General features: G+C 40.9%; 4 protein-coding genes and 1 non-coding gene across 6 annotated transcripts; 3 read left to right on the forward strand and 2 right to left on the reverse strand.

The window, feature by feature from the left end:
- Positions 1-2,260: 2,260 nt before the first annotated feature.
- LOC149309331 (DNA-directed RNA polymerase I subunit RPA1-like) lies at positions 2,261-45,492 on the reverse strand. 2 transcript variants are annotated; one of them, XM_089532239.1, is made up of 34 exons: positions 45,358-45,492; positions 42,903-43,107; positions 41,472-41,621; positions 41,288-41,386; positions 40,377-40,462; positions 39,562-39,671; positions 38,881-38,967; positions 36,877-36,979; positions 35,933-36,095; positions 34,449-34,622; positions 33,416-33,538; positions 29,370-29,597; positions 28,365-28,619; positions 27,415-27,606; positions 26,220-26,369; positions 24,963-25,146; positions 23,860-23,942; positions 23,602-23,760; positions 22,934-23,032; positions 21,885-22,037; positions 21,556-21,638; positions 21,198-21,363; positions 20,416-20,637; positions 19,998-20,212; positions 15,434-15,601; positions 14,083-14,218; positions 13,266-13,423; positions 11,971-12,106; positions 10,697-10,816; positions 8,822-9,079; positions 5,963-6,163; positions 4,856-4,973; positions 3,666-3,830; positions 2,261-2,426 (listed from the first exon to the last, which is right to left on the reverse strand). In XM_089532239.1, the coding sequence occupies exons 1-34, from the start codon at positions 45,429-45,431 to the stop codon at positions 2,326-2,328; spliced, it is 5,124 nt and encodes a 1,707-aa protein (XP_089388365.1). In that variant the 5' UTR covers positions 45,432-45,492; the 3' UTR covers positions 2,261-2,325. The 2 variants fall into 2 exon arrangements, with proteins under 2 accessions (XP_089388365.1, XP_089388366.1); XM_089532240.1 differs by lacking the exons at positions 42,903-43,107; positions 45,358-45,492 and adding an exon at positions 41,757-41,827.
- Positions 45,493-45,530: 38 nt separating this feature from the next.
- Positions 45,531-66,507, forward strand: PTCD3 (pentatricopeptide repeat domain 3). Its single transcript, XM_089532242.1, has 24 exons — positions 45,531-45,666; positions 48,116-48,165; positions 48,513-48,552; positions 50,035-50,080; positions 51,002-51,070; positions 51,758-51,862; positions 53,252-53,375; positions 54,068-54,183; positions 54,574-54,647; positions 55,380-55,467; positions 55,556-55,616; positions 56,095-56,177; positions 57,272-57,416; positions 58,052-58,102; positions 59,528-59,617; positions 60,973-61,001; positions 61,215-61,321; positions 61,930-62,008; positions 62,114-62,204; positions 62,983-63,068; positions 64,076-64,224; positions 64,694-64,735; positions 65,755-65,913; positions 66,158-66,507. Exons 1-24 carry the CDS (start codon positions 45,563-45,565, stop codon positions 66,210-66,212), a joined length of 2,043 nt encoding a protein of 680 aa, XP_089388368.1. The 5' UTR covers positions 45,531-45,562; the 3' UTR covers positions 66,213-66,507.
- LOC149309333 (small nucleolar RNA SNORD94) lies at positions 55,806-55,950 on the forward strand. The gene has a single exon (XR_016282043.1). It is a non-coding gene; the product is annotated as a small nucleolar RNA SNORD94 (small nucleolar RNA).
- Positions 66,508-70,108: 3,601 nt separating the features above from the next.
- Positions 70,109-94,038, reverse strand: IMMT (inner membrane mitochondrial protein). Its single transcript, XM_089532241.1, has 14 exons — positions 93,932-94,038; positions 88,161-88,234; positions 86,897-87,086; positions 85,696-85,819; positions 85,215-85,346; positions 82,997-83,104; positions 82,288-82,424; positions 81,031-81,134; positions 79,632-79,767; positions 77,960-78,089; positions 74,208-74,431; positions 73,545-73,676; positions 71,708-71,837; positions 70,109-71,081 (listed from the first exon to the last, which is right to left on the reverse strand). Exons 1-14 carry the CDS (start codon positions 93,971-93,973, stop codon positions 70,474-70,476), a joined length of 2,271 nt encoding a protein of 756 aa, XP_089388367.1. The 5' UTR covers positions 93,974-94,038; the 3' UTR covers positions 70,109-70,473.
- Positions 94,039-102,161: 8,123 nt separating this feature from the next.
- LOC149309335 (large ribosomal subunit protein bL35m-like) lies at positions 102,162-106,306 on the forward strand. Its single transcript, XM_089532248.1, has 4 exons — positions 102,162-102,223; positions 103,718-103,901; positions 105,630-105,774; positions 105,993-106,306. Exons 1-4 carry the CDS (start codon positions 102,190-102,192, stop codon positions 106,179-106,181), a joined length of 552 nt encoding a protein of 183 aa, XP_089388374.1. The 5' UTR covers positions 102,162-102,189; the 3' UTR covers positions 106,182-106,306.
- The last annotated feature ends 408 nt before the right edge of the window (positions 106,307-106,714 follow it).

Genomic DNA, 106,714 nt, shown 5'->3' on the forward strand with positions numbered 1-106,714 from the left:
GCAAAGAGCCAGTTAAGAAGGGCGTTATTGAATCAGGATGCCAAACAGAGCAGCACAAGACAGTGAATGAAAATATACTTCCATGCTTCATTTTCTCAAATACGACAGGGGCTGCTGTATCATGCGCTTCCCTTTCAACTCTGAGACGGTTTCCAGTTGAAAAGGAATAGTTCCAGACCATGGAACTATTTTCTCCTGGGCACTTCATAGTCAAAATCAGATGAGAATGGATCCAAAGTGTTTTGTGGCTCAGCTACCTGCACCTCTCAAAAGTCTGAAGTCTCTGGGACACAGGAATGGGCCAGAAACCAAAGGAAAAGAAACAGGGAGAGGGATGCAGGCACATACTCTGACTAGCCATTGAAGTCTGAGAATTCTGTTTCCAGCCTGAGTTGGGACAGTAGCTTTGAAAAGAAGTTCTGGGCAAAAGGCTAGTGTAACAAGAACCTGTGGTTAGAGCATCATCATTAATCTGGACTAGTGGAACTTTTCAAACAATAGAGAAATCCAGCACAATAGGAAAAGTGGGACTGGGCAACAGCATGCCTCTGGGGTAAGACAAGGAAGAAACTCGAGTGCAACTGGAGAGTAGTCTGCTTTCATACACATTCTCTCCTAGTCATTGTGAATGACATGGCCCACACTTATGGATGCCTCCTGAGCACCACATAGATAAACTGCAAATTTCACTCAAACTGAGTGGAAAAGTCATGTGCCCAAGAATGTCAGTTTCTTAAAGAAGGCAGTTTCAGGTTCTTTAGGCTTAGAGTATATGCTTCAAAGCGTTTGCCACGTCTAGTGAATTTCTATACACCAGGCCCTTAATATCTACTGGGGTTTGGTTCCAGGACCCCCTGTGGATCCCAAAATCCATGGATATTCATCCTATCAAATACAGTGGCAAAGTAAAATGGTGTCACTTATATAAGGTTTGCTCTTTGGAATTTGTGGATACAGAGGGCCAACTGTGTGACGTTTCAGTATTCACTCCACTGCTGCCACCCCGACTAGAAGAAACAACCTATGCAAAACAATAAAAACTGTAATTATACACAATAATGGAAATGTGAATAATTTGTGCAGGCTGCAAAAGCCAGCTTCTCTTGTTCCTGAATCCGTGTTAACTGAATGCTTGGCATTTATGAGGTGCAAATTGTAGTTTTCCAGGGTGTTAACTCTTTTAAAGGGAAACAAAAATATGGAGGAATGAAAGTCAAACCTGTCAGAGTCTAGCTTTCACTAGCAGTACAGCAGAAGTGTGGGTCAGACTATATTTTAATGTGCTTTCCTAAAAATAAAGGCTAACTCAAAGAAACAACAAACATGTAGTTTGTGGGTTAAAAACAAACAATAATAGCTTTAATACATATTTACATAAAATAAGTAAAACCTAATCTAACTGGAAACGGTTTGGGTAAAGAGAGATGAATCTCACCATCTTTTAGATAGCAGGAAGAAATCACAACTGACTGCTTGAAGCAGTTTAGAATCTTCAGAGAGAGCTGTTAAACTGCCTCCAAGAATCAGTGACCAAAGTCACATGATAGAATGGGAAAGAGATAGGGCATCCCTGTCTAACTAAGAAGTGACAGGAGAATGCAAACATAAATTTTCCAACCTCTACATTTACAAGAATGTAAATGTGCATAATTTGTGCAGGCTGCAAAGGTCAGCTTCTCTTGTTCCTGAATTTGCATTAACTGAATGCTTGGCATTAAAGAACAAAAACCAAGGCTGGCACTAGCACGGAAGGCAAGGTATCACTTTAAAATGATGTTGTATTCCTTTATGTTTATCTGAGCACAAAAATGCAACCCTCATCAAGTTGGTACATGTAAAAAGTAGTGCATTTTAGAATTGTAAGACATGAGGTTGTGATTTTTTTCCAGGTATTATGCCACTGTTTTAATGTAATATAAGGCAAAGTAATAAAAAATGGACCTCAAAAAATGGTCAAGATACCTATGATTCCACTGTAAAGTTTTTATGAATCAGCAACTGTATTTAGGATTTTCTCAGAGATTTCTGTGTATACCTTCCAGGAATATTTGAGTATTTTTGTGCCAACTATCCAGGCAAACAGCTTAAACTATATCAACTGTATCAACTATAGCTATGTCATTCAGGAAACCCACTGGTCAAAATATAAGCAACAGTAACAAGACATTTATTATTAAATTAAATCCCTGAAAACCTGAAGGCACAATTATATTTGAAAAAAACCCATAAGCTATTTACATTCAAAGATTTAAAAACAAACTAAACCAAAATAGCAGCATCTTTATTTCTTACAATAAATCAACTTTAAAAGTCTCAGAAACAAAATTATTTAAGGGGTTGTTTAAGATCAAACAAGCCGGTTCCTCCCTTGACAACTCTTCCTACAACCAAACAAGCAGATGGAGATTGCAGTTTGTCATGTGAGCCTAAAACAAAAAAAATAAATAAAGTTTATTCATATTTTAGGATATACAAAGGATATCTCACACCTATAAATACCTGTCATTTAGAGCAAGGATAGGCAACCTATAACCCTCCAGATAGTGCTGACTACAACTCCCAATGTTTTGGATGACAGGAAAGCACCTCCTTTTTGGCTATAGTAAAAAGGCCCTGAAAGTCCTCTAAGATTCAAAGTATGTGGCACAGCCACTACTATTTGTTTCTAAGCAATACTCAATCCTTAAAGACAGCCAGTCAATTTATTTAACTGTCCTTATCATGGCACTGAGCTTATTCAAAGTTTTGGTATTAGAATGTTCTCATTCTCATCCAAGATTTGCCCCTCTGCCCTTATCACTTTTTCATTTGTAGTAGACTTGTGACAGGGTTAAGAAATTCTGCGAACAAATGCAACTTAAAATCAAGATAATTTTCTACATGTTAACTGCTGCAAGATTATTGCTATGTCCAACATTAGAAACTAGACAAGAGTCCACACATTGGTAAGTGATTAAATAAGATGTATGACATGACTGAAATGGCTCTATTATCCAAGAGTCTAAATTTTAAATCTAATCAGTTGTTGTTTAGTTGTTAAATCTAATCAGGAGTGGGAAAGTTATTGCATATTTGACCAAAATGGGGTAATATAGCAACAATGGCAACAGAATTAAATCAGAGGTAGGATAATAACTATTTCTATAGATTCATGGCACTGACTTTAAATTATTGATTCAGGTTAATTTCCTTTTTCACATGTTGGTTGGTCACAGTTCAACTCTCATTAAACATACTAGAGAAGGAAGAGAAGAGTAAATCATAGTTGTACGTGCTATTAAAGGGATATAAAGAAAGGTAGAGTAAACAGAAATAGATAGTTTAAATAAGATAGACGTAGTAATAAAGCAAAACAAAATGGTGATGGGATAGCCTCAAGAAGTAATGAGTATGGCTGTACGATGGAATGTAAATATGAATAGATGGAATCAATGTATGTGTGTTTTTAATTTAAAAATTGAAATAAACAGATTTTGGGGGGGAGGGGGAACATCTATCAGTGGAGTATGGGATCAGAAAAGATTTAGCCTCTGTTGATTTGAAATGTTGATAGTTAAAGGCTTAACCTGCTATGTGTAGCACACATTCCAACATAAGGTTTGTATAGCAATTCAATACAAGATATAATATGCAATAAAAACAAAGTGATATTGTGATATAGTTACCCAACATGGTTGCTTCCTTTAGAAACTTGTAGCTTGTCTCAAATGTCATTTGCTGCAATGGGGATGAACTGGACTGTATCCCATACCGATTCAGTGGTTTGTAAATACCTTCAAAGCACATGTAGTCAGCCACCAGAGAGAGATGTCGAGGATCTACCACAATTCCTATTAATAGAAAGAAGGAAAGAAGGAATATAGAGTGCTAAAAGAAAGCCGTAATGAGATGGAAGAGGACAAAAATCTTCATTCAAATCTTACTGATAAAATTTGAAATCCTAAGGTTACTGTGTCACAGACTGGGGAAAAACAAGGGGTTAATACCCATCTTTATGGACCTTCTTTCAGTGGCTACTTTATGAAAACAAAATTCCAGTAACAAATGTGGATGGAGACTACAATTTCCTGGGATCAAGGGTCTGCACTGGCTCCTCCCAAATCCTGTGGTTGCCACCTCATCCTACCACTGAAGTTTCTGCTGGGAAAGAATATGCCCAGGGAACACACACCTTGTTTTCCAAAATTAGTCTCCTGACTGCTGGACCTTTTTCTCAGCAGCTGAGATTTTGGCAGTGGGACACACTTTGGCAACAGCAAACTGGGATTTAGAGGTAGTGCATGTAACCCACAGGCAATGGATTGCTCACTTCTATTCTACTTTGAACATTTGGTAGGTGCAACATTCTAAGCATTTGGGGTGGGGAAGTGATTGAGATATTTCTTGATCCTCTGTTTTATATTACAGAGTCTATACTATACGGCATTTCTCTCTGGCATATGTTCCCTATCTTATTTGGGACTGAAGAGGCAGAATGAAGACCTGACTCTCGGTTTGGACAAATGCTACTAAAATATGAAAAGCAACCTTAATATGAAGCATATGGCTTCTTATATTTTAAAAGGCCAATACGAGGCCTTTATTAATAAACAGTGCAATGTAGTTTTTAAAAAATTCTTTTCTTGCTTGGCTGCAATTTACTACGACACTAGAGTGAATGCAGCTGAAAGGGATAATTGTATGGGGATGAGAATGTGATGCCTCTAACTATTAATCCTATATCTCTTTGTATAACGTTCTTTGTATAACAAAACAAAACAAGAAGTTTGATAAGAATCAAATGTAAGTTTCTCCCAGCAGGTTGTGATTTACATTTTGGATTAGATTCAACTAATGTGATCTAGAACTGTCTTACCATATGCAGCAAAAACATCTTTAATCTCCTTCTCAAGGGCTCTCAAGGCAGCTTCAATGCCATAGGTACTGGCCATTGCATGGATGTCATTGCAATAAAGCCTGTTCACATTTAAAATCTAAAGAAAATGGATGCAGAAGATCACAGTTAAGCAAACTTACACACCATCCTTTCTGATTATTTTTGTGAAATGATAAAGAACGATAAACAGAACATTAGCAAAAAATATTGTGTATGTAATATGTCTTCAAGCAAAAAAAGTCTAGCAAGGTAAACAAGCTATAGGAATTTCCCTCTAACTGAATCCAAAAGACCTTCCGATCCAAACTAAATACTTTACAAACAATATAGATGCTTCCAACAGAAACTTTGATTCAATTATCTAGAGCAAGGTGGAAACAGCAGCATGGGAGGCAGACTATCTACATGGCTTATCATGACTACCTCACTTCTGGAAATTATTATTTTCATATTCCAGGTTTAGACACATTTGCAAGCTGTCAGCTTCAATTTATCCTTTTCTTTAAGATAACATCAACTGTATACAGCATCAGCTGCATACAGCTCTGAGAAAAAGGAAAGCTAGCAAATACAGAAAAGGTTTTAAACACATTTTCCAATATCGTGAGTTACTGTCTCTGCTGCACTGAAATTCTCTTTCTAATTCCTTGTGCTATGCCCTAACAGGAAGTTCTAGAAAGATCAGACAATGAGAATGAAAGCTCATTTCTAAGAGCTTCTATCCAAAGACAAAAGATGTTTCTCCATTCTGTTCTGTTGCTGAACATGCTTACAACTCATCTTTGAGCATACAGAGGTCAAACAGAGGCTGTTTTGGTTTAGCTATGAAATTTGATCCAGAAATTTGATCACTTCGAAGTCAATGATGACACTGATTTCTCTGAGGAAATCTACAATGTCTGCTTTTCAGTGAAGAAAAGGCTTCACTGAAAAGCAGACATTGTAGATTTCCTCAGAGAAATCAGTGTCATCATTGACTTCGAAGTGATCAAATTTCTGGATAAGCTAAATCAAATACAGTACCAGGAAACCACTGCTTTTTCTTTTTCTCACATTATGGGAAACACAGAATGTATAGTTACATACATCAGCATAGCGGAAAAGCTCAGGGAGATTTATTCCTTCAGTCTGTAAAGTGAGCTCCACCTCTCCATTTTTATTGCTGGATTCATTTAAGAGGCACCGAGTAATCCCCTTTGTCTCATGAATAACAACGCCATTTGCTAGAGATGTCAGAAGTGAGGGAAAGTCAAAATACTCGTTTATCAGAGGAAGCTTCAGTGAAATCTAGATGCAAACATAACAGAAAATTGCACCATTAAAAAAAAGCCTTTGGCTGATTGAGAAAACCAAGCACATCTAAGAACACAAAAACCAATCAAGTTCTTAATTTGTTGTTGTGGGCTTTCAAGATATTTCTAATTTAAGATGAGATCCTATCAAGGGATTTACTGGGGCTGAGAGTTTGTGACTTGCCCAAAGTCACCCAGTGGGTTTCCATGGTCAAGTGGGGAATCAAACCCTGATATCCAGAGTTGTAGTCCAACACTCAAACCACTGGACCATGTTGGCTCTCCCCTTCTCAATAGAAGGATTTAAAAACCTAATGACCTAGGCAAATAGTGAGCAATGTTTTTTGTTCCCAAGTCCTCAGGCGCCTATTCTTTGGGTTCATGTTGTTCACAGCATCTCAAGATGCTACTAAATTTTTGCACCATAGCAAACTAGGCAGTCCCCACTTAAAATGGCCTTCACAACCAGCTGTGAAGATATTATCATATAAAATAAGTAGAGCTATAAGCTGGTAGCATGTGTGGCTTCAGGAAATACCTTTGCCAAAGCTTCCCAAGCCATTTTGATGCCTGGGACAAAATAATCCAAAATGATCACTTTTTCTTGCACTATTTAGCATAGAACACAATCTCAAACATTCATTTCATTCTGATTCAGTTCAATTCACAAGATTTGCACAAGACAACTTTTTGGTAGACTATCCTTTCTCTGCCAGAGGCGTTCATTAGAGTAAAAATTCAGCTGCCCAAAATTTGCTCTCTTTGGTGAACACCTTTCCTCATAGTAAAGCTGTCTCTGAACCCAGCAGGTGGCTGAACAGCAAGATTCACACCTGCACCAGCAGAAAGTAATGTATCTAAAAATAATTAAATAACACTTTGGCTTTGGGTATAAATAACACTGTTAATGTACAGATGAAATCCTTTGTTCCAGTTAGCTCAATTACAGTTTTAATACCAAACCTACTAAGATCTGATATTTTTGTGCAAGGTATTGCTCACTAGATCCGGAAAATAAAATGCTATTAAGCAGAATCTTGATTTTGAAAAACAGAGTCATACAAGGTGTGCCATCTCTAAGGACTGACATATGGATTAAAAGCACTCCAACATACTGTCACTAATATATTAAACCTCAATAGAAGGAGATTACACGTTGAGTCTCTCTTATCCAAAATGCTTGGAACCAAAGTTATTATTATTATTATTATTATTAAAGTGTTTTACATTTTGGAATACCTGTATTTGCTTATGCATACATAACCTTGGAGATGGTACCCAAATCTAAACACAAAATTTGTCTATAGAACCACAGAATCATAGTTGGAAGAGACCACATGGGTCATCCAGTCCAACTCCTGCCATGCAGGAACTCACAATCAAAGCACCCCCAACAGAAGGCCATCCAGCCTCTGTTTAAAAACTTCCAAGGAAGGAGATTCCACAACTCTCTGAGGTTGTGTGTTCCATTGTCAAACAGCTCTTACTGTCAAAAAATTATTCCCAGTGTTGAGGTGGAATCTCTTTTCCTGTAGCTTCCATTCATTGTTCTGTGTCCTATTCTCTGGAGCAAAGGAAAACAGGCTTGCCCCATCCTCAACATGACATCCCTTCAAAAGTTTAAATAGGACTATCATATCACTTCTTAACCTTCTCTTCTCAAGGCTAAACATACCCAGCTCCCTAAGTCTCTCCTCATAAGGCAAGATTTCTAGACGCTTAACCATTTTGGTTGCCCTCCTTTGGACACACATGTTTCATGTACACCTTATATGTCTATACTGAAGGTAGTTTATGCAATACTTTTAATAATTTTGAGAATGAAAGAAAGTTTGAGTAGGCTGAACCATTAGAAAGCAAAGCTGTTACTATCTCAGAAACCTATGAAAAAGGTTTTGGGTTTTGGAATATTTCAGATTTTGGAATTCTGGATAAGGGAGACTCACTCCTTATCATCTCAGTGGTAGCACTCACACTGTAGACTTCCCTCTCTCAACCTGTTCTTGTGGCCATGTTCTTTCATTCACTTTTAAGAGCAAGCAAACTACATCTTGTTTTCTCATACCTTTAGCGGCCTTTAATGTCTGAGAAGCAGGACGTACATTCTAAACATATCTATTGAGAAGTATGCCTCACTGATTTCAGTCAGACTTGCTTCTAGGTAAATGTGTATAAGATTATAAACCAAATTCTATTTGCTGCTCCCTAGTACTTTATTTTATCCTTCTTTTTCTGGTTGTTTTTTTACTGTTTTATCTGCTACACATATAATTTAATTGGTATTTAAAAAAATAAAAAAGCAGTATTTATTTATCTATAGATCTCAAGGCAGTTTATATAGTTTTCCTCCCATTTTACAATTGCAACCAGTTTATAAGGTAGGTTAGGCTGAAATAACTACCACCAACTCAAGGATATCCAGGGAGCAACTCAAGGATATCCAGGGACCTGATGTCAAGAATACATGATCCTGTGCAATACACCCAAATACTGCACCACACTGACTCTTGCATTTCATCATTTTATTAGCATTATCGTAGGCCACCTTGATGTCTTGGCAATAAAAGGTTAAAATAGTCGGTAGCAAACTTTTTTGTTGTGCTAGCCTGAACACATCTGTATATACATTTGCCTCCCATTTCCAAAAGCTTACCTCACACCACAGTTCATTATCAATGTCATATGCATAGCTCTCTGCAGCATCATGTTTCTCCAAAACAGCATTAATTCTTTGTTGTGGCAAGTTATTTACATCCATTTGTTTATTGTGAGCCCTTTGGCTAGAGGAAGGAGCATACGTCTCATCTTGACTTTCATTTGTCTCTGGATTCCTTCCATTCACTTCATTCTCTTCTTCTTCCAGAATGTCATCGTCCTCTACCTCATTATCTTCATCACTCTCATAATCAACCTGTGGCAGAAATCCTCAAATCATATGTACTAGTGCAAAAAGCACACAGGGAAATTTTTGTGCTTACAAATCCATTCATCATTTTATTGCTAGCTTCCATGGTATGGTTTTATATACTTAATCTCTCCCCCTGCCCTAGTATTGATGTAACAATAGGACATCATCATGGCAACGTCACTAAGAGTAACAAATTAGGTCTAATTAAAAATGAGAGCATTGCTTAGGGGGCAGAATACATTTAGAGACCATCCCACACCTTCCAGAAGCTACTGGGGACACAATTTACAATTGGCCTCAAAAATTATTTTTCAGGGTGTGTGTATGGGGGAATCATAGGGCAGTTTATGGGTCCACAGTTTACCCATTCCTTCTTTGTATCAACAGTATTGTAGATAAATCTCTGACCTATAAACATCTGGGCTGCATACACCCATTATATCTTGAGTCTGAAACTTTATTTCCATCAAATACAATAAATCATATAACCATTCCAATATGAACCAGTTCCCCGAGAGCCTTTATGGCTGAAGAGTGGGGTATAAATACCATAAATGAATGAATGAATGAATGAGGCATATTCTGCTAAGAGGCAGAAACTAACAGACCAAAATGTTCTATGACTGTTCCCTTAATTAGGCTACTCATGCAAGGCTGTCCCTGTTGTCTTCAAATGTGACTCTGGCGCGGTACACACCGCCAATAAGTGGCTACCAGCACCGATACTAGGGCCAGGGACCGCGCAGCAACTGCACGGTCCCTAACCCTAGTATGTAGCTGCAGCGTTACAATGGCGGCGCCCTGTGCACATGGGCACCGCCATTGTGACGTAAGCACCACGCGGCGTCCGCATGGCACCGCACGTCGCTTACATCTGAGTGCACCAATGACACACTTGCTACGTCACTGCAGCGTCGCAGAAAGAACCCGGAAATGCTGGGTTCTTTTTGCTCCACAGTGATGGTGCGCTGTTTGGGAGCTGCGCTGTCCCTGTGGAGAAAAAAACGTGTGCGGGCAGGCTACCGTTTCTCAGTGGTCTGTTCCAGACTTGTTATAAAATCTCAGCCATGTTTAAATCCTTGCCTCAGGCCTGTCTATACCTTGCATAAGAATAACAGCCAAAGAAAGATAACACTTGTTTCTGTGATACGAAGCAACAATGAAGCCTTAGTGGAGCTTGTGAACTGAGAAATAGCACTTTCAAGGCCTTCTTGATCAAAAAGGTTAATAATGTCAGTTTCTGGAACTAATGCACAAAGGTCTAATTGGCCATTCAAAATGGGAATTAAGGCTGATTTATATATCAACTAGACCTTGGAAAGTTACTTTTTTTAGACTACAGCTCCCAGAATCACCCGGACAATGATTTTGGGGGCTGTAGTCCAAAAAAAGTAGCCTTTTCAAGTTCTAGCTTCAACCAGGCCACAAGTAGGATTTTCCCTTCAGCCAACAGTAACAAGCATTCCCATGTATATTTTTGCCCACATTCTGACTCAAAACTAGACATACATAGGTTCTTTATTGGAATTCGTATGAAGGAAAATATATATTTTTATTGGCTCTTTGTCCTCAAGATAACAGATGCTTTAATAAGACTCAACCCCAACAATATGTCATTACCTCCTCTTCCTGGTTAGCTTTTCTTTTTGCATCTGAAGCATCTACGTACTCTTCATCTTTTTCATCATCTGGAACATCTGGAACTCTTCCTTCTTCCTCAGCTTCAGCTTCATTGTTGTCCTAGGCCAAAAGATTGGACTGGGTCTAAGAATCACTGTTTGGATGGGCTATTTTGACCCTTTTATTGGGAGGTCTGAAAGAAGCTCTAGTCAGCTGAAGATCCTCCACGTAACAGAAAACTAAGCTGTTGCTGTGCAAGATTTCCTTAATTTGAGATGGTAGCACTAATGTTCAGAACAGAAATCAGAAATTTCCTCAGTACAATCACTGCATTCCCTTGTGAAAGGCAAAGAGGAATTAATTTGCACTGGAATTAGGCTTGAAAAATAGTTTTGTCAGTGAAAGACTTACCCTGCAAGCCTGATTAATGCATCTGTGTATATGGAAGACAGGGAGGGATGAAGAAGGAAATGTCATGGCAATGTATATTAATGTACATGTTAATGCAGGATATGTGTGTGCAAGGTAGGCCACAGACACTAATTTCCCACCTGGTTTAAACTAATAGCATAAAATCCAGTTATAACAAAAGCAAAGAATATGTTTTCCACCAATAAACAGGGCAACAAATATTGTTTTTCAGAATCATTCAAGGAAGCTGGAGAGACAGAAAAAATCAAAGTCTGAAACATAAGCTAAAATCCCTCAGCTAGCTAGCTAGCCAGTCAAACAATCCCAGTTACTGACAACAATTCAACTGGTTGTTCTTGACAACTACAAGACTAACCACATTACTGCACTTCACTCTTATAATGCTGCTATCCCACTTTTAGTGCTCTGGCTGCCTCCTGTTGCATCCTGAGGTTTGTAGTTCAGTGAGGCCTAAGAGTTCTCTGGCTGAGAATTCTAAATGCCCTTCCTTAAACTGCAAATCTGTGAATGCAACAGGAGACAGCGAGAACATTTAAAGTGGAATAGTAGCGCTATAAGAGTGCGGTGCAGTAATCTAGCAGGACACAAGCATTTTGCTTAAATTTGGCTTTTAGCCTTGTAGCTAAGTGATAAGAATGGCATGATATATCTTCAGTTCATTAAAATTAATCTGATACAAGATAAAGAGAAAAATATTTTATCATCCATCCACACCTAAATCAGTGCAAGAGTCATGAATAAAAATACCTTTTAAAATATTAAATAATACTACACATGTTATTTTTAAATTCAGTCTGTCAAAGAATCACATATTCCTTTAACTAAGTGGACTAGACCTTTACCTGATTTTCCTGGGAGGCACCATTTTCCTCACCATCTTCTACATCCCTCTGAACTGCTCTTCGAGTGCTGACAGTGTTGTAAAGTGGCAACTTTGAACACTTCTTTTTAATGGTTTCCAGCAAGATTTTAAAAAATCTATGTGGGAAGGATTAAGGAAACAGTGCAAAACTCAATTACTGGATTCTGGACTATGTACAATCATAGCACAGTGTAATCTATGCTAGGTGTGTTCTCTTCTTGGATCTAGTAAATTCATAGGACAAATTAAAACAGTGTTTTCCTCCCAAGTTGTTTTTATGACAAAATGATTTGTCTCTTCCTCCAGTTCAGAAACCTCCAGTTATTTCTTCCTTAAACGGAGTTATACCCATTAACAACGCTGACATCATATCAATTTTTCTTACCTTAAAAAGCTATAGTTTTGCATCTGAGTAGTCCTGAAATAACCAAGAGGACATACTCCACAAGATCACTGCCAAAACCCAGAAACACTCAGACTAGTTCCTCCTCCTTTCATGATAAAACAAAAGTGCAATCTAATCTCATTCTCTGTCTATATCACCCGTACAGCTGTGTCAGAAACATGTAATGGATTGCTGCCACATTACATGTTCCATTACTAAATATTAGAGTGATAAAGGAGGAGGAACCTTTTAGGCATCATCAGCATCACATTCATGATCAGCCTCAAGCTAGACAATTTTCAAATCACCTCATTAACCAGCAGGTTTACAGGACTGCCTAGATTCATCAATGTACCTTTTGTGTATCAACAAAATGATTATGTCAGCATAGAATCTGTACTCTATTTATAGAGCTGGGGAGAATACCTTGAAGAAGTATTTAAAGTGAATGTATAGGGAATAGTGTAAATTCAAAATGGAGGAAAACAATTTCCTTCTCATTATCTAGTAAATTCCCCCTTATATTTAAATAGCTTGTAAATGGAAACTACACTCTGGAGGGTTTAAGTATCATAGGACCCATACAAACAGGCCAAAATAAAGCTTCTTCAGTCACTTTGGAGGTATGCTGTTTAGATGCATGCATCCTAAGAGTCCGGAAGCTGCGCCAAAGCCACGCTCCAGTCCTCATTTAAACAGCATACCTCCAAAGTGACCCGAAGCAGCTTTATTTTGGTCTGTCTGTATGGGGCCATACTTTTACAATTTTGTGATCAAAGATGCAACTGAAACTAACAACAGTGAAGACTATACCAAAATTATTATTATTATTTATTTCTGCAGCCTAACAGCAAAATCTAGAGAAGAAAAAGACAGGAGTGGATACTGACTTTGACTCCATAAAATGCAAGATGTCCCTTGGCTTCACATATTTCTCTTCTTTATAGCATTCATATGGCAGAAAATTAAATCTGATGGTATAAACACGGTGCTTGCTTTGCATCTCGTTCATGTGCAGAGACTCTTTGATGTCAACCTTTTCTAACACCTGAAACAGTGAGATGAATAAATATTCAAATATAATATGGATACCAACTATGCCCTTACAAACATAAGGATACCTTTTCTCTTTCCACTCCCAAAACTCTATCCCTTCTCCTCACAGTACACAGCAATACCAGAAAGGAAATATGTACCACTGGTTAAGTAAATAACCTTTCTCTCACATTCAATCTGACTAGATTTCCGAAGGATAGAAAAGGAACATTTCTGTTTCTAATGTGAAGTCGAAGGCTTTCATGGCCGGCATCCATGGTTTTTTGTGGGGGGTTTTGGGCTATGTGGCCATGTTCTCATTCCTGTTTCTCATTTTCAGAATTCTCTGGTTTCCAGTGGCTTGTTGCTCAGTTTCAGGAACTTTATAGCAACAGGAAACAAGTTGTGGCCTGCAGCTCACATGCATCTTTCAGGCACCTGTGTGCCCCAACAAAATCCCCTGTAACCCTGGAGTAACCCCTCCCCCAAATTGGTATGGCTCTTCCAGATTGGCTTAAACTGGGCAAATGCATAGGGAGCAGAGGCCAGGTTTCCCGCCTACAGGTGCCCAGAGGGTGCACCAGAGGATTTCCGCACACCCAAAGTAATGCAATGGCCATTGCTTTGGCCACATTTCCAACATATAAAGCATTCCTATTAACCAGAACTTACCTCCCCTAAGTACAATCTCGTAAGCTGTTTCTTCAGCCGCTTTGCCCCCTTGTGAGCTTTCTTGGTGTTAAGTACAGGAACACTCATCATTGGCGTTTTGATATTAGCACTGGCTATCATCAAGATCTCCCTCAACCTGTTGAAAATAATTACTACACATTTATCCAGAATGATTAAACACTCTAAGTCATATCCAACAAAGTAATTTTCTGACAAATATCTTGTTATTTGTATAGCTAGGAAGACATTCAAAGCTATGTTATATCTTGACTCTGAGGTTGGCAAGATAAAATTACAAAGGTTTGTCCCAAAATGTGAGATGGTTTCTGGCAATTCTCAGGGTAGCTGAGCAATGAGCGAGAGAAAATGTGGAATGAATAGCAAAAATAAAGGGGAGGGGGCAGGGAGGGAACACAAGTGCCAACAATGTAGATTCTAGTCAGGTTCAACAGTAGCACCAGAGCCAGGCTTCTGTCCTTCAGATGTGCTTGACCAGTGGCATTCTACAAGGTGGCAGAATCTTCCAAAAGAACTAACATGAATAATGTCTGTTTTCTTTCTGAGGCTTTGGTTCTTTTTATCTCAAGACTTCCCCAGAAGACCAATAGACAAGGAGGACTGTAAAGCTTTTCCTTCTAAATAGCAGAGAAGAAATGCATGTTGTGAGAAGAGATGCTGAAGGACAGAACTAGGCAAGTGGTAAGCAGGACAACAGGCTCAGAGAGCAAAGAGCCCTTGTGCAGATTAGAAAAGTCAGGAGATTCTAGCATGCAACCAACTCATCTTGTGACTGCTGTTTATTCTGAGCAGTATGAAATGTTAATTTAAGCTCCTGTAATGCTGAAAGTGAATAGTTAAATTCAGAAAATGAAACTTGTGTAGGCTTCTGGAATATTGGCCAGTTAGTAAGGCTGTTCAGTATAATACTTCTGTGTGTAAGTACCAATACTTCTCTCTTCCACCACTCTCTTCTCCTTCTGTGTCATGTCTTTTTAGATTGTAAGCCTGAGGGCAGGGAACCATCTAACTAAAAAGATTGTATGTACAGCGCTGTGTAAATTTACAGCGCTTCATAAATAAAGGTTAATAATAATAATAATAATAATAATAATAATACTGTATTTACATGTTTGTATTAGTGTTTGTTTTTTAAATGATGAGGCTTTGAAGTAAGACAAAGCCTAATTAGTAATTAACTAGGAACAGCATGAGAAGACATGGAGATAGTTCTAATAAAGCACTACTTTCCTGGATAATCCATTTTATGTGACAAAGAAATGCTCATTTTCAAGCAGCGTGTTAAGCACCAAAAACAAACAAACAGAAAGACAGATACGTAAGATTATTTTACCTTGGAATACCAAGGGTGACATTCATTTCTCCTCTTCCAGCAAAGTGAAATGTGTTCAGAGTCATCTGTGTGGAGGGTTCTCCAATACTTTGACCTGCAAGGAGACCCACAGCTTCTCCTGGGTCACAGAGTGACCGTTGCCATTTTAAATGCAGTAAATCCTTTAATCTGAAGAAAGAAAATAAGGAGTGGGTAGTTTAGATTATAAATTTATACTCTGCCATTTTGTATAAAATGGGTGGGCAAGTGCCTCCCAACAGGCCATAGCACTCCAAAAGCATCCAAAGTCACTTCCATTTTTTTTCCTGAGCACTACTACAAAAGCTATTCCACATTTGGGTGCCTAAAACAAAACCTGTCACACCTTATCCCCCCAACAGGCACAATATTTTGCAAAGTTGTGATGCACCTTTCACCTGTTCTTTCTTTTATCTTTCTTTCCTTATACTACAGTACTATGCACGTTTACACAAAAGTCTAACTCAATTTGGTAAAATTTATTTTTTCAGTTTCCTCTGAAAGTGTGTGTGTACTATAGTGGTTTGACCATTGAACTAAGACTCTGGACATCAGGGTTCGATTCCATGATCAGCCATGGAACCCACTTGGTGACCTTGGGCAAATCACACACTCTCAGCCTTCCATAAATCGGTAACAACATGAAGGCACAGAATGACAAATCCTGTACATCCCCTCCCCTGCCTCCTGACTTCTTTGCAATTTAATCAAATGAAACACGCACACAGACACACACAAACACACTCCAGTCCGTTTCCACAAAGGATCTAGATTTGGCTTATGTCATCAAGGACAAGAAGTGTACTAGTACACACTGCCCAACTGCTTGGATACTAATCTCAATGACCTGGGCCATTTATTTAGAAACTATAAATGAACTTATTTCTCCTTTGGAGCAACATGTACCATCAGATCAACAGCACTGCAATGGGTACTTACATGGCACCACTATACGTAAACTTACTAATGGCTGACCTGAACAAGACCTTGCTATAAACCCACACACCAGCTCTGCTCCACATTAATCTGGCAACACTATTACATATCCTAATATTACCCACAACACCATGGGTGCATTTACTTTTTCATCTTCCAGTGTGATATATTCTATCCTCTATCAGCAATGCCCCCTCTGCATTTTACTTAAAATAGTATAGGTTCCATACATGAGAGTAAATGGACCCAAATCTGACATTAGAAATGGCAACATCCCCAAAAGTTTAGTCTCACAGGTCACTTGATCACAGGTCACTGACCCTGAAGTGGCTGTTATAGAACAAAGGTATTTCAAAGGGAGACTGGAAAGGGAGATAGCTGAATTGGGGTACATTCATGAATCCTAGTATAGTATTATAGGTGTGAACAGTGCTAATGGCTTTATAGTACACTACATGTATTAAGATACTGGTATTCATTACAGTTGTTTGTACAGCATCAACATAACTATCTTCCAAGAAAAGGTTTCACTTTCAGCAGACCTTGTTGGCCTGAAAGCAAAATATAGGTATACCTCCATTGAAGAAGTAGATGTGTAACTGGGCATTACCTCTTTAACAGAAACTTTGGTACCAGAGGTAAAATTACATGAAAGGAATAAGGATAGATTTCTGCACCACACAAAAGAAGGGCAGGTCAACATGTTTCAGCAGGCTTTCCCCAAAACTAGCAATATGTGCATCGGAAATGAAACGAGGTTAGATATGGGTTGCATAAGCAAACAAAAACATTTTGAACCCTCTAGAGACAACTTGAGTGCTTCTTCCAAAATGCATCCAGGAAAGACTTTTCCCTCACCAGCCTCCACTTTTCTTATGATTTCCATTTTCATGGCCAAACTTATAGATCTATGCTTTTTTAAATTGCTATGGGTAGCTGGTGAAGCAGGCTTATCGTGTCTCCCCCTTTCTCTTTGGGTCACTGCTAAAAAATCCCATTAGACAGAAGGATAGGATGATAAGCAGGGCTGTATGTATAAAACAATGCTTATTTGTCACAGGCTATGTAAATAGTTGAACGTATGGATATTGTTCAACAATTCAGAGACAATTAACAGCCTAGTGGATCTCTGCATTAACTTACATACCAGAATGTATCTGCTAAACCTGAAGGTAATAATAATAAATAATAAAATTTTTATTTATATCCCGCCCTTCCTGCGATCAGGGCGGCTTACAACAGAGATTAAAACAATCCATACAATACAAAAGATTAAAATACAAATACATCAGCCCTCCATTTAAAATAACAGGCATAAAAGCCCCATAGCCCAACCTCTTGGCCACGGAAGAGGAGGGAGGCCCACAGGATTTTAGTCGGGGAATGCCTGTTGGAACAGGAAGGTTTTCAGGTCCTTCCTGAATTGGGCCAGGGTGGTAGTCGAGCGGAGCTCAGTGGGCAGCATATTCCAAAGGGCTGGGGCAGCCGTGGAGAATGTCCTCCGTGTGGTGGAGGCTAACCTAGCCCCAGGCACCTTCAGTAATTGCTGCCCAGACGTTCTGAGGGTGCGAGGCGGAATGTACGGGGAGAGGCGGTCCTTTAGGTATCCTGGGCCCAAGCCATTTAGGGCTTTATAGGTGATCACCAACACCTTATATTGAGCTCGGAAGCGGATAGGCAGCCAATGGAGGTCTTTCAAAACCGGTGTTATATGGCTGGTCCTGGGAGCACCAGTGACCAGCCGGGCTGCCATATTCTGCACCATTTGCAGCTTCCGAGTTTGGTATAAGGGTTGCCCCATGTAGAGTACATTGCAGAAATCCAGTCTCGAAGTTACCAGAGCATGTACAACAGTGTCTAGGTCCCTCTGGGCCAGGTATGGGCGCAGCTGGCGAATAAGCCGAAGCTGATAACAGGTGCTCTTGACCGTCGCATTCACCTGAGCTGTCAGGTGAAGCGACGAGTCAAGAAGCACCCCCAAACTGCGCACGGAGTCCTTCACAGGGAGCGTGACCCCGTTCAGGACAGGTGGAACCACCGCCATTCCTGGACCAGGAGAACCTATCACTAGTACCTCCGTTTTCTCTGGATTCAATTTGAGTCGGTTTTCCCTCATCCAGCCCATTACTGACTCTAGACAGGCCACGAGAGGAGAGACGCCATCCTCAGTCACTGCATCAGTCGGAGACATAGAGAAAATGATTTGGGTGTCATCAGCGTACTGATAACCCCGCGCCCCATGTCTCCGGATGATCTCTCCCAGCGGTTTCATGTAAATGTTAAATAGCATGGGAGACAGAATGGCTCCTTGAGGAACCCCAGTTTTAAGGGGCCTCTCGTCAGAGCACACGTCTCCCAGCTGCACCATCTGGGACCTTCCGGAGAGGTAGGACCGGAACCACTGGAGCGCAGTGCCCCTGATCCCCACCTCTGCCAGGCGCCCCAGAAGGATACCATGGTCTATGGTATCGAAAGCCGCTGAGATGTCCAAGAGCACCAACAGGGACACGCTTCCCCTGTCGATGTCCAGACGGAGATCATCGACCAAGGCGACCATGGCCGTCTCAACCCCGTAACCCGCCCGGAAGCCAGTTTGAAATGGGTCCAGATAATCCGTTTCATCCAAGACCGCCTGAAGCTGGATCGCAACCGCCCTCTCGATCACCTTACCCAAAAATGGTAGCAGCGAGACAGGCCGATAATTATTATGAACCAGGGGGTCGAGGGAGGGCTTTTTTAGGATCGGTTTTACAATGGCCAATTTAAGATCCGATGGAAATTGCCCATCCCTCAAAGATGTATTAATTATCCGGCGTAACAATAGTGTTACCGCCGGTCCCCCCTGGGCCGCTAACCACGAGGGACAGGGATCAAGAGAGCAGGTTGTTTTCCGAACACTTCCGAGGATCTTGTCCACATCCTCGGTACTCACCAACTCAAACTGATCCAGTTTAACATAGTCCACAGAGGCTCTGGACACTTCTACCCTAGGTTCTGCTATAATGTCAGCGTTCAGACCTTCGCTTATGCGAGAGGTTTTATCCACAAAAAAGTCATTAAATTGGTCACAGCAGGCCTTAGTAGGTTCAAGGATCTGGTTCAGGGCGGGAGGGAGCTGAGTTAGCTCCCTCACCACCCTGAACAACTCTGCCGGTATTTGAAGGCATTTATGGCTAGTGTTGTAATTGTCTTTTTCCTGCATCTCATTTAACTTCAATTATATCCCAAACAACCATAGAAATGTGTGCATACATCCAAGGCATTCCATCAATGAATCTGAGGAAGTGGATGTAATCCAGAAAAACACATAATATAATAAAAGCTGGTCTTAAAGGAGTCTCAAGATTCCTATTTCCCTTCCTCCCTTCTTTTTACAACTGGAGACTTCGAATCTGTTCAAATCAACCACAGATTCTGTTGAGATGCTGTAACATGTTTTTCCCTAGTCAAAGAACACAGACCACTTTGTAAACTGCTTAGTATGTCTGTAAGCAGTATAGAAATGTACTTGCTATAGCTATCCAAGGTGTCACTGAATAAGTGTCAAAATGCATGGCAATCTGGGCCCCAACCAAGAAAAATGTGCTTATACAGAACTAAAAATTTCCACCTCTGAGAAGAAAGATCAGATTTGTTGTAGCTAAGTTCATTCTGAGTGTCCCACTCTCCAATGAAATTCTCTACTCCATTTTCAAATGTTTCTGATACTGAGCCAAAATGAATGTCTGGTCGCCAGATGGAAAGGCTAGGATCTGGACATTTTGCTGCCTTCTTCTGATACTTCCTCCGACTCTTCTCATTCTGTTCATACCACATTTTCAGCAACTGAAATTGACAATAGAATTCAAAAGTGCTAAATAAGGTGCTTCCTCCCCGCTCCCCACTAGCATTATATAAGATATCTTACACTTAAATTATACTGAAAATGCAGTTTGGTGCAAATAATTTTCCTTAAAATTACAGAACAGCATAATATGTAGTAAAGTTTGCATTAGTAAATCATAGTTATCAGTTGTTTTTGGAATAACCTGTAGAGTTGTGGGATCTCGACCATTTACAAGTTCTCCTGTAGGGATCTGTGCTCTTATACCAACCAACTTTTTCTGACAGAATTGCAAAAAGCCTCCTTTTCTTCTCAATGGCAGCTGGTTTTTGGCTTGCCATTTCTTGATGGCTCTGAACTGTACATTTGCTTGCTCAGGGTCCATTTTTGGCAGAATTTCATCAAGATGCTCAGATTTCTCTATCGCCTATGAAAAATACACAAAATTGACCATTTGAGGTTTATGATAATTTGTTTTCTATCTTTCTAACTTTTGACAAACACGTCTAACTTTGCAGAGGACTACAAGAACTTATGGGTGCCAAAGATCAACAAGAATCTGTCTTCAGTTTCAAAGGGGACATATTCACTAGGGATCAAGTGAGAGGAACGGCTGGTTTTACTTTGTCTAGAACTAGGGTATCCAGCACAATGGAAGTTTCAGTTCTACTACTAGTGAAGGGCCTTCTTAACTTGGCTAAGTCAGCTGTACAAAGAGCAACTGCCATATCATTGGTTCTCAAATACCTGTTTCATGCATCCCGGATAATGGCCTTGTAGACACTTTAAGCTATGTGGGTAGAATTAAAGACTGACAGAAAAGGCAGATGGAAAAAGAATGAAGCCCATTGCATTGTGCATTTCTGTGCATTTTATTTTAACCAATATTTTATCATTTTGTTATGGAATATTTTATTGATCAAAAAGTATTCTTCTGGTAGAAGATATAATTCATAGTCCTCTTAAATTAATGGGGAAAAATCCTACCTTGTGGTTATCTGCAATGAAAGGAAACTGCTTGGATTGCAAGAACTGTGTCTTGGGGATATCTAGCCCATCTTCTCCATAGAGAAACTGAACTACACTGCCATCACTGTCTCGCACAGTCAGGTCATAATTTACTATCAGGCCTTCCAAATGTTTTATGATACACCTGTGGAAAGATTAGCACATGTTAGGGAAGGCCAACATGGGATATAGGGAATGCAATCTTGTCCAGATAAATGTTTAAAAAAACCTACAAGTCAACATCTTAAAAAGTGTGATCAAGAAAACTTTAGAAATGAGGCAGTAACACTGGTTAGTGTTATACAGATCAGAAAGACTGTAATAATGCATCTCTTACCTTTGAAGGTATCCGGATCGGCTGGTTTTAACAGCAGTATCCACTAGACCCTCTCTACCAGCCATACAATGGAAGAAGAACTCCTAAAGTACAATTATAACTTATGTGAGAAAAAGATATGAGCTCCACATAAGCATGTTACAGCAAATGAAGGCTCCTAAAATCCCATACTTTACTCCTAAAAGCAATTCCTAATATTCCATATAGCCTTATACAAATTCATATTCGAGGAAAAATGAGCTAATTTATATTGCTTCACATGTTTGAATATCACACCTGTTTTGAAGTTAAGTAAAGCCATCTAGAAGAATTAAAGTGGACAGACTTACCGAAGGTTTGATACCAGTGAGGAATCGACTTGTCACAAATCCCCCTGATTTGGGGGAAAAGTCATAAGGCTGGAAACATGGCAATGATTTACCAGATGGCATCAAGGGAGGCCTTCGACCTTCTAACTCAATCTGGCCCAGCAAGCAAGATATCTTTAAGGAGCCAAGAGAAAACTAGTTAAGATACAACCACTGGACCAAAGACAAGAACACAGCTAAAACTAACTCTGTTTCTTCATTAACACAATGAACAAGGACCACAAGTAGAGGTTCCTGCAATTTCTTCTTTCAGTGCTCCTAAGAGGTAATGAAGAACCAGCATGGTATACTGGTTTGAGTGCAGACTAGGACTTTCGGAGATAAGTGTTCAAACCTTCTGGGTGACCCTGGGCAAGTTACACTCTCTTAGTCTCAAAAGAAGGCAATAAAAAACTATCTGTAAACAAATTATGCCAAGAAAATCCAGTGATAGGTTCCCCATAGGGTTTCCATAGGTCAGAAATGAATTGAAGGCAAACATCATGAGGTAAGGAAACTATAGCAGAAGTGGCAGTGATGATGACTATCCTCTTCACATTGGTGAATTAATAATGTCTAGCAACATGTTTTGACAAAAGGAATCATTATGAACTGGCAAAGCATAGTTCTTCCAAATTATGTGAAGATGTTTCAAATATAAGCATTAACATGTTACTACAAAAATAGTCTGCATGCTGCAATAAGCTATACATTTCAGAAACTTCCAAAGTGGTCTCAAGATCTGCTTTGTAGACAAAGGTAGACTTCTGAACGTAGCATGCCTTATAGCAACTTCCCATCCCACCAAATATGTAACTACAAAATGTAGTTAAGAAATACTGCATTACTACTTAATTTTAATTTGTTTCATTCCTTGTGACACAATGCCTTGAGAAGCCTGTTATGGGCTATAAATAAGTTGGATCCAAGCTAATCATATTTGGAATAATTTGTGTTAGTTTGTCTCATTGAAATCAAGTGGAACACTTGGATACAAATTATTTTCAGTAAAAAACAAAACAAAAACATACCTGCATAGTATTCACTGTAGAGCCTTTGGCTCCTGACTGCACCATCAGCTGCAAATTATTCTCAGGAAAACTCCGCTGAAGCCCAAGAGGCATGCACACCTAGTTTTTGGAGGATAAAATAAAGTCACTATTTAAGCCATGGAAAGTCTACCTGGAAAAGTGAGGAAAACATGAATCCAAGATTCTCAGTTTTGGTGTTCTGACACTGTAAAGACTTTGTTTGGCAGGTAGCAGATGAAGCTCACTAGGCACTAGACACAACAACAAACAAGATGTAACAATAAAATGTTATCATTTTATTTTATATATTCTTGAATTCCATAAAGATAGATACAGACAGAGAAGGATGCATCTTTCCTAGGAAACAATTCTGTGCACTGAAGGCATGTTAAAAAGGAAGTACAGTTGGCCCTTCCGTTACGCAGGGAATCCGTTCCGGACCCCACCACGTAAGGGAAGTTCCTTGTAAGCTCAAGCCCCATTAGAAACAATGGAACTCGTTCCCACAGCACATACCCAGAGCGCTGCGTATCCCATTGTTTCTTCCAGGACACAAGAAAAGCCTTTCCGGCGCGGCTCCCAGCATATGCTGTAAGCCGCGTACGACACGGGCACACTATATGTGAATCAACAAATATGACAATAATCTCACATTTCTTCAAGCACACCTTGTTAATTTCATTGCTGCAATGGTTGACAACTTCTTTGAATTTCATATCAACCATGTTAAAATCTCTTTGGTCTTTGTGAAGATGTGCATCTTGCCATTTGCTTCGGAGCTCCTCAGATGATGCAGTATGGGGCAAATTAAATGCAGCTTGAATAGCCTAAGAAAGATACGGTCTTTTTAGATGCCAAGGCACACATAGCAGTATAGGAGTCCTAATGAAGACATATATTCCTACTCCTTCAAAGTGTAAGCTTACCTTTGTACCATAGTGGGTACTTTCTTTAATGAGCTTGCATCTCTTGTGATCTGCATGGTGTTTGACCAAAATGTCTTCAACTCCTAAAATGGGAAGACCAAGAATGTTCATCCTCTCAAGATTCATTGTCAACTAATTTTGACTTTTTTTTTTGAGATAAAATCTTATTCCTATGAACTCATGCAGACTTCATTTTAAGTTTGGCTTAGCAAATTACTTTATCATGGACTCTCCAACATACAAAGAGCTGCATCTTCCAAAACACTTAATAACAGAAGAAATTCTATGCTAATAAATGTGACTACAATCATAATTAATTGGTAACTCTTTTTATTCTGTAACCATCTAAATCAGGTATGGGCAACTGAAATGGATCCAGGGGCCAATTTTCTCCCCATGGGGCATTCTGGTGGTTGTATGAACTGCTGAAAAATGGGAGATGTACTCCAGTGTTCTTGTGAAACAAAACGTATGTTAAGCTGTGTTGTTGGAAAAATCAGATCCACTAACAGCTGATTCAATAACCTGTATTAATAATTACTAGTAAGTTTTACTCAAAACAGTAACACATCTACTCTGACAACGCATTAGTGACTACAGGTTCAGTCCACAAATATACTCCCATTGCTTCATGTAAACAGGCTTTCCTCAGATACCGGGCATAAATACACAGCAGCCAGTTCTACTGGTTTATAGCTCCTTACTAAGGAATACTGCAACCATTAGTATCTGCCACAATAATTCAGCTTTGAAGCCACAGGACTGTAAATATTGCCTGGGCTAAATAAACTTGGGAGAATAGCAGATAATTTTAGCATATTGCAGTTCTGTATAGCGAAGTGCAGTCACAGACTGGACCTTGCATTTTTAAAAAATACTCAGAAGCAAACCTATACACTGACCAAAGGGAGAACCATTCTACACAAGTTTTGATCAAGCAGAAGTCATAGCTTTGGTCATGTGTCATTCTTGAAGATATTTCTATCTGCTCTTCCAGCTTCCAGTGGCCGTGCTGGCTATGTCCCAAATAGGTAGCTTTGCCAAGTTTTGCATTTTGTGATGTTGAACATCACAAGATCCGTAAAATAAACTGTCTTACTCACCCATTGTAAAACCCCTGTAGAACTGCAAGTAGGCAGTGAAGAGCCGAGCCAGAGCTGTCAGCACCTTTCCACCAGTCTCACCACCATAAACCTCATAGCAGCAGTGGACTAAACCATAGGCAGAGCTCCCATATTGAGCTTTATCCAAGACCCCACAAAGCAATTCCCCATTTCTGATGATAACCTGGCACATACAAAAAATAGTAACACAAAGAAGTAAAGTTAGGACTTGTTAGGAATTATTCCTGCACTTGTGTAAAGTCGAAGGCTTTCACAGCCAGTAGCAATAGTTTTTTGTGGGTTTTCGGGCTATGAGGCTGTGTTCTAGAAAAGTTTTTTTCTGACGTTTCACCAGCAGCTGTGGCTGGCATCCTCAGAGAATGCTGGTAGGGAAGAGAGTGGGGTATACATACTGTTGGTTGAGAGGAAGCAATTTGCATGTTAATTTGTGTACTGTTGTGTTGTTGAATGGCAAGGCCTCAGAGTGTCTATTTAATTAATGATCCATTGTCTGCTGGGAAACACCCCTGATCCTGGGTGGTTTTCATTTGCATGGGCTGGGTCTTAATCTTGGTTTTTCAAGGCTGGTAGCCGAACTTTATTTACTTTAAGGGGTTCTTCTTTCCTGTTGAAATTGTCCAGGTATTCATGGATTTCAATGGCTTCCCTGTGCATTCCGACCTGATAGTTGTTGACATGGTCAAGAATTTCAGTGTTTTCAAACAGCATTTTATGCCCGGGATGGTTTATAATGTGTTCTGCTACTGCTGATTTTTCTGGCTGACCCAGTCTGCAGAGTCTCTCGTGTTCCTTGATTCATGTTTGAACACTGTGTTTGGTGGTCCCAATGCAGGCAATGGATCATTAATTAAACAGACATCCTGGGGCCTTGCCATTCAACAACAGAATAATACACAGCTTAACATGCAAATCGCTTCCTCTCAACAAATAGTATATACACCCCACTCTCTTCCATGCCAGCAATCTCTGAAGATGCCAGCCACAGCTGCTGGCAAAACATCAGGAAAAACCCTTCTAGAACACAGCCTCATAGCCTGAAAAAAACCACAAAAATTATTCCTGTTCTTGTTGTTTGGAATGCCCCCTAAAGCACAATGTGTGTGCAGGGACAATTCCCACCTTTGTACTGCAGCCAAAGTATGACGAACCTCTCTAAGTAAGGCTGGGACAACTGCACATTTTAAAAAATAAATAGGCTGCCAAGGCTAACCAAAGTTTTAAAACATTGAACCATACCTCAGATTCACACATATAGTCAAGATTTGTTCTGTAAATTCTATGGGAAGACTTCTTCACCCATGCTTTTCCACCAATCTTAGCTTTTCCAGACAAATTCAGAGGAATGTGATCCTCTGGAATTACATTTATTAGCAATGTAGAAACAACCTGAGATAAAGACAAGATAGAAGCAAACATAAGGAATTAAACTGATCCATTCATGATTTATATCCCGATATAGATACAACACCTCACATATATAAATACATAATATACTGAATCATTCAGAGCACTCAGGTAAAAAATCCTGATGCTATTTTGGTGTTATACAGTATCACAATCATGACCACCATCACAAATTCCTTAGAAAATAATTAACATGCAACTGGTGCTATACAAAAATAGGAAATATCAATCTTTGTTCCCAGAGATACAAACTAAATCAAAATTATGAGATAAAAGGAAAAGGGAGTTTAGGACAAAAAGAAAACCATGCGAATAACAGATGGGTGGATATTGGTAAGATAAGAAAAAAATATGTAAGTGAAGAAATACAGTGCACCTGCGCTATAGGTGGGCATCCCATACATGGCTTCCTGCTTACGTGGAAGCCACGCGACAGGAGAATGAATGGTGCGCCACCCGCATTGCACACACTCTCCTGTGCCACGAGCATGAGCCCTATTCAAATGAATGGGACTTGAACATGCACGTTTTTCGGCTTACGCAGGGGGGATCTGGAATGGATTCCCCGCGTAAGCCAAGGGACCACTGTAGAAGCAATTATTATTAAGTATGGGAGGGAAATGGACCAAAAAGAGAAAGAGCAAGTTTAACCAGAGAGATGAAAATAGAGCAAGTAAGAGAAAAGAGAAAGCAAGACATGAAGTGGCAAGCCACGTGAAGCAGAGAAATTCTGTAATATAAAACTAGTAGCAGCAGCATAACCAGGAGCAGCAGAAGGGTAGGCCACACTATTAACCAACCAGTCTCATGCCTTTTCTAATAAATGTATAAATGGCAAATCACTCTTTCATACTGTAACAGGTAAATGGTATTTAGACAAACAGAAGAACCAATCTTGTAACTCCCAACAAAGCTGTCACTAAAAATGGTCTCTAATACTTCACTGTGAGAACAAACCGCTACTAAGCCATACTCCTCAACTCTCAGCAGACTATTCTGTGTAAAGAAGTCTAGTAAATTAACATACCTGCTTTCCTGTCCACAAACACTGTGGTTTTAAAATGGAGGGAGGTAGGAGTTTCACCTTCCCCTTTTTGTCTGTCAGCCCTTGATACACTAGTTGTGCATACTGCTCGCGAGTAAAGAAGCAGCCTCGTGTAGTCATGCTGGTACCAGAGATCATATGATCTTGGATCAAACCTGCCAATGGGGTTCCATCCTGGGAAATAACACCACAGAAACAGAAAAATAAAACATCAGATAGTACATCAAGTGTCCTGATGGGGAATCCTAAAGCTTCTCTAAACACTGCAGTTAAGGGATAGCTGATAAAGTAATTTTAAAATACAGTAACCTTGAATACATCCTTCCATGTTACACTGACGGTATATCACTCAGATGTGATAAAATTATTCCAATAAATGTTCAATCAGGAATTAAATGCAATCTCATCCACCTCACAGAAGGCAGAAGGGAGTGAAATAAGGAGGCATCTTAAGGACTGGGCCTCTGAAAGGGGGAGCCAGGACAAAAACAGAGAGCACAATCCACCCTGTGAAAGTTTGAAGCATTAAAAAAATATACCAATAGATTTAAAAAATTAAATCTGACATATAATCCCACTTTTGGGGGGAGGTAGTGCTACCCAGCAAGACAGATATGAACCCAGGACATGGAAATATTTTGGATGGGGAAAATGTTGACTGCAAACATCAATAAAGCCCACTGTTAATAACTTCACATTGCTGGTTGGGGAAAACTATGATTCAGTGAATTACAACAGCCATGCAATGAAACACAATGTCAATATTGCACGTTAGGGATGGGGCCAAGATGGCAGTGTAAAACATTACTGTAGCCTAGTAAACTCTACCCAAATTCAAGATTACTAAATAGTTGAAAATAAAGAAAAGTGAATAACAGGAAAGATTAAAAAAAAAAGTCAAACATGATTTGCTCTGTGGTTAAGGGATTCACCTTAGGAACTAGATACTGTTTGTCAGTACAAGCCAATATATATGCTTCAGCTCGACCCAACTCATTCTGGGGAAAGTGAGCATTCATTTCATCACCATCAAAATCAGCATTGTAGGCTTTACAATTAGCATAGTGGAGCCTCAGAACCTTCTCGCCGGGGAGGATCCTTGCTCGATGAGCTTGGATGGAGGGTCTGTGAAGGGTAGGTTGTCGATTCAGTAGAAGTACATCTCCATTTTTAATATGCCGGCACACCTGGGAGAGATTTAAGTTCAGCCATATAAAATATTTACTTTCCAAGAGAACTCTGAATTGCTACAGGTAGAAAACTGATGGAGAAAGTATATAAAAAATAATGGAGGTAAAGAGATTAATGAACAAGTAGAAGAGAATAGCCAGAATGTTAAAGGAGCCAATGTACTATTTTTGGCTTTGAGATCCTCATTCAGCACATATTAAGAACTTTAATACAAAAAAATCCAAAACCCACAAAGCCTTTATAGGACCAATTAAAATGCACAAAATACATCATGCAAGCCTTCGAAGTTGCACTTGCTTCTTCGGGCAAAATGTTTAAAAATCACACAGGAGAAGAAAAGTGATGACATTAGAGTCATAGGCCTATATCCTGTCTCAGATGTTACTTCTGTTATCAGTTGAATAAAGGCAGAATATAAATAGATATAATAAGTAATAATGATAAACAAAGGGTGTCTCAGTCATCTGGAGGAGATAAAGATAAGAACTTAATGTTTCTCCCTCCAGATCTTAGCAACGGTTCTTAAGGACAGGTAAAAGTATATAAAAATACACTCATACATACACACAAAGGTTGACAAAGAGAGAGAGAGAGAAGGCCCAGGTTAGTGAATCAATATCCTAAAACAGGGTTGGGTAGTTTCAAAGAGTCTATGGATCAAATGTTCACCCTCAGGACACACACTATCTGCATGCCATATATCCTGTCATAATAACCATAGGTAACTAGGCTTGGCCAATACTCACAGTTTTTATTCCTGGTTTTGGTGTCCCAGCGGAAGGAGTCAGGAGTTGTTTGGCTATGGCTTCTCTCTGGGTCTCATTGGTTGTGCTCAGTATTGTGCGAGACCCATCTTCATTGATGATCATGGAAGCACCAGGATGCTGATTGGGACCATTTATAACAGCCCGCCTCAACTCTTGGACATTCCAGGGAGTTACAGGCTGAGGATAAGTCAGTTTGGTAGCAAACACCTGCAAGAAAGGAAAAGCAAAAGATCAAGGTAATAAAAATGCTCTCTCTACACCATACTATACTATATTACATAAATCCACATTTATCCTGTCGTACCAGGAAGCACCTAACTTTCTGGAGTCACCCAGTTTCACTGCATGCACCCAGAGGTTCTTTTACATTTTTCTAGAAGCACAGTAGAGTAATTAAAAATACTGACCAATTCGTTGTGTGCAGTTTACTGCAACAGCTGTCAAATCCTTCCTCAAACTTTCTGTCATTGAAGGCAAGTTAAGCTACTTGACATAGGATCCAGATCAGCCAGTTAATCTGCATACTTATCAAATTTGCAGATGACACCAAATTAGGAAAAGTAGCAAATACCTCAGAGGCCAGGATCAAAATTCAAAATGACCTGAATAGACTAGGAACCTGGGCCAAAGCTAACAAAATGAAATTTAACACAAAGAAATGTAAAGTACTGCACTTAGGGCAGAAAAATGAAATGCATAGATATAGAATGGGGTTCCCCTGGCTGAACGAGACTACATGTGAAAGGGATCTGGGAGTCCAAGTAGACCATAAGTTGAACATGATTCAACAGTGCGATGTGGCAGCTAAAATAGTCAATGTGATTTTAGGCTGCATTAATAGAAGTATAGTGTCTAGATCAAGGGAAGTAACAGTGCCACTCTATTCTGCTTTGGTCAGGTCCCACCTGGAATACTGTGTCCAGTTCTGGGCACTACAATTCAAAAAGGATGTGAGAAACTGGAGTGTGTCCAAAGGAGGGCGGCTAAAATGGTGAAGAGTCTGGAAACCATGCCCTATGAGGAACTACTTAGAGAGCTGGCGATGTTTAGCCTGGAGAAGAGAAGGTTAAGAAGTGATATGATAGCCCTGTTTAAATATTCGAAGGGATATCATATTGAGGAGGGAACAAGCTTGTTTTCTGTTGCTCTAGAGAACAGGACCCAGAACAACAGATGCAAGCTACAGGAAAAGAGATTCCACCTAAACATTAGGAGGAGCTTCCTGACAGTAAGGGCTGTCCGACAGTGGAACAAACTCCCTCGGAGTGTAGTGCAGTCTCCTTCCTTAGAGGTCTTTAAACAGAGGCTGGATGGCCATCTGTTGGGGATGCTTTGATTGAGAGTTCCTGCATGGCAGGGGGTTGGACTGGATGGCCCTTGTGGTCTCTTCCAACTCTACGATTCTATGATTCTATATTTGCTCAATCATAGTCTCAGCAGACATTCATTCAAATGGTGATAGAAGAAATCTTTTCATGGGGTGATTGTAATATGTCCCAGAAGAATCCATAATGAATAATACCGGCACTCTCTTTTTCTGATGACGCACAAATACAAAAAAATTAAGATACAGGAATATTTGCACATTTCTCACCCAAAGATGAAGGAAGCATGGTCAGGAAGACTATTTCTGAAATGCTTTCTCAATTGAAAATGGGTGAAGAAACTGAAACAATGAGAGCAAAGTCTCTCATGCCTGAAAAGATGGTATTACCTATTGAATCCTTTTTTAAAAATAATTTCTTCATCTCTGTTATCTTCCTATGAATATAAAAAGTCTTTAACTTGGGGCCTTAATTCACTTAGAGATGGGAAGCTGTACACCATTGGTGGCATATGGTTCCCCAGAACCTATTTTGATCCCATCCTGGAAAAGATCACTAAAGCCATCCAGCTCACCCAAAACACTTTTTTTTTTGGGGGGGGGGGAATTCAACTGGCCCAAATTGCTATAACATATAACAGGTGGGCTAGTTATCACCAAATATACTTATCATCCATTTTAAAAAGCCCACCAAAACACTGATTTTCTAAACAAAAGCAAACAAACAAAAGATGCAATATTACTTCCAATTCAACCAAGATGTATCCCTGCAGCTCAACAGAAAGGTACATGGGCAAAATCTGGTATCTGCCAATAACACAATTGCCCACCCTAGATAAAATGAAAGTAAGTCAATGAGGTACAGAAATCACCCAATTTTTCAACAACAGCAATAAAAAGGAGAGCGCCCAACCACCTGTCTATTGTTCCAGATAGTCGTTTCTCTAGGGGTGGGGACAGTGAGGTCCAGTCATAATTCTACAAGCCAGAAAAAATATTTTTTGCTGTCACAATCCTTTAGCAACACACAAAACAAGGTCCATATATAGTAGATGGACCACACACACACACACACACACACACAATATAGGTCATATATGAGACCAAATCCATCCATTTAATCTCCTGTCACAGCTTCCCCTTTTCTGCCTCTTCCCTCTCTATTTGCCCCTCTGTACATTTAGGTTGTGAATTTTGATGATGTTATTCTGTAAACTGTCAGATATACTGATTGTGATACATTTAGAGTAATTATGAATACCCATCCAGCTTGGTTGATAGTAAAGAGTTGTCTGTTGAGGCTAAACATCTGGAGGGTCTGAAGATCGCCAGTCTGCTTTAGAAGTAAGGAACAGTTAAAGGTATCCTAAGGTTGAACACTCAGCGCCAACTGCTGATTTTGAAAGTGTTTGGTTCATTTAAATGAGACATGAACAATTTGCATTCAGTGTACTCTCCAGCCAATCTTTGTGCCCCACTGCTGAAAAATGCAGTGTGGCAACAAAACAAACCCTTTAAAATGAACCCTTTTGCTTTTGAACAAGATGGACAAAGAGAAAGGCTGTTGTGAGTCAAATCATGCTCCTAGAAACCTAATTTAAAGCCCTAAATGGTTTGGGTCCAGGTTACCTACAGGACTATCTCCTCCCATGTATTCTGGCCATACACTCAGGTCCTCTGGCAGGTGTTTACTCCAGTCATCCAGAAGTAGGTTGGTAACTCTCAGCAGAGGACTTTTTCTTCAGTTCAGTATCATCTGGCCGGCTTATCCAGACAATTTTTAAATTGTGAATTTTAAATGATGAATTTTATATATGTTCTAATATGAGTACATCTTATTTGTCCTTTTAAACTGATGTGTGTTTTAACTGATGTCTTTTTAACTGATTGTTGTTTGTCTGTTAATTGTTGTTGCTTCCCGTCTTGATCTATTATTATTATTATTATTATTATTATTATTATTAGGGTATCAAACGAAGTGTGTGCTCCCTAGTTTTAAGGCAAGAAAGCTATTTAAAAGCATGTAGGAGCACTACTATTATTCTTAATGGTAGCAGTATAACAATGAATGTTGCCTTCAATGAGTTTCTCCAACTCCAGATAGTTTGGTCTTTTTGACCTTTTAAAGACTTCTCTAATTATTTCCTATATCATCTCTTTCCAAATTGACAGAAAAAGTCAAGAGCAATCAATTCCACTACAGATGTCTGGATGGCACTATATGACACTTCACAAATGTGTAGTAAACAAAAGTAAACTATCCTGTGTTGCTTAGTAGTTTCCTTAAGCATCTTTTGTGCAGGAGTATAAGCTTAAGTGCAAGGCTACTACAGTAAGCCCTTCATATCGACTGATTCTTTATCCATCAATTCAACCATCCACAGCTTGAAAGTATTTTAAAAATATATAAATTCCAAAAAGCAAAACTTGATTTTACTATTTTACAAAAGGACATCATTTTACTATGCCACTACATTTAATGGGACTTGAGCATACAGATTTTGGTATCCATGGAGGTCCAGAACCAAACCCTAACAGATAACAAGGGCCCACACATTATCTACCTGCTAACATTCTACAGGATGTTAATACACTGGTAGATTGTGACTTCATTTGTGACGTCAGCATCTACTAAACATGAATTATAAAAAACACCAACTTCAAAATTTGTAAGCTGATACTGCCATAGACTCTGTCTTACCATAGGGATGCCAATTTCATTGGTTTGAATGTACATATCAGGACAAATGACGGACCGAGCAGCATAATCCACTCGCTTTCCCATCATGTGCTTACGGAACAAGCCATCCTTTTTCTCCAGAATCTTATAACGTTATCCCCAAAAAAAGAAATGAAATAGACAATCATTTCAGAAAAATGTCAATTTACTATTTGAAATATTTGTGTTTTCAGCAACAAAGTGTATAGAAATGCTCTTCAGCAGCTACATAGGTGGGGTTATGCTTGAAAACGCTTGGAAACTACAGTGAGATAAGACTATGGCATGTAGGCCCATAAGTGGGGTTATGCTTGAAAACGCTTGGAAACTACAGTGAGATAAGACTATGGCATGTAGGCCCATAACTGGGCCAAACCATTTTTTCCAGGCCATTTCAATGCTCAGTGCTGACCAATACTGTACAGCCCACAGACCCCAACCATATTTGCCAATAGCAATAGCAAGTAATTTCTATAATATCATTATTATTACTACTACTTATATTCCACTTAATCTCTAGGAATCCATGTGGATTACAAGAGTAAAGCAAAATACAGTTAAGAGAATACATTAAAAATTTCTATACTGTGAACTAGCACTCCCTATGTGGTTTCTAATGTGTAAGCCAATTGCCCCCCCAACAAGCTGGTTACTCATTTTACAAACCTACAAAAGAATGGAAAGCTGAGTGGAACTTGGAGCCCTGCCTGGGATCGAACTCACAACCTTGTGGCTGCAGAACTGGACCACTGCACCAGCAAGGCTCTTGGTGATTTGAGCATCAGCAGATGGCATGCCCACTGGTCATAATGGCAGCACATGTGGACAGCCACGGTAGCATGGCCATGTGCACCACCATTATTTGAGGTCCGGCAGTTTTGGACAGCCGCAGAGAGATTGGTCCAGAACGGAACCACTGCAGATGCTAAGGGCCAATTGTACATACTTTGCTTCCTGAAACTCTCTTTAACTTTAGAATACTTAACAAATCACAGAATACTTTTGCAACTCTTACCTGACGTACACCAGGGTATTTTTCAGTTAGCATCTTATCCATGTCACTGTCAAACAAAATATTTACACGGCTCTGCAGACGAATCCAGATGTTGTATAGCTTATCTGCAATAGTCTGACCTGGGATTGTCACTAGGAAGCTGCGGTCCAGGGGTTCCAAGGTCTGTTCTGTCACCTGTGGAACATCAAATGAAGCTTCATTTTACATATTCAGAAACATCTTAAAAATTCTGGTTCAGTGTCAAAGAGAAAATAAGTTAGTAAGATCAAAGGAGTGGGAAGAAGGGCATTCAGGGATGTCACTGTCCCAATCTTAGAAAGTGCTCCCTCTTTCCCAAAATTGTTTGTAGCTCGGGGTGAAGGGAATAGGTCTGAATCCTACCTTGGGAATATTGCCTTGCTTTAAAAAAAGGCTGCATTTTGAAGATGGCCCATTATCAGTGTGGTTCACTGCGCTAGCAGCATAGTAGAGCATTCAGGATCTTTGCTGTACCCCCTCTCACTGGCAGAGGGAGGAAACACAATGGGCTACCAATCACCTAAGTGCACCACTGCTGCCCTCCTTTTCCGCAGGACCAAAAGAACAATGTGGAGGTGCTGCTTCAAAACCAGCAATTGCCTGAAGGCCTCCCCACATCTTTATTTCTGTTATATTCTACTTTCCTCCAACATGCTCAAGGGAACATACAACTGGCCCTTGGTATCTCCTGAGGCCCCCCCCCCCAATGCATACCAAACTCCCTGGATGCTCAAGTTCCATTATATACAATGGTATAGTAAAATGGTATCCTTTATATAAAATGGCAAAATCAAGCTTTCCTTTTTGAAATAACAATAATAATCAACATTTTCAATGCAAGGGTGACTGAATTCATGTCTACAGAATCCATGGAAATGGCAGACTGACTGTTTATAGCAATCTTCCTCTCATTCTATCATTACTACTAGTCTGTGTGATAAGGAGGCTCAAAGTAACTGGCCAAGATTCCTCAGGGACTTTTATGGCTGAGTGAGGAGCTGAAACCAGATTTTCCAAGTCCCAGCCCAATACCTGAAATATTACACAACACTGTTGATCAATGAAAAATATGATTCCCCATAACTATACCTTCTGGCTTTAGAAGTAAAGGCAAGAACTGAACATCAACAACAGCTCCTCTTGGCTCTGTCTGTAGTCAAGAGTGAGGGGATCCATCCTATGAAGTTAACATTACTTCAGAGCCTTTTAAACATAACTCCCAAAATAAAGAGAAAACTTGTTAAGGTCACAGTTTTCTCCTTACATTCTAGGCAAAGTTCACAAATGCCAGCTTGGCTTACTAGTTGAGTTTCCATCCCATCTTCAATGTCTTTAAACAAGCAAAGAGACTGGGGAAAGAGGTGGGTTTTTTCTACCTTTGTGCTGAGGCTTCAGCAAAGAAAGAAACAGCAGGAAAAACCTGATGCTTTTCCAGCTGGAATGAGGACCAATGAGTAAGCCCTTACCATCTTGAGGTCTCCCATCTGAGTTTGCAAGGACTGGGATTCTTCTTGAGCAATAACAGCCAATAGTTTCCGAGTCAGTTGAGCATCCCTCATGACCGCTTGTAAGTTCACTGTTTGACCATTTGCAAACATTTGGTCTCCCACACAACTCACAGGACGATGCCTATACAGAGCACACATTGATTATGCTAAGAAAATAACTCTCTTTGGGGTGGAACAGATAGGGAAAATAAATCAGTTTCCAACTGCTTTGAATGCAGGGCATTTAGAAGATGCATGCCTCCAAAGCAGGTGGAAACCAAAGCCATCCTCTGGGGCTAAAAATCAGAGCAAACAGAGGCCAGGATAGTTCATTTTAGCACAGAATCTTCAAGCCAGTGTGGGGCTGCGGCAAGGCAAGAAAATGAAAGTATGTCAACACCAACGGAAGTAATTACAATGTACACAAATCAGACAGTCCAACAGAGAGTCATGGGGTAAAAAGGGTGGGGAGAGCCTCCATGATTGTGCTTTGTCAATGTATCACTCTCACACGGATGCACTGTTGCCCTGTACAGGCAGAGCATCACACATGTGACTGTGTGGCTGATGAAAGGGGTGGCAGTGCAATGGGATGGAATCTGGGTGGACATGTGGGAGGTACTTGAGGGTCGTTGGTGGTGTGTTTGTACAACGGTGCGCATGTATGGTGGAGAAGGAAGGAAAAAATACCCAGTGATGTGGCTTGATATCACACAGTGTGATCAGGCCATGTGCATTCGGCCCGCCTTGTGAGTGGGCTGCACGAGCAGCAGGATTGAGTCATTTTTCCTGCCCATCTGCTCCAGCCCCAAATCAAATTTCGCAAGTAATTAAAAACTTTTAAGATCACAAGTGATCTTAATTCATTTAAAATAAAATAAATAATTGCAATTATAAAATAAAGTACAGAAGCATTTCATTACCTCGAGGGTGGAACAACAAGTTGGTCGAGGAAGAACATATCAGGATTGAAATTTGAATCACCAGTGATTGTCATACCAGAGAAAAGCTTTGAAAGGAAAAATCCTAAACAGAACAAAGGACTATTAGAATGCCTGCCACACTCAAGCCAGAATTAGAAATCCTCAAGAATAATTTTAAAAAGATGACCCTGTGACTCACATCCATTTTTCAATATATCCACTTGCATATTTATTCATTGCCTATATATTCATTGTGCATTTAAGGCTGTAATTCTAAGTGCTCATCAATGGAATTTATATTAATGGAATTTATATTTATGTTCTCACAGTATCTTTCAAGACAATTTATTAATCTTCCAATTCCACTTCTAGCAACACAACACATGGGCAATAGAGCCATCTTTACCATGACAGTGAGGGTAGTAGATTTAGGCCCGGAACAGACAGACCTGAAGGGGCAGCTTGAAGATGGATTGGGGCTGCAGCAAACACATGCCACAGCCCCAATCCACCTTGAAATCAAATGAAAAAGGAATGGATAAGATCTCCTTTTTCGGCTGGGGAAAAGCCAGCTTTTGCTGGCTCTGCCAGAGCTCCATGGTGACTTTATAATGCTCTGGCGGCATCCAGCGTGTAAATGCCACATTGCTGGAGTGTCATGAAGCCTTCCACGTCTGGGTAGTTTCAAGCCGGCTCTCCAGAGTCATTGGGACGTGTGACGTCTGAACCTTGAAGTGGGCTTTTTGGGCCATCTGTTCTGGCTGTAGGAAACAAGCAAATCTGACTCATAAGGCTTAATCCAATGGAAAGTTTTCTGCGCTGGCTTTAATGAAATCAACAGCAACCGTACAAAGCCAAGTGTTTGCACAAACCCCATTCATTTCTTTGAAGCTCATTCAGGAAGACCTCTCACTGGATTGGCCCCATGGTAGCCAGTTGATTTCTGTCTTCACCACTCTCACGATTTGGGAGAGCTGTGAGGCACAGTGACAATATTCCAGATACGGCACTTGTTACTCCACTTATAAAGTGAATAGCTTTTTTAGTTTTTTCTGCCCTATAAAAACCAAATACCCTTGCATGTTATATACCCTTTCATGGAATTTGGAAATTGCAAATGCAGCACATCAAGGTATCTTGCTATCAAAGCAAGATATTTGCTTTAAAAAGCCTGTATCTCCCTACGTAAGCCTACCCAAATCTTATAAGGAAATGGTTTTCTGTTGGTCCCACCCCCATCACAGGTTCATTCCTTGAAGCCACAGGAAACAGCCTTCTTGGTGGTTGCTCCTAGGCTTTGGAACGCCCTCCCACCAGTCTCAAATTAGAATCTTTTCCACATTCTTTCCATTGCCAGGTGATATCTTTATGTTTATGCAAGCCTTTGGCTCATAGCCTGTTGTGGCAGAAAAGTATTTTAAAGAGATTTTATTTTTTACTATGTTATAAATCTGTTTTTAATTAATTATGGACTGTTCATTTAATTCATTTTAAATTTGTGTACTATATATTATTTTAGATAAATTTTGTTTGAATTTAATAGTTTATTGGAATAAAGGCAGGTTACAAACTAAATAAATTACAGCAGGCCCTTGATATCCACTGGGGTTTGGTTCCAATACAGTCTCTCTACCCCACCTCACCCCCATCCCTGGCTACAAGTCCTATTAAATACAATGGCATAGTAAAATGGTGTCTCTTATATAAGATGGTGAAATCAAGATTTGCTTTTTGGAATTTTTAAAACTATTTTCAAACCACGGATTTCTGAATGCATGGATAAAGAATCCATAGATACGGAGGGCTGAGTGTAAATAAGATAAAATAAAAAGTAGAGAAAAGTCAAACAAATCTATAACAAGAAATATTCTGAACACTGAATCCACTTATTTGACCAGGTATAACACACATTCCCAAGTACTACTTCACTAAAACAAAAGTTGGAGTGGTTTGTGGGAGGAGACATGAAATATCAAAAAGCTTGCAAATTATTTCATTCATTACCATCATTCTTCCACAAAGCTTCAATGTGTTGTTTGGCAATCATAGGCGTCAAATAGCCCCGTTTTCCCAGCTGGGTTTCATCTAGAACTAAAGAATTAAAGTTTATGATGAACTGCAAAATCTGGATCAAGGTACTTATAAAATTCCATCCAAGTGAAAAAGAACAGGAACTGAAAACAGCTTTCGTCAAAATTAGACACTACAGTATACAGCAATCTTAATATGGATATATAGATATAGATATATAGTGCTGTGAGAATGCAAGTCTTGTTCCCTTTTTATCTGTATTTTACATTTAAGGAAATTCTGCAATTTTTCATTCATGGAATGACTCAAACCAGAATTAGATGGGCAAAACAATCGATCGTCCAAGTTAAAATTATAAATGAAGCTTTACGTTCAGCAATGGGAGATGGGAGATAGATGACAATAAAGAGAGAAAGGAAGCAGAGGAATGAAGTAAAAACAACCATGGCCAATAAAAAATCAAATTGCAGGATAACTCTTTTCATACAGTAACACAGAATTTCTGCATCAAATATTAGTATTTGGATATAACATAGATTTGAATATTTAATATATGATGTCATTATTATTATTATTATTATTATTATTATATTTATATCTCACTTTCCCACAAAATGTGAAGATTTTTGCAATGTTTCAGTACAACGTACTTACTTGCTGCCTCCTCCACTATTGTCGGTTTGCCAGATTTCTCACTTACGACTGTGGGGTTTGTCACTATGAGTTTGCTATTGTGTTCTTTTCGGATAAATGATCTTCCAGCTCTTGAAGACATGAGAAGAAAAAACACACACAATCAATCCACAATTTCCTCCTGTGGCACCCCAGCTGTGGCAGTCTAAGTGGTGTCAATCAATGTCTGTTGAATACCAGTACCAAATTATAATATTACTTTTTAGCAAAGCCTTTGTACCCTAACCATTTTGCTGAATCCTGTTTTAAACTGTTTAATATGCTTTATTATTTATAACTGTTTTCAATTGTTCTACACTGATTTAAATTGATTTATTTGTATACTGCAAGGAGAACTTGTAATAAACGATACAGGCTGAATATCTATTATCCAAAATGCTCCAAAATTGAAACTTTCTGAGCAGCAACACGTCTTCAAGACTTCAATTCTAGAATATTTTGGAATACAAAGTAGCATTTTACATACTGTATATGTGAGCCTGGAAAGAGATGCAAGGAACAGTGAAATAGTGGGAGACAAGATTCACACCAAGCATTGGATTTCCCAGCCTCAGAAATGCAGGACATGTGTTATTTGTATTCCAAAATCTGAAAAAATCCCAACTTCAAAATACGTCTGGTCCCAAATATTTTGGATAAGGGATAGTCAACTTGTATAAACATTTCAATAGATAAATAATCAGTCCAAAGAATGCACAAAATTTTAACAGTGTATAAGACTAGGGTTGGAGAAGGAGAGTAACATAGCTCTTATAAAGTTACATGGTTATACTCACTTGCAATTTGGACATCTCTTTGGTTTCATATGTAATTTCCAAAACTGGGAGATAAGTTTATTCCTATATTCACATACTGTTTTTACCTTCAAAAAAAGATGGAATGGAAAAAGTTACAGAAAGTAAAAGTGAAATACAGTTGGCCCTCTGTTTTCACAGGGGATCCATTCCGGACCCACCCACCCCACGAAAACAGAGGCTCACACTTATTCAAGCCCCATAGGCTTGAATAGGGCATGCCCCTGGTCACGTGGCCCGGGTGCACCTGCCATTGCACATGCACATGCCATTGCAAAGAGCGGAGGTTGCCCCTCCTTGTATATTCAAGAATGCGGATCTCTGATCCACGAATTAGGAGGGGCGACTGTATAAATGACATGTCTTCCAAGCCTTTCCAGGATGGAAGGGGCCAGAGGAAGGGAGCGCTCCATTCCCTGAACCTGCCCCCCGCCCTGGAAATGGCTGTGTGTGGGGTTGTTATTTGTGGTTCTTCCACATTCGTGGGGGTCTTGTTTCCCTAACTGCTGCAAATGTTCAAATGATGATTTGAAAAATTATACAAACCACATCAGAGCTAATAGGAAAAGAAAGAAATCAAAGGTTTGGCTTCTGCTTATTCCCTCTTCTCCCAATGAAGAAGCAACAATATACGATCTCCTATAATTGCTAGATTGTCTTTGTATGAAGCTGCTGCTCTTTCTCTGTGAGAGCTTTTCAAAAAGTTATTTTTTTATGTTCAGCAATTTTAATATAAGTTCACATTCATTTTTTTAACAGACATAACACTAATAATAATTTCTGAATAACAGACTCTTTGCTGAAGAAAATCTGGTATCTTATTCAAATGTGGAAATGTAAGCAATTGCTCAACCATGTAAATAGTTATGTGTAAAAATGATTTTCTTACTTACAGGTGCACCTTGGTCTCTTAGTTGGTCATTCTGAAGCATTTCCTCTACGTGCAAGCGTAATACTTCCTCAACATCACCATTTGGATCAACGTCTAAAAACTGAAATAATAACAATAATAACAATAATAATGAAATTAGACACCTTCAGGAAGCTCTCAGAACAAACTGAGAAAAGGAAACTTACCCTACTGAGGACGGCTTCCAGATCATGGGCTGCTTGTAGCAGCCCTCCTTCCAGAAGCTTCAGCTGGTTAAGCAATAAATGAATCACAGCACGTGAACATGTCAGATGGCAACAGTTCAGACACGAACCTCGCATCAGAAGGAATAATTTCTGAAGAAGATAAAAATAGTTGACTCACTATGGTGCTGAACATCTAGTTAGCACTCTCAAACATCTAGCCAGCTTCACATATTTTACTTTGCTGAAATCCTTATTAAGACGTTGGAAGGCAGCTGTAATATTTACCAGTATAAATCAATGGCATCAATACAGAGGTGCAGGGATGGAGCCTGCATCGGGTAACAACTCAGAAGGAGGGTGGCACCCAGTAGAGTCTTCCTCTCGCTGCCAGTTGAGAAGGGATGAGTGCATTCCTTCTGGCTTTGCCATGGTAGTGGCCTGCGCCTGAGGAAGGAGCTATTGCGATGGCAAAGAGAAGGGGTGAGCGTGTCCTTTTGGCCACCACCGCTGCCACTTCCCCACAGCACCAGGTGATACCATATGCAGGGTGCCATTGGTATAAATACTCATGTTTCTGCATTTGTTCTCAATCAAGATGAATGTACAGTCGGCCCTTCTTATACACGGATTTTTTTATACACGGATTCAAGCATCCACGATTTGAAAATGTTCCAAAAAAAGTATAAATTTAAAATATCAAACCTTGATTTTCCATTTTTTATAAGGAACACCATTTTGTTATGTCATTATACTTAATGGGACTTGAGCATACATAGATTTTGTTATACACGGGGGATCTTGGAACCAAACCCCAGTGTATAACAAGGGTGCACTGTAGTACCAAGGCAGCACATATTATTGCCCTAGTATAGAAGAGAGAGATAGGCCTGAAACACATGGGCCAAATAAGACAGCTTCTGGCCACTTTGGGGGCATGATGTTTAGATGACCCACATCCCCAGAGTGGCTGGAAGCCACACGAAACTGGGAAAAGCTGGCCTAAGAAGGAGTCGTTTTAGATCGACTCCTGGCTGGCACAGCCTGGGACTGTGGTGTTGGCCTGCTTCAGGAGTGAGTTGTGCAGTTGCTGTGATCCCAGCCCAATTGGGGCCAGAGCAGCCTCTGGATGCTTCTTCCAGGCCATAGAAACTATGATCCAATGTTCTGGGCCATAGAAACCATGATCCAATGTAAGTCCTCTGCTCCTATTTTGTTTCCAAAATATATCAGTTTAAAACTCTCCCCAGTTCTTCCAAATACCCCCCAACTCCAATAATGGAAACTCCCTTTTGGATCTGAATCTTGGGAGTGCTGAAACCCATTGAGGAGAGAGTACAGAGATGAAATTTGGCCCGTGGCACAATTCATTACCCTTGCTATTAAACTCAGAAAAAGAAATTATACAATGGCCAATGCTATTAACATACTTACATCAAAAAAGAGAGGATTATAGACAGTTAGGGGGAGCTCTATGTGACCCAAGTGACCTGGGCAGTTGTTGAAGTCCTGCATACAAGTGGCGCATACTTCTTTGTTGTTAATGGGTCCCAAAGACAAATCGTACAGTCCATTTGGTGATGGAGTGCTTGCATTATCCAGAAAAGCAGGGTTGGTTATAGATTTCACACTCAGCTTCCTGATATGAAAACAAAGTTAGATAACAGGTTGGTCAAGACACGTGACACGGCTATTTCTATAGCAGCACCTAGACTTTTGAATGCCTTCCAAAGTATGTTGGTCAGGTTGAAAACCTTCCAACAGGCAGCTAGGACTGTATTACTACGTATGGCCTTCGGTCCTCAAAACACAAAAACTACAGTTCCCAGAATTCCATAGCGCTGGAATAGCAAAGGGTAGCGTCTCTGGCTCTTTTAACCGCATGCGGTTACTTTCTGGGAAGTTGTTCTAGTTTGTTTTTAAACAACATTCTTATCTGTCTGTATTTAAGGATTTCAAACAGTGTTTTTATCTTTCGTACATCATCACCAGAGACATCTTTTTGTGCGTCACCACAAAGGTCACGATAGGCTCAAAAGGGTGTTAAATACTATAAACAAATACATTATGAGACGACGACAACGATGATGACGACACATTGTGGCAAAAGTGATACCATTCTCAGCATATCCTTAAACTGCATGAGGATAACTGAGAAGGCATATACCCTTGAACCTCAATATTTGGGGCGGAGGAGAGTTCAATATGGAGGAGAGTTCATATAGGTCAATATGTCAATAATGTGTCAGGCGTTTATCTCAGGTTTTTCTGCCAAAGACTCCCGTTTTCCGTTCCCTGCTTTATCTTAGAGACACCGCACTACTTTAACGCGCGACGTCAACGGCCGTGGCTCAGTGCTATGGAATCCTGGGAACTGTAGTTCCGTGAGATGTTTGGCTCGCTCTCTCCAGAGCGCTCCGGTGCCAGGAAAAACTACAAATCCTTGGATGCCGTAGGATGGAGCCACGGCACTTAAAGCGGTGCCAAACGGTGCTATTTCCCTACTACAGATTAGACCTTTATCTAATCGCTTATGAAAAGGGAGATAACTACTTTTCGTAACTTCAACAATCCACTTTGAGGCTTTAGCTGCCCTGGCTCAACGCTAGGGAATCCTGGGAACTGTAGTTTAGTGGGACATTTGGCCTTCTCTGTCAAGAGAGCTCTGGTGCCACAATAAACTACAACTCCCAGGATGCCCTAGCACTGAGCTCAACGCTAGGGAATCCTGGGAACTGTAGTTTAGTGGGACATTTGGCCTTCTCTGTCAAGAGAGCTCTGGTGCCACAATAAACTACAACTCCCAGGATGCCCTAGCACTGAGCTCAACGCTAGGGAATCCTGGGAAGTGTAGTTTAGTGAGACATTTGGCCTTCTCTGTCAGAGAGCTCTGGTGCCACAATAAACTACAACTCCCAGGATGCCCTAGCACTGAGCTCAACGCTAGGGAATCCTGGGAAGTGTAGTTTAGTGGGACATTTGGCCTTCTCTGTCAAGAGAGCTCTGGTGCCACAATAAACTACAACTCCCAGGATGCCCTAGCACTGAGCTCAACGCTAGGGAATCCTGGGAAGTGTAGTTTAGTGGGACATTTGGCCTTCTCTGTCAAGAGAGCTCTGGTGCCACAATAAACTACAACTCCCAGGATGCCCTAGCACTGAGCTCAACGCTAGGGAATCCTGGGAAGTGTAGTTTAGTGAGACATTTGGCCTTCTCTGTCAGAGAGCTCTGGTGCCACAATAAACTACAACTCCCAGGATGCCCTAGCACTGAGCTCAACGCTAGGGAATCCTGGGAAGTGTAGTTTAGTGGGACATTTGGCCTTCTCTGTCAAGAGAGCTCTGGTGCCACAATAAACTACAACTCCCAGGATGCCCTAGCACTGAGCTCAACGCTAGGGAATCCTGGGAAGTGTAGTTTAGTGGGACATTTGGCCTTCTCTGTCAAGAGAGCTCTGGTGCCACAATAAACTACAACTCCCAGGATGCCCTAGCACTGAGCTCAACGCTAGGGAATCCTGGGAAGTGTAGTTTAGTGGGACATTTGGCCTTCTCTGTCAGAGAGCTCTGGTGCCACAATAAACTACAACTCCCAGGATGCCCTAGCACTGAGCTCAACGCTAGGGAATCCTGGGAAGTGTAGTTTAGTGAGACATTTGGCCTTCTCTGTCAGAGAGCTCTGGTGCCACAATAAACTACAACTCCCAGGATGCCCTAGCACTGAGCTCAACGCTAGGGAATCCTGGGAAGTGTAGTTTAGTGGGACATTTGGCCTTCTCTGTCAAGAGAGCTCTGGTGCCACAATAAACTACAACTCCCAGGATGCCCTAGCACTGAGCCAGGGCAGTTAAAGCGGTGTCAGAGTCCCTGCCGTCTCCATGGCCGCTCACCGGATCTCCTCAGCCGTGAAGGTGCCGAAGGACAACCCAACCAGGCGCCGCCAGGGCGCTTCCAGCCCCGCCATGGCTCCAAGGGACCATACGAACCAAACCGAGGCGACACGCGCGAAACAGAACGTGTTTTAGACACCCACGCACCCAACTTCCGGTTCCGGTCCCGTCCACTTCCGGTCGGTCCGCGCCGTGCTGTTCCAAGATGGCGTCCGGCTGGCTGCGCTTCGGCGGGAGCTGCTGCTGTAGCTGCAGAACGTTGCGGCGGAAAGGCCTGGCGTCTTTAAGGGCGGCAAGAGGCAGCGCCAGGTAAAAGGCCAGATTGGGGAGCATAGAGGCGGGAGGGCTAGAGCGGTGGTCCCCAAACCGTGCCCTTTGAGGGGTTTCTATGGACTTCAGCTCCCAGAAGCCTCAGCCACGTTGGGCAATAGTCTGGGATTCTGGGAGCTGGAGTCCTAAATTCCCCTCAAGAGCACAGTCTGGGGACCACTGCTCTTTCTCTACCCTTTAAGAGATTTTGGACTTCAGCTCCCAGAAGCCTCTGCCATGTTGGGCAGTAGTCTAGGATTCTGGGAGTTGAAGTCCATAATCCCTTAAAGGGCACAGTTTGGGGACCACTGCTTTAAAAAGAGCCTCTCTTTCTCTGTGTCCTTTAAGAGATTTTGGACTTCAGCTCCCAGAAGCCTCTGCCATGTTGGGCAATAGTTTGGGATTCTGGGAGCTGAAGTCCAAAACCCTTTAAAGGGCATGGTTCACCAGCTTCAGAGAGACGCCGTTTCACCAGGTTGAAGGGGTCAGACCGCAGTGGTTGATGGTGGTCAGCTGCCTTCAAGTGGGCTTCATCTCCAAATCCTTTTTTCCATTAGCCTGCTAGCCATACATATTGATACGTATTGGATATTTTGAATATAGTTGCTCCAGTTTTATGGCGACCCCTTGAATGGGAGATCTCCAACCCACCCAGATGTCACAACCGCAAAAGAGGACCAGGCTCTGCAGAATGTCAGAGAGAGAGAAAAGATGAATGGACACGACCCAAAGAAAAGCTCAGAACACTAACAGAAATGTAAATGCCGATACATAACTTTAAAGGAGACAAGGCATTGAAAGAGTTGAACAGTTTCCATTGTTGTTGTTGTTAGCCGCCTTCGAGCTGGTTCTGACTCATAGACTCATAGAGTTGGAAGAGACCGCAAGGGCCATCCAGGCCAACCCTATTCTGCCATGCAGGAACTCTCAGTCAAAGCATCCCTGACAGATGGCCATCAAGCCTCTGTTTAAAGACCTCTAAGGAAGGAGACTCCACCAGTCTCTGAGGGAGTGTGTTCCACTGTCAAACAGCCCTTACAGTCAGGAAGTTCCTCCTAATGTTGAGGTGGAATCTCTTTTCCTGCAGCTTGCATCCATTGTTCCAGATCCTGTTCTCTGGAGCAGCAGAAAACAAGAATCCCTGTCCCACACTGCCTTGCCCATATCCTGCAAGCCCTTGCCCATAATCCCCTGAACAAGTCTCTCCATCTGGTCTGTGGTCTTCCTCTCTTTCTTCTCTCCTCTACCTTTCCTAGCGTGATCTGTGCCTTCTCACTATGTGGCCAAAGCACGATAGTCTCAACTTCATCATCTTAGCTTCCAAGGAGAACTCTGCTCTGATCCATTCAAGAACCCATTTGTTTGTCTTCTTGGCTGTCCATGGTATTCTTTAAGTACTCTTCTCCAGCACTATGGTCTGTTACAGACTGCCAAAATAAAGCTGCTTCGGGTCTCTTTGGAGGTATGCTGTTTAAATGATGCATGGGTCCTAAGAGTCCGGAGGTCGCGCCAAAGCCACACTCCATTCCTAAGCACTGGAGTGCAGCTTTGGTGCAGCTTCTGGATTCTTAGGGTGCATGCATCATTTAAACAGCATACCTCCAAAGAGACCCAAAGCAGCTTTATTTTGGCAGTCTGTAACAAGCCTATGTTTCAAATGAATTGATTTTCTTTCTGTCTGCTTCCTTCACTGTCCAACTCTCACATCCGTACATGGAAACTGGGAATACAACGGCCTGGACAGTTTTGATTTTACTGCTCCGTTTTATTTGATTAGATAGTGGATGTAGATGTTTTAATTTTTGCCTGCTTTTTGGTGTCGTCCACATATCTTAGGTTGTTAATGTTGCTACCTCCTATCTTCACTCCTCCTTTTTCTGATTCTAATTCTGCTTTTCTGATGATCTTTTCAGTATATAAGGATGCAGCCTTGCCTGACCCATTTGCCTATTGGGAACCATTCTGTTTCCCCGAATTCAGTTCTGACTGTGGCCTTCTGTCCTTTGTACAGATTCCATCAGGAGTTAATCAGAATGGAAACTGCAGTCAAGAAATCAGAAGAAGAATAGGACTTGGAGGGGCAGATGTGAAGGAACTATAGACAATCCTGAAGTGTGTGTGTGTGTGTGTGTGTGTGTATGTGAAGTTAGGATTGTCCGTGGCATTGTATTCCCAGTTTCTATGTATGGTTGTGAAATCTGTACAGGGAAGAAAGCTAACAGGAAGAAAATCAATTTGAAATGTAGTGCTAGAGAAGAGTTCTGTGGATACCGTGCTAAGATTTTCTGGGGACTGCAGAGACTGATGGGAATTGCTGTTCAAAACATATGGAACGCATCACATTAGGGAGGTTTCTTGGTTCTAGCAAAAACTGTATTTTGTCTGGAATGCTATGAAAGTGTTTGCATTATCTTTGCATGTTGAAACATACGCTGGTTGGTCTCTCTAGGCACTGTTCAGAAAATGCAGCTCTTCAAGAAAAATCTCCTGACCTCCAAGGTACAATTTTTAAATTTTTGGTGGTCACTTATTTACTCATAAGAAATTTAAGGAATGTATGTGATTCTAAGCTTGGAAAGAAAATATATGGAAAGAAATCCCATCTAAAAAGAACTTTGAATATAAACAAATAGTACAAGATTATTGGTTTGGATAAACACAAAGTTTACTTCGGATAAAGAAATAATTTTATTGTTTGTACGTACAGCGCTGTGCAGATCTACAGCGCTATATAAATAAAGCATAATAATAATAAAATGTATTTAAAATTATTTAAGCTTAATCACTGACTGTCTGCAGAATTAAGACATTTATTGATGTGTTTTTATTGGGTTTTTTTTTCAAAGTTGCTGAAGAAAGTATTATTCTCCCAAGAAAGAAAACCTGGTGAGTAGTTTTCAGTTTAACTCACTGTAGATTAATCAGTTTAGGAAACTTACATCCTGCCCTGTAGTCATTGTGCTCAAGGTAGCTTTCAAAAATCTTAATAATACCATAAAATCGTTAAAAATAAAGAAAGGAGTGCAGAAGATAATAACCTAAAAATGGATTATCATTCTAGTAAATGGGACTTCTTACCCAGCTATATTCTTTCTGGAACAAAAACGTCTTGATGATTAAGAGAAAGGGGTCCAGGAAGGGTATGGCATATTTGGTTACAACAACGATGACCAACGATAAGTGAAGCTGGCACTCCCTGGCCAAAGCTGGAGTCTGAGTTTAGAGAAATACTTTCAGACTATGCACATGATTTTTTCAAGGGAGCACTGTTCTGCTCTGCCCCCAAAGACAAAACTGGATCTCTGTATCATTTTTCCCCCTAAATTTTATGGCTAAGAACTTATCTGCCTTGTTTCAATTAAGATTCATTTAGGAGCGGAACAGACAGACAGGCAGTAAGGAGTGACCAGAAGCCGCTCCCTTCCAGAACGCCCTGGGACCGGTCCTGAATGGACTATTGCTCCGGTCCTAAATGGACTGTGACAAGGAGCGGGAAAGATCTGCCACTTCTGGGGCCAGGTTTAGGCTCTCTTAGGTGGCCCAGTAGCCACCCCAGCTTGGCTTCCGCACAGCTTGCGGTTGTGCATCATCTAAGCACTACGCCCCCAAGCTGTGCGGAAGCTGGCTTTAAAAGCTTGTCTGTTTTGGACCATGGTTACTAATCCTCATCCAACCATTATTGTGCCAGAGCACTAATTCAGCACTTCAGAAAATCCCTGGGAATCAAAAGTAAGGAAAGAGTTGTGGTCATTTTTATATCGATGAGAATCATTCCAGATCCCTGAAAAATCCTTGAGTGGTTTCAGGTAGATGGCAAAATACATTGGAACAAGATGGAACTTTGAGAAACACCAAGGATAAGGTTCCTCAGCACTAGTGTCTGGAAATGAGAAGCCCAAAATATCAGAATGGCAGTAGAACTCCCTCTAAGCCCCATCCCAAACAGACTGTACAGTTGTCCCTCCATATTTGCTAGGGTTAGGGGAACAAGACCCCCGTGAATATGGAAAAACCGCAAATAACAAAAACGCTGTTTTTACCTGAGAGGACACCTCTCTAGGAATCTCTAGGTCCTCCAGTGCAACTCTGTAGTCAATGTCCAACATACACTGACCATAGAATGGCACTGGAGTAGCTACAAATGGTCTTTTCAGTGCAAATTTTAGTTAAAGTTGACCACAGAGTTGCACTGGAGGACCTAGACAGTCCTAGAGAGAACATATTAATGAAATCCGTGAATAATCAAATCCGCAAATATCAAAGCCGCAAATATGGAGGGATGACTGTATATCATTTCTGTGTGTGAGCCCCTTTTAATACTTCATGTCATACAGTGAAAAATATTTAACACGGCTTTCTTAAATTTAGGGATAAGTTAGCTGTTCTTCAGGCACTTGCTTCAACTGTAAAAAGGGTAAGTAGTTTTAAACAGTACATTACGCTGCTATCTTTTTTTTTACCCCAACCTGAAATTAGACTGAATGCGAAACCACTATTTTTCTAAGTTAGTTTTTGTTGCTTTTAATATTTCCTCCTGACTGAGTTGTGTTCCCATCGTTCTGTACAAAATGAAGTAGATATACTAATCCATCAGAATATCTTCCAAATTCAGAGTGCAAAAGTGATCTGCGTAGTACAGTACACTAGTTTGTAATGCTGTTTTCTTCCCTAAAGCCTACAGTAATTTGTGTGCCAAACTAGGAAAAGAAGTGTTAGTCATGCAGTGTTTATCAGCTTAGAAAATTCTTGCTGTATTTTTTATGTAATGTGCTGATTAACCTAATTATTGTTCCTACATTCCCAAAAATTTCCTCCAATTTTGACAGAAAATTCTTGTAAAATATGCAACCATGCTAATTGATAATCTCTTGTTATCAGTTCGAATATTAATTCACAATTAAATGCACAGCAAAAATGCTGTCTTGGCCCTGTTTTTCATTTCTGCCCTGAGCGGACATCTTTGCTAGAGCAGGGGCCAGTTCTTACCCCTTTCAGCACTCTTAGGTTACATGAGTGTGAAATGAAAATCAGCCATCACTTCATGTTCTTGTTTCTTTGGGGTTTGGGTCATGAAGGTTAGAGGAACAAAACGGCTGCAGCGCTTGTACAATTTGTACTGGTTTGTACAGTTTGGGTGTTATTTGAGGCAGAACAAAATCACTCAAAAGAGGGTTTGGGATGTTCTGTGGTCTTCAGAGAAGCAAAAATAGGATAGGGGGGCACATATTACTTGGACTAAAATGTTTTGACAAGACTTCTAATCTCAGTTATGTCGCCTTTATATTTTTCCGTACAGAAAGTACAACTGAAGAGCTTTGTGCTTTTTTTTATCTAGGATACCACAGCTGCAGCCTACATATTTCAAGATGATCCTTATCTTATTCCTAGAACTAGTTCTGAGTTTGTAAGTAAGACCTTTAAAACTGATCTTTCCACAAGCATCTTGGTCTGTATTCATAAGTACATTTCTATGCATGGATGATTCCAATAACCCTTAAATTTCTGTCCGTGTGCTTTTCCTCTCACCCAGCAGTTGGGATTTTGTAGAAAGGTGAAAAGAGGGTTGTGTGTTAAATTTGACTGTCACTGACAGACCAGTTTATAGACTACTCCCCCTCCATCTTTATGAAATGAAGCATGCAAGTTGTAGTCTATGAATCCAATTTGCTTATCCTGAAGTTGTATCTTATCACAGACTTTTGTTGGTTTGCTTTGAAAGCTTCCAGCATATATTTTGTACATTTTGGTTGGTCCAATACAGGTATCTCTGTTTTGTGAATTTTGGATGTTATTGTACCTATTTATTATATTGGAGAGAGTTGTATCCTGCCTTTCCACTGGTTATAACAGGTAAAAGAATTGTAGATAAAAATTACAGGTTTCTAATTGATTATTTCAAAAAATAGAAATTATCCAAGAAATTTCAGGCAGTTGTTTATTGCAAACCTTCAAATATAAACTTGATTTATTAATAGTAGTTAGAATAATGAAGAGACAGCATGAATGATATGATTTTCTCTCCGAGGCCTTAAATAGAGAATGATATTATAAACCGCAAAATTTTAATGCAAGGAAAATATTATTTTTACAGCGTTTATTTTCCTTGGCAAAAGAATCTGGGAAAAATGCAGCCAAATATATTTTTAGCACCCATCCTAAATATTTTGAGAAAGACATCGCTGAACCTCACATACCGGTAAACCTTTTGTCTTTTTATTCTTTACATATTCAATTTTATATGAATGGAAAGTGCCTAGATCACAGAAGAGTTTAATATGGTTAATCCTTTGGTTTGATCACCGTTTAAACAAAAACAAAACCTGAACTTGAATCAATTCAAAAGAGTTCTGCTCAAACATTTTCCTGTATCAGGTGAATGATGCCTTGGGTCCTATGTTCATTTATCCACCCCTTTATCTCATCAAGCAGAAAGTATTGAATGACCTGGCAGAATAATAAAGATAGCAGGTTCAGGCTTACAAACCAATTTGTTGCTGACCCAGATCACACATTGATTTATACTTTGAAAGAATAAGGCAGTAAGGATGATATGCAAGCTTTATGAAACTTACCTACAAAAAAGAAAAACATCTCTCTGGCAAAGGTTCATAAATAGCTAGTGTTTAGAGATGAGGATCCAAGTAATGATGGATAGATCAGCAATCTCTTTAAAAGCTTTTTGAAAAACCTCTGGAAGAATCAGTGCTACTGATAACAAGTGGAGACCTCAGAACTGATTTGAGTCACTGAATTAGGCCCAGATCCAATTAACAGAGCATAACGGTTGAATGAATTGGAACTTGTAAATCAACACATATATGTGTTCCATTTATTTACTGGGTCTGCTCTAGTTGGGAATAACTATTGAATTTTGGCCTTAGTCTGTTGTCCACAAAAAAACCTGACATGGGATCCCAAAGACAGGAAAGTTTATCTGAAGGGTGTATATCATTGATGTATAACTCTGTGTAGTTGTAGCACAGAGTCTAGCTATGAATATAAATCAGGCAGCCTGAAACATAAGAAATTTAATAAAGGCACTGAGTAGATGCGTGTTTACACATCCATGTCAGCTTGGGGACCTGCTACTACCGTGTGCTCCTTACCCTCTCCCACATCTCTGTTAGTGAGCAGACCCCTGTCACCATATCCGATGTGAAAATGGGGCATTTTCACATCAGATGTGGCGAGAGGGATTTGCTAACTAGTGGAGATGCGGGGGAAGGTAAGGAGCAAGTGGGGCATCTAAATAGACCAAGGGTCAAATTGCCCAGCATTAAGAGCCATTTATCCTGGGCTCAAGCCGGATAAATTGAATTCATATTCAGTCTGCCAGGATCCAGCCTAATCCTAGCCCTAGGGTTTTGGCCTCAAGGCCAAGGTGAACACATGCCTTTTGGCCTGTGCAGACAGCACTATAGTCAATTAAAAGAAGTCAGAGTATGCAATCAATATTTTTTTGATTATGGACTTTAAGAACATGGCATATGTTGCTGGCTGGTAATAAAAAACTGAAGGGAGTATTAGTGAATTCTCACTCTTTAGGTAATGTGATAAGAATTGTCCTCTTTTCCCCTCATTTTAGTGTCTCATGCCAGAGAAGTTGGCATTGCAGCTTGAAGAAGTAAGTGAGGATGCACTTAAAAATCGAATCGAGCTCAGACAAGTAAAAGCTTCTGTAGACATGTATGATCAACTCCTGCAAGCAGGTATAAACCTAAAGCTGCAGTCCTTTAAATCTCTGGTTAGTATGCGCCTAGCAGTCTGTAGGTACACTGACTTTACACTAGTTATTGAATCCAAGTTGTTAACATACTGGCACTGTCTGGAGTGAAGAGCATTAAATGCAGACTTGAAATTCGGGAGGAAGAAAGTATCCATTCTGTCAAGATTGGGGCTTGAACATATTACATGGCAGTTGTGCTTCCAAATGATAATTTTATCCACAAGGTGTGTATTATCTAATAGTCTGCATATTTGGCATACCTTCCAGTTGATGTTTTAAAAAATACAGGCAAATGCTAAAGCATCTCATTACATCAGCCATTTTTCTGGGTGGTTGAATAGATAAATGGGTTCTTCAAATCAGTGAAATCCTACCAGTAATCCTGATTACACTTGTACCCATTAAATCAATTGTTGAATGATGAGTCAACACTTATGTAAATACCATTGTTTCAATGGGTCTGCTCTTGTTGAGACTACAATAGGGCTTAGGTTATAGTCTGGGAAAGAGGATACTCGTATGTTTATCAGCTGACAATGGCATCCTTGAGAACTAACATAGCCTTGACCAGCCTTTCATCTTAGTGCTAGGGACCATCTCAAACATGTTAAGGGCATGTTGGACTCAGACATTAAGGAATGAATGAACAAGTGTTCATTTTTTCTCCATTTGTAGGAACATCAGTATCTCTGGAGACATCAAACAATCTTCTAGATCTCTTGTGTTTTTATGGAGATACAGAACCGAACCAAAAGAATGATCTTGGAGGTAACACTGAACTGGAAAACATGGTAAGCAAGTGTGCGTGAATAGTAGATTGGCATATACAGTAGATATTGTCAGTATGTAACATTTTTTAAAAAGGACATTCAGGGAGGTCACACTATTTCTAAATTATTGTGATGAATGAATGATCTCTTAAAAACAGATTTTATTATGAAAACACATCATATCTTGTGCTTTTCCATATAGTTCCGGCTATTTCCCAATCCAGGACAAATGTAAAAATCCTAAAAGAGATCTTCATGTACCCAGCTTTCTGGGTACTCTGAATGTCTTATTTAGTTTATACATCTGTTTGTGTAACATGTTCTTAGACCCCATGGCTTTATAGAAAATTCCATTACACATTGCTATGCACAGGCTAGAAAATGTTTTACTTGTAACCTTCTTTGTTGCAGGAAGAAGCTCCAGAAGAAAGTAGGCAGAGGGGCAATTTTCAGAATACCACTAATAACCTTGGCCTTAAATGGAGGTATCAAAATGACACTAGCGCTTCTTTTGGACATATATCTTCATTCTGCTAAGAAGTATGAGTATTTCCTGCTATTTGGCCCTATTAAAAGATGAACCAACATCATAATACGTGACTTAGCATAAACGTGAAGAGTTGTTCAGTCTTTGGTATAAATTCTAAATTTAAAAAAAGTCTTTTTCATTTCTCAGTTGTCTGGTATGCATGTTATGAACAAAACCTATGAACTAAATGTGAGCAAGGAAAAGTAACATCTAGACCACCCCCAAATAGCTGGAGAGTACATACCCGATTGTACAGAATGAAGGATAAATTTTGGAATTAGACCACATATTTTTATACACATTGACAAAAACATGGGCACTGAATTTACATGGTGGAGCTGCAGAACCATGCTTCTGTTCACGTTTAATTGGCCCCATGTATACCATGGTATCTAAAAGTGCCAGGCACTTCTATATTTTTGCACTGCCTATCTGAAATGTTAATCTTATCCTTATCTCAATAGGTCATGAAGTAAATAATATAATTTATAGACCAATGTGTGAATGAATAGATTTACATGTGGTATGTGACCTATCCAATACTTCAAGGACATAATGATATTTAATGCAACACCTGTGTCCATAAATAGTTTATACCTTGTTTCAGTACATCCTCTCTACGCATTTTTTCAAACACACGGGAATGTATATTAATATAAAGTTTGGTTTTTTCCCCCCAAAATAACAGGGAGAACAACAATGCTGAGAGAGTATTTAACCTAATGCCAGAAAAAAATGCACGTTCCTATTGCACAATGATCAGAGGAATGGTGAAGGTACAGTTATAATCTTTATAGCATACTGGCTTCTGTTATTTCTCCAGAGTACTATACCAGTGTCTAATTTTCTCTTTTAATCTTGCAGCACAGTGCATATTCAAAGGCTTTTGACATGTACACGGACTTGTTGAATAACAGGCTTAGTGGTGAGTTCATGCGCCATGCTTTCTATAGGGTAGAGCTGAATATAAGGAGGTTCTGCAGCTAGGGACTTGGCTCTTTCTCTGGGGTATATACTGCAATATGAGGGCAATTGTAGCAGATGTCAATGTAACATTATTGTCTGTGGTGTTTGGATTGTGGCTGTACTTTCTGACAGCTTGAATATTCTGCTGGCAGCAATGATGATTGGCGCAGGGGTACGGACCTCAGCTAGATCATGGGAGCTGAGTGTGAGCTATCAGTGTTCCAGCATTGCTGGCATGTGGCTTGCTTCCTGGACACTGGCTCACATGAGAACTTCGCCATATGCTGAGCTGCTCTAGAAATAAGGTGCATATAATTCAGTACAGCTGCCTTGGGTCCCACACAGGGAGAAAGACAGCATATAAATGCAATAAATAAATAAAGTAAAATAAATAAATTGCATATCATCTAATGTAATTGATTTTCCATTTCTTTCAGCTGATGTATATACATTCAATGCATTAATTTTAGCAGCTGCAGAAGCAAAGGAAAAATACACTGAAAGATGGGAGCTTGTTGAAGTAAGAAAACACATACTTTACAAGGCTTTATTATATCTTTGCCTTTGGTAGATTTATATCCTAGCTTTCTACTGTCATACTGTATTCATATTCACATATAATGCTATTATAAAGGTGATCTAAACATGCTGTAGTACAATATTTGGTGAAGGATTTATTCAGATTGTGGTCCAGTCTGACCTTAGGTTCCTTGTGTTAATCCAAGACCTGATCCATTCTCAGGTCATCAAATATACCCAAGGATGATAAAAAAAGAAAACATATAACTTGTATAAAGAAAACTTTTATTAAATACAGTGTCAGTTAAAAGATGAGATGATAGAGAACAGCTGTAACGATTTCATGTATCTTAGTAGCTTTCATTCCACAGTGGACATGCCCTTAGAAGCTTGACATTTGTTGAATGCATGGTCCCTACTTACCATGAGTGAAAGCCAGAATGATGCAATAAGACTGGTGATTTTTAACTGTCTATCCCCTGCCCCCATCCTTAGAAACACACAGCAGTGGAGGGGAGAGTAAGGCAGGTTAGGTAGTCCAGTTAAGGTATTAGCTAGAAGCAAGTAATTGTGTCATTTGCAATTCAGTGTTTTAGATGTCAAGGATGTTGCAAGGAGATGTGCTGTTGTAAATTTCTCAGTGTAACAATGTTTAACACTAATGAAACCCTTTCAAGTATCCAGACATTTTTCAATACATTAGTTAATCCTTAATTATGCGTTTAAAGAGAAAACAAGACTGGAAATTTAATCCTGAATTTCCAGTATCTTGTCAAGTTTGTTACTGAGTAAGACATAGCTTTGGAGAACCAAGGACCTCACCAAAACACTTAGCATATAAACGAATGTTCTGCACTTGGAACTAACGTGCACATTTGCACACATCAAATTTTAAGTGAACAAAAGGCTTCCAAGGGATTAATTTTCCAAATAAGCATTGTGCTACCCCGATATTATTGATCTGAATGGAATGGAGCAGTGCCCTGTTGCTAGGATCAGGCTTGGGATGGATGAATTCTGCATTTTAAAATAATAATGATGATGATAATAATAAAAGCAGTCCAGTTCATGTTTCTGATTTGTCTTGGTTAATAGGACTTGTTGAGACAGATGGCTCAACAGAACATACAGCCAAACCTGTTAACTTTTAATTCTGTCCTGAAGACACTAAGACGATGTGGTTCTTTAGCCCGGAGTATGGCCCTCCAGACACTTAGTGAAATGAAAGCACTGAGTATAGGTAAGAATTATCTGTTGACTGTTAAGCATAGCTTTCAAATAGGTAAACATGTACATGGCTCTTCTAGTGTATATGATTATGGCAACTCAAAAAGGGGCTGCTTCATTTGTATGTATAATGTTAATGGTGCCGTTTGAGAACATGACATGACCACAAGGTTGGTTGCTATTTGAAAATATTTGTGTGGAATCTGTTAAATGGAAAGCAGCCACCTGATTTCACATTAAAATGTAATTAATGAATCTCATAAGAAAATTGCCCTCTGGGAGTAAATAAAACATATTTGCAAGACAGCAAATCTCTTGTTGTTGCACTGGTTTAATGAAGGTGATCCACAGTGTTTTTTAGAAAATCATTTTCTGAAAAATAAACAAAGATTTCCTAGTTTGCATAGGAAAATTGACAAGTAGGAAGAGGATACTTAACCCTTCCTCCACCTACTAATTCTTTGTTGCAAATATTCCGTATCTCTTTGGGGAACATTAAATCACCCCTGTAATAGTAGGCTTGCTGAGACTTGTAGCAGGGTTCTCTTAATAGCTGAGCCCCTCCAAATGGAGTATGGATTAAATCATAAGTGTTTGTACTTGGACAAATTAAAGATTGATTCAGCATAATATATGTCTTTATTTCAGAACCTAGCCTTGCAACATTTGACCATCTGCTTAGCATATTTCACAAGTCAGGTAAGTAATTTCTAGATTAGAACAAGAAGTAGTCAACTTCTTTTCTTGGACATCTGAACTTCTTTCTGGACTGAAACAGAGGGGCAAAAAAGGCATCTTCCATGTGGTTTGAGGGCGTGGTGATTAGATGACGCATGTCCCAAACCTTGCCTGGGCTGCCTAAGGCGGTCCAAACACAGCCGCAAAAGGAGCAGATTTTATTCACTCCTTGCCATGGCCTGTTTGGGGCTGCAGCAGCAACCAGCCTCAGGGCCTCAGCATTTGGTCCTTGGGGTCCTGCAGCAATCGTGGCGGGAGCAGCATCTGGCCACCCATTTTGTCCTGTCTGCTGAAGGCCTAAGGTTGTCTTTTTATTGTTAGAACAACAGCTCTCCTGGATAATCCTGCCTTAGAGCTCCTTCTAGTTTTTTCACAGAATGTGGCAATCTTTTCATATGCTTTTCTTAAATTTGGTCCTTTTTTATACCACAACATAATTATGTTTAATCAAAAATAATAATTGTAAGCCGCTCTGATAGCCTTTAGGGCTGAAGGGCGGGGTATAAGTACTCTAATAAATAATGATAAAATAAATAATAAGGAATATGAATCAGATTAAAATGTTTTGTAGGTTCAAAAATCAAGTGTTGTGCAGTTGAGCTGTCATTTTTTTGAAAATATTGCAATTAGAATATTTTGTGTTGCATTCGCACTGCAGAAATAAGCCAGGTTACTGTCACTTTAACTACTATGGCTCAGTGCTATGGAATTCTGGGAACTGTAGTTTTGTGAGACATTTAGCCTTCTTTGTCAGAAAGTTCTGGTACCATAACAAACTACAATTCCCAGAATGCCATAGCATTGTGCCATGGCATTTGAAGTGGTGTCAACCTGGATTATTTCTGCAGTGCAGATGCAGCCATTGTTGTAGTTGCTGTTGGCAAAGGTAGTTTTTTCCATAGGCCACCTATTTCTTTTTTAAACTTTGACAGGTACTGTTAATTTATGGGTAGAATGACTGTTTCTTAAAGTACCACAGAAAATCTTACTACCTGAGAATAAACACCTTTCTAGGAATCTCTAGGTCCTCCAGTGCCACTTTGTGGTCAATATCTGCCAGACATGGATCATAGAATTGCACTGGAGGAGTTACAAATGCCTAGTAGAGTGTTCTCTCTAGGAATCTCTAGGTCCTGTGGTGCGACTTTTGATTAAATTTAACCATAGAGTTTTGCTGGAGGACCTTGATATTCCTAGAGAGAACATATTAATAAAATCTGTGAATAAATAAAGCTGCAAATATGGAGGACGAGCATAGTTGTGAAAGTGGTTCATGTCTTGATTTGCATTTTGTTCATCTGTTGCATCATAGCAGACACATGTTGAATAATTCATTTTGAATAGTGGATGCCACAGGGATGTCACCTGTCACTTATTACTTTACAGCCATATCTGCTCGAGGACAAACAGAAATGATCTATGATGTCTTAGATGAAATTGAGGGAAAGAGTTTTTACCCTCAGGACCCAGATGATAGTATGTATTTTCTTCTCTACTCGCTTCTTCTCTTTTGTTGTCCAAGAAAAATATAAATGACAGAAGTAATTTAATAATAATAATAATAATAAATAATTTGTTTTATTTATATACCGCTATTCCAGAGATCATAGCGGTGAACAGCAAGTAAGCTAATTTGCCCCCAACAGTCTGGGTACTCATTTTAGCGACCTCGGAAGGATGCAAGCCTGAGTCGAGCTTGGGCCCTTTTGTTTATTTTGCTTATTATAACTTAAAATAAATAGGACAATACCTGATAAGATTCCTCAAAATTTGTTTAGGTCCACCTAAATAATCAAGTCTGCGTTCATATACATGGTAGTTCAAAAAGAATGGTGCAAAAGTAAAACTAGTCTTATTTGATTTTGCACCATTCTTTTTGGATCACCCATGTATCATGACAGTACGTGCAATTGTGTGGTAATGTTAGAGAATATTTTTGAAAGGGTTATAATGCCTGTATGGACATAATATTGCCACCATCTAGCGAGATATACATGCTACACCCTGCATGGTATCTTAGGGGCAAAACAGACTGCCCCAAAGCCAGCTTTTCCGGTGTCACAGCGGCTTTGTGGCGCTCCTGTGGCATGTAAACACTGTGCCTCTGTAGCAGTGCAAAGTTGGCGCATGTGTGGTCAGGCGGGCAGCATGACGCCGGCTTCAGGGGGTTGTCGTAGCATGTGGCATCTAAACCAAGCTGGCACAAAGGGACTGTTTGTTTCTCTCTTTAGTCATCTTTACCGAGGGCCTCTAGTTCAAATGTATTAAAATTGTGTGACACTTATGTCTAGTGTGCAAGTGGGTAGGTATTATTTGCATATAATTTATAATTATTCCGGACCCCCCCCCCCTTGCAAAAATGAAAAATTGCAAGTATTCAAGCCCTATTGGTTTGAATGGCCGGGCGCCATGGGCGCCATTTTGTCCTGCGGTGCTTGCCATTTGTGAAAGATTGAGGGACATGAACAGCAAGACCGTGAACGCTAAGGGACAAGTGTAATTTCAAGCATGTCTGCATTATAAAAGGACTGGTTTAACAGTCCTCTCCTCCCCTCCTCCCAAGGAACCTTAGAAATAGTATTTTGAAATTAAGAATCTAGAACAGAGAATTCACAGCACTTTACCAGATGACAGGTGTCAGTATATTGTCACATAGGTCTGATTTTAGTTACTAATGTATGTTGACTGTTTATCAAAGTTGGAGTACTTGAGATGCTGCGTTTTGAGCCCTGCAGATGTATTTCAGGAATCTTAAATAACATGACAGGTGTATATCTTCTGAATTGCCAGATGTTCAAGATTAACAATGGATTTTTTTCCTTCTCTTTCAGTTTACTTCTTTTCAAATGCTATGAGAATAGTAAGTGGGTTTGATTTCTGCTATTTAATACTTTAAATGTGAACATTCTACAGCTTTCTGGCTACCTATAAGTTCTACAATACAAGATTTAAAAAAAAAGCTCTGTTGAATAAGTGGAAAAGGCTTTGTGATGCCTTATACAGCTGCTACTCTTAACATCTTGGACTCTTACTGCTTTTAACATCTTGATCGTGTTCTGTGACTTGATTGCAGTGCCTGGACCTGAAGGACATTCAGCTTGCCTATCAACTACATAGTGTTGTAGAGACAGCAGGAAACAGGAAAATGATGGGAGACATGCTCCAGAAAACCTCATACTTGTAATTATTGCTTTTCCTCTTAAGTCATGAATGCTGTTGTCAGCATTTTCATTTCAGGCAGAATGCTATTGTCAGTGAGATTACTAGGACGAAGATGTATGCTGCCGATTGTGGTAGTAATTGTATGTTTAGCCTTTGAAGGTACTTGATTTTGTAATATAAGTTTTTGAGGAGCCAAAATATTTAGGGGAGTATTTCTCAATATAGGACCTGTCTAACTAGTGAGAGAGTCCCTCATTTGAAGGGTGTGTGTGTGTGATGGGGAAGAGAGAGAAAGTTGAACTGTAATAGGAAAAGAGAGATTGTCTTTTTTCTTCAACTCCCTCTCTGGGCTGATTGGAATCTATGCTTTAAAAAGTGCCCTGCTTACCCTTTGGTTGCAGGTGGTAAGTTTTGAATTTTGTTTTAATTCTGATAAGGAAACCATAGAAGTTGAGATCACTGGATGCCCTTTATTGAAGGGTTTCAAATTATGACGGATTTTATTGTAAGCTACTTAGGGCTATTTGAGACGTTATGGTAAATATTTAATAAAACTACAAGTGTAATATTTCTATCTGAAATGCTTCTGGAGTTTTAATAACTTGCTATTTCTTCCTTTATTGCAGTGGAAGATTTTTAAACCTATTGTGCATGATGGAGCAGCTTGATGTTGTACTGAAGTGGTACAAAGAACTGGTTCCTTCAGTAAGTAGTTAATATTTGTGTGACAATGTGTTTGGTTTTTTTTAAACTGCTGAATTGAAACTGTTGTGTTCTAACCACCATCAACACCCTTATTTGTTTCATCAGATGTTTTACCCAAATTCTAAAGGGATGCTGGATCTTCTTCAAGCATTGGACACAGCCAATCATTTGGAAATGATTCCCCAGATCTGGAAAGGTTAACAGTACTTTTGTATTTTTATTGGCAATGTTGAGGCAAGGGTAAGAAGGGTTAAATTGACCTTTTTCTGGAGTCATTGGATATGCATTAGAATCACAGCCACAGTTTGGTGCCACTAAAATGATTGAGGAGAGTTGCTGCTTTTGCTTCTTAAGGTCACTCCTATCACTGAACCATGCATCATGAGTATTTATTGTGCTGATAATACATTCATGCTGTCATTATTGGGCGGCATATAAATAAATCCTATTATTATTATTATGCTGTATAATTAACATAAATGAAAAAAATCAAAGATATAGTCATGTTAGTCTGTATAATCAGTATGTAGAGAGATCGTGTAGCACCTTTCAGACTAACCGAAAGAAAGAAGTTGACAGCATGAGCTTTCGTAGACTTCAGTCTGCTTCCTAAATGCATCTGAGGAAGTAGACTTAAGTCTACGAAAGCTCATGCTGTCAACTTCTTTCTTTCAGTTAGTCTCAAAGGTGCTACAAGATCTCTCTACATACTGATAAATGAAAAAAGATAGATCCCTGCCCTGAATGTATTAATTGCTGCTGCACTTAAAATACAATGTTCATGGGAAAATATAAAACTGTCTCTAACAGTGGCACAGCTTTATATTTTTCATTAACATCACACTTGTATGAAAGTGTTAGTTTCAGGTTTTGTTGGAATCATGGGGACCATATGTGATCATTTCTGTATGGAATAAAATTACTGGGTTTTACATGGCATTGCTCATTTCTGATGGCCTTTTTCTCCTCCACAGATATCAAACAGCTTGGGCATAGCCGGAGACCTCCTGTTGTGGAGGATGTTTTAGCTCTCATGGCCAGAGACAAACAGTCTCCAGAGGTGAGTCTCGATGGGACTTTGTGGCACAGAAAGCTGGTTCAGCTGGGCCATTAACACTTTTTTTAAAACTCCTATCCATTATCAATATAGTCATGGGAGACTTGTGTTAAATGCATGCTCCAACATGAAGCTGACCTTAAGCCCATTCTTTTCTTCTGAACTTTTGTTCACAAAATAAAATGGAGAAAACCTTATATCTGTCAGTTTGAACTTCAGTGGGTGGAAACGCAGTAATATTTATCTTTAGATCACCTTTTAAAGAAACTTCCCATCGCAGCTTGTCTTCCTAAAAGATCTTAATTAAAACATTGTTAATGCATGTCTTTTCCAAAGTGTTTTGCAATAGAATTAAATCATAAATGATAATAAGGTCTGTTTCACACTAAACAGTTGTATCACTTTGATTGCCATGGTTCAATTTTATAAAATCCTGGGATTTGTAATTTTATAAGATTTTTAGAATTCTTTGACAGAGAAGTCTGGTGTCTCACCAACGCAGGGCAGTGAAAATAGTCTCAAATTGCTATTAACTGTGTGGTGTGGACATACATAAGATAACATACTGTTTTTGTTAATATTTTATTCATTTTAAGCTGTTAAACATACAACATGCAAAATAAAAACAATGATGTGTCTGGAAAGTGTCATAGTATCAGAATCAAAAGTCCTTTCACACAAACATCCACTCCAGATTCTCCATACTCACACAAATCATTCTTTGTTTAGCAGCAACCTAATTCAAGAAGGGGAACTTTTTAGTTGCTGTTGTTGTTTAGACACTTGGGAATCAGAAATCCTTTTCAACCTACTGCAGATCATCCAGAGTTTGGGAAGATTTCAATATCTTTTCTGCTCATCTTTGGATCTGAATTCTGCAATGTAGTGATCAGTCCATGACTTAGAAGCTGCTACTTTCCTTAGCCTAGCAGACACTCTCATGTGGCTTCACCTACGTGTGCAAAAGGATTGTAGGCTACAGATACTTTATTGCACTGAATCTTTTTCAGACTCAAGTGGCATTTGCTGACTGTGCAGCAGAAATAAAATCTCTCTATGAGATACAAGAAAGAAGACAAACTGTCTTAGAATGGACAGCTGCTTCTCTGGGTAACTGCACTGTGTTATTTGCCAGGGCTGGGAGAATGCCAGAAACCTGGTAAGTAAAAAGAAGCTGCACCCACCAATCTTTTTTATGTTGAAAGTAAATCCTGAAACAAATAAAGTACCCTAAAGCAAATATATCAGGTGACCTTCATGGCTCAGTGAAGTTTTGGAACTGTTGTTGTTTTTGACTTTAGTGCATTATTTAGAGCAAGGGTGGGCAAGAACAGAGGGTTTGTGGACCATTTCTCCCCTGCACTGTTTCTGGTGAAACAAAAATGATGCTGCATTACTTTTGGCTGCAATTGTAGCTAGTTTTGGGGGGATGTAAGGGGAGAGAAGTAAACCACTGCATTTATTGCCACTTGTAAGACAATTTGGCCAGTTTCAGGATAAAAGGTTATCCCTAAAGGATAGATCAACAGTCCAAGGACTGCACATATTCATTCTTCCTCATTTATAACAACTAGTAACCTCTTTTAAGCTCAGCAGGACAAATAAGACCTTCTTTTCTCTCGTAATAGGGACATGCTGGAGCTTTTCAAAAAGTACAACCGAATACCCAGGTAAATTTCTCTTCTGGTGAAATGTATCAGCGCTACTTTAGTTTTTAATAGGGAAAAGATTTTAAAACAGTTAAATCTTTTATTTTTCTGTTTCATTTTCTTTGTTCCTCATGCTGATCTGCATGAAGCCTTATTTAACCCTATTCCTGCTTAAACGGACTTTCCGTCAGACAACTTCCAGCGTCTAGGACAGCCCTACCAGAACATCCTCTGAGGCAATTTCTGGCTTCCTTGGAGACAAAGTATTATTTCATTAGATTACTTGAACAAGAAGTATAGTCCAAGAGATTTCAAATTAAATATTAAATGTTTGGTGTGGTTTGGCTCAGCTGCCGAAGCACTCACAAAGCCTCCCTTTCTGCTTCTGGACAGAAACTATGTTTCTTCTGTTCTGTACTTCCCTGATATGCTCTTAATGCTAAAATATCATTTAAGACTTGTTCACTTTAGAGAACCTATGGCCCAAAACAGACGGGCTAAATAAAGCTTGGGGCTGCAGCGGCGGCCACTTTGGAGCAAGCTGTGCAGTCACCACAATCCCGGCCCCATGTTGTATATAGAACAGGACTAGGGAAAACATAGCCTTATCCATATTGTTGAACTTCAGTTTCATTTCCTTTGCAAATTATGACAGTAGTCATCCATGAACGTCTGGAAGGTCCAACTTCCAGCCTGCACAATTAACATTGGATCTGCACTGCATTCACACTGCAGAAACAATCCAGTTTGACACCGCTGTAACTGCCATAGCGCAATGCTGTGGGATTCTGGGAATTGTAGTTTTGTAAGACATTTAGCTTTCTCTGTCAGAGAGCTCAGGTGCCACTACAAACCAAGCCCCAGTGGATATCAAGGGACCACTGTATTGGTGAGGGGTGAAATGTCAACAGAGCTAGCACTATGCAATGTTATCATCTCCTGCCTGGCCAGCAGACACATGAGGAAAAACAGAGTGCATGAATTGTTTTTTGCTACACAAGAATGAACATTCACAGTATGTACCAATTTCTCATTTGCAGTGACTTGGTGATGAATGAAGTCTTGGACTGTATTAAGCAAAACAACCAACCAGCTCAAGCACTTAACCTAGTAAAATTGGCATCTGACTTCAGTTTACAATCAACTTCAAAACTTGCCAAGAGAGTTCTGGAAGAATTTCAGCTTTCTGAAGAGCAAAGGTGAGTATGAGCAGATTTATGAATTATAACGTCCATTTCTTTGCAGAGCACTCATATAATTGTCAATATATACTGTTCATCTTGAGCAGCTTTTGTTCCTTGTTTTCTCTTCCATTGCTTCCGTCCTGAATTGTTTTTAATTAGATACTGAATGGTTAGCAAGCTGGTTGTGCTAGCAATTTGACAGCGGTCTGCCACACTTTATAACAGCCTCCATTATTTCTACCTTTTTCTTACCTTATAGGAGGGATCTGGCTGATATGACAGCAGAAAGCAGTGATGGCAGTGACAGTGATTAGACGACAAGAAAGAACCTCTTCCTTTCCCAAAGAAAAGGACAACTTCTCCAATTGACAGTCTGCCTGACAGGATGGAGCTTTGTATATAGCTGCTAAAATTACAGTTCTGTTGGGACAGCTATGTTCATATTTGATTACCAGTAATGTGAATTGGTGGGGAAATTTGCTCTGACCTGGTCTAGAGTACTAATCCCCATCCACCAACACCTCCGTTTGGAAAACAAACTGTCTGGATCTTATATTATGTCTCACACAATATTTGTTTAAAAATACATTAAATCGTTTTACAATTGCATGTTCCTTGTAACTTATTGCTTCTGGTGATCTCCCATTCAACCCAGTAGAATATGGTGGAAGAGCAGTCTGTGAGGTCTGATTTTACTGTTTTTGTAATGTTTAAAGTTACTGGTTGGTAAAGAACATTCTGATAAAAATAATACCTAGATCAGATGCTCAATGTTTATATGGCCATTGTTATGTCACAATGGCTGTGCAGTAATGTTTCTGGATTGGTACAGGAAGAATGCAGATATGTTCATAATGTGCTGACACCATGTCCCTTATCGCACTCTTAGTCATACGTAGTCGGTGGCACTTCATTCTCACATATCTAGTTAGTGGCAATCAATCATTGCTTCAGGCTAATAATAAATAAATAAAACATGCAGTTGCAGACTCCCACTTACCTGTTACTCTTATATGACTTTTTGTGTGAGAACGATATTGCATCTTCTATCTTATCAGGGAGGTAGGAGCTACTTTCTCCTTTAAAAAAAGCTATTTGTTTCCCAACCTGTGTTTCTCAAGATGGCTTTCTATGTGGAAAGCCTATTTTCTGTGCAGAAGATGTGTTAGTTTGTTTGCTTTTTCTCTGCAGAAGATTTTGGGACATTCATTAAATATCAGGAGAAAAATTCACAAAATATTCTTCACTGATCTACATTACTTTTTCCTGATGAGCTTTCCTGACTCTCAGAAAACCCTATTTTTCAACCTGGAAATGAACATTTCTGAAAATTCTTTTCATTCCTAGCTTGCAAGATCATGGATCTAGGCTGCAAGTTTACATATACCTAGGAGTAATCCCTATTTTCTTCAGTAGTATTTAATTCTGATGTGCACAGGCTTGTGCAAGTTTCCTGTTTCTAATATCAAAGAAAAACTATTATGCTTTGATTGAATCTGACTGAAAGAGCTGCAAAGATAATTTAGCAGGAAAAACATGGGCAGCTTTACATGTGCATAGAGAGGAAAAGATTTTCATAGGACTGTGCTCTTTGTTCTTGTTCCAGGGGAAGTGTGCCATCTTCTCAGAGTACTTGCTGGCCCATAGAGCATCCCGATGTCTCTGGGGAGCCACAAGCTATGAGGAATTTCAGCTTCCATTAGCTAATGGTGTAATAGCTTTCTTTACATTTATTATTCATGTTCTACATCTGTAACTCAAATCAAATTAAATCAATAAGTCAGTAAATTGTTCACTTGTTACACAAATAGTGAACATGTGATGGGGATTTCTTTACAGACATGTAAAAATCCTTCTGGGATAAATTGGCCCATTGGAGTGGTGATGGTAAGCTACTCCTAATGAAATTTTGTATTTAATTACTAGTTTTAGAATCTATATATTTCCAGATAGATTGATTATGCTAGAAGATGAGACTCCCAGGTGGAAAGGCACTGAACAAGCTACTGGGGTAGAGCACAGGATAGCTACAAGTAGCACTGTGGCTAATGAGGCAACTGGACTCAAGCCTAAAGGACGTTAACTTGTTGACGGGCTCAGAGGTGAAAGGAAAGGAACAACACATATTATAGGAATATGGAACGTGAGAAGCATGAACATAGTAAAACAAGAAGTGGAACTTATAAACATTGCAATACCATCTTGGCTTCTAGGAGGCCAAAGTGAGCAAGTCAAAGAGGACGGGAATGGGACATCCAAACAACCAAAGAGGCACCTGTATACATGGACATCACCTGATGGCTAATATAGATATCAAATAGACTAAATAACTGGAAGCAGAAAATGCAGAAGCTCCTTTCTGTCTGCAAAAACAAGACTAGGAGCAGATTGTGGTACAAACCATGTACACTAGTGCTAATTTCAAAAATGAGACTACAATTGGAAGAACACTGAACCAACCATTCTGTCCAAATGCAACCTGAAGAACATTCCTGGAGAATTTAAAGATAACGTAAAAATAGATTTACATTATTAAATCTAATTGGCCAGAAGAATGCTGGACTGAAGCCAGGGAGGAATGCAAAAAAGACTACTGGTATCTGCAGCCAAAAAAAAGATGCTCAACAGATAAAATTCTTCAAGCAATTAAGGACAGATGAAAAGCAAAATAAAAAATGACAGAAAGTCAGAACCCTGAATGCAAATGTTAAGCAATTTATGTGCAGGGACAAAGACAACTGCTTTAATAATCAATGGAGAGGAGAACAAGAACAAGAGACCTTCCACAAGATCCAAGAAATCAAATGAAAATTTGTTAGATCAAGAGTGATGATGCTATACAACCAGCTGGGGAACACATTACATGACCAAGTAAAAATTAAAAGATGGTTTCAACAATACTCTGAAGAACTGTATAAAAGAGATGAAAGGATTACAGATTAATTCAGGAAAGAACTATTTGAAGATGAACCTATGATTTTCCAAAGTGAAGTGCAAGCTGGATTCCGATTAGTTGGGAGAAATAAATCACTAGAAACAGATGGCATATAAATAGAGCTGTTTCAAGCAACAGAATCGATTCTATTTCTAACTAAAATCTGTTAACAAATATGGAAAACTAAAGAATGGTCCAAATGTTGGAAACACTCATGCATTCCAGTTCCAAAAAAAAAGAGGACACCAGGGATTGCAGTAACCACAGGACCATTGCACTTATCTCCCACGCAAGCAAAGTAATGCTCAAAATTCTACAATAATTGTTTTTATATATATGGAGTGAGAAACACCAGATGTCCAAACCTGGGTCAGGAAAGGAAGAGTCACTCGGGATTATATTGCACACATATGTTGGATAATGAGCCTGTGCTTTATAGAATATAGCAAAGGCTTTGGTTGTAGATCATGAAAAACTATGAATTGCTCTTAAAGAAATAGGTGTGCCAGAACATTTGATGATCCTGATGGTGTAACGTGTATTCCAGAGAGAATATAGAGAAACAGAATGGTTTCCAGTTGGCAAGGCAGCATAGAAATAAATGCAATGGTGTATAGCCTCCTGGATGGGGAGTGCAGAGCTGGCCTTGCCCCCCTAAACAATTAGGACTAAGAAATTTGAAGGATTGCCTCTCTCACATCAATATGTGGGGCCCTATTCTATGATCCGCCATCTATAAATCTCTTTTAAGTAAAGAGTATGACTCAACAAGTTTCTCCAAAACTGTTTTTCAACTCTCCCTCACAATCAACTCCCTCATTCTTAAGAATGAGCAATGAACAATACAATACACCAGGGCTTTGATCCTTCCAAAAATTAAATAAGCTATTCCTCTTGCTTTGAGGTTTCAAGCCTTAACTGCCCACACATGTTCATTCTTTCCCAAAGAGGCATGTATTTGTTCTCAAAAGGAAATCTGTGACTTCAGAAACTGAGCTCTGCATCAGAATATACACTACTGCTTGGGAATTGTGGAGCTCACATAACACTATTTTGTCATCCACTTGCCACAACATACATGCAAATACACCACTCTGGGACAGTATTTTTTCAGTAATATCTACCAAGCCATCATGAACATGGCTTCACATCTTCAAATAATATATCCTACCTTACCAGAATTACCAACTGTAGAAAGTAGATTAATATTACTGATGGCTGCCTTTATTCATAAGTCTTTTTTTGCTATATTAAGTTTTAAGAAGAAAAAAACGCTTTTTGAAACATTTTATTTAATTGTCAAATTAGTGCCAAATTGGTAATAGAGGTTATAAACATTATTTTGGTTGGCTCACAAACCTGATCAGTAATACCCGGAAACTTAAATTTTGCTGTAAGTTGTGCCAAAAAAAAACCCCACCAAAAATCCAGACATGATAAATGGCTGAAGATAAAAGGGATACAAATGCAACAGGTATAGGTGATAAGTGTACTAGGAGACACAATACCACGTGCTCAATGACACCAAGACTCTTGTGTGGCTTGGAAATACTTCAGACCTGGCCTCATTTTTCCTCCCAAAAAACTATCTTGCATTTCATTTGACTAGTTCTGAAGTAGTCTTGCATGCCTCACCTGTATCAGTCCACCTGAGTTGTCCCCAACCCCACAGCACTGGCATAGGCAGTGAGGATATCCACCACTTGTTTTGTCTCTAAGGTCATCCGAGCTTCATTCAGCCAGTCCTGTGACACTCTCCTGGATTCTCCTTTCAGCTGATTGACAAATTTAGCTGCCAATTCTAGATCACCATGCTCAATGCAATAGGATGCATAAGAAAGCAACTTATATGTGTCCAGGTCTTCAGGCCCAAGCTCAGAAGGTGGCTTCAGCTGCTGAGGGTGAATCAAGAGAAGGGACTGCAGGTAAGACAAGAAGTACTGATACAAGCTATTTCTTGTTTCATCTATCAATGCCACTCTCTTAGCCAACTTTTGGACAGTGTGGAATCGTGCTCTCAGGGCCTCTTCTGTATACACCCCACGACTGAGTGATTCCTGGGGAAGTGCAGCTGTTAAGGCTTGAGTGAAGGTGTTGTCAGAACAGCTGGCTTGGATGGCTTCTACTGCACCCTCCAGGGGCTCAGTAGGGCTGTCTCCAGAAGCAGTTTTCATGCTTTGCTTTAAAGCTTCAACTGAAAGCCACAACTGATGGGCCTTCCTGGCTTCTTCCTCTGCAACTGAGTGGCCTATAACACAAAAAAACCATGCTGTTAAAATAGTAGAAAAGGTTCAGAGTAGCCATGTACAATTCATAAGCAACAAGTCTGAGCTGGCAAGTTATTGGCTCTGATCTCCCTGTATTAAAACAATTTTTGCATCTCAACCACTCATTGTAATTTTGGAAATACTAATTATTTAGACTTTATGATGGTTTGAATGCATGCATATTCAAGCCAGTAACTCAGATTTATAGCCTGAGAGCGGTACATATGTACAAGTTGAGTATCCTTTATCCAAAAGATTTTAGAATATTAACATATAATGACATATCTTGGAGACAGGGGACCCAAATGTAAACAAGGAATTCATTTATGTTTCATATTCACCATACCATATACACATAGCCTGGAGGTAATTTTATACAGTATTTTTAATAACTGTGTACATTAAACAAAAGTTTGTGTACACTGAACCATCAAAGATCACCTCTGCATTTCACCACAAGATCACTTCATCCCTAGGCAATCTACGATGCATTTGTATGCAGAGAACTAGGGATTGCTGTATCTCAATCAGAAGTGGTTCAGAAAATGTAGCTGGCCAATCAACGTGATTGAATACAATATACTTCTGCCATGTTTCTCATACTCACTTTCAACTGCCTGCTCAATTCCCCTTAGCCTGGCATAGGCTGTGTTGATGTCCAGAGTGAAATTGTCCAGTTGTTCTTGAGAAAGTCGCTTATATTGCATTTCTTGTTCACTGAGTTGCTCTGACAAGTTCTAAAACACAAAATTGGATCCAGGATTTTATTTGGTGTTATTTGCCTTTAAGTCAACTCCAACTTATGTTAACCTTTCATAGGGTTTTCTTGGCAAGATTTATTCAAATTTTTTTGGACCAGCATTCTTCCTCCACATCCCCCAAATAATGCAGAAAGACCTAATGCTGCAGCTGATGGGATGGTAGCAGCAGACTTACTTATCTCTCCCAGCATTCTGGTAACGTGTGTGGAAATACCTCCAAAGAGCTTAACATAAGATAATTTCCCAAAGGTGACATTTCTAAAAATGTCAGATTTATCAGTAACTATTTGAAAGGATATTAAACAATACTTTAATCAGGTAATAATTTCTTCTCTATGAATATTTTAAAGCAATTATGAAAGAATCTGCCCTGCTGGAGAAGGGGTGGTGGTGGTATCTCTCTATTACAGCAAATAACATTTTGCCAGTTTTCGCAGTTGAAACCAACTGGTTAGACATAAATAACATAAACCCATTAACTCACTTGTTCAATAACAAGGCAACACATAAGTAAATCCTACGGATTCAATGAATTTGTATAGGTGGGACTATCACTATCCATACTCTAGATGTCCAATTTAGTACACCCGGCATTGTAGACTAGCACTCATCTTAATGTGTTCTCAATGTGTGGTTGCTGAAATCAAACTGGCAGAACTCAGATTCAGTAATGCTTAAAGAAGACTCATTAAAAATTATGTAAGATAAAATCAGGATCCAACTCAATGCAAAAAAATTTTTTTAAATCAAAATGGAATCCTAAGCACACTGACAAAGCTCAAGTTGGGATTTTTTGTTTATAACCATGATTAAAGCTGAGCTTTAAAGAAGGCAACTCTTTTGAGATTATTCAGTGATAGAGAATGGCAATTAATTGCAATAAAACTCTAATAAACATGCCTCCAAGTCTAGAGAAGTGTGAGCGCATGCAGAATCAAGCATATTTGACCCCAAAGCAGGAAACACCAAGAGAAGGAATTCTCTTTGCTTTTTACGTTAGCATAACTTTTCCAATGCTGCATAAAGATGTATACAGTGCCTCCTTAAGGAACCATTTTGTTTGGCAGTGCAACAGCTGCTGGATGACACCGAGGTACAGCTCCAACTCAAATGGCCACTGACTGGCTGCAAGAGTGTGCTCGGTAAGCACTGCTGTGCTGGGGTTGGGCTGACTGCCTTTGTTCAAACAGGAACTCTGGTAGAACATACAACATATGATACAAGTAAAATGAAGCAAAGCATATCCTTCTTTTATGGTGGGGCTTTCCATACTTCAATGAATTCCCACAGAACAAATTTCTACTCCCTATGAACAGGGTTGACCTATTGACAAGTTAGAGGACACTTCTTCTTCACTGTATCATGGTATGTAAACAAAAACAACAACATAAAACATTTTTTAGTCTCAATAAGTTACATTAACGGGGGGATACTCCCATGGCAAAATCAGTGGGATACATTTTGTCTCAATTTTTGTTTGTTTGTTTACAGGGGAAAATAATGAACATGGCATCTGACCTCTGGAAACACTGTCAACCAGCACAGCTGTAAACTTAATGCCTTTATGTCTAGCATTGTGTGGATTCTGTAACAAAATATGGCCCTAGCGTGCTAAAATATGCCCTCCTAGTACATAAGCATTAATGAGAATGAGTTCTTCAAAACAACTGTGCAAATTCTCACCTGTTCAAATTGTAGCTTGAGTTCCTGCTCTTGGACCTTGAGAACATCTCTTAGGTGATCAGCATGTGCAGCAGCCTGTCGGCGGAGCTGAGTTCTCATTTCACTCTCCATAACTGCCTGGGCTTCTTCAACCTGTCATAATGTAGTGGTAGTTGTAACTAAAGTGCATCTATTTTACACAAACAAGCTTCTATCCAGTGGATCTGGTATGGGTGACAGAAAATTTAAGTGACAGATAAGACTTACTTCTAAACGTTTTCCCATTAGATAGCAAACACTGATCAATCAATCGTATTAGCTTGCAAGGTGTCCCTGACATTTTGGAGCCTGAAGCAAATTTGGAATTTTGAGCTGCACTCAGCTATTAGGCAACCTGCTACATAATGACTGTGCAACACCTGATATACTAGGCCCAACTTTTTAAAGTTGTCATTAAAAGAACTTGTGTCCACAGGAGATTCCTAGACAACACAATCTGAAAATGCCTGTTCTAAGCTGTGAGATAACAAGATCAGCATTCAAAGTTCTACTGGTTTCTGGCACATTGTTAAGAACACCTAACAATGAACAAAATTGTGTATTCTTGCACACACATTACTAAAAGACATTGTGCACATGCACACAGACAACCAATTGCTAGGATACTGCAAGTATAATAGTTACCTTCTTCTCCTGTTCAATCTCGATTTCATTCTTATGATGCTCTAGTGCCTTTGCCACTGCTAATTCAAAAGCTTTTTTGTCTTCCAGTTTCTGTTTTTCCAGGGCTGCCTCTATGTGTTGTTTTTCACGGACTCTCAGATCCACCAGCTCCTTATTCAGTTGGTCTATACGTCGATGAGCATGAGCAATGAGAGAGTTCAAGTCATCTGGTGTCAGCTTGCCAGCTGAAAAGAGCAGGTTGTTAAATCCAGAATGAATAGTACAAAATACATAAGATCTTCATAGTCTGTTTATTTACATGAGCAAACCCAATACAGGTTGAGTATTCCTTATCCAGAATTCCAAATCCTCCAAAATCCAAAACTGTCCACTTGGGTGGCTGAGATAGTAATACCTTTGCTTTCTGATGGTTCGACTTACACAAACTTTGTTTCATGCACACAATTATTAAAATACTGTGTATAAAATTACTGTAAGGCTATGTGTATAAGGTGCATATGAAACATAAATGAATTTCATCTTTAGAGTTAAGTCTCATACCCAAGGTGTCTCATTATGTATATGCAAAAATTCCAAAATCCAAAACACTTCTGGTCCCAAGCATTTTGGAAAAGGGAGATTCAACCTGTATCTTAAAGTGTATCACACTTCTTTGGCCAATTATACCTGCATATTCCACTGCATTGAGAACACAGGAACACCTCAGTTAACAAAGCCTCTGACAAAGAAGTTTATTCTTGCAAAGTCTTTTTATACTCAACTGGTAGTTTTCGTCCTGTATCTAGCTGTATGTTTTTAGCAGCATAGGCAGAAGGAAGAGGCAAAGGAGGAATGAAGAAACACAGACTTTCAGGGTCAGGTTCCACTAACATGTCTGCAGTAAACAATGCAATATGCAAAACTTGAGCTGGGAAAGAAACCTGGTTGAGCCTGTCTACAATAGGCAAAGTAGCTAATGGCTGCTTCCAAAATTCCTCACTAAGTATGCATGAACAGCAAAGCACAAAAGGGGAAACATATGCTACACCAGCTATTCCCTGGATATTGAAAAGCATACATTTATAAATGTGGCTACCAAAATGGAAATGATAAGAAAAGCAGGGGCTAGTAAAAGAAAATAAAAATCCCTGGATGCATTTGGAGGAAGTCTTGAAGTGATCTCTAGAAGGTTCTAAATGTTTTTATTTATACAAGGCTTACTTGACCTAGTTATTTTCATTTCACATGTTCATATTATTAGTTTTAATAAAGCTTCCTAAAACATGTTAAGCTGTTCTTTTTTGTGGTATAGGAACCTATCTTTATTCTTTCCATGTTATTTTTGCCTCTGGTACCAAATTTTCTCTTAAAGAAGCAATGCCCAGGAACACATCTACCTAATTAACTGAGGTATACCTGTGCATCAGAATTATCAAGTAATATTATTCATACAGCTTCTAGATTTCACCTACGAAGCACTTTACCTTGAATTACAAATACATGAGATTTAACTTTGACAACCAGAAACCAATAGAAGTGAACATAGCCTACTACTATATTTTATACCATGTTTTGAACAGTCAGTAAACATTTATTGAGGCAGTCACCATCCAATTTTTAAATGAAAACAGCATTTTTGGAGATATAGAAATGGCACATTTATCTCACAATCTCAGAATTTGACATGGTCATATTTAATGAAATCCTCCATTGGCCAATACCAGCTTAAATGTAAACAGAAAATTATTTTTTTTTATTTAAAAGGTTTAAACTGGTATCTCTTCTACTACAATATCCTTTTTGCAAAGAAAGAAATATCCAGGAATCAAGGAGAGGGAAGAGGGGATCCATCTGAAACAACAATGGTTTTGAAATTCAGTCTCACAATTCATAACTGAGTATTTTCAGCCTAGTGATGAGAAGACCAAGGGGTGACATGATCACATTCTTTAAACACCTCAAGGACTGTCAAAAAGAGGAAGGTGCAAGATTTTTTGTTCCTGCTGCCAATGGTATGACCAGGTCTAATGGTTTCAAGTTCAAGATTCTATTGAATATGAGAAGGAATTTATTGACAGTAACAACAGTTCATCAACAGAACAAATTGCCTAGAGAGGTGGAAGGGCCTCCTTCTCTGAACACCTTCAAAAAAGACTGGTGATTCCCAAACTCTGGTCCTCCAGCGGTTAGGGACTTCAGTTCCCAGAAACCTTAGCTATCTTGGCCAGTAGTCTGGGATTCTGGGAGCCGAAGGCCAGAAAATCACTGTTCTAGCTGGAGATCCTGGGTTGAGCAGGGAGTCCATGGGACCGTTCCAACTCTATGATTTTAATTCAATTCTTCAGTAAAACAATCATCTTCACAAAGCACACAAAAATGCCGAAGGGCATTCAGAGCACCTCATCACATATGGGTGTCATGTATGCTCACAACTATGTGATTAGTACAACAAATCATATCCCATTTAGGAGCACACAAAACCAAAAACCATGAATACTTTTCAGAAGTAAAGCTTAGCAAAGGAAATTGAAACAGAAGTTGAGATACAAGCACTAGCCATTATTTCTGTGAAAAGAAAGTGCACAAGCCATACACAGTGTTTATGGAAAAGCAAGACAAGAACTCACCTAGATCAGCTATCTCTGCAAGAGAAATGAAGGTTTGGGAAAGTTAGACAGTGTCCGCAGAAGCAAATCAAGAGCTGTTAAAAGCATATAAAGCTGCAAGAGCACAGATAAAAGCAGACACCTTGCATATTAATAAAGAGGATATGTCCAAGTGCAAGATGAAATGGCCACAGGTCTGAGAGAAATGCAAGCACCTGACTCTCAAAAAGGCTCTTTCTGTTTGCAGCACTCTCTACCCCTATTTGTGATGGTTTTTTTAAAAAAATAAATTGCAATAAACAATGGAAATAAAAAGTAAATGCCAATGTGTTTATGCTATTAATTCCCTTTCAAGAAAAAAGTTATCAAAAAGGGCACAATTTAGTGTCCCTATTTTAGAATAGTGTGAATGCTAATAGATATCCCTTGAGAATGAAGTATTCAATCCTTAATTTGATTTATACATCTTATTTCCATACCATCTTTCTAAGAAGTACATACAAATAATGCACAAAGCCATAAACAAATAAGAACTTCTTCAAGTTTATCCGCAAGCTACTGTTAAGCAGCTATGTGCATGATTTATTCAGTTGTTCATTAAGAAAACTATTAATAAAAACTATTAATAAAAACCTAAAAGCTAAGTAAAACAAATAAGACATCTAATAGACACAATGTAATATAATTCAGTCAAACAAAAGAGTATGAACAATGACTGAACAATAAAAACTTGCAAAGAGTCTAGAAATAAAATTAATTAACTAAAAACCCCACACAGTCATGTCAACCTGTATCAACATATAAAGGAATCTTGTAGCATCTTGGATATTGGGAGAAACAAGTTTATAGCATAAGCTTTCAGAGATTCAGTTTACATCATCAGATGCAACAAAAGCCAGATGTTAAAATAAAAAGATTATTATCAGGTAACAGATTTGGGGTGGGGGGTGGGGGTGTGGATCTCTTCAAGGGAGATTCACAAAATTCTGGGGAGCTAGTTGACTGTTGTACAATAGCTTAGGTTGAGATCACAATACCTGCTGCACAACTGATTGTGCAACTTTGCAATCCTAGGTATGTAACTGTGCTACATTAGGTGTATGGTATCTTGGACAATGTTTGTTGTAATCACAGCTAAATGTTAGGTCAGATAAGAAGGTTACTTACTGAGCCCCTTCCAACCAGTTTCAACTTCTGGAGTAACACTATCCAATTCTTTCTGAAATTCTTCTCTTGCTTTAGCTACCAGCTCATGGTATTGAGTTACTATTTTAGCTTCTGACTGGGCAGCCTGCACCTACAAAAAGTAAAGAGAAAGGATTAGTCTCAAAGCAGGTGTTACCTCCTACACTTATAGTATACAGCACTGATTTCAGGCACCATAAAAACATCCAGGTGTAAAACAGTGTGAAATCTCCAAACATTCACCAAGTGTAATTTGTTGTTGCAAATTTATACACCTGAGCAATAAAGTTAGAATTGTCCGTTGTATTCCTCATCACCATGTATGGATGTGAAAGCTGGACAGTGAAGAAAGCTGATGAAAAGAAAATCAACTTATTTGGGATGTGGTGCTGGAGAATAATGCTGAGAATACTGTGGACAGCCAAAAAGATGAACAAATGAAGTCCTTGAACAGGTCAAGCCTCAACTCTCCCTGGAAGCCAAGAGGCTGTTGTATTCTGGCCACATCATGAGAAGGCACGAATCACTGGAAAAGATAATAATGCTAGAAAAGGTAGAAGGCAGCAGAAATCGAGGAAGACTGCAACACAGATGGTCAGACTCAATCAGGAAGGTCACAAGACCTAAGCAGAGCAGTTAAGGATAGGGGGCTTGGAGATGTCTCATACACATGGTCACCATGAATCAAGATTGGCTTGTGGACAGGTAATAACAGAAATTTAATGTCTTGCGAACCCAGACACTTTGACTCATGATATATCCAAAGTACATCCTCAGATTTCTTGTTTCTAGTAAGAGTAGAGACTTCATTTTCTCTAAACACCAATTCACTTTCCTTTTTATCAATCCATGGTATCTGTAGAGTTCTTCAGCATATTTCAAATGAATTGTTTTTCTCCCTGTCAGCTTTCTTTACTGTCCAGCTTCCACAACCATACAAAGAAATCAAAAATACTATGGCCTGGCATAGCCACTATTTATTAAGAAAAAGAACTATCTTCAACATCATGTATCCAACAGGAATTAGAGTGGAAATCAAAGCAACCTGCCCTGTTACCTGGAGGCTGCAGGTGTCTCTTAAACTCTAATTTATTCTGAAGATTTATCTGCACAGGGTCAAATGGCTACACAGATAATCATTCAAAGAATGGCAGTTACAAATCAGCAACTCATTTTTCTTCCATCTAAATAAACCAGTTAATTCAGGAATTACCAGCTCACTTCATGACCTAGGTTCTGATGCCGGGATGCTTTATTTTAAAAAGAAGTTATTTTCAATCTTACATCAGGAAAAACATTGACATGAAAGCTAAGGTAAGCTTTCTTTAAAGAAAATACACAAGTACACTGGTACTATTTAACACAAAGCCAGAGCAAAAAAGTCCTAACAGGCACCTGGTGATGTGCAAAAAATGAAAGGATTTTTCATCCAAGTATTTTAAAGGACTGCTTGCTTCTCCCTCACTTCATATGCATGCTGGTGTTCCATTTATCTTAGTACGCAATTTTGTTGTGGCAAAAATATTTAAAAAGTTAAAAGATCAAGTTTACCTTTATATACTCTAATAAGCCAAAGAATCATTATTCATTGCAATCTTTATAATGTGAAATATTAACAGGAAAATGTTAAAGTAATTATTCTTACTAAGTTTACCTTTTTGACCACGCTGTCCAGGTCAACTATCATATGATGAAGGTTCTCTTCTGCAGCCAGGATGTGTGGTTTGGCCCCAGGAATCTGAGACTTCTTGGCTCTATCAACCACCCCTTTCATTTTTTCTAATTCTTCTCTAAACAAAACCAGAAGCCATCCATTATCTACAACAATATTCATTATTTATTTAATATAAAGCAAGGACAAATGAGATGCCAACCCTTCATCAGTATGATAATCATAAGATGAAGAATTAACCTAAATGAAAAAGTGTTATGAAGACTATGATAAACTTTATGTTAATGCATTTAAATAGAAATATAGATAAAGAGATGTAAAATTTAAAGTAGTATGGGGTCGAACATACTGGCAGCTTGGAGTGGTCTCTGGCTGCTCCAGCACCAGTCGGCCCCTGATCAGCATTGGACACCGCAGTCCTAAAGCCACCCTCTACTGGCAAAGAGCGATTTTTTGCCACTCCTTTTCCAGCTGGCTTTTCCTGACCAGACACACTCTTTGCGCAGGTTCCAGCTGCTCTGGGGGCATGCTTCATCTGCACCCCAGAGCGGCCATTAGCTGCTCTTTTCTGCCCATCTGTTTTGGGCCTTTATCTCATAGTTTCCTTCTAAAGAAACTGGAAAGACAAACATCGGTCTCTTCTACACATGGGCAATAATGTAACAAAACTCTTTTGTAATAACTAATTGCAAATAAAACTGAGACCCTCTCTTAGGTCTCCTCTTAGGCAAATATTGTTAAAACTAGCAAAATTTTCACCATTGTGAAAAGCAGGCAATTTACAGAGGGTGATTCCAAGTATCCCTCAAGGAAGAGAGAGCAGCTATATGACAGTTGCTATAATAGCTCATCTGTGAAGGCCAAATCACATAGTGGGTGGAGAAATAATTTGTTCCAAATGCAAGTTTGTCCTCAAGCAGAAGTCTTAGAGCCAAGAAATAATCCAATTTGACACCACTTTAACTGCCTCGGCTCAATGCTAGGGAATTCTGGGAACTGTAGTTTTGTGAGACATGTAGCCTTTGCTGTCAGAGGGCTCTAGTGCCATCACAAACTACAGTTCCCAGAATTCCCTAGCACTGAGCCAGGGTAGTTAAAGAGGTCTCAAATTGGATTATTTCTGCAGTGTGTTTTGGTTCTTTATCATTAACTTCTATTAGGGAAAAGAACATGGCCACATAGCCCGAAAAGAGAAGGATGTTGATATGCGAACATAACAGAAATAAGTCCCGAACCTTCTGATCCCAGTCACTGAAAATCGAATTTAATTTACATAGAATTTCATCCACATGCTCCCACACAGGGGTTGCTTTTCATACATTTTGACAGAATCCTATTGTAACTTTCTACCAGATTTAAAGTGAATGTTACAATTACTTACTTGGCTTTTAAAAGGACATCAGCAGCTTCATCCACAGCTTTCCTACGATCCTTCAGTGCTTCCTCCAATGTTCGCCATTGGGTTGCCTTTCTGTCACTTGGAACCTAAAATTATGTACACTCATTCTAGATTTTACAGGTAAAGGTAATAAATTACAAAATAGAGATGGAAAGATATTTACCAAAACCGTTTTAGATGCAGCCTCTACTATATAAATTCTACATATTTAACAACACAGAAAATTATAGAATATCTCACTATCAAGATCATGAAAATAATCGAATATGTATCATTCTTGCTTGTTTTATAAATACTTACTTTTAAAAACATCTCTCTACAAAATAAAAGATTAGGTTTGTTTCCAATAGATCTCAGCACCATTTTCAGACAATATATTTCATCTTTCAATAGTTGCTTCAAACATACTAGTAATCATGCAAAGAACAGAACATTAGCTGTATTTCTTGATAAATAAAGCAGGACATCAGGTACAGGCAATTCTTTTAATCTTTCACTGTAAATTGTAAATTCTTTGTCTTCATGGAGTTGAGAGAACAATTTGAACCTCTCTTTTCTTCTCTACAGCTTCCTTTCCCATTTCCTAACCTTATTTATTTCCTACTAAATATCTTACATTCCGACCCTGAATGTAAGAGAAGTACAGACCACATCAGGCTGGCAAAGGCAGGATAGAAAAAATTATAGGGAAGGAAAAGGAGTCCTAAAGGTAACAAATGAAAAGAATGTTGCCTCTTGTCTAGTTGGGTCAGCAAGCAGCGATTAACCCAATCTGATCCTTCAGTACTGACCACAGCAAGAAGGGCTTCCTGACAATCATGCTACCAGTCCTATTAAGGGGACTGATGGACAAGGCAAATGAGATCATAGCTCAATACCAGAACTTCTTTATGGCCAGTATGGCTATGTATGGATACAGTGAAAGAGCAAAGTAAAGCTGGGCATGGTCCACAAATTTATCATACTGTACTCTGAAACCTTAATGTTCATTTTACAGCTACGACAAAGAATACAGGATATCTTTTACATTTAGATTATGTCAGAATTCTTTCAACATATTATAACTCTATGTACCCTATTTTCCTATTAAACAAAGCAGCTTCTAATTTAATGTATTTTTAATTCCACAATTTACCACTTTAATTGAGCACTTTAAAAAACAACAACGGAGTAACACATAGAACAGAAATAAATTAAATGCAATTTATAAAAATACAAAGAATACAAACTAAAACATACCTCAGAATTATCCATAGCCTCTTTTAGTTTCTGAGCATGAAGATTAACAGCTTGTACAGCTGCCTCTTGGAGTGTGATTGCTTGTAAAGTGACACGTGCAGTATTACTCAGAGCACTTTCCAAGGTTGCTGCAAGTGCTAGGGAGAAAGAAAGGAGGGGGAAAAGATGGACTTTCCAGCACTTTTTGCTTCCTTTTCTGCCCTCAAAAGAAGCTGGTCCCACAACAATTACCATTTAAAATGGAAATTCTGAAACCTTGTAACTTTCTAAACAATCTTAGGAATATATAACAGATTTTAAACTGCTCAGCAAGGGGGAGGTTCCCAGTATTCTCTCTGTGCCCCCCCCCCCACACACACACACAGTCTGAACTGCCAAAAAACTGTTGGGGTGTAGTTGGGTGGGGGGGAAAACAATTTATAAGAAAAATATTTTATCTTCAGTGCAAAATAGGATTATTTGGAAACTTGCCCAGGTTATATTCTAATAAGTCATGAATTGTGGGTTTTTGTGTTTTTTTTTTTGGGGGGGGGAGGAACACATGAATATAGGTTTGGGTTTTTTTTGTTTGGTTTTTTGATGAACAGAGTTTTAGGCTTACAATGAGAAAATCCTAGGGGGGAATACCACCCCACCATTTAGTTATGTAACTACTACTGCTATACAAGGTGTAACATGGAGTGCCCAACCACAGTGTTTGTTAGCATACCTGAGATTCTCTCTTGTTCCTCTTTATCTTGCTTTGCAAGACGAGCTGCAACTTCCTCAGGTGGCCTCTCTTTTGCAACAGTAGGTTCTCTATGGCTGTGTTCTTTACCTAAGTACCGAAGATTTTTTAAATTGAATTTCAATAAGTTCATCTATTTTATTGATTTAAAAAAATACTGTCAAAGTACAACCAAGATTAACAGAAGTTGATTCATGACACAGCTATTTCTTTATTAAATTATGAAAGTACAGCCACTGTAACTGATTTTATCATATAGGCTCACTCAATCTCACTTTGTATCGAAAACAAATTATCTAGCAAGAGCTTCACAATTATACAACAATGCTTTCAGCTACAGTCAAAATGAATAATCAAAAATCCGACTGATGTTAACATTATAACATGAAGAACAGAAATCCACTTTCTGCTTAACCCATGACCAGGGTGACAAGAAGAGCTCTGGCTATTCTCTCTTACAGATGGAGACTGTATGGAATTGTCTAGGGCTAGGCATTAATGTTGGACTTTGGAGGATTTATTAGTATGATAAAGAAAGTATCCACTACATGTTATAGTCAGCCCTCCGCATTTGTAGACTTAACATTCATGTTTTTGATTATTTGCGATTGTTAAGCAAGCATGGGCGCCCACTCCTCCCCCCCCCCCGCCCGCCCGCCCGCCCGCCCGCCCGCCCTTGGGCTTTTACCCACGGGAGGGGAAGCCCAGTAGGGTAGGAGCAGCCAGGAAGAGTGCGCTCCCGCTCCTCTTCTTCCCCCACCCTCATATGTCGCAGGGGAAAAGGAGGAACAGGTGCACACCTGTACATCTTTCCCCACCTTCCAAAAGCCAGTTAAAGGGATGGAAGGGCAGGGAAAGAGGAAAAGCAGACAGTGTCACAGTGAATAATTTAGCACCTGCATTTTGCACTAGCTGGTCATTTTCCAGGGTAAAGAGCACAGCTGGAGTCTAACTGGGAAATGACTAAAACATGAAATATTATGGTTAAGGTTATCCCTTTCCAGAGCTTATTTGAACCTTCCATGACAAAAAAATAAAGGCCAATTCAGGTCAGAGAATTCCACAATTCTTTTAGCTGCAGAATCTCAGCAAATAGGGTATTTAGTAGATTCCAGAATTAAATCAAGAGGAATTCACCAGGGGTCAATCTGGAATTCTATAAGGATTCCTGATAATTAGAGAGGGGGGAAATGAATCATCACATATACCATATGAAATATGGGATGTGCTCCCAGCAGTTCGAAATAGGAAAACCTCAAGAATGTAAATGGGAAGCTTGATTAGCCCCTTCTCTGCTCTCTTTCTACCAAGGAGGCAAATATATTTCTATTTAGGTAGGCCTTTGATTCTTGATTCAAGTGCCAAAATTGTCTTTTAATATGAGGTGCAATGCTGCCATGTTTTTAATTATGTTTTAAACAATAACTTTGTACATTTAATAGAATCACTTATTTCAATGCTGTTGATTTAACTTTTGCTTTAAATTTTTTTGCTGCACTTTGTTTTAATTTGTTGTCATCTGCCTTGGGTCTAGGATCAGGAAAAGGCTGGGGAAACAAACAAACAAACAAACAAACAAACAAACAAACAAACAAATATTATTTGAAAACCTCATGATAATGAAAGAATTGCCATACTCAACCATAAGCCAATCTCATGTATAAATTGAAGGCAGGTTTGGGGCAAAAATTATGGATTTTGATATGAAACCTGTAAGTAAGTCAAGGGCAAAATTTAGGGGCCTGTAACAAAGGATCTAAAGGATGAAATAAACAAAAACAATGCCAAAGAACTTGCAAAATTTCATCAGGCACAACTGTTTGTGTTCATACTAAAGGATGGCTGGATGAGAGAATTGGGGGGGGGGGGGGGTGTCAGTGCTTCCAGGTCAGATTATACTCTTGCCTCTCACCAGGGATGGCTTCTTTTTAAACTAAGAGTTAAAGTCCAGTACTTACACTGACCCATGGATAAGTTGACTCATGTTGAGTGAGTCAATTTTTGACTAAAATTTCTAGACTTATGCATGAGTTTATAAAGAAGATGCAAGTTTTAGGATAAAGCACTAAATGATATCTTTTTCAGACTCTGGACAAATAGTTCTCCTAAAAAATTGGCAGAATCTGTGCAAAATTGATTTAGTTCTGGCTTTGTATAATTCTTTTGGCTCCAGAATCTCAGCATTTGTAACAGATTATACCTAAATCAGGAGGCTTCTGTTTTTCTTCAGGATGTACATGACTTTTGCTTTGTTCTTTTTCCTGCATCCCTGGAGCTGGAACTGACACAGCTTCACCTGTTGCTGAAATTATCTGAGCAACCGCAGAACTTGCTGTAAACAAAAGCAAATGGAAAGTATCACCACACAACACAATTATTCCAGAAATGGGAATGCTACCTCAACAGATTGACTTTTTAGTAAAAAGGTAAATCTTTATAAAGATTCAGAGTCTGTTGCATCTACCATGTAATTCTTCCAGTCTTGGTAACTATTTCCCACATAGACAATCTTTGTGAAGTTTCTTGTTATGCTACAAAATATGTTACAAAATAATCTTTCTGATGTTCAAAGTAATAGGTAATTTAAGAAATAACAGGTTTTTTTTAAAAAGGGAAATGCATCACAAATAAGGTAAGCATCTCCCACCACACACATCTGAGGGCCACTGTAATCATGTTACCTTCTTTTTCTTCACCAGCAGCTGTTGGTACCTCAGTTTTAGTCTTTGGTGATCTGACAGCAGGTTGTTTCGATTCTTTCATTACTTCTGCCACAGAGGAAATTTTTAGTGGCCCTGGTTGTATCTGTGGGGAAAAGAAACATTCACCATGAACTGCAAACTATTAAAAATGCACGCAATTAATTAAATGAAATCCTTCAGGAATTATCAGCATTTGAGTATAAAGAAAGAAAAAAGGAATGCTAGCATACTGTGCAGAGCAAAGAAATGCTAAGGCAGGCCTTAGAACGTAGTCACCTTCATTCTTTCCAAACAAATACAAGAAAGTACAGCAGAGGGAAAGCAGAAGGGCAGCAGTAACGTCTTATTACTTCCCCCCCCCCCTTAACTAGAGTTTCTTCCAGCCCATGTGGCAAGAATTATACCACATCAGAGTGCAATCATCAGCAAGAATTTTAACATGATCTCTTTTGAAATGTTCTTTTTAATGCTAGGGATCTGATGCAGTAGACATAAAATGAGTGTTGGAAAACTTACTAAGAGAATGGGTTGAATACATTTACCTCATCCTGAGGTAAGTGATACAAGCAACAGCCACTCAGTGAAGCAGAGGTGGGGAACATAGGATACTCTAAATGCCTTAGTGAGCATAAACCATGGTGAGAAATGATGCAAGTAGCAGTCCAACAACACCCTGAGGTCTGTGTTACAAAAGTTGTCCCAAATCAGATGCTAAAATGTCTGGAGCCTTGGATCTCTCAGCCAAACACTGGAAAATGGGTGTGTAGAAGATAATTTTTGAAGTTTGCATTTGTTCTGCCTTCTGAGAAAAAATGTTTCTGGGTGCTGAATTTTGTGTCATTGATACTTAGTATTGGTAAGGAGGATTGCTGGTTTGAATTTTTTCTTCGGGATTCTGCAAATGTTACTATGGCATGAATTGCAATGATACTGTTGCAATATATCTATCAAGCATTTCACATAAGATTGTATTTTTTTAAATATAATCTATGAATCAGAGGCGTGCATCAGCTATTACAACAAGTCAGATTCACAAAAGCTGTTTCGTGGTTATAAACAATTTAAAAAGTGAACATGATATTTAGCTTTTTGAACAATGAGGTTCTGCAATCACATATCAAAGGTAGAAAATCTAAAGCATGATTAAAATTGTATTATTAAAATAAACAAAGAAACTTACTGGCTTCTTTGGTGTTGGAATACTATAAGGAGGAGGCCCCAGTACCATTTCAAAGAAGTTGCTGGAATAAGGGATAGTCTTCTCTACGTTTTCCCGGAAACGTGGATCATAGTTAGCATATAGAATAGTTCCACCTACTCCTCCACTAACAAACAAAACACTGGCACCAATAATCTTTCCTGCAGAGGCACTGTTTAAACATAAGGGAATAAGAATGTTATGTATATTATGTGCCAAAACCATAATAATGAAAAAAGCACTACAAATAAGAAAATCAATTATATTTTACTGAATCCAGAACAGTACTGACTCAGCAGAATTCTCTAAAGAGGAATATTCCATTATCAAAGAGACAGGCCTGTTACAGACTGCCAAAGTAAAGCTGCTTCAGGTCTCTTTGGAGGTATGCTATTTAAATGATGCATGCATCCTGAGAATCCGGAAGCTGCACCAAAGCTGCCCTCCAGTACTTAGGAATGGAGTGTGGCTTTGGCGCGACCTCCGGACTCTTAGGACCCATGCATCATTTAAATAGCATACCTCCAAAGAGATCCGAAGCAGCTTTATTTTGGCAGTCTGTAACAGGCCAAAGTTCAATATTGCCTATTTATGTATCATGGGGAAATCCATTAATTCCACTTGCTCTTCAAAAATTCCAGCTCGTATACATGATGCCATGCACACAAATCCCAAATAATTAACTGCATTTACATACATGAAGAAAGGAATAAATGCTTTCCATTGAACAACAACAAAAAAGCAGTCTCTAGCAAAGTCAAAATGTCATTACAGAGGAGTTGGGGCAAGGAGCAATAAGTTGCAGATAAACACCTTTCATTCTTTTCTACCAAGTGCTTGTCAGAATGTGCAGAAAGATTTCCCAAGTTGATCTAACTAGACAGGCAAGATCATGTAGGACATTTCTTAAGTTTTCTGATGAAGTGACCAGTAAGGTTTCCCTCGCTATTTGCCGGGGATCAGAAACATATTTGTCCTCAGTGGCTTTAATTATTTCTTTCTTTCAAGGAACTCACCCAGGACTAGCACCAACAATTTGCAGACAGGCACTGGTCCACAAACCACCACTTTGAGTAGCACTGATATAGGAGGTACCCATGAACATAATTTGATCTCTCCTGTACTTTTTGTTTATGCTTTTTATTAAGAACATTAATAAGTAGAATTATTTTGCTATTTTTACAACCTGAGAAATGATCCATCTAAAAACTGAGAATGTTTTTTTAAAAGTTATGGACTGACATACCCAGATTCTCCAGATGTTGAATACCCACGATACAGACGCAAAGGACGGAGTGAACTTTTACCGCAAAGACAATTCTAAAAAAATAAATAAAAATAAAGTAGCAAGTTATGTAGAAGAACATTTCCATTCAAACTATTTTCATGTTAACAAATTTTAATCCTACATTATTATTTTTTAAAGCCATTATTACAAACAACTAGACCACAATTTTTGACTGTACATTCTGTCCAACTGCATGTGTGGAGGTCAGTTCTGCCATACTGGCATCATGAAGAAACACTTCCCCAACCAATCATCTGGAAGCCTTTTTTTTTTTTAATGAAAGCATTTAAAATAGGTAATACAGGTCCAAAACACACTGCAGAAATAATCCAGTGTGAGACTGCTTTAACTTCCCTGGCTCAGTGTTAGGGAATCCTGGAAATTGTAGTTTATTCTGGCACCAGAGCTCTGAGAGAGAAGGCTAAATGTCTCACAAAACTACAGTTCCTAGAATCCCCTCGCATTGAGCCAGGGCAGTTCAATCTTAAACTAGATTATTTCTGCAGTGTGTTTTGAACCATAATAATATATAACTTCAATCTAAAATGTAAGACATGATATGGGCTGTTGGGGTAGCAGCTCAAGTAAATTATTAGGCTGTATTAAACCACCTTGAATCCTGTACTGGAAAACACTAGGACATGGCCAGGCCAGTGCAAAGCACTGGTCTGAACTGTGCCTTAAAATACTTATTTGACCCTCATCTGATATTTGGAGGGGGGGAAGGTCTGTGCAATTATCCTATTTCAATATGTCTCATTAAAAAAAACCTACAGTCGGCCCTCTGTTTTTGTGGGGGATCTGTTCCGGACTCCCTGTGAAAATGGAATTTCGCTGTTATTCAAGGCCCATAGGCTTGAATAGCGGCATGTAGATGTGGGTATACACAGTGCTGACACACACCCCATTATGTTCCCCCCCCCCCATTTGCTACTCACACATAAGCGAGGGTGCGAATTCCAAGGCCGCACAAACAGAGGGGCAACTATAATAGGCAAAGTGACTCATTTTAAATAGTATTTATATACGGAAACTAATACATTATTAAATCTTTCAAATGCAGGAACATCTAGGTCCTCCAGCTAAACTCTATGGTCAACTTTAACCAAACATTGCACTGAAGGACTTAGAGATTCCTAGAGAAAACACTCCACTAGGCATTTGTATCTCCTCTAGTGCTATTCTATGGCCAATGTTTGGCAGATGTTGACTACAGAGTTGTACTGGAAGACCTAGAAATGTGTTCTCTTGGGTAAAAACATAAGGGTTTTTGTTATTTGCAGCTTTTCCACATTCACAGGGGTCCTGTGCCCCTAACCCCAGTGAGTTCAGAGGGACGAGTGTATATATTCTCATTATCTTAGGTTGTTCTTTGTAACCAATTATCCTCTGATTTATTACGAATGAGTAAATATTTTTCTGCAATGGTTAATTCTGCTGGAGTGAGAAATAGTGGTTCCATTCTCTAACTATAAAGTGTTGGCACATCTCTAATTTTCCAGAGGAAGAAGAGATGCCCAAATTTTTTTTATTAAAACAAGATGTAAAATCCACAAGTAACTTACTTGGGAAGTCTGGATTTTATGACACACCCTAAACTCAGATTTTCCATGGTTTGCAAATAATACTTGAACAGTGCCAAACTGAGAGGCATCCAAAACTCAAACTTTTACTCTCAAAAGTTGGAATCGGTAATTTAGGAAACAAGAGCTTGCCACTGCATTAAAGTAGTTCCAATAAAGCAACAAAGCTGTCAGATATTTTAAATTAAGTTTCTTAGTCGGTATGCTAAATTGCTCAATTGTCTTCAAGTTGACTCCAATGTATGGTTGCCCTATCTTAGGGTTCTCATGGCAGGATTTATTTGGAGGAGGTTTTCCTATGGTCTTCCTTTCAGGGTGTGGGAGTATAACTTGCACAAAGTCACCCAGTGAGCTTTCACAGCTGAGTTTGGATTTGACCTCTGGCCTCCTAGAGTCCAGCAAGGTGTAGTGGTTTGAGTGTTGGGACTATGACTCTGGACAATAATGTTTCAAGCCCAGTCTGACAACAAAAACCCACTGGGTGACTTTGAGCAATGCACAATCTCTCAGGCTCAGAGGGTAGCAATGGCAAAACCTCTCTGAAGAATTTTGCCAAAAAAACCCTGTAATATGATCACTTTGGGGTTGTCATAAGTCAGTAACAACTTGGAGGTACACAGCAACAATCCCCGGTTTCCAAATCCAGCATTCAAACCGCGTACATCATGCTGTCTCTCTAAACCATACAATACAAGCCTTAAGAGCAGCTTAGCATAGTGGTTTGAGCCCTGGACTATGATTCTGCAGACCAGGGTTTGATTCTCTGCTTGACCAGGTTACTTTGTCTGAGCCAGACACTTTCCAGCCCAGAAAAACCCTGTAATAGGTTCATCTTAGGGTTGCCATAAGTCAGAAACAACTTCAAGGCACACAACAGCAACATCAGGTTTAATATACTTTCAATCATTTTGAAGTTGCGTTGGGCTGCAATCCTAAACACATTTATCAAGGACTAAGTAAGGATAACTGAAGGCTGTGGCATTTAGTTATGAGGAAACATACGCAAGATTACACTATCGTTGTGTGCCAGAATATGGCCATGTTTTCAAGCAAATCATTGGTTTTCTAGCAGAGTGATTATTTTGTCTTTTTCAAACATTCCTCAGAAGCAGATTGAACAAATCATACTGAAGTTATTTAAGATTTCTTATCAAAACTATCAAATGTAGTAGCACTCCCATGACCCTTAGAACCATCCATAGCTTCTCATGATCTATACAATCAAATGCTTTGCTGTATGTAGTCTATAAAGCACATGTTGACTTTCTTTTGGAATTCCCTGGTGCACTGCATTTGCCATTGCATATTTGTGATGCCTCTTCCTTTCCTGAACCCTGCTTGGACCTCTGGGATTTCTCTCTTCATGTATGGTTGGAGTCTATGTTGCAGAATTTTCAGCATGATTTTGCTTGCATGGGAAATTAATGCTACAGTCCTATAGTTGCTGCGGTCTTTTTGTCTCCTGTTTTGTGGATGGGGATATATATATGGTATTGACCATTTCTAGTCTGTTGCCCACTGTTTTGTTTTCCATTCTTTTTATATGTTAGCTAGCACTAAAGTTACTTCTGTCTGTGTCCATAATAGCAGTTCAATTGGAATATTGTCTGTTCCTGGAGATTTGTTTTTACTATTTTCCCTTGTTGCAGCTTCCACTTGGCTTTTTAGTATTTGGGGTTCATCTTCATATGGTTCTTCGTTCCATGTGTCATTCATTCCTCCATCTTTCTTATAACTCTCCTGTGTACTGCCTCCAACGCCTTTTTATTTCTTCTTGATCTTGTAGTTCTTTATTGCTGTTTAAATGCTGTATGTATCCTAAGAGGCTGGAAGCCACGCCAAAGCCATGCTCCAGGCCTAAGGACTAGAGCACAGCTTCTGGCCTCTTAAGATGTGTGTGTCTTTTAAACGGCGCACCTCCAAAGTGACCCGAAGCAGCTTTATTTTGGCCTGTTAGTATGGGCCCAACTGTTCCCAAGTTGATCCTGACTCATGACAGTCCTGTAAAACCCTTATCCTCCACCACTCTTGCTTAGGTCTTTTTGGCTGCGTCTGCACTACAGAAATAATCCAGGTTGACACCACTTTAGCAGCCATGATGGCTCAGTGCTATGGAATTATGGGAAATGCGGTTTTGTGAGACATTTAGCCTTCCCTGTCAGAGAGCTCACTGGTACCACAACAGACTATACTTGTCCCTCCTCCACATTCGCTAGGGTTAGGGCCACAAGACCCCTGTGAATATGGAGAAACCGCAAATAACAAAGACACTGTTTTTACCTGAGAGGACGCCTCTCTAGGAATCTCTAGGTCCTCCTGGGCTACTCTGTGGTCAACATCCAACAGACACTGACCATAGAGTTGCACTGGAGGAGCTACAAATGCCTAGTAGAGTATTCTCTCTAGGAATCTCTAGGTCCTCCAGTGCAACTCTATGGCCAACGTCTGACAGACACTGACCATAGAACTGCACTGGAGTAGCTACAAAGGCCTAGTAGAGTATTCTCTCTAGGAATCTCTAGGTCCTCCAGTGCAACTCTATGGCCAACGTCTGACAGACACTGACCATAGAACTGCACTGGAGTAGCTACAAAGGCCTAGTAGAGTATTCTCTCTAGGAATCTCTAGGTCCTCCAGTGCAACTCTATGACCAACGTCTGACAGACACTGACCATAGAACTGCACTGGAGGAGCTACAAATGCCTAGCAGAGTGCTCTCTCTAGGAATCTCTAGGTCCTCCAGTGCAACTCTATGACCAACGTCTGACAGACACTGACCATAGAGTTGCACTGGAGTAGCTACAAAGGCCTAGTAGAGTATTCTCTCTAGGAATCTCTAGGTCCTCCAGTGCAACTCTATGGCCAACGTCTGACAGACACTGACCATAGAACTGCACTGGAGTAGCTACAAAGGCCTAGTAGAGTATTCTCTCTAGGAATCTCTAGGTCCTCCAGTGCAACTCTATGGCCAACGTCTGACAGACACTGACCATAGAACTGCACTGGAGTAGCTACAAAGGCCTAGTAGAGTATTCTCTCTAGGAATCTCTAGGTCCTCCAGTGCAACTCTATGACCAACGTCTGACAGACACTGACCATAGAACTGCACTGGAGGAGCTACAAATGCCTAGCAGAGTGCTCTCTCTAGGAATCTCTAGGTCCTCCAGTGCAACTCTATGACCAACGTCTGACAGACACTGACCATAGAGTTGCACTGGAGTAGCTACAAAGGCCTAGTAGAGTATTCTCTCTAGGAATCTCTAGGTCTTTCGGTGCAACTTTTAGTTAAAGTTGACCATAGAGTTGCGCTGGAGGACCTAGATATTCCTAGAGAGAACATATCAATCAAATCCGTGAATAATCAAACCAGCACATATCGAAGCCGCAAATATGGAGGGATGAGCGTACAATTCCCCAATACTGAGTCATCATGGCAGCTAAAGTGGTGCCGAAGTGCGTTATTTCTGCAGTTTGGATGCAGCTGTTGCCTTCAGCCCCGTGGCTTTCCTGACTGATCTCGAGTGGGATCTTCCTCTCTTCCTGCTTCCCTCCACCTTCAATGGCACACTGTTGTCTTTCAAAGCAAGAGTGGAAGCATATTAAACCCTGGGAAGAAAATGCCTGTTCTGTGTCACAGGGAGGGAGGGAGAGGGACTAAGGCAAGGTCACGTCCTTCTGGGCCACATGAAGGGCCTTGCCTGTCATAACCTGACTTCTTTGGGCTGGACTGGGCCACTACCTTCTCGCGATAACCCAAGAAACGAGAGAGAAGGGGAGTTTGTGGAGTTAGAAAGTCCTCCTATGGATTAGAGGTGACACCCAAAGAGACTACACATCCCAGCATGCCTTGCTCCCTGGCGCGCGTGACCGAGGCGTTCTAAGAAGCGTTCTACCGTGAAGAAGAAGTGTTAATGCTAATATTAAACCCTGGGGTTCCAGTCGAGGCTGGGCGCAGCGACATCCCTTGGCAAGGAAAAGGGCACCCCGCCGCAAAGCATGACGGGACTTGTAGGCTTTGCGTTGAAAAGCGACACGGCGCCAAGGGTCCCCATCCGGGTTCTTTTTCCCCAATCGTCCGCCCGCTTTCCCCTCAGGAAGAGTTGAGGGGGACCACTCAGTCCCCCTCAATGAGGAGAAAAGGCCCACCTGAGCCGCCGTAGTCCCCGCGCGCTGGCACACCCGCAGCATGGTCCCGGCTGACGGACAGAAGGAGGAGGAGAACCAAGCGTCCCTCAGCCGACGCTGCCTCAGTCAGACTGGCCTCCTAGCGCGCAACCGCCGCCCTGGCCCTGAGAGGCGGGGCTTGGCTCCACCAATCAGAACGCGAGGAAGGGCACATATGCAAATGAACCCTCTGGTGTCTAGGACATGGCTGGGAAACCTAGAGAAAGGAAAAGTGAAGAGGTCCACAAACCTATTTTTACCATTGGGAGCGCCTCTCTAGGAATCCTCAGTGGAACTCTATGGTAGACCTCTGCTACAACTTGGATCATAGAGTCATGGTGGAGGACCTACAAATGCCTAGAGTGGTAGTGTTTCCTCTAAGAACTTCTAGGTTCTCCAGTGCAACTCTATGATGAGCATGTCATTGCTCACCTTTTAAGACAGATGTGGGACACTTTGGGGGGGCAGAGAGACACTGTTTAGCCTGGAGAAGAGAAGATTAAGAGGTGATATGATAGCCCTGTTTAAATATTTGAAGGGATGTCATATTGGGGAGGGAACAAGCTTGTTTTCTGCTGCTCCAGAGATTAGGACCTGGAGCAATGGATGCAAGCTCCAGCAAAAGAGATTCCACCTCAACATTAGGAGGAACTTCCTGAGAGTAAGGGCTGTTCGACAGTGGAACACACTCCCTCAGAGAGTGATGGAGTCTCCTTCCTTGGAGGTCTTCAAACAGAGGCTGGATGGCCATCTGTCAATGGGGATGCTTTGATTGAGAGTTCCTGCATGGCAGAATGCGGTTGGACTGGATGGCCTTTGCGGTCTCTTCCAACTCTATGATCCTATGAACCATCCTGGGCATAAAATGCAATTTGAAAACACTGAAATTCTGAACCGTGTCAACAGTTATCAAGTCAGAATGCACAGAGAAGCCATTGAAACCCACAAACACCTGGACAACTTCCAACAGGAAAGAAGAAAGCCTTAAAGGAAACAACGTTTGGCTGCCAGTCCTGAAAAACACCAAAATTAAGACCCAGCACAATGCGAATTAAAACCACCCAGGATCAGGGTTTTATTCCCAGCAGAAGATGGTTACAAATTAAACAGACACTAATCCTCTTTGCATATCCTCCCACCCTGAGACTTTACCATTCAACAACAGAACAATACATAGATTAACATGGAAACCACTCCTCACAACCTAGAGTCACACACTATATAAATATACCCCCCTCTCTTCCATGGCAGCATTCTCTGAAGATGCCAGCCACAGATGCTGGCGAAACGTCAGGAAAAACTCTTCTAGAACATGGCCACATGGCCCGAAAAGCCCACAAAAAACTAAAGATGGAAGTGATATATTGTGTTTTATTCCATGTGGGATGGAAACATGATTTGCAGACCTGCGCTGTAGCGCTGAAGTTACATGCACGAAACGATACATTCCAATATAGTAATGATTCTTTCATGGATGTGTGCAGAAGCTGGGCCCAGGTGGCTATTAAATAGCAGAGGCCACCGAAGCCAGAGACTCTGTTGGAGGGAGGGCAGAGCAGAGGACAGCGAAGACAACGATGATGATGGCCGATCGGAGCTGCCCCCCACCACACCATCCTTTCCCCCCGCATCCCGTGGAGGGTCAGGGCACCCCATTGGAGGGAAGACCCCTGGCCTGGAGACTGAGGGGCTGGCGCTTGTTCTTCCCATGTGGCTGGACTACATTTGGGGTGCAGAAGGACCCTCACTTTTCCGGATGGGTGGCTGGAGGCCTCCCTGGGTCTCCTGCAACTAAGAACCCACCTTGGCCGCCCCCTCCCCAGGGAACCGGACCAGCCCCTCCGCCCCCACCTCCCTCCAAGCCCAGGAAGAGGGGCAAAAAGGGGCGCTGCCTGGGTCTGTGGGGCCCCTGTCTCCTCAATGCCTGAGACTGGACCGGGGGGGGGGGCTTGGCTCCTGACAGGGACCAGAGGGGGAGGACTGGGGCAGGACCCCCGACGCCGGTCTCTCTGGACTACCCTCTCTCTCTCACTCTCTCTCTGTTTTTGTGGCCCCAACAGGCGGCCTCTTTATTGATCAAAGCAGGCGGACCGTCCGTCGTGGGGGTTTCTCCTGGGGGGGGGCCGGGGCGTTTCCGTGTTCTCCAGGCCCCTCCGCCACACAGTGCACCCACTGGGCGTCGTAGACCACTTTCCCGGCAGAGGAGGGGTCCGCAGGGGACCGGGCCTGCAGCAGCAGCAGGGGCCCCGGGGCCCGGAACCCCTTGTTTGCTGCCTCCACTGCCATCAGTACCAGCTCTGGTCCGGGAGGGGCGCTGACACTACGGGGGGGCTTCGGCGGAGGCCTCCTCAAAGCCGTTGCTGTGGTCTCCTTTGCGGTCGCTCTCCCGGGCTCCAACACCGTCACCGGTGCTCCCACCCAGTGGAGGACCACCGCCGCACCGGACCTGGCCTCTTCCTCGCCATCAGAGCAGCGCGCGGGCTGCCGGTGTGGCCCTGGGGTTGAGGGCTTGGCTCGCTGCCTGCCGTCCACTGGAGAAACTGTCCGCCGCCGCCGCTCATCCGATGGCTTCCTAGTGGCCGCTGCTGCTCCAGTTCGGAGGCCGGGGCTGGAGGGGCGCTTGAGGGCGCTGCGGGGCCGTCGGGCTCCTGGAGGGATAGAGCGGGGGAGCTGAGGAAGGGCCCCCCGGGGTCCGGCGCAGCCTCCAGAGCCCCCCCAGGCCTCAGCAGAGCCAGCTGCCGCCCAGCCCCACCCAGCCACCCACGATGCCGCCGGACCTTGTTTGGAGGGCGCCCCCTCCAAGACCCTCCGGGGACTGCGACCGCCTCGGCTCCGAACTCTTTTAGATGTTGGACGGGCCTGGGGAGAGAGAGAGAGAGAGAGAGGTCCCGGTCGGTGCGCCGTAGGCTCCGGTGGCGTCGAGCCTGGCTCATCCTGTGCGCTCCCCGGGGCTCACCAGGGTCAGGGCCAGGGCATTTCTGGCCACGCAGAGGAGGATCATGGTGGCCAGGAGCCAGAGCGCTGCCTCGCCGACCTCCTCGCACGAGGCCCCGCAACTCATGGCTTCCCACAGCCAAGAAGCAGCCCCGCAGGAGCCAGCCTGGCAGCCCAGGGTTCTGGGCTCCAATTGTGAGGTGGGGTGACCTCACAGTGCGGGGCAGGGCATGGGGGAGGCTTCCCTTGGCCTGCGGGGCTCTCAGCGGGGTCTTTGCCTTCAATGGAGGTGTCCTGGGAATCGGTGGCCCCTGCAGGGCCTGGGAGTCCCCCTCCCAGCTGGCCAGAAGCGCCTTCGCCAGGACCCCGACCCGCAGCTCGAGGCGCCTGAAGGGGAGCTGCTTCTGGATGGGGACCCTCCTCGAGGACCCCGAGTTCCCTCTTCTGCTGCCGCCACAGGGGCTCTCTTGGAAGCACTGCGGGGGAGGCAGGGGCCCTGGGGGCAAGGCGGGGGCCCCCAAAGGGAAGAGGGTTCGGCCCCTTGTACCAGATTGCTGCCCTCCTTGAGTCTTTTGGGGCGAGTGAAGAAAAGGGGAGCGAAGGAGTCAGCCCCACCGCTTTTGGGAAGTCAGTTTGCACAAGCAGAGAGGGGAGGGGTTGCCCAGGGCTGGGGGGCCGGCTTCCTCGGGGGCCCTTTGGCCTCTCTCTTGGGGGGGGGCTTGCGGGAGTTGTGCTCGGACCCCCAGCTCTTCGTGGACGGCATCAGCAAAAGTAAGGGAGAAGTAAGATTTGGTGCAAAGTCAGGAAGAAACTTTTCTGGAACATGGCCACACAGCCCGAAAAACCCACAAAGAACTCCTAAGATTTGGTGTATTTGTTACACAGTTTTATTCTAGGTTCTACAAAAATAAATAATCAGTAGAGAAAACTATACTGTGGTACAGTGGACCCTTGTTCGCCGCTGGGGTTTGGTTCCAAGTTCTCCCTTGTATATCAAAATCTGTGGATGCTCAAGTCCCATTAAATGTAATGACATAGCAAAATGGTGTCCCTTATGGAAAATGGAAAATCAAGGTTTGATATCTGAAATTTGTACTCTTTTTGAACATTTTCAAACTGTGGATGCTTGAATCCATGTATAAAATAATAATAATAATAACTTATACCCCCGCTCTTCAACCAAAAGGCTATCAGAGCAGCTTACAAATTGATTTCCCTGCCCTCAGACTTACAATCTAAACAGGGATGTAGCCAGGATTTTAGGAAGGGGAGTGGGCCCAGACTAAGTGCCACCATTATAACGGGGCTTGGGCGTGGCACACCATTCATTTTTCTAATGGAAAGGGGGGGGGGGGTCCGGACCCCAAGACTCCCCCCCTTGGCTACGTCCCTGATCTAAAGAGACAAGACACAAAAGGAGAAGGGAATGGGGTGGGGAAGGGGAAAAGTCCAGCAGATCTGCTCTTCTTCAGAGACCTGGACCAGGGCAGATGGACCGGAGGAAGGGCCCTTCTTCTTACTCTGGCTAGGCCCAATTAGGGAAGGCGTTGGGACTACCTTTCTCTCCCTCAGAGGCCAGGATGGAGTTGGATGCCTTATATCCCTGTATAAGAAGGGCTGACTGTACAAGGATCCCTAGAGCTGATCTCCATGCATGCAAGTAAGAAGGAAAAAACATCCTCAGACAACAGCCTAGTAGCTGCCTCCATCTTAGATGCAGAGAGAAGAGAGTAGAACTTAAGTGGCCATAAATCTCAACTACTAGTAAAGTGGGAAGAGATAGGAAGTGACCTCTTCAGTCACACTGACCAAATGGCCATAGAGATAATCAATGCAGCTATGAGGAAGTCAACCCCCGCCCCTTTCTCCCAATTCCATACACAAGTATTGATGCTATATCCAACAGACTGGACAATGTGGGGGGACAGCTTAATGGGGGGGGGGCTTGCACTCTAGCAGGGCAAGGAGGAGATTGCCATCCTGGCAAAGGGTGCCTTGGGCTGGACTGGGCTTTGCCAGAATGATGTCTTGGGGTTTGTTTGGCACCCCTCCCCAGCCACACCTTCCGCCCTTCAGGTGCAGCAAAACCATTGGTAGTGCCTGCATCACATCCCACCCGCCTGGCTGGCCCCACTGATGTCGACCCTTGCAGCGTCTTGCTCCCACCCTCCTGTGGAGTCTGCTGTTGGAATACAATCTTGTAAGAATCCAGAATCTGATCTTCATGTACAAGTGATAAGTTCATTCATCCTTGAGCTGTTGAGCACAGCAGTCCCAGGAGAGTGAGATGAGGAAGAGAGAGCAACCATTCCCGCTCCAACCCTCTTAATAGTATAAATATACTGCAGCTGATATCACTAAGGGCTGTGTCTTAAAGGTACCTTACATCACATCCTGCCCGTAACCTTTGACTCTGGCCAGAGTGGTGCCTTCCTTCTGCGGATCTACAGCCAGCGCCCAGCCCACTTCCCCCCTTGAGCCCCCTCCCCACCTTGCTCTGAGGGCCGCATCCTGACAAGCCAAGGCCACATTATGCTGGGCATTGCAGTGCTGGACCAGAGGAAATTAGGGGAGAAGGTACTCAGGCCTCCGGGAGTTTTCAGCACACATTTGCCTTTCCTGACTGGCCTGACTGGAGCTCAGGCTGTCATGCCCAGAGGCAGCATTCATTCGTAGATGGCAAGACTGAAATAAGGATTCCTTTGAGCTTGAGCAGAGTAGTAGGGACTAGGGGCAGGCAAGGATGGTCTCTGACACCCCCCCCCCCCAGGCTTCTCTGGGCTCCCTCTTCCCTGTTCAAGTGTCCCTGAGCCCCAAACCAGATCAATGAGCCATGATGCCCCACTGGGACCCAGCTGGAGTTGCTATAGGGGTCCTTCCAACTCATCACCTCCATCTGTAGCACTCCCCAACTCCAGCAAGGGTGAGTTTGGACCCCATAGCCTTAGCAGGAGCCCTCTCCAATTCAAGAAGCACAAGAGCTGGCCTTTGGGCTGAGAGGCTCCCCTATGCTGCCTGGCCTCGAGGGATGTGCTTAGGCAGCAGAGAATTGGGGTACAGAGCTCCCTGATGCTGCTGCTGGGGGACACATGGGCTGGGAGATGGCGAAGTGGGGCCTCCACTCCCAGAGGTAGTACTACCATAAATGACAGATCTTGGGCCTCCCATGTCCCTCCTGCTGTCCTGCCCTTTCCTGGCCTTGTAGACTGAACTTCCTCCTCCAGGCTACCCATAAGAAGGTAGGGGTCACCTGCCTCTGGGGCTTATGATCTTCCTCTAACCCACTCCTGGTTGCCTGCCCCACCTGCAGCCTCTAACCTTCACGTGAAGGTCTCCTGGTGAAGGTCACCTGCCAGGGGAAAGTGGTCAGCCTCCACAAAGGCGCCTCCAGCCCAGCTCAGGGCCATTTTCTGCTGCGGACGCCCAACAGACTCACCTCCGGGACCAGGCTGCAGGGCAGCAGAGGGCCCCAAGGAGAGGGGGCAGGAGGGAGGCTCCGGGAATGGGGAGTGGGCACTGGTTCCAGGGCCTCCCTCTGGACACAGTCCATTGGATCCATGCACCTGGATCCATGCAGGAGCAGCTTCCGCCAGAGTTAAGGCTGCTGGAGGGGGCATGGCAGGGTTGGAGGTTTGTGCCACAATTGTGTAGATCCACAGTGGGGTTTACTTCAGCGATTCGGGACATGGGGCGGATGGGGGCTGGGATTGTCCACTGGTCTTGTTGCCTTCCCTCCAAAGTACCTCACTCGGCTTGGCTTTTGGCGGAGCAGAGCTGTGGCTCCTCTCAAGACGCAACCCCCCTCATGTCAGGTCAAGGGCCCACGAGACCCTTCCATGATTCTGTAACCACTGAGCCCCCATCCGCCCCTTCAGCTCTGGCTACTCCTCGGAAGGTGGAAGAGGCTCCCAGAATCATTCACCCATATTGACCGCTTTCTAAACCCAAGAGCAGAGGAAGGGGAGGAAAGCTCCTTGGCCCTTGGCTGAAGGGGAGGCTCAGAGGGAGTGCCAGAGATGGGGGTCCCAGGAGGGCTGTGCCTCCCACCCAAAGCAGTTCTTGGCCCACTCCCTGAAGGCTTTCTGCCCCCCTCCACAACCCAGATCTGTGCAGACTGCTGGCTGCCTCTTCTCTGCCCCAGGGCTGGGCCAGGCTCCCTAAAGTGTCAGCAGAGGATAGCCCTCCTCTCTTTGATGGAGACCTGGGCCAGCCCTGACCTCTTGCCCTGTGAGCCCTCCTTGCCTGGCAGGAAGTGATGTCTCTCTGGGGGTTTCTGCTGCTAAGGGGGCCCTCACTTCCTCCTGCCCCAAAGTGCCCTTCCAGCCCCACAGGGCAGTTAAAGCCATCTCAAACTGGATGATTTCTGCAGTGTGTTTTGGACCTCTGTTGTTGGACTCCAACTTTCTCCCTCATCTTCTGTTGCTTGAAGGCCTCATTTAAACTGCTTCCTCCTCCTCCTCTCTCTGCTAAATTTATCTTGAGCTTGTTGTTTTTTAATGTTGCCCACTGACTGTTTTTTAGCCTCCATCAGGAAACATGGGGGCTGCTGGAGGAAGTTTATTTCAGGACGACCTTCTTCATTTCATCCTCCCACCATCTCTTTAATGAGAATAGATTTGATCTAGTAGCAAATCTATTTTTTGTCTTGCAGTAGAGATTAGCAAAGGTTTCTGGCTCCCATTTTGAAATGCCTAGCAACTTTCATTCCCTTAACAATGCTGTCTAAATTAGAACATGGGCTAAGAAGAAGTGGACTTTGTGTGGAAGAACTACAGCTGGAATCCAAGCCTATTAAGAAAACAACCAGAATGATTGGTTTTGGCCTTATTTAATTAATTGTGGTCCAAGACACACTGCAAAAATAATCCAGTTTGAGACCATTTAAACTGCCCTGGTTCAATGCTAGGGGATTTTGGGAACTGTAGTTTTATGAGACAGTTAGCCTTCACTGTCAGAGAGCTCTGGTGGCACAATAAATTACAATTCCCAGGATTCCCTAGCACTGAGCCAAAGCAGTTAAAGCGGTCTCAAAGTGGATTATTTCTGCAGTATGTTTCTGGCCAGAGTCTTTATTCTCTGTGTGTATCCCTTCAGGCTACAGCTTCTTAGGCAAAGAATACTCAGAGGTGCTCTGGGCCCCACAACAAACTCCAACTCCCAGAATTCCATAGCAAGGAGCCAGGCAAAGAGTTAAAACGCAAGGGACGCCTGGGAATTGTAGTTTGTTCGCTTTTGCTTAGGACTGACCCTTACTGGCCACCGTAGTGAGCGAAAGGAAAGTGGGCGGGAAGGCCAGAGCGAACAAAATGGCGGCCTTCAGAGCGGTGCGGAGGTTCTCAGGTCAGCCACCGAGGGGCATAGAAGACAGGGCCCGCCCTGCAGGAAGAATCCGGTTTCATACCGCTCTAACCGCCCTGGCTCAGCGCCATGGAGCCCTGGGAACGGGAGTTTTGTGAGACTGAACTTAGCCTTCTCTGTTAGAGAGCTTGGGGCCCATCATGACGGACTGCAGTTCTCAGGATTTCACACAGGATAGTACTGAGGCCGGGCAGCTGAACTGGTGTCAAACCGGGTTGTTTCTGCAGTGCGGAGGCAGTCCTAGGCTGGGGTTCTTGGTTGACGGCAAAACGCCTGCAGACAAGACTTGGGGAAGGATTCATGCTTCTTTCTTTCTCTCTCCCTCTCCTTCCTTCCTCTCTCCTTGTCTCCCTGTCTCCCTCCCTTCCCTTATTCCCTCCCTCTTTCCCTCTTCTGCTTTCATTCCTCCCTCTCTCTCTCTCCTTCTTCCTTCCTCCCTCTTTTTCCTTCCATCCTTTCTCCCTCCCTCCCTTCCTCCCTCTTCTTCCTTCTTTCCTTCAATCCTTCCTCTTCCTCCTCCCTCTCCTCCCTTCCTCCCTCTTTCTCCTTCCTTCCTTCCTTCCTTCCTTCCTTCCTTCCTTCCTCTCTCCTTGTCTCCCTGTCTCCCTCCCTTCCCTTATTCCCTCCCTCTTTCCCTCTTCTGCTTTCATTCCTCCCTCCCTCTCTCTCCTTCATCCTTCCTTCCTTCCTTCCTCCCTCTTTTCCCCTCCCTCTCCTTCCTTCCTTCCTTCCTTCCTTCCTTCCTTCCTTCCTTCCTTCCTTCCTCCCTCTTCTCCCTCCCTTCCTCTTCTCCCTCCCTTCCTCTTCTCCCTCCCTTTTCTTCCTTCCTCCCTCCCTTCCTCCCTCCTCTTCCTTCTTTCCTTCCATCCTTCCTCTTCCTCCTCTCTCTCCTCCCCTCCCTCCCTCCTTTCCCCTCTCCCTCCTTCCTTCTTTCCTTCCTCCCTCTTCTCCCTCCCTTCCTCCCTCCTTTTCTCCTTCCCTTCTTTCCTCCCTCCCTCCTTGTGTTTAAATCCCTAGTTTGTTGTTGTGATCCTGCCTCAATCCAATTGGGAGAGGTGGGAAGACACAAATAAATTTATGATCATTATTATCATTATTATTATTATTATTACGTCAAGAATCCTAAGCCATGACCTTACTTTATGATGCTAGAATTACAACAAATCAGAGATCCCGATTGCAATGTAGTGCTAAACAGGATAAAGATTCCCCATATTGTTTAGCTGTTCCTGCTGGAAGAAGCTGAGTGGAGGTAAATGAGGAGAATGCCCCAGGACTATGGCTTCTTCCAGATAAACCAACATGTCAATACATTTTGACACTCTGACCAGACAGAGTCAGTGTTTCCTAATGGCCAGAACTGGCCTGTGGGTGCTTATTACGATGAAAAGGCCATGCAAGGAGATGTTGTGCCCGCCTTCAGTGTCTGGATATAGTATCTGTTTCTTCTCATGGTGTTTTCTTTTCTATCCTTAGGAGTTTTAAGATCTTTGTCTTCTTTAGCCCCTTCCTCCTATAATGGCTGTTACGGGATCAGCTCCATTTCTCGGCTGTCTTCATTTCATGTCAACCAAGGGCAGGTATCGGCCGTCTCTATCAGAAAACCACTTCTGTCTGTTGGCAGTAGCTTTTTGGGGCATCCAGTCTCAATAGTAAACAGGTAGGCATAACTTTAAAAGTTTAACATGGTTTATTCCACCATATTTTGTCCTATCTCCCTTTTATTGTTCCTTTGCCATCATAAAGTTGAATACCAACTTCCTCCCACAATGTCCCTTGTCAAAATGTAGATGTTTAATGCTTTCTAATGAGGGGCTAAATTTTGATATTCATGAAGCTACCTAGTGATCCTCAAGGTTTATCTTAGTGGCCCTGAATAGGAGTACAAAATATATGAAGACTATTTACATTTTCATAGCAATAGCAAGTACATTTCTATACCGCTTATCAGTGAACTAGCACTCTCTAAGCAGTTTGCAATGTGTAAGCCAATTGCCCCCAACAATCTGGGTACTCATTTTGCTGGCCTATGAAAGGATGGAAGGCTAAGTGGACCATGGAGCTCTGCCTGGGATCGAACTCACAATCTTGTGGTTGCAATTACTGGCATTTGACCACTGTGCCAACAGGTTTTTTTTTAATGGCTTGACTAAATCGTTTTTGTATTTTAAGCTAAATTTTTGTGATGGATCCAGGAAGTGCGTCTACCCAGTTTGGGGAAGCTATACATTACATCTCACCCCATTGAGAAGCCTCCGCTTCTGTCTGATTTTTAGGGAGCTGGAGGGACTGCCAAAGGGAAGGAGAGGACAAGGAGTCTGATTTCATCAGACCAAATGAACGCACTTGACTTTGAACAACTAGAGTAAAAATATATACTGGCAGAAATACAATACGGTTTTGTTCCACACTTCTGTTTTGTTGGAAAGGGAAAAATGTGTTTCTTTTTTGTTGTGAAGTGTTTCATTACTTATCTGCACAGCACATAGACGTATTGAAAAATACCGTTTGCATGACGTGAAAGGTGGAGTTCAGTCTGCTGCCAGTTGTGTTTGTTCATGAAAGGAACCTCCCAGGTATAAAGTTCCTACTCCCTGCTCTCTTGTATTGTGCAGGGGCACCTCATACAATAGGCCAGTGATGGCGAACCTATGGCGCACATGCCAGAGGTGACACTCAGAGCCCTCTCTGTGGGCACATGTGCTGTCACCCCAGCACAGAGTTTGTTACTAGAAAGCCAGAGGGACATGGCACTTGGCAATTAATAAGTGGGTTTTGGGTGGCAGTTTGGGCACTCAGCCTCTAAAAGGTTGACCATCACTGCAATAGGCCATTGTGAGTTTGGAAGAAGGATAGGTATGTGTTCACTTCCTGAACCTTCTTGAGCCTGTTCCTCTGATATTGATCAAGTACCTTAGGGGAAAAAGTAGGGAGGAATGTTCAGTCACATAATCCCACATTAGAAAGCTAGGAGTTGGAATTTGTAGAAAGAACAACTGTAAATATGAGTGGGATATAGGGTTGGAAGATGACTGTTTCCTGGAAGTCATCTTCAGAAACTGACATTGGATTAGATTGACTTCTTATATGGTGAAAGATAACTTTTTGGAGAGATGCACCCAAGGTAGGTTCAGCATGTTTGAGATGTGATTTAATTGTGATTACTTTTGAATAAAAGGAACTTGGCATTTGTGATAGATTTAAAAAACTGATTTAAAAAAAATAATTACTGATATTTACCCAGAATGGTTAAAATGTTGTGTATGAATTTTGTGTCACGCTTCTATGTTACTGAAACAGTTAATTGGTAAATTTAGTATTTACAGCTGTTTTACTACGTTTTCGTTAGTTCTAATTTCCTGTCTTTTTGATTTGACCCAAATTTCAGCGTAACACCTCTACTGCCAAGTATATTTCATCAACCAACAAGGACTCTCATACAATTTAGCTTGCGGAAAGGAAAAAGGAAGACAGTAAAAGCTGTGGTTGACAGATTTCTCCGATTGCACTGCGGCCTTTGGCTAAGGAGAAGGGTAACAAAAATTTCTTTACTGAACACTGGATTGTATTAGCTGCAGTATAATGCAGTATGTGGGAGTGCCAAACTTGTAACAAAGTATAAAAAGAAAAACATGGAGGACAGACTTGAATATATACAAGTGTTTATATATGGTAGATTACATGTTATGTGCCTAGTGACTAGTCACCTGTGTTTTGACAATTAAAACAGGCTTGTTTGGTTTTTTGACAGGCTGGTTACAAGAAGAAACTGTGGAAAAAGAATGCCAGGCGGAGAAAGCGCTTGAGAGAACATGTGTTCTGCAATAAAAGACAGTCTAAGCTCCTTGACAAAATGACCACTTCCTTCTGGAAGAGAAGAAACTGGTATGTCAATGATCCCTATCAGAAATACCATGACCGTACAAATGTTCCCTGGTAAATTGTCAAATAAACATCTGTTATAGCAATCCAGACACTTTGTATGTCAGTACTGTAATGAATGGCTCATATTGATCGCTTTTCCATATATGTGTAATAAAGAAATACAAAGTTATTATGAAACTACATCTGATTACTTTGTTGATTTCAATATTTGATCAGCAAAAGCTGCAGACTGTATGAAAAATATTTGGTCATAGCCTTATGACAGGGACTATATAAAGTATTACTCAGACAAGTGTAATGCTTTCTATATTTTCTGCTGCTCAATAGAGCTGCATGCTTCAAACATGTGGATGGTTCTATGAAAGAGAACAGACAAAGCTTTCAAAGGGTTATGGCTTATTTGTACTTTTACTTCTTGCTGTGAATATTTCTTTGAAGTGGCAAGATGCATACTGTGAGTACATTCACTGATAATATTAAAAAATTCATTTTGATTTTGATACTTGTTTCATTTTAAAGATTTCTGCTTACTTGTTAATCATATCAATGTGTGGCATTCCATTTTAGTTGATGTACCACCAAAAAATA

Source organism: Sceloporus occidentalis, unplaced genomic scaffold (genome assembly GCF_023333645.1).
Source record: "Sceloporus occidentalis isolate IW3139 unplaced genomic scaffold, rSceOcc1.0.p SCAF_7, whole genome shotgun sequence".
Taxonomy (NCBI): Eukaryota; Metazoa; Chordata; class Lepidosauria; order Squamata; family Phrynosomatidae; genus Sceloporus; species Sceloporus occidentalis.

Excerpts from the sequence above, each read along its gene's own strand:
- IMMT (XM_089532241.1), bottom strand. The coding sequence starts at position 93,973 with ATGCTGCGGGTGTGCCAGCGCGCGGGGACTACGGCGGCTCAG. Across the intron at positions 87,087-88,160 it reads TCAACATCTGGAGAATCTGG|TGCCTCTGCAGGAAAGATTA; the intron begins GTATGTCAGTCC and ends ATGTTTAAACAG. Across the intron at positions 71,838-73,544 it reads TCAAGCTACAATTTGAACAG|AACTTGTCAGAGCAACTCAG; the intron begins GTGAGAATTTGC and ends TTTGTGTTTTAG.
- PTCD3 (XM_089532242.1), top strand. The coding sequence starts at position 45,563 with ATGGCGTCCGGCTGGCTGCGCTTCGGCGGGAGCTGCTGCTGTAGCTGC. Across the intron at positions 48,166-48,512 it reads AAAATCTCCTGACCTCCAAG|TTGCTGAAGAAAGTATTATT; the intron begins GTACAATTTTTA and ends TTTTTTTCAAAG. Across the intron at positions 61,002-61,214 it reads TTTCAAATGCTATGAGAATA|TGCCTGGACCTGAAGGACAT; the intron begins GTAAGTGGGTTT and ends ACTTGATTGCAG.
- LOC149309331 (XM_089532239.1), bottom strand. The coding sequence starts at position 45,431 with ATGGCGGGGCTGGAAGCGCCCTGGCGGCGCCTGGTTGGGTTGTCCTTC. Across the intron at positions 28,620-29,369 it reads CAAAACCAGGAATAAAAACT|GTGTGCCGGCATATTAAAAA; the intron begins GTGAGTATTGGC and ends AATCTCTCCCAG. Across the intron at positions 2,427-3,665 it reads AAAGGAAGCAACCATGTTGG|GCTCACATGACAAACTGCAA; the intron begins GTAACTATATCA and ends TTTTTGTTTTAG.
- LOC149309335 (XM_089532248.1), top strand. The coding sequence starts at position 102,190 with ATGGCGGCCTTCAGAGCGGTGCGGAGGTTCTCAG. Across the intron at positions 102,224-103,717 it reads AGCGGTGCGGAGGTTCTCAG|GAGTTTTAAGATCTTTGTCT; the intron begins GTCAGCCACCGA and ends TTCTATCCTTAG. Across the intron at positions 103,902-105,629 it reads CCAGTCTCAATAGTAAACAG|CGTAACACCTCTACTGCCAA; the intron begins GTAGGCATAACT and ends CCCAAATTTCAG.